Below are 144179 nucleotides of genomic sequence, written 5' to 3' on the forward strand. Positions count from 1 at the left end.
GAATTAGACTTGGAAATGCACAGTAGCGTGTGTGTGAAGTTATTCTGAATGACCCTATGTGCACCTTGAATATTATATACCCTTTTAGGGATAGATTTCAAATAGCTCTGATATAGCAGGAACCACTAAATTATGAAATTGCTAAATTGGGAATTGTACTTCAACCCAGAACAAAAAATGTGCTTTGACGGACACTAAATAACTTTCCCAGCCACAACAGTACAGCGGTAACGAGAGATTTAGCGGGATATAAATTTGAGGCCTAGTATTTAGGCGCTGGGTGACCGGCATGGATTTAGCGACAGAATTAGACTTGGAAATGCACAGTAGCGTGTGTGTGAAGTTATTCTGAATGACCCTATGTGCACCTTGAATATTATATACCCTTTTAGGGATAGATTTCAAATAGCTCTGATATAGCAGGAACCACTAAATTATGAAATTGCTAAATTGGGAATTGTACTTCAACCCAGAACAAAAAATGTGCTTTGACGGACACTAAATAACTTTCCCAGCCACAACAGGACAGCGGTAACGAGAGATTTAGCGGGATATAAATTTGAGGCCTAGTATTTAGGCGCTGGGTGACCGGTATGGATTTAGCGACAGAATTAGACTTGGAAATGCACAGTAGCATGTGTGTGAAGTTATTCTGAATGACCCTATGTGCACCTTGAATATTATATACCCTTTTAGGGATAGATTTCAAATAGCTCTGATATAGCAGGAACCACTAAATTATGAAATTGCTAAATTGGGAATTGTACTTCAACCCAGAACAAAAAATGTGCTTTGACGGACACTAAATAACTTTCCCAGCCACAACAGGACAGCGGTAACGAGAGATTTAGCGGGATATAAATTTGAGGCCTAGTATTTAGGCGCTGGGTGACCGGTATGGATTTAGCGACAGAATTAGACTTGGAAATGCACAGTAGCGTGTGTGTGAAGTTATTCTGAATGACCCTATGTGCACCTTGAATATTATATACCCTTTTAGGGATAGATTTCAAATAGCTCTGATATAGCAGGAACCACTAAATTATGAAATTGCTAAATTGGGAATTGTACTTCAACCCAGAACAAAAAATGTGCTTTGACGGACACTAAATAACTTTCCCAGCCACAACAGGACAGCGGTAACGAGAGATTTAGCGGGATATAAATTTGAGGCCTAGTATTTAGGCGCTGGGTGACCGGTATGGATTTAGTGACAGAATTAGGATATGGCCAAAAAATAACCACACTATTGCTGGTTAAATGCACTTGGTGACGGGCGCAGCTTGCCCCTGATGTAGTATATGGCCAAAAAATGAACAGACTATTGCTGGTTAAATGCACTTGGTGTCACAGCTTGACGAACCACACTACTGAGGGTTAAATGCACTTGGTGACGGGCGCAGCTTGCCCCTGATGTAGTATATGGCCAAAAAATGAACAGACTATTGCTGGTTAAATGCACTTGGTGACGGGCGCAGCTTGCCCCTGATTTAGTATATGGCCAAAAAATGAACAGACTATTGCTGGTTAAATGCACTTGGTGTGATAGCTTGACCAACCACACTACTGAGGGTTAAATGCACTTGGTGACGGGCGCAGCTTGCCCCTGATGTAGTATATGGCCAAAAAATGAACAGACTATTGCTGGTTAAATGCACTTGGTGACGGGCGCAGCTTGCCCCTGATTTAGTATATGGCCAAAAAATGAACAGACTATTGCTGGTTAAATGCACTTGGTGTGATAGCTTGACCAACCACACTACTGAGGGTTAAATGCACTTGGTGACGGGCGCAGCTTGCCCCTGATGTAGTATATGGCCAAAAAATGAACAGACTATTGCTGGTTAAATGCACTTGGTGACGGGCGCAGCTTGCCCCTGATTTAGTATATGGCCAAAAAATGAACAGACTATTGCTGGTTAAATGCACTTGGTGTGATAGCTTGACCAACCACACTACTGAGGGTTAAATGCACTTGGTGACGGGCGCAGCTTGCCCCTGATGTAGTATATGGCCAAAAAATGAACAGACTATTGCTGGTTAAATGCACTTGGTGTCACAGCTTGACCAACCACACTACTGAGGGTTAAATGCACTTGGTGACGGGCGCAGCTTGCCCCTGATGTAGTATATGGCCAAAAAATAAACAGACTATTGCTGGTTAAATGCACTTGGTGTGACAGCTTCACCCTGATGTAGGCTTTAGCCAAAAAACAACCACACCATTGAGGGTTAAATGCACTTGGTGACAGGCGCAGCTTGCCCCTGATGTAGTATATGGCCAAAAAATGAACAGACTATTGCTGGTTAAATGCACTTGGTGACGGGCGCAGCTTGCCCCTGATTTAGTGTATGGCCAAAAAATGAACAGACTATTGCTGGTTAAATGCACTTGGTGTGATAGCTTGACCAACCACACTACTGAGGGTTAAATGCACTAGGTGACGGGCGCAGCTTGCCCCTGATGTAGTATATGGCCAAAAAATGAACAGACTATTGCTGGTTAAATGCACTTGGTGACGGGCGCAGCTTGCCCCTGATTTAGTATATGGCCAAAAAATGAACAGACTATTCTGGTTAAATGCACTTGGTGTGATAGCTTGACCAACCACACTACTGAGGGTTAAATGCACTTGGTGACGGGCGCAGCTTGCCCCTGATGTAGTATATGGCCAAAAAATGAACAGACTATTGCTGGTTAAATGCACTTGGTGTCACAGCTTGACCAACCACACTACTGAGGGTTAAATGCACTTGGTGACGGGCGCAGCTTGCCCCTGATGTAGTATATGGCCAAAAAATAAACAGACTATTGCTGGTTAAATGCACTTGGTGTGACAGCTTCACCCTGATGTAGGCTTTAGCCAAAAAACAACCACACCATTGAGGGTTAAATGCACTTGGTCGCAGCTTGGATGCACTTGGTCGCAGCACCGCACAAGACACAAAATGGCCGCCGATCACCCCAGAAAAAAGTGACTGACAAACGGTCTGTGCAGCCTAAAAACAGTGAGTGAGCATTTGAATTTCAGCAGCTCAATGATGCACAGCTGCAGATCGATCGATTAATCAAGTCCTTTGAAGGAGTTAATCTGCCTAATCTCGCCCTACTGTCGCAGCCGCAACCTCTCCCTACGCTAATCAGAGCAGAGTGACGGGCGGCGCTATGTGACTCCAGCTTAAATAGAGGCTGGGTCACATGGTGCTCTGGCCAATCACAGCCATGCCAATAGTAGGCATGGCTGTGACGGCCTCTTGGGGCAAGTAGTATGACGCTTGTTGATTGGCTGCTTTGCAGCCTTTCAAAAAGCGCCAAGAAAGCGTCACAAAAGCGCCAAGAAAGCGACGAACACCGAACCCGAACCCGGACTTTTACGAAAATGTCCGGGTTCGGGTCCGTGTCACGGACACCCCAAAATTCGGTACGAACCCGAACTATACAGTTCGAGTTCGCTCATCCCTAGTCAGTGCGCGTTGGGCCGTGTGACGTCACCGCTCTAGCGGCGTCAAGATTTGCACTTGAAAACAATTACTTTATGTTCGGAGACGAGTTCTACATCCAGAGATGGGGAACGGTCATGGGGGCAAATGTAGCGCCACCTTATGCTAACGCGTTTATGGCAAAATTTGAAGAAGACCTGATCTATCCACACCACCTCTTTCAGACACATGCCAAAACCTGGTACCGTTACATAGACGATGTCTTCTGCATCTGAAACGGCGACTCCAATTCATTCTCCGAATTCACTGACTACATCAACTGACAAGACCCAGATCTCACATTCACCTCCCATACTGATCAACAATCCATCAGCTTTTTGGATACGGTAGTCACTAAAACACAGGCAGGCACCCTTACCACCGATCTACACAGAAAGCCCACTGACCGCAACACACTGTTACATTATTCCAGCTGTCATCCAAAAACTACTAAACAATCTTTTCCTCGTTCACAATTTAAATGAGTAACTAGAGTCATAGAAAACCAAATCCTTAGAGAACAACGTCTGACAGAAAAGGCCCACAAATTCCAAGACAGGGGCCCACCACATTACTCAAAAGAGAACTCTCATTGGCTACATATGCAACATCTACTACACAAAAACCCACATCTCCACCACGTGTCCCTCTGGTGATGACCTATCACCCCATTGCACCTAAGATCCAATCAATAGCTAAAAAACATTGTCCCCTCCTCCAACAATCTTATCCAGACGTCACTGAATTTCAACAGCCTATCCGTATGTGCTACAAAAGATCAACGAATTTAAAAGACAAACTTGTACACGCAGATATTGGCTCCCTTAAACCTAAAACACTATAAACCACCTTACCTCCTAAAAAACTGGCACGTACTCTTGTTTACACTGTGCCCAATGGACTAATGTGATTAAAGGGAATCGAATTACACATCCCCGTTCTGGAAAAATATACTATTCTAAGGATTTCTATACGTGTATTTCCTCCTTTGTGGTTTATTTGATTAAATGTCCTTGTGACTTAGTGTATGTGGGCGAGACCACTCAGAACGTACGCGATCGGATCTCAAAACATAAAATCGGACATTCGATGCCATAAAACAACAACCAATTCCACATCACTTTATTTCTGCAAAACATCAGGTCAATCAACTCAGATTTCAAATCTTGGAACACATACCCGCGGCAAGACGAGGAGGCAACCGGATTGCGCGTCTTAAACAACGCAAATCCTTTTGGATCTTTGAATTGAACACCCTGTCACCACATGGTATGAATAGGGATTTTGACTTCTGCACCTCATGATGATAAAACTATAATTTATTGCATATAGGAACGGACATTATATCTATGTGACTTTCTCTTGTACCTACATATTAATGTCTATGCTAAGATGGTTTATCAGGACATGACTACTAATATCTTGTCTCTTTTTCTTCTACCCCTAACAGACAAAATGACTCAAAGTCCGTCCCAGCCAGGTAGTATGAGTGATTCAATATAACACTCTGTATTATATACAGTATATAGTTGTATTATATAGTTGTATAGTTATATACCCTATTTAGAAATATGGCCTATACTTATTTTTGCCTACTATTTTACCTATGTTTCTATATACTTAGTTATTATCATACCTACTGTTTGCCCTTCTCATATTACAATTCTGCCAGTACCCAGACTCTATTTCACACTGCTGCCTGCTGATCGCGCATGCACGGTGACGCCGCTAGCGCGGTGACGTCACGCGCTCGACTGCCCGACGCGCACTGACGTGATGACGCGGGATGCATAAAATACCCATGTATACTATTTTTACTTTACCCCAGGCCGTGAACAAGGTCCTGTGATAGGACCGAAACGTTGGCCAGTTTATATATTATTTATTCCCGGATGGATTTATGATTAAAAAGCACAATTGATTCAACTTGCAATAATGAGTGCCGCGGTTTATCTTTACCATATTACCCTAACTACCATTGAGCACCGTACCGAAGAAAAGAGGAGTGCCGTCCAACCAAACTCTTAACACGGAGGTGAATGCATGATAACTGTAGCTAGTGCCCCCCTTTTGAGTTATGGATCCAATTCCTTGTCCTCTCTGCTTTCTAATTAGCTAGCCAGCTTCTCAGTTTACCCAATGAGTAGTATGCTGCGGTAGTCTGAGACACAGTTAAAGGGGTTTTCTCAGTGTTTTATACTGATCGTGGGGGTCGGAGTTCCCTGCACCACCGCCAAACAGCTGTTTGAGGAGGCTGGAGCATACCAAGCACAGCGCCACCTATTGGATAGCAGCTGTGTTTGGTATTGAAGCTTTGCACCATTCACTTGAATGGGTCTGATCTAAGACTTGGCCATATGACTAATTTGACGTCACTGGCCTAGCGTAACCTGTGAGGTGGCTGCTGAGCTCCGGACTCTTCAAGCATCTGATCAGTGGTGGTGTCGGGAGTCAGCCCCCATTGATCAGTACTGATCATTTATCTTGAGAATGTCATCAGGATAAAACACTCAGAAAACCCCTTTAATAACTTTGAAATATTTGATCCTTACTTCTGTCATTGAGGCAACCTGACTGTAAAGTCATCTCCAGGGCACCATAGAACATTCTCAGCACTCGTCAACCCAGTCAGGTGCATTTTCAGTGCATCACAGAAGCGTTACCAAAGTCCCACAAGATTGTACAAGATTCTGCTGTCTCACAAGACTTTATCACTATTAATCATGCCTATTTATAAGACTTGTGGTGATTCGCTCTGGTAGACAGGATGTGCAGACACAGTGCAGAGGCAAATTACCAGTTCTTAGTTCAAACTTGTGTTTATTCACACATAAAGCAAAAACAAAATGTCACTTTGCAGTCTTGATGTTAGTTCACACACAATGGAAAGTCCACATAGCAAAAATTACTTGTTGGCAATTTTGCCTCCAGCAGTCCATAGCAGGCTTTTTTGGGGGCCCAATTCCGTTACAGACGGGTCTCAGCCCTCCAGCACGGCACAAGCCTCAGATCCCAGCACACACACCTCCTGAGCTCCACTGTCAGACTGAGGTAATTCTCCTCATCTGGCAGTGCTGGCTGGTTTTTAGGCGTGGCAAAACCTGGCCTGGAACATGGGGAGTAGTCACCCACCCAGTACTTTGACTACTCCCTGTAAGAGCCATCCCGGATCAGCTATACAGCCATACTAAGTATTAAGGTGTCAAACAGCAACTGCTGCTGACACATAAAAAACATCTCTTACTCCACCGAGGCCAGGAACCTCGGTGACACGTACCTATCATCCATGATGATTCCTTGTACCTTCTTACAGACTACATATATTAAACTCTTAGCTAAAGTTCATTATATTTACAGTATTATTTTGCTTCCCTTTTATGAACCATGATCACAGTATTTGTGTTTGTTTTCATTTGCATTGCAGCCACAGCTGATTTGCAACTACTCGTATTTCTCATTGTTTTGAGATACTGCCAAGAAAGAGAACCATCTCACCTCTATTAGAAGTGGCTCCCTATGAGTCAAGATCCAACTCTTCAACAAGCCTAGAAATTTGACAAGGGAATATATACAGACCATTCTCTTAAGGCCTCATGCACACGACCGTTTTTTTTTAAGGTCCGCAAAAACGAGGTCCGTAGGTCCGTGATCCGTGACCGTTTTTTCGTCCGTGGGTCTTCCTTCTTTATTTGGAGGATCCACGGACATAAAAAATGAAAAAAAAAATCTAAGTCAAGTTTGCCATTGAAATGATAGGAAAAAACGGACACGGATCACGGACACGGATCACGGACACGGATGACAATCTTGTGTGCATCCGTGATTTTTCACGGACCCATTGACTTGAATGGGTCCGTGAACCGTTGGCCGTGAAAAAAAAATAGGACAGGTCCTATTTTTTTCACGGCCAGGAAACACGGATCACGGATGCGGCTGCCAAACGGTGCATTTTCCGATTTTTCCACTGACCCATTGAAGGTCAATGGGTCCGTGAAAAAAAACGGAAAACGGCACAACGGCCACGGATGCACACAACGGTCGTGTGCATGAGGCCTAAAGAGAACAATTGGATCTTGACACATCAGATTGTGAGGGAATTATAAAATGCTGATTTCACTTGTTATACATTCCTTATTTAAAATGGCTTCCAGCTCCTTCTCTCCCCCCTTCCATTGAGTAAAGTTCACAGACTAAGATGACTCCACCATCTGGGACTGCACCTTGTGTACACAAGACAAGAATCCTGGGAGAAGACCACCTTATATGGAACCAGCCAATCATGAACTGCCTAATGTACTATAGCACATTGCCTATGTAAACCTATGTTGTGTGTCCTATATAAGGCATCACCCCGCCCTATTAACCACTTCAGCCCCCTTAGCTTAAACACCCTTAATGAACAGACCACTTTTTACACTTCTGCACTACACTACTTTCAGCGTTTATTGCTCAGTCATGCAACTTACCACTCAAATGAATTTTACCTCCTTTTCTTCCCACTAATAGAGCTTTCATTTGGAGGTATTTCATTGCTGCTGACATTTTTACTTTTTCTGTTATTAATCAAAATTTAACGATTTCTTTTAAAAAAATGAAATTTTTCACTTTCAGTTGTAAAATTTTTCTAAAAAAACAACATCTATATATACATTTTTCTCTAAATTTATTGTTCTACATGTCTTTGATAAAAAAAAATGTTTGGGTAAAAAAAAAATGGTTTGGGTAAAAGTTATAGCGTTTACAAACTATGGTCCAAAAATGTGAATTTCCGCTTTTTGAAGCAGCTCTGACTTTCTGAGCACCTGTAATGTTTCCTGAGTATACAAAACCCCAAAATAACCCCAGACAGTATACAAAACCCCAAAATAACCCCATTTTGGAAAGTAGACACCCTAAGGTATTCGCTGATGGGCATAGTGAGTTCATAGAACTTTTTATTTTTTGTCACAAGTAAGCGGAAAATGATGAATTTTATTTATTTTTTTCTTACAAAGTCTCATGTTCCACTAACTTGTGACAAAAAATAAAAATTTCTATGAACTCACCATGCCCATCACAAAATACCTTGGGGTGTCTTCTTTCCAAAATGGGGTCACTTGTGGGGTAGTTATACTGTCCTGGCATTTTAGGGGCCCAAATGCGTGAGAAGTAGTTTGAAATCAAAATCTGTAAAAAATGGCCTGTGAAATCAAAAAGGTGCTCTTTGGAATGTGGGCCCATTTGCCCACCTAGGCTGCAAAAAAGTGTCACACATGTGGTATCGCCGTACTCAGGAGAAGTTGGGGAATGTGTTTTGGGGTGTCTTTTTACATATACCCATGCTGGGTGAGAGAAATATCTCGGCAAAAGACAACTTTTCCCATTTTTTTTTTATACAAAGTTGGCATTTGACCAAGATATTTATCTCACCCAGCATGGGTATATGTAAAATGACACCCCAAAACACATTCCCCAACTTCTCCTAAGTACGGCGATACCACATGTGTGACACCTTTTTGCAGCCTAGGTGGGCAAAGGGGCCCACATTCCAAAGAGCACCTTTTGGATTTCACCGGCCATTTTTTACAGATTTTGATTTCAAAATACTTCGCACGCATTTGGGCCCCTAAAATGCCAGGGCAGTATAACTACCCCACAAGTGACCCCATTTTGGAAAGAAGACACCCCAAGGTATTCAATGAGGGGTATGGCGAGTTCATAGAAATTTTTTTTTTTTGGGCACAAGTTAGCGGAAATTGATTTTTTTTTTTTTTTTAGTTTTTTCTCACAAAGTCTCCCTTTCCGCTAACTTGGGACAAAAATGTAAATCTTTCATGGACTCAATATGCCCCTCACGGAATACCTTGGGGTGTCTTCTTTCCAAAATGGGGTCACATGTGGGGTATTTATACTGCCCTGGCATTTTAGGGGCCCTAAAGCATGAGAAGAAGTCTGGAATATAAATGTCTAAAAAAAATTACGCATTTGGATTCCGTGAGGGGTATAGTGAGTTCATGTGAGATTTTATTTTTTGACACAAGTTAGTGGAATATGAGACTTTGTAAGAAAAAACAAAAAACAAACAAAAAAAAATCAGTTTCTGCTAACTTGTGCCAAAAAAATGTCTGAATGGAGCCTTACAGGGGGGTGATCAATGACAGGGGGGGTTATCAGGGAGTCTATATGGGGTGATCACCACCCTATCATTGATCACCCCCCTGTAAGGCTCCATTCAGACGTCCGTATGTCTTTTGCGGATCCGATCCATGGATGCGTGGATCCAAAAAACACATACGGACGTCTGAATGGAGCCTTACAGGGGGGTGATCAATGACAGGGGAGTGATCAATGACAGGGGGGTGATCAGGGAGTGTATATGGGGTGATCACCCCCCTGTCAGGCTCTATTCAGACATCCGTATGTGTTTTGCGGATCCATGGATCGGATCCGCAAAACACATACGGACGTCTGAATGGAGCCTTACAGGGGGGTGATCAATGACAGGGAAGTGATCAGGGAGTCTATATGGGCTGATCACCCCCCTGTAAGGCTCCATTCAGAGGTCCGTATGTGTTTTGCGGATCCGATCCACGGATGCGTGGATCCGCAAAACACATACGGACCTCTGAATGGAGCCGTACAGGGGGTGATCAATGACAGGGGGGTGATTAATGACAGGGAAGTGATCAGGGAGTCTATATGGGCTGATCATCCCCCTGTCACTGATCACCCCCCTGTAAGGCTCCATTCAGACGTCCGTATGTGTTTTGCGGATCCGATCCATAGATGCGTGGATCCGTAAATGGTGATCATCCCATATAGACTCCCTGATCACCCCCCTGTAAGGCTCCATTCAGACGTCCGTATGTGTTTTGCGGATCCGATCCATGGATGCGTGGATCCGTAAAACACATACTGGAGTCTGAATGGAGCCTTACAGGGGGGTGATCAATGACAGGGGGTGATCAGGGAGTGTATATGGGGTGATCACCCCCCTGTCATTGATCACCCCCCTGTAAGGCTCCATTCAGATGTCCGTATGTGTTTTGCGGATCCGATCCATGGATGCGTGGATCCGTAAAACACATACGGACATCTGAATGGAGCCTTACAGGGGGGTGATCAATGACAGGGGGGTGATCAGGGAGTCTATATGGGGTGATCAGGGGTTCATAAGGGGTTAATAAGTGACAGGGGGGGGGTGTAGTGTAGTGGTGTTTGGTGCTACTTTACAGAGCTACCTGTGTCCTCTGGTGGTTGATCCAAGCAAAAGGGACCACCAGAGGACCAGGTAGCAGGTATATTAGACTCTTTTATTAAAACAGCATCTAATATACCTGTTAGGGGTTAAAAAAATCGCATCTACAGCCTGCCAGCGAACGATCGCCGCTGGCAGGCTGTAGATCCAGTCTCTTACCTGCCGATCCTGTGAACGCGCGCGCCTGTGTGCGTGCGTTTACAGGAAATCTCGCCTCTCGCGAGATGACGCATGGATGCGTCCAGGAGGAATGAATCGACCGCCTCCAGGACGCATCCGTGCGTTAGGCGGTCCTGGGGCGGTTAAAGGCAGAGAATCTTGGAAGTGCTCCAACTGAACAGTGTGTGTCATTGTGTTCTTCCGGCATGCACGCATTCTACTAATTAGGCTCAACGGCAGATGACAACTTTAATCGGAGGTTGCCCAAATCCATATCAGTTTGGTGCCCGAAACAGGGACTCTGAGTTGTGACCGACAACCAGCCGACCGAGAGGGAACGCGACACCATCTAAACCACGGACGGGGACGGAGCCTGATCACCTCCGAACACGGTAAGAGAGTCTGTAATTTAGTTTCTTATCTGTGTATCCCCGTAGTGTGGTTCGTGGGGTCGTAGTCTTGTCCGGCTGTTGAAGGTCACCAAAGACAGGTAAATGTACTTGCTCAGAGTCTACATTGAATCTACCTGTCATTAAAGGGAACCTGTCACCGGGATTTTGGGTATAGAGCTGAGGACATGGGTTGCTAGATGGCCACTAGCACATCCGCAATACCCAGTCCCCATAGCTCTGTGTGCTTTTATTGTGTAAAAATAACGATTTGATACATATGCAAATTAACCTGAGATGAGTCAGAGCTTGAAAATATGACTCTTCTCCGGTCACACAAGTAAGATATGACTCTTTTATGTTAATTTGCATATGTATCAAATCGTTTTTTTTTTACACAATAAAAGCACACAGAGCTATAGGAACTGGGTATTGCAGATGTGCTAGTGGCCATCTAGCAACCCATGTCCTCAGCTCTATACCCCAAATCCCGGTGACAGGTTCCCTTTAAGGGTCGTCTGCTTGATTTGTGTGTATATTGTCTGCTGTTTCTGAGTCCGTCAGTGAAGGCGACACAAAGAGTCCTTGCCAGAAGTTAAATAGTAAGACTGTCTCTGGTTTAAGAGAGGGTGTCGGGATAAAATATACGCGCCATAAGTGCTAGCGGGTATAAAAATATACGCGCCATAAGTGCTAGCGGGAATAAAATATGCGTGCCATAAGTAAGTGATAGCGGGAATAAAATATACGCGCCATAAATAAGTGGTAGCGGGGTTAAAAATATACGCACTATAAGTGGTAGCGGAAATAAAATATACACGCCATAAGTAAGTGGTAGCGGGAATAAAATATATGCGCCATAAGTAAGTGGGAGCGGGAATAAAATATACGCGCTATAAGTAAGTGGCAGCGGGAATAAAATATACGCGCCATAAGTGGTAGTGGGAATAAAATCTACGCGCCATAAGTGAGTGGTAGCAGGAATAAAATATACGCACCATAAGTAAGTGGTAGCAGGAATAAAATATACGCGCCATAAGTAAGTGGCAGCGGGAATAAAATATATGCGCCATAAGTGGTAGTGGGAATAAAATATACGCGCCATAAGTGAGTGGTAGCGGGAATAAAATATATGTGCCATAAGTGGTAGCGGGAATAAAATATACGCGCCATAAATAAGTGGTAGCGGGGATAAAAATATACGAGCCATAAATAAGTGGCAGCGGGGAAATAGACAAACTGTGAAAGTTTGGGAATACTCCTGATGAACTCGAGAAAATAGCATGCCATGTCCTGAATGTGTTTGTGAGTTAATGTTTAGTGTTTATAAGGAGGGCTGGGGATTAGTGGAGGTTGTTTAAGGGGGATACCCGAAACACCTCATAACGTTAAAAGATATTAAACCAGTAGCCCCAAACCTTCAGGTAATTAGATTGAACGTTTATAGTCAGGTGGAGGAACCCCCGAGCCAGTCAATAGAGGAGATGTAAGAGCGAGAAATACTGTAGAGGCTGGACAAGATCCTATAGATTGCCCTTGGTGCACCTCAAACCGTACAAGAGAGTAGGAAAGCTGGATATATCGTGAATTAAATAAATAAACTGAGGATTGAAGTGATGGCATGAATTGTCTTCATTTTGTTTACTATAGATTGCAAACAAGAAGAATCAGAGTAGAGATTGATTATTTCTTTCCCAATTTCTAATTATTTTTAAGGGGAATGTGCCATGTGAAGAAAAAAAGAGAGAACTGTATTTTTTTAATGTGTACCCAACTAATAAGTAATTTTAATGATGATGTTTGTATATAGTTTGGGATATCCCTTATATATACCAGTAAGTCCACGTGGCATTGTATTCATTTTGTTTATCTTGTTATATGCATTTGATTTGTATCTGTTTTACGTTTCTCTTTGTAGGAGAGAAGATAAGAAGAATGTCCATTATTAGCCAGAAATTGTGTTTTTAATATGTTACTTTCTCCCTGAATATCTGTGTGTGAATGGATTGTTGAGTTACAGGAAAGCTGGGTACTTGTATGAAGGGAGACAGTGGGGGTAAGTAGCTGTGAGTGGAGTGACCTCACGACTGAAAAGGGATAATGGAATGTGCAGCTGAAGTGTTGTCCTCATAGATTGATTGTTTGAGTGTGTGAAGTTTGTAGACAAGGCCGAATGTGAATGGTTGATAAGACCCTGAGTGTTTAGAGAGTTAATAATCAGTGTGTTTTATGTGCTTTCCTATAATGTGTGTGGAGCTCCAGGAAAACCTATTGTTTGTTGTTAGTTAAAGGAAATAGTGTGTGTTAATGTAGTGGAAACGTTTCTTTGTGTCTGTGTCCCAGATGATGTTTCTATGTCTGTTCTATGTTGAATGCTGTGCCGTTTCCTTGTTATGCGCTTTGTGACGTCACGCTGTGTGCGCCAGTTTAGAGTGCACAGCCTAGAGTCCACATCAGGAGGAAGAAAATCGTTACTCTTTAACTTCATTTTGTAGTCCTAGGCCTCAGAGATAGAGGTTTATTCACCTAGTGGACACAAATAAGTGTAGGCACTGATTTGTGGGAGGACACTTTGTTGGGGCAGAGGGTCTCAAAAACTAAATAAAAATATGGGCTTAAGAATTTTAAATGTATATTAAATATAACTTTGATGCAAAATGAATACAAATATTACTAGATTGAATGCATCATTTTGTTATGAACCATTGTCCAGAACTGAACTAATGCTTTCTGAAGAGGCAAGTCTCTTCACCTATGCTTCTTCCATTATACAACAGTATTGTGTTGCCTTAGAATTGGCTAATTGGCATTTCACATTATTATTTAGTTTATGATTTTCAATTAAACTCAAATTGTCTCTATCAGCAATGACCTTGATGTTGAATAAATGATAGATGTGAAATGTGCAAGTACCTTTTTGTAAAAAAAGATGCTACTATATACAACATACAAAGTATCGGGACATCTTCACAGTACACCTAAAGGAGCTTTTATGATATCCCAACCTAAATCCATAGGCATTAATAAGAATTGCCCCCTCCCCTCCTCTTTACAGCTAAAACAGTAGGTTTTCTAAAAGATAATGTGTATCTGTGGGAATATTTCCCTATTCACTCAGAAAAATACTTGTGAGGTCCCAAACTGACATTGGCTGAGAAGGCCTTGCTCACAATCCTTTCTAGTACATTCTAAAGGTGTTTGATGGGGTTGAGGTCAGGTCTCTGTGTGTGCCCGTCAAGTTTTTCAACATCAAACTCACCCAACACTGGTTTGCTTTATGCCCCAGGACCTAGGCCAGGCACCAAACAAACAATCCCATAGCATTTTCCCTCCCCCACCAAACTTTTCAGTTGGCACAATGCAGTCAGCCAGGTAAAGTTCTCCTGGCATTTGCCAAACTGTCCATCAGACTGCCAGATAGAGAAGCATGATTCATCACTCTACTGCAGCGGTCCCCAACCACCGGGCCCTGGAAGATTGTTTTCCGGGCCGCGGCAGTACAGAGGAGCGGAGACGTCCGTAATAGGTTAATGCTCTATGACGCACTGTTGCCAGGGGCGGCCCTAGAGACTGTAGCCCTGGTGGACTGGATGGGGGATGGGCATATGTGCGAGCAGCCGGCATGGTGATAGTGTTGAGTCGACACATGTGGAGGTCTTTACCAGAGCCCGGCCGGTACTTATGAGCTGACTGTCCGGCAGACATCAGAGCACGTGTGCCGGTGAGAGAGCCTCGGCGGGGGGAGAGGAGTTAGTGCAGGGGAGGCAGATCGAGAGCACAGGTAGCGGCGCTGCACTCACTGACAAGTGGAGGGAGGACAATCAGCCCATCATCCTCCTGCTGTACACAGCTGGGGACATGATGAGGCTGCGGGCAGCGTAACATCCCGGGGCACCAAGTGCTGCCAGGTCCCTGCACGGCCGCCTCTGCGGCGGTAAATGATGCGCTCTGCAAAGTTTGTAATGTCTCCCTGCTGCAGCCAAGTTGGCCTCAAGCACGGCCATGAACCCAGGGGGGAGCTGCATACCTGCTGCCGTCATTAGGCCGGAGCTCCTGCTAGCCACAACTGGTGGCCATTCCTGCACCGTGCTCTATCCCTGCAGTTACCATTCGGCCACTTCTTAGTTCTGTCCCTTTCTAGGAAAGCTGGGTGACAACCTGTATTCCACACAGAAAGCTGGGTGGCAGCTCCTAGGAGAGCTGTGTGGTATACAGGCTGTCTGTCACCCAGCTTTCCTGGTCTCCTGAAGAGAATATATCTCAGTATAGGAACATTTAGATACGTTATCAGGAGTCTTGGAAAGCCGGGTTGCAGCTCCTATGAGAACTAAGACTACTGAATGGCCAAATCATCTGATGACTTCTCTATATGTTCCCGTACTGAGATATATTCTCCTCAGTGACGTCACAGCGCAGGGATTATACATACAGTGACGTCACAGCGCAGGGATTATACATACAGTGACGTCACAGCGCAGGGATTATACATACAGTGACGTCACAGGGCAGGGATTATACATACAGTGACGTCACAGCGCAGGGATTATACATACAGTGACGTCACAGCGCAGGGATTATACATACACTGACAACACAGCGCAGGGATTATACATACAGTGACGTCACAGTGCAGGGATTATACATACAGTGACGTCACAGAGCAGGGATTAGACATACAGTGACATCACAGTGTCACGTGTTATTTTTGTAGCTGAAAATAAGGTTTTATAAAGTAAAAAAAAATGGCTCCTAACTTTTTTAACTGGCTCCTAGATTCCAAGGAAATTTGTCAAGCCCTGCCATAAGATCACCTATTATTAATCTGAGGTACATGGTGCTATTACATTAGTACCCCCCATGTACCTCACATTTAAAGGAAGTGGCCCCAAACACCTCAAAAAATTATGGGCTGACCAGCACCCCTAAGCCCCGCCCACCCACTAAGCCCCGCCCCATAACCTCCCACCCCACCCGGTCCCTGGGAAAATTGTCATCTGTGAAACTGGTCCTTGGTGCAAAAAAGGTTGGGGACCACTGCTCTACTGAACATGTTTCCAGAGTCCACCCCATAAAAGAATAAATAAGGTGCCACCAACAGGGTTCTTCAACCACATATACGTAACCATGTATAGGAGCTCCTACTGGAGCCACCTACACATGCCTCTATACCAGATGTGACTTGATAAAGGTCACGCTGACCGAAACATTGTCTGTCATTTAAACTGGATCCATTATATTTTATCAACTGGAGTTAGCGAATATATTTCACATTTACGAATCATATCTATTATTTGAAAAAGAAAGAAAAAGAAATGCAATACAGCACATCCATATAAGTGTGCCCTGGATTCTACTTGCTCAAAAGTGCTGGATTTTATACACCTGTGGCAATGGGACTGAATTAAACACCTGAATTCAATGATAAAAAGGTGTTTCCTAATACAAATATGAAAATAAAAATTTCATTATAGGAAATGTACCGGTCAGGAGAGAGTGCTGGATGCCTAAATCAGAATACACATCTGCTGAGAACTGTAGAAGTGATTAGAAAGGTAAATAGCTAACAAAAAATGCAGTTACTAGATGTCCTAGTGTTTAAGGTTGCGAAATAATATTTGAGCAAAATGTATCAGAAAGATTTGCAGTGCATTAGAGAGTAACACTTATGACTCATGGTTGTTTGCAGAGATACTGGAACATTTTAGGCGCTCCAACATTAATCACTAGGGTTTTATGTGTTACGGTAAAACAGGATGGGTTGGGTAGAAGCAATGTGTTATGGACTGATTGCCAGATATCACAGGCAGACATGGGGAAGCAGCGCTTGTTTGTTATCTACTAGGATACCTTCTGACACTGCAACACACAGTGGTCATATTGAGGTAAAAGTGAGTATTCATGTAATATTGTGCAGTACTTTCAGTTCCTATGGGTGAATTACTGACAGTTATTTCATTAGGTGGCTTGTTTTGTAATGTGGTGTTAAGCAAGCAGTACTCTTCTTTTATTTCCCAATTTTTCACAATTTTATGTCATATATTACAACTATTATATGGACTTTAGGTCTGCCTGCTACTCTTCAGCAACATATACTAGAGTGGTTTAATCTAAAAACTACATGTGCAGAGTGGTCAAATGATGCAGTATATAAAGCAGAAAGGAATGCATTTTGTTCTGTATGATTTCTAGTAGAGATGGACGAAGTTTTGAAACATTTGATTCAGACGATTCACCAAAGTTCCTCAAGAAATTTAATTTGTTCCGAATTAATTTGTCACGAATCATGATAAACCGGGTATACCCAAGCCATTCTGCCTGATCATATTTGTTGGTCCAATCTCATTGTGAAGACTTGGAAGTTAAACTGCAGGGACAGTGCAGGGAGAGCGCAAGGAGAGGGTATCACCATGTGCATTATGTTCTAGTGTTCTGTAGGTACTGAGCCATCAGTATTACAGGCAGTTGTAATTTATCATCGTCTACACCACTGTGCAGGGAACTAAAATTCATAGCTAATCCTTTCTGTTAGCTGTGGAATTACTGTGCGTCAGTATTACAGGCCAATAAAAGTGTAAGGTCTAATTTATCGCCATGGACTTAACCGTATAGAGCCCCAAGATTCAAGTAGTGGCTGCTTGACACAGTGGGGATGGTGGCAGCAGCAGAAGTGGCAATAATGGCACTATGACAGAGTGGGGAGGGTGGCAGCAGCAGAAGTGGCAATAATGGCACTATGACAGAGTGGGGAGGGTGGCAGCAGCAGAAGTGGCAATAATGGCACTATGACAGAGTGGGGAGGGTGGCAGCAGCAGTGGCAGTAAAGCTGTGTTAACATCATTGTTTATGTTTCCGTTCTTCTGATCCGTCAGAAGTACATAAAACAAAAAAAAAAGCAATCCTGTATTTTGAGCATCCATAAAGCCTCTTCCTGGTGGTCAGTATTTTGTCAGTGTTTTGCATCAGTATTGGATTGAAAATTGCAAGCCAAAAACAGGAGTGGGTCCAAAATAGAGATTCATGTAATAGAATTCTATTTGCTTATCATATGTGTGGTGGACCCATTCCTGCTTTTGACTTAAAATCTTTGTTCAAATACTGATGCAAAACACTGGCCAAACACCGACTAAACAAACGTATTAGCTACAATTAATTTTGGTTGAGCAGGTGGAGTGATTTGTGTGGTTCATTCCAATAACCAACGATACTCCTCCCTTATGGCAATAATCCAGCCGCCATATTAGTTGAAAGAAAAATAAATACCATTAAGTTCATTGTATGGCAGGACCCCGGATCTTATGGAGGGAACCACATAGGCTAAAATTTTGTTAAACTGCACAGTGACATAGAATTTGTTTAAACTTTGTTGTGGCTGTAAGAGTGACGTTGAATAACATTTTCCATAACAGAACGTGGTAGCTAGGAAAGATGAATTTGGGTCCAGTTTGTGTTTGGTAATACCATCGTAGTTACTCGCACGCATGGCTCCCGCCATATGGGTCTCGCACGCATGGCTCCCACCATATGGGACTCGCACGCATGGCTCCCGCCATATGGGACTCGCACGCATGGCTCCCACCATATGGGACTCGCACGCATGGCTCCCGCCATATGGGACTCGCACGCATGGCTCCCGCCATAAGGGACTCGCACGCATGGTTCCCACCATATGGGACTCGCACGCATGGCTCCCGCCATATGGGACTCGCACGCATGGCTCCCACCATATGGGACTCGCACGCATGGCTCCCGCCATATGGGATTCGCACGCATGGTTCCCGCCATATGGGACTCGCACGCATGGCTCCCTCCATATGGGACTCGCACGCATGGCTCCTGCCATAAGGGACTCGCACGCATGGCTCCCGCCATATGGGACTCGCACGCATGGCTCCTGCCATAAGGGACTCGCACGCATGGCTCCTGCCATAAGGGACTCGCACGCATGGCTCCCTCCATATGGGACTCGCACGCATGGCTCCTGCCATAAGGGACTCGCACGCATGGCTCCTGCCATAAGAGACTTGCACGCATGGCTCCTGCCATAAGGGACTCGCACGCATGGCTCCTGCCATAAGGGACTCGCACGCATGGCTCCCGCCATATGGGACTCGCACGCATGGCTCCCACCATATGGGACTCGCACGCATGGCTCCCGCCATATGGGATTCGCACGCATGGTTCCCGCCATATGGGACTCGCACGCATGGCTCCCTACATATGGGACTCGCACGCATGGCTCCTGCCATAAGGGACTCGCACGCATGGCTCCCGCCATATGGGACTTGCACGCATGGCTCCTGCCATAAGGGACTCGCACGCATGGCTCCCTCCATATGGGACTCGCACGCATGGCTCCTGCCATAAGGGACTCGCACGCATGGCTCCTGCCATAAGAGACTTGCACGCATGGCTCCTGCCATAAGGGACTCGCACGCATGGCTCCCGCCATAAGAGGCTCGCTGGAGTGGCTCTTGGCTTAGAGGATTTCACAATTGTTATTGACATTGGTAGGTCATACGGCCATCTGATACTATTCATTTCAGCCTCATTTCATTAAGAAGCTTTACTCCATGTCTTTGTCTTTCTAGGTTATCGAGTCCCGGTTGATGGGTTAAGCCCCAATATTTTCCCCAGCCGTCCTTAATTCTAAGGTTTGCATCCCGGCAGCTGCCCGGCCCCATGGGCCCCTGGTGGTTGCTTCGGCGCCATGGCTCCAGGGGTCCGATCAATGGTTGTCTGTCCACCTGTGCAGCTATGCTTTTGGTTTTGAATGACTCACATCTTTACCTGCTTGCCAGCTTATGTTATTTAGGTTCATTTTAGTTGATGTCCGTTATTATCTCCATTTTCTGTCACGTTTCCCTAAGTCTTTTCAGGTCATGCAGTTGAATTCATGTTGGGGGTCACCTTCCACGTTGGTCAGGTCTCATTCCTAACGATATTTCGCCTTGCATGTTATTCAGGCCATGTAGTTTATCTTTGGTATCGCCTGCCATATCGGTCAGGCTCATAGTTTCATTTCACCTGCATCTTATTCAGGTAATTTATTATAGTTATAATTTCTTGACTTAAAAAATAAAAAATAAAAAAATCGGCTCCATGGCTTCAGGGGGCCCGATGACAGCTTCGGCCCCATGTCTTCGGGGGGCCCGATGACAGCTTCGGCCTCATGGCTTCGGGGGCCCGATGACAGCTTCGGCCCCATGGCTTCGGGGGCCCGATGACAGCTTCGGCCCCATGGCTTCGGGGGCCCGATGACAGCTTCGGCCCCATGGCTTCGGGGGGCCGAATGACAGCTTCGGCCCCATGGCTTAGTGACTGTTTTCAGTCCTGCTGGGCTGATTGCCTGGTTGGTTGTCCATCTGTGCATCTGGGCTGATTTGGCCCGTATGTATCACATACATACCTGCTTCCCTAATTTCCTAATAATCCATGTTGATCGCTCACTTTATGTTTTGACCGCAAACTGGTCCGGTTCGCCCTACAGCATCATTGTCATGTCTTACGCAGATATTTCGTCTTGCTTGAATTGTTCATGCTTTCGTTCAGGTCCTGCCAGAGGAGGAACAAGTAGGGTAATTCCCTCTAGCATTTCAGTCTTTGATCGTAGTCAATTATATCTTGTCAACTAGGTCCCCGCGCAAAGTCTTTGCCTTTTTACCACGACCAGGAATCCATTTTTGCCGGTAGCTTCATTGCAATTGCATTCCCTCACTCATGGGAGGGTATAGACACAATCTTGTATATTATGGCTTTGTAGCTTCTTTCCGCACTAACCTCACACTCCCTACAACCACGTTGAATCAGATTTTGGACGAGGTTCAGCATTTCCTCACGGTAGAAGATTCAGATAGTAGGTCGGTCTTCACGTCTCAAGCGTTAAAACAATTCTCAGAGGCACACAGTAGAACAACCCGCAGACAACGGCTAGCAGATAGCTGTTGTCTGGGGAACTATTCAAGGATTCTCTTCCTATCTACATAGTTCTTTTTGGCCCTAGTTCCTGCATAGTCTAGGCAGTTAGGTTTCGGTCCAACGATCTCCTGAGGCTAGGGCATTGCCAGTACAAACTTTACAAGGTTCAGTTGGTTTTCATGATCCATTTCACAACGTATTCCCGATCCTCCATTCCGCTTTGGGGCAGTATCCGCAATATTGAGCATCATGTCTCTGGCCTTGTCATCCACATGATGGGTTGTATGTCTCCTTCTGGCCTTGCCTCATACACCCCAAATTTTTTGCCCTCGATCCCTGACTCCTTGCAGTTGGCTTGGGAATTAGTTTGCACATGCCATTCGAGTTCCTTTCCTACCCTACTTGGCTTGGTTTTTACCCACTTATAGGCCTACCCACGATCATGGCTTAGGGCACACAACAAGCCATTTAGTCAGGTTATCTAAGACACGCCTAGCTGGGTTAGGTTGTTCCTGTTGTTTCTCTCCCTAGGGTTCTTCGGATATCTCTTGGCCGTAGCCATAACCACAAGTTGGTAAGGCTGATTAGTCAGCCTGCATTTGTGGGAGGGGCGGAGGCTCTTCATATACGAGCCACAGCCTCACTCACAGACGTGTGTTCTCAGGTGCCCCACCCTCCCTCCCTTATCTTCTCATTTTCACAGGGTATGCGCACTTATAGGCCTACCCATGATCATGGCTTAGGGCACACAACAAGCCATTTAGTCAGGTTAGCTAAGACACGCCTAGCTGGGTTAGGTTGTTCCCGTTGTTTCTCTCCCTAGGGTTCTTCGGATATCTCTTGGCCGTAGCCATGACCACAAACAGTAGAATGATGTACTAGTGTTGAGCGAGCATGCTCGGCCAAATACCCGTTCGGCTCGAGCATCGCTATGCTCGGCAAATGGCGGTACTCGGCCGAGTACCGCATGTGCTCGAGCACTATGCTCGAGTCTCCTCTCCGCACGTTTCGCGGCTGCTAAGCAGCCAATAAACGTGCAGGTAAGTACTGCCATCACTGTAATGCCAGTAGCCATGTTGGCTACTGGCACTACAGTGATTGGCTGTCCGGAACGCGTCATTGGGTGCTATATAGCACCTGGTGATGCGGATTCGGCTCATTGTGGGTCAGGGAGAGCTGCACTTAGGAAGGGACAGATAGTTTTAGGAGTGTGATCGCAATATATTCAATAGAAAAAAGTTTCAAAGACCCAAAAGTCTTGTGTGTGGTGGCAGGCTGGCAGCAATATAATTTAGCAGTGAATTATTTTTCGATACTTTACAATACTTTTTCGATAGAGGGTGTCTGCAGTGACTTGTGACATCTGTGCTGCAATATTTTCTGTGTGTCAGGGCCAGATATTGGGAAAAATATTACTGACAACAAATATATATATTTTTTCCATATTTTATCCACACTTTGCCTATAAACGGTGTCTGCAGTGAATTATCACATCTGCGCTGCAATAGCGTGTGTCAGGGCCAGATATTGGGAAAAATATTAGCGAAAACAATTATATTTTTTCCATAATTTATCCACATTTTTCCTATAAATGGTGTCTGCAGTGAATTGTCACATCTGCGCTGCAATAGCGTGTGTCAGGGCCAGATATTGGGAAAAATATTAGCAAAAACAATTTTATCCACATTTTGCCTATAAACGGACCCTTATAACATATAATATTTAATATGAAGAAGGCGAGCATTAAGGGACAGGGAAGTGGCTGTGATGCTGATGGTGCACGCAGAGGCCGTGGCTCTGGGCGCGGTGAAACTGTGCCTGCTGCCAGAGCACAAGAAAAACAATCATCCAAGATACCTAGCTTCATGTCCCAGTTTGCAGGGCAGCGCAGGACACTACTTTTGAAGTCATCCCAGTGCGAGCAGGTGGTCGGTTAAATTGCAGCAGATAGTGCTACCAGTCGGTTAAGAACCACCCTGTCTTCTACCAAGTCCAGTCTCAGTAGCCAGGAGTCTGGTCCACACAATCTTTACCCTGATCCTCCTTCCTCCAACCATTTACAGTCTGGCCAAACAAGTGATCCCACACTCGGAAATTCCGAGGACCTCTTTGCATCGTCATTATTTGATTTGGCCCTCTCGCCAAGCACACTTGAAGAGGGACCTGAGATCTTGTGCCCCGATTCCCAACCTCTTGAGCATCCAGAGTCACAAGAACATGACGCTGGGGTACAGAAATTAGTGTTTAATGAGGTGGATGATGATGAAACACAGTTGCCAACGACTCAACCGCAATTACTCTAAAGAGGTTGAGGAAGAGGATGATACACAGTTGTCAATCACTGAGGTTGTGGTTAGGTCAACAAATCAGGTCGATGATCAGAGTGAGGAAGTGGAAGAGGAGGTGCTAGAGGACGAGGTCACTGACCCAACCTGGGAAGATGGCAACAAGCCGAGCAAGGAGAGCAGTACAGAGGAGGAGGGATCTGCAGCACTGCAACAGGCTGGAAGAGGCAGTGGGGTGGCAAAAAGTAAAAGGCAGGCACCACTAAACAGGCCTGCAACTGTTCCACGGAGCACCCCCTTGCGTAAATCTCCCTTGCCAAAGGGTAAGTGTTCGACATTATGGCGCTTTTTTGAGGAAAGTGTGGACGACAAAAGAATAGTAGTTTTCAACCTGTGCCACACCAAAATGAGCCGGAGCGTGAACACTAGCAACCTCACCACGACCAGCATGATCCGCCACATGGCATCAAAGCACCCTAATAGGTGGGCCGAACGCTTGGGTCCACAATCTATATCTGCGGGTCACACCACTGCCTCCTCTTCCCTTGTGTTACGTGCTGGGCAGTCCCCTCTCCAAGACACAGGCCCGGATGCCTCCCTCCCTGCACCTGGACCTTTGCAAGCTCCATCAGCGACCACATCCACTTTCCTGTCCCAGCGCATTACCCCAGGCATTTGAACGCAAGCGCAAATACCCAGCCACCCACCCACAGGCCATAGCACTAAATGCGCAGCTTTCCAAATTACTGGCCCTGGAAATGTTGCCATTTAGGCTTGTAGACACTGAGGCCTTCCGCAGCATGATGTTGGTGGCTGTCCCTTGTTATGCAGTCCCCAGCCGAAACAATTTTTCAAGGTGTGCCATGCCAGCCTTACAGCAACATGTGTCCCTTAACATCACACGTGCCCTGACCAACGCAGTTACTGGGAAGGTCCACTTAACCACAGACACATGGACAGGTGCTTTCGGACAGGGACGCTACATTTCCCTGACGGCATACTGGGTGAATGTTGTGGAGGCTGGGAGCGACTCACACCCTGGGATGGCACAGGTGGTACTGACGGCAAGCATTGCGGGCCCCAATTCCATCAGGGTTTCCGCCACCACCTATGCTAGTGGCTCCAATCCCCACTTCTCCTCCTCTGCCTCCTCCTCCACTGCCACCTTCGAATTAACCACATGCAACACCAGTCAGTTATCATTCGGTAGCTGGAAGCAATGTAGCACTGCAGTGGGGAAGCGGCAACAGGCCGTGCTGAAGCTGATCTGCCTAGCAGGGAGCAGGGAGCGCACGTGGCGTCATAGCAACCAGTGACGCCGTGCGCTCCTGCTCTCAGGAGGGATCCAGGCCGCGGTTCCACGGCCCGCACACGGCTGTGAAACACGGCCGTGTGCATGGGGCCTTAGTTTGTGACTCATTCGATTCATTGAGTTAAAAGAGCCGTGAGTCAGACTGTAGAACAGGTTACATTACACTGAGGCTGAGGCTGCTTTTGTTGCAACAGATAGGAGAAGTGACAGATGACACAAGAGTTTAGATTACAGGTTGAATTAAATTAACCCTTTAGAATCAAATTGGCTTCTCAGGAGATATATATGTTAAAGGCATCTCATTCAGTAGCTATATAACTAAGGGCCCTTTCACACTTGCATTGTCCGGATCCGGCGTGTACTCCACTTGCCGGAATTACACGCCGGATCCGGAAAAACGCAAGTGTACTGAAAGCATTTGAAGACGGATCCGTCTTCAAAATGCTTTCAGTGTTACTATAGCACCCAGGACGCTATTAAAGTCCTGGTTGCCATAGTAGTAGTGGGGAGCGGGGGAGCGGTATACTTACAGTCCGTGCCGCTCCCGGGGCGCTCCAGAGTGACGTCAGAGCGCCCCAGGCGCATGGATGACGTGTACATGCGATCACGTCATCCATGCGCCTGGGGCGCCCTGACGTCACTCTGGAGCGCCCCGGGAGCCGCACGGACGGTAAGTATGCCGCTCCCCCGCTCCCCGCTACACTTTACCATGGCTGCCAGGACTTTAGCGTCCCGGCAGCCATGGTAACCATTGAGAAAAAGCTAAACGTCGTATCCGGCAATGCGCCGAAACGACGTTTAGCTTAAGGCCGGATCCGGATCAATGCCTTTCAATGGGCATTAATTCCGGGTCCGGCCTTGCGGCAAGTCTTCAGGATTTTTGGCCGGAGTAAAAAGTACAGCATGCTGCGGTATTTTCTCCGGCCAAAAAACGTTCCGGTCCGGAACTGAAGACATCCTGATGCATCCTGAACGGATTTCACTCCATTCAGAATGCATTAGGATAAAACCGATCAGGATTCTTCCGGCATAGAGCCCCGACGACGGAACTCTATGCCGGATCCGGACAACGCAAGTGTGAAAGGGGCCTAAGGGTGGGTTCACATCACCTTTATGGATTGTACTGTCAGTGTCAGACTGTTGTCACTGTGGGTAACAATGCACAACAGACAACAATTCACATTACACACCACAGTGACAGCTTCTGACTCCTGTCTGACTCCTGAGTCCTCCTGTCCGGCGTCAGCCTCAGCTTCCCTTTACTATAATAAAGCACTCTTCCTGACTCACTCAATACTAGTAATCAGAGTTCAGCGAGAGCTGAAGAAGACGAGCCGACTGCACTGAGTCAGCAGCGCAGCAAGTAGTGAGTGAATCGAATGTATCAAGCATCTGCGCATGCGCACCGGCACCTAGAGTCTTCGGTTCACTTGCGAGTCAGCTCAGCAGTCTGACTCACCAAGTGAACCGAAGATCCGATTCATGAATCGGTTCATTTGAATGAGCTGATTCAAATGAACCGATTCACCTAAAAGATCCGAACTTCCCATCACTAAACGGCGGTGCAGGGGAGGGAGAGGCGTGTCCCTTCCCCTTGATCTGATAGGCTGCAGGCACTAGGCCGGCAGGCTATCAGAGGCCGGCGCAGGCGGCGCGATGACGTCATCGCGCCGCCTGAGCCATACAGCGTGGGACACAGCCCAGAAGAGGCCTGCATCGCATCGCTGACACTGAGGTAAGTATGTGTGTTTTTTTTTTTTTTTACAATAGTGATACTTGGGGGGGGGGGGGACTTACTTAATAATGGCACATGATGGGGGGGCTTACTTAATAATGGCACATTGGGGGGGGGACTTACTTAATAATGGCACATGATTGGGGGGCTTACTTAATAATGGCACATTGGGGGGACTTACTTAATAATGGCACATTGGGGGGGGACTTACTTAATAATGGCACATGATGGGGGGACTTACTTAATAATGGCACATGATGGGGGGGGACTTACTTAATAATGGCACATTGGGGGGGACTTGCTTAATAATGGCACATGATGGGGGGGTACTTACTTAATAATGGCACATGATGGGGGGGACTTAATACTGGCACATGATGGGGGGGCCTTAATACTGGCACATGATGGGGGGGCTTAATACTGGCACATGATGGGGGGGACCTAATACTGGCACATGATGGGGGGGACCTAATACTGGCACATGATGGGGGCTTATTACTGGCACATGATGGGGGTCTTATTACTGGCACGTAATGGGGGTCTTATTACTGGCACGTAATGGGGGTCTTATTACTGGCACGTAATGGGGGGCTTATTACTGGCACGTGGAGTCATCTACGGGGGCACTAAGAAGGGGTAATTTATACTTGCAAAATTATGGGGGACATTGAGGGCATCTACTGGGGCATTTTATACTGGTACATTATGGGGGCACTAGGAGGAAGGGGAGAGGAGCACTATGGGGCATTTACTGGGGGCACTATATAGGGGTATTTTATACTGGCACATTATGGGGGACATTAGCTCAACTGGGGGCATAAGGGGGTATTTTTTGCATTGTCACATTATAAGGAGAATTATTACTACTGGGGGGGGGGGCATTATGGTGGGCTTTATTACTCCCACATGGTATGACCCCTAGTAGCAGCACCAGCCTCTCCCTGCTCTGCTATCCCTCTGCCTCTTCTCCAAATCCTTATTATGAAATCTTTCTCATTAGGATAAAACACAACATCAGCTCCGCCGAGCCCCCGGCCAAAGTGTGGAAGTGGCGTCCGAGATCCCCAAGGGCCAAGCCAAGTAACTGTAAGTGTTCATGTGAAATATGTTTGTTATACACATATAGCCTACACTGTGCCCCACAATATACAGTATACCGCTACACTGTGCCCCACAATATATAGTATGCCTCTACACTGTGTAGTCTGTTCCATAAGCACCCTTGTTCTGTGGCGGCGGACAGAAAATAATCTGGAAGTGCCCCTCCCGAGACCAGGCTCTGGATCCGCCACTGGACCGCTCACAGGAGTGTACATTTCTTCTAAACTGTAATCCGTATGCTCTGACCTGCAGAAATCAGCACTCGCTCGATAACAACTAACAGGCAGTGCCTGTAGGCTGTAGCCTGGTCCTGTTACCGAAGCTAGCCAAGTGGTGTAAGGTTAAGGTACTAGTAGAGATGAGCGGCCGCTTAATCCTGATTTAAAGTTAAAGTTACTGCAGGATATGGATTACGGTTTAGAAATGTCAAATGTACACTCCTGTGAGCGGCGGGGAGGGGGATCTGTGGATGACACTGTTATAGGGAGGGGGAAATGGGGATGACACTGTCATGGGGTGGATCTGTGGATGACACATATAGCATAAGATGCTATACATTACACAGTATGTGGCATCCACAGATCCCCCCCATAGCAGTGTCATCCACAGATCCCCCTCTCTATAAAAGTGTCATCCACAGACAGCTGGACTTTTCTTCCCTGTTGCAGTTTTAGGTATTGGGTAAAGTATCGCAGCATTTCTAAGCATACTTGTGTAAATGTATCGTTGTTATAGCTGCCCCCCCTACTTTTGTCCTGGCCCCCAGTGTGCCCCCCCCCCCCCCCCAAAATTTGAAGGCTAGAGACGCCACTGGTCAACGCTGCAGCAGCGCTTGAAATTGCCAGCTCACTGGCTGTTGTGCGATGTGAGCACTCGCTGGAACTCCACGTTCCACATGTTGGCCAGGCTTTGTAAGCAGCAGAGGGCAGTTGTGGAATACCAGCTGCAACATGGTCGTTGCCTTTCCAGTCAGCTTCCGCTATTCACAAGCGAGGAGTGGGCATGGATGTCTGACCTCTCTGAGGTTTTATGCAACTTTGAGGAATCAACACAGATGTTGAGCGGCGATAACGCTATTGTCTTCTCAAACAATTCTGCTCACAATTGAGGACAACGCTGTGCATGTGGAAGAGGTGGAAATGGGGGAAGACATTACACAGTTTGATGATAGTCAGACCACCCTCAGTTCGTCTTCTCAGCGTGAATTGGAGGCTGAAGAGGAGGAGGAGCAGGAGACGCTTGCCTCAGCTACAGAGGGTAGTACTCATGGAAATTTAATTCCATCTGTTCTGCGTGGGTGGGCAGAAGAGGAGGAAGACGATGAGGAGATTGGGAGTGATCCTACTGATGACGACAGCGAAGTCTCACCTGTTGGTACTCTGGCTCAAATGGCTGACTTTGTGTGAGGCTGCGACCCACGCGTTATACGCATTTTAGACAACACAGAAAACTGGTTGTTCATCCTTCTCGACCCCCGCTACAACGAGAACTTCTCATCTCTCATTCCTCTGGTGGAGAGGACGAGAAAAATGGTGCAATACCAGAAGAAATTGCTCCAAAATGTTCCATCTGACAACGCTGGCTGCAGAATCCGTACTTCCTTTGCCAACCAAGGAGGGGATACAAGGGGAACACACAGCAGTTCCAACAGAGGCAGAGCAACACTCTCCAAAGCCTGGACCAGTTTCATGACACCCCGGCAGCACCCTCATCCTGATGCACGGCCTAGTGCCACAAGGAGAGAAACATTTTGGAAGATGGTGAAGGAGTACATAGCAGTATGTGTCAGCATCCTCAATGATCCCTCAGTGCCTTACAACTACTGGGTGTCCAAGCTGGACACGTGGCACGAACTTGCGCTTTACGCTTTGGAGGTGCTGGCCTACCCTGCCGCCAGTGTTTTGTCTGAGTGTGTATTTAGTGCTGCTGGTGGCATTATAACAGATAAGTGTATCCGCCTGTCAACTGAAAATGCTCACAGGTTGACTCATATAAAAATGAACAAGGCCTAGATTGACCATGACTTCTCGATTCCACCAGAGGAATGCTGATGAACATAAAGGCACTTTACATGTGTTGTTTTTAATGTAGTTAATAGACTGTATTCCCATGCACCCGTTCCACCATAAACAAGGGTATATGGTTGAATCTTCCTTTTCTCATCCTCCTCCTTCTCTTCCATCATATCAACATGCATTGCTTATTAGTCACATATAATGTCCCCGCATATATGGCCTTCATATATTATTTTCTAGAGGGTCCGCTCACCAGCAGGCCCTCACGTATAATTTTTTACATGGTCTGCTCACCAGCAGGCCCTCACATCAAATTTTTTACAGGGTCCGCTCACCAGCAGGCCCTCACATATAATATTTTACAGAGTCCGCTTACCAGCAGGCACTCACATCTTCTTTTTTACAGGGTCCGCTCACCTGCAGGCCCAAACCTAAAATCTTTTACAGGGTCAGCTCACCTGCAGGCCCGCAACGCAAATCTTTTACAGGGTCAGCTCACCTGCAGGCCCACAATGCAAATCTTTTACAGGGTAAGCTCACCTGCAGGTCTGCAAATCAAATCTTTTACAGGGTCAGCTCCCCTGCAGGCCCACAACTCAATGTGAATGAGGCTCTCCTTTATGTGATATACAGGTTATCCCCGGAGTGCCTCTTCCTTGTAATTTTTGGCAGCACTTGCATTTTATATACAAGTAAATATACAGGAAAGAATGTTTTCAATACATTTTTACTATAAAATCGATTTTTTTACTTTGGTTTTGTGCATAAAACCTTAATTAGATTGTGGGCCTGGTGATCACTTTAAGGCCTTTTAAGCAGCAGCAGCAGCATCGTGATATAAATGAGTGGCAAGGTGACATGGTGTGGATGGAATCATGAGGAAGCCACATAGTGGCACAATGAATGAGTCTGGATAAAAGACTAAGGCCACAGATTGTTTAGAAAGATGCAGATGGACAGAATCTGTGGAGCTCTATCGTGGTCACCTGCAGATTAATGCAGACCAGGGGCATAGCTATAGGGGAAGCAGGGGAAGCTGCAGCTTTGGGGCCCTGACCCAGAAGGGGCCCATCCAGGAGGAGGAGGACTAAAGGATTTGGTCAGGGCCCCCTCAACAGTATCACACAATAAAATGATATACAGTGACAGTATAGACAGTGTATAAAACGGATGAAACAGCTGCTGCCCCTGGTCTCAGAGAGCGATCTTTACTAGCCACAGGAATGGGGATGGCCTGAAAGGAAGGGGTCACTAAAAAATTACTGTGGGATGGAGCCCCATTCAAAAATTTGCTGTGGGGCCCAGTCATTTACTGATGCAGCCCACAAAAGCAAGTTGGGTTACCTTAATTAAATTGTGGGCCTGGTGATCAGTTTAGGGCCCTTTAAGAAGCATCAGCAGCAGCATAGTGATAAAAATGCGTGGAAAGGTGACATGGTGTAGATGGCAGCATAAGGAGGCCACATAGTGGCACAATGACAGAGTCTGGATAAAAGACTGAGGCCACAGATTGTTGAGAAAGATGCAGGTGGAAACAAATCTGTAGAGCTGTATGAAGGTCACCTGCAGATTAATGCAGCCATCAAAATCAAGTTGGTCTTGTCGGTTCCACCTCAGCTCACCAGCAGACCCGCACCTAAAATCTTTTACTGGATCAGCTCACCTGCAGGCCCGCAACTCAAATATTTTACTGGGTCAGCTCACATGCAGGCCCTTGCATATAATGTTTTACAGGGTCAGCTCACCCGCAGGCACTCGCATATAATGTTTTACAGGGTCAGCTCACCTGCAGGCCCGCAACTCAAATCTTTTACAGGGTCAGCTCACCTGCAGGCCCGCAACTCATGCTGCCTTGCTTTGAAGTAGTAGCCATAGCCGTTTATCAGGCTCCCTCTCCGAGGGACAATGATTCCCCATTACTGGTGGTCACCATGTTAGGCGCATAAAAGAACATCGAAAGTTGATATGGAAGATATCCAAATGGATCGGGGACGTGCGATCAGGCAGAAGTTACAAACCGGATTCCCAAAAAGTTGGGACACTATACAAATCGTGAATAAAAACTGAATGCAATGATGTGGAGGTGCCAACTTCTAATATTTTATTCAGAATAGAACATAAATCACGGAACAAAAGTTTAAACTGAGAAAATGTACCATTTTAAGGGAAAAATATGTTGAATCAGAATTTCATGGTGTCAACAAATCCCCAAAAAGTTGGGACAAGGCCATTTTCACCACTGTGTGGCATCTCCCCTTCTCCTTACAACACTCAACAGACGTCTGGGGACCGAGGAGACCAGTTTCTCAAGTTTAGAAATAGGAATGCTCTCCCATTCTTGTCTAATACAGGCCTCTAACTGTTCAATCGCCTTCTTTGTTGCACCTTCCTCTTTATGATGCGCCAAATGTTCTCTATAGGTGAAAGATCTGGACTGCAGACTGGCCATTTCAGTACCCAGATCCTTCTCCTACGCAGCCATGATGTTGTGATTGATGCCGAATGTGGTCTGGCATTATCTTGTTGAAAAATGCAGGGTCTTCCCTGAAAGAGATGACGTCTGGATTGGAGCATATGTTGTTCTAGAACCTGAATATATTTTTCTGCATTGATGGTGCCTTTCCAGACATGCAAGCTGCCCATGCCACACGCACTCATGCAACCCCATACCATCAGAGATGCAGGCCTCTGAACTGAGCGTTGATAACAACTTGGGTTGTCCTTGTCCTCTTTGGTCCGGATGACATGGCGTCCCAGATTTCCAAAAAGAACTTCGAATTGTGACTCGTCTGACCACAGAACAGTCTTCCATTTTGCCACACTCAATTTTAAATGATCCCTGGCCCAGTGAAAACGCCTGAGCTTGTGGATCTTGCTTAGAAATGGCTTCTTCTTTGCACTGTAGTTTCAGCTGGCAACGGCGGATGGCACGGTGGATTGTGTTTACTGACAATGGTTTCTGGAAGTATTCCTGAGCCCATTCAGTGATTTCCTTTACAGTAGCATTCCTGTTTGTGGTGCAGTGTCGTTTAAGGGCCCGGAGATCACGGGCATCCAGTATGGTTTTACGGCCTTGACCCTTCCGCACAGAGATTGTTCCAGATTCTCTGAATCTTCGGATGATGTTATGCACAGTTCATGATGATAGATGCAAAGTCTTTGCAATTTTTCGCTGGGTAACACCTTTCTGATATTGCTCCACTATCTTTCTGCGCAAAATTGTGGGAATTGGTGATCCTCTACCCATCTTGGCTTCTGAGAGACACTGCCACTCTGAGAAGTTCTTTTTATACCCAATCATGTTGCCAATTGACCTAATTAGTGTTAATTGGTCTTCCAGCTCTTCGTTATGCTCAAATTTACTTTTTCCAGCCTCTTATTGCTACTTGTCCCAACTTTTTGGGGATTTGCTGACACAGTGAAAATTTGAATCAACGTATTTTTCCTTTAAAATGATACATTTATTCGGATTAAACGTTTGATCTGTCATCTACGTTCTATTACAAATAAAATATTGACATTTGCCATCTCCACATCATTGCATTCAGTTTTTATTCACAATTTGTTTAGTGTCCCAACTTTTTTGGAATCCGGTTTGTATATAGAGTCAACAAAGCGGCAGCAGGGCCTCTCCTGTATAACATTTCCTCATCCAAAATATCGCAGTGACATTCCCTGTAATTTTTTATTACTCATTCCAATAACAGGGCATCTTAAGAGTCCTGTATTGTTATTTATCGTCACTACCTCCACGAGTCCGGAGTGTGTGATTTGCGCGACACCCGCTTGCCTTCCTTGGATGTGTTAGGCTTTTCTCAGGCTCCGTCCCCGGAATCAAACACTGATTCCCAGTTACCCGTAGTTTACAATGGTTTTGAGCTGACAATTACATCGAAAGACATGAGGGGACTAGCAATCGGCCCCAGGTTAACTAGAGTTACCAAAGCGGCAGCAGGCCACCGCCCATAATGTCACCAGCAGGGTCACCAGCAGGCCATCAATCATGATTTTCAAAGGGTGTGTATGATGCCCTCCTTTATGTGTAACTAAGGGAGTATCGGAGTGCATCTTCCTTGTAATTTTTGGCAGCACTTGCACTTTATATGCAAGTAAATATTCAGGAAAGAATGTTTTCTATCAATTTTTCCTCTAAAACCGATTTATTCCCTTTGTTTTGTGCGTATTACTGTGATTATCTGAAAGTGGCATACTATTTGGACAACATAGTTCCCAGCAGCGACCAGCGAGTCCAAGATGCATCCATACATCCTCCCCATGCTGTTACAGAACCATTTCGGTGGTGCTACCAACAATTTGAGACATTTTCTTATGAACCAGGCACCCTCCCCTTTTCAGAGCAGGGGGTACTTGATTTAATGCTCGGGTTCTCCCATTGACTTCCATTATACTCGGGTGCTCGGTCGAGTACCCAAATATCACGATGTGTTCGGCCCGGGCACTACGGTGCTCTATCAACACTATGATACAGGTGTATCACTCCAGTTTGTGAATCAGGGCCTAATAGCAATGCTTATCTATTAATCAATGTGGACATGCCACAAACAGTAGAATGAGACACGTGTATCACTCCAATTTGTTAATCAGGGCCTAATAGAATTGCTTATCTATTAATCAATGTGGACATGCCACACACAATACAATGGGACAGGTATATCACCCAATTTGAGAATCAACGCGTAATAGAATTGCTTATCTATCAAACAAGGTGGACACCCCAATAACAGTAGAAGTAGATGGCTTATTCGCCCAAATTTGAGAATCAAGGTCTAATAGAATTATCTATTAAACAAGGTGGACACCCCAATAACAGTAAACTTAAAAAGCTTATTAACCCCAAGTTCAGAATCAAGGCCTAATGGTATTGTTTATCTATTAAACAAGATGTTCACCCCAATAACAGTAGTATTATAAAGCTTATTCCCTCCATTTTGAGAAGCAAGGCGTAATAGATTTGCTTATCTTTTTAACAAGGTGGATACCAAAATAACAGTTAAATTGCACAGCTTATTCACCCCAATATGAGAATCAAGGCATAATAAACCTGCATATTTAGTAAACCAGGTGGACACCCCAATAGAAGTAGACAGCTTATTCACCCCAAATTGAGAATCAAGGCATAATAGAATTGCTTCGTTATTTAAATAAGGTGGGCACCCCAAAAACAGTTAAATTAGAGAGCTTATTCACCCCAATTTGGGAATCAAGGCCTAATAGAATTGCTTATCTTTCTAAGAAGGTGGACACCTAAATAACAGTTAAATTATACAGCTTATTCACCCCAATTTGAGAATCAAGGCCTAATGGAATTGCTTCTCTATTAAACAATGTGGACACTGTTTAAGTAGATAGCTATGTGCCCTACACAGGGATAAAAGCAAAGTAGAGTGTCTGAAATGTATCCCTCACTTCCATGCTAGTGAGAACCACGCTCTACGTGGCCAGAATGGAAGAATCTCAATGGTTTTTGCTTTCTCCTCCAGAATTTTCATTAAAACTCTCAGGATTAAGGGAAGCAGGGGAAACACACAAACCAGCGACCCCTTCCAGCAGTTGCTTCCCTCGAATGATAAAGGGAGCAAAATGATTCAAATTTTCTGTTGTGAACAGAGGCCATAACATCTAAGGCTAGTTGATCCATCCTGTGTACCAGCTTGTTAAAAACCTCTTGGTTCAGGCTCCATTCCCCTGGATGAATCTGATTCCTGCTGAGGAAATGCCTTGGGTGTTCTGTTCTACCTATTTCATCAGGAGTCTGCATTCTTCTTCCAACTGTGGGCTTATGGTTCCCCCTTGTTTGTTTATTTAAAATACAGTGGGGAGATTGTCTGATTGTACAAGAACAGAGTTGTGTTGGAGTAGAGACTGAAAATGCATCAGAGCCAATCTGACTGCTCTCAATTCTTTCATATTGGAAGATAACTTGTCTTTGTCCTACCACTGCCTTTGGATCCACTGATTGTCCACATGGACACCCCAACCCCAAGAGGATGCATCGGTGATGAGGAGTTTCAGGGGATGAGGAAGACGACATGAGGGGACTAGCATAAAAACTGTGTCAAGAAAAGCCATTTTCTGTCACCTTACATCACAAAAAGTGCAACACCAAGTGATAAAAAAGGCATATGTCCCACAAAATGGTACCAATAAAACCATCACCAAATATAGCTATAGCTCTCAGAACATGGAGACACTAAAACATCATTTTTTTGGTTTAATAATGCTATGATTGTGTTAAAGTGAAATAAAAAAAAAAAAAGTATACATATTATGAATCGCCACGTCCGTAACAACCAGCTCTATAAAACTATCACAAAAAGTGCAACACCAAGTGATCAAAAGGGAAAATGTCCCACAAAATGGTACCAATAAAACCGTCACCTCATTTTTTTTTTAAATGAGCCCCTACATAAGAAAATCACTCCAAAAAAACCAAAACTATAGCTCTCAGAACATGCACACATTAAAACAATTCTTTTGTTTAAAAAATGCTATTATTGTGTTAAAGTGAAATAAATAAAAAAAAGTATATATATTAGGTGTCGCCGCATCCGTAACAACCAGCTCTATAAAAATATTACATGACCAAACCCCTCGGGTGAACACCGTAATTTTTTTTTTTTTATAAAAACTGTGTCACGAAAAGCCATTTTCTGTCACCTTACATCACAAAAAGTGCAACACCAAGTGATAAAAAAGGCATATGTCCCACAAAATGGTACCAATAAAACCATCACCAAATCCCGCAAAAAATGAGCCCCAACATAAGAAAATCATAAAAAAAATTAAAAAAAATATAGCTCTCAGAATATGGACACATTAAAACATAATTTTTTTGTTTCAAAAATGCTATTATTGTGTAAAATCAAAATAAATAAGAAAAGTATACATATTAGTTATCACCACGTCCATAACCATCTGCTTTATAAAAATGTCACATGACCTAACCCCTCAGGTGAACGCTGTAAAAAATAATTAAATACAAACTGTGCTAAAACAACAAATTTTTTTGGTCACCTTGCCCCATAAAGTATCATAATGAATGATCCAAAAATCATATGTACCCCAAAATAGTACCCATAAAACTGCCACCTTATCCCTAGTTTTCAAAATGGTTTCACTTTTTGGGAGTTTCTACTGTAAGGGTGCATCAGGGGGGCTTCAAATGGGACATGGCATCTAAAAACCAGTTCAGCAAAAACTGCCTTCCAAAAACCATGTGGCGATCCTTTTCTTCTGCGCCCTACCATGTGCCCATACAGCAGTTTATGACCACATGTGGGGTGTTTCTGTAAACTGCAGAATCTGGGTAATAAATATTAAATTTTGTTTGGCTGTTAACCCTCGATGTGTTAAAGAAAAAGTTGGATTAAAATGGAAAATCTGCCCAAAAAGTGAAATTTAAAAATATTATGTCCATTTTCCTTTAATTCTTGTGGAACGCCTAAAGGGTTAACAAAGTTTGTAAAATCAGTTTTAAGTAACTTGAGGGGTGTAGTTTCTACAATGGGGTCATTTATGGGGGTATCCACTATGTAAGCCCCACAAAGTGACTTCAGACCTGAACTGGTCCTTAAAAAGTGGGTTTTGGCAATTTTCTTAAAAATTGTAAGAATTGCTTCTAAACTTCTAAGGCTACTTTCACACTAGCGTTCGGGCGGATCCGTTCTGAACGGATCCGCTCATAATAATGCAGACGGAGGCTCCGTTCAGAACGGATCCGTCTGCATTATATTAGCAAAAAAAAGCTAAGTGTGAAAATAGCCTGGGACGGATCCGTCCAGACTTTCAATGTAAAGTCAATGGGGGACGGATCCGCTTGAAGATTGAGCCACATTGTGGCATCTTCAAACGGATCCGTCCCCATTGACTTACATTGAAAGTCTGGACGGATCCGCACGGATCCGCACGCCTCCGAACGGCCAGGCGGACACCCGAACGCTGCAAGCAGCGTTCAGCTGTCCGCCTGTCCGTGCGGAGGCGAGCGGAGCGGAGGCTGAACGCCGCCAGACTGATGCAGTCTGAGCGGATCCGCCTCCATTCAGACTGCATCAGGGCTGGACGGCTGCGTTCGGGTCCGCTCGTGAGCTCCTTCAAACGGAGCTCACGAACGGAAACCCGAACGCTAGTGTGAAAGTAGCCTAAGCCTTCTAACGTCCTAACAAAATAATATTACATTTCCAAAATGATGCCAACATAAAGTAGACATATGGGGAATGTTAAGTAATTTTTTTTTATGAGGTATCACTTTATGTTTTGAAAGCAGAGAAATTGAAATTTTGAAAATTGTGAATTTTTCTAAATTTTTTGTAAACTTGGGATTTTTTCATAAATAAAGGTGAAATATATTGACTCAAATTTATGACTATCATGAAGTACAATATACCACGAGAAAACAATCTCTGAATGGCTTGGATAAGTAAAAGCGTTCCAAAGTAATTGCCACATAAAGTGAGATATGTCAGATTTCCAAAATTAGGCCTGGTCAGGAAGCGGGCAAATGGCCCGGATGTGAAGTGGTTAAATGGATAATGAAAACACTAATGTCTCTTCATACCTAGAGAAAAAAGAAATACATTGTGTGCCTGTTCATTAGCTCCTTATAAAGGAGTAGTGTCTGATTGATCAATTGATTACTTAATTATTTACTGCTTTCTAATATTTCTCTTTTGATTGTAGCTAGGGGATAAAACCCCATTTGTTTTGTGCTGCCGGAGGACGTCCAGGAAAAAGCCGATTCACCTAAAAAGTATTTGCCCCTATTATCCTTCCATTGGAGTGCTTGTCTTACTGCCAACTCATGGTGTCATAGTTTCCATTATTATACCTTTTATAATACCATGATTAGATATGTTAAAAAAAAAGACACATATATAGAGTTAGAATAATTTAGTATATTTATTAAAGTAGTGGATACACATTTGGCCGCGATGCTTATTATGTCACCTATATTTATATCATTGATAAATAACAAAATATACCAATTGTATATAATATAAATCAAATCAAACAGAATAATAACCACCTATAGTCCACTCAGACTTAAGTGACTTTACCTTCATCATTAAGCCTCGCGAAAAGAATAGGGTGGGGGGAGGTGTTTGATGAATATACTTACGTGAATGTGCACTAATCGATCTCATTTCTCTTATAGGTTTCAAGAAGACGTTGGAGGATTATCCAATCAAAATCGATCTTCAGTCATCTCATGCCCATCTGGAAAAATTTTCAGGCTATACCATCCCACATCTATCACCAGGTAAGATTCTAAATTCAATCTTTATTAAAACATATATAATTGAATACAATCATTGATTTCTGTTTTAAAATAATTCACTTTTGTGTAATTTATGTAAAATTTACATGCACCTATTGTTTATGGTATATATTGCAATGTTTTTCACTCTATAGGAGCTAAGAATTGCCTATCGTGAGTAATACTGTTTTTATATTAATGTGTATTTTATTGCACTAGCTCTTTAAGGTATGAGTATATTGATTCTAAGAAACTAAATGATGAAGCACATCACAGTGGGTACCCTGCACCGCTAAAGGAGGCAAACCACACAGGTGCTATGGGTCCCAAGTGGGAAGGGGCCCCCGCTGTGGATGATAGGCATCCCTTAATTGCACTTAACATCTCAGCTCCTGTCCCAAGTCTGTGCTCAGAGCTTAAACCCCTTATTCTGGCTCCTTGCTACCCCTGTACTAGCCACCCCTCCCCTTACCTAGCTCATCCGTGGCTCCTTAGTCCAAGTTGTAACAAACGCCCTGTGTCTCCGCTGTTTGCTAGGCTGGTGAATCAGAATTATCTAGCAGAGCTAGCCTGCTGATTGGCTAGCCTAGCACCCTGCAGAGAAACTTTAGTGTGCCACACAGAGCACGCAGTGTGACCTGACCAGTCCTGACCTGTGTCATCAGTCCAGACTCCGGCACTTACAGTGGCAACTGGCCCTGACGGCTGTGCTCTGACATTAGGGCCATTAAGTCATTTGTGACTGTCAAAGCAAAAGTTGAGGCACTATATAAAATAACAACCAAAAAAATAAACACTCATAAATGATAAATAAATATATCTTTATTGTTACAAAATAATTCATTAAAGTATTAAATATAAAAAAAACAACTATGTTGGAAGCACTATATAAAATGCATCAACAGCAGCAGGCACAGTTTATTGGGGGTAGGGTACACTATAAAATATGCAGCAGGCACAGTTCATGAGGGGAGGAGAATGGACACTATATAGTTTGCAGCAGGCACAGTTGATGGGGGAATGGGTATGGTACACGATATAATAAGCAGCAGGCACAGTTCATGGGGGGTATGGTACACTATACAGTATATTATGCAACAGGCACAGTTAACATATGTATGTGAGATCCTTTATCACAGGCATGCTCGACCTGCGGACCTCCAGCTGTTGCAAAACTACAACTCCCAGCATGCCCAAACAGCCTACAGCAGGGCATGGTGGGAGTTGTAGTATTACAACAGCTGGAGGGCCGCAGGTTGAGCCTGCTTTATCATGTTAGAAAATCAGTCACTACAATCACTCTGGATGGCCCACACATCCAGCATTAAAGAGGATCTGTCACCACTCCTGATATGCCTATTTTAATAGCTTCATGCATTCCCTGTGTAATAATAATTCTGGAGCATCTATTCGTATGTCTCTATGTTGTGCCATTTCTTTATTATTTGCACTAGAAGTTATGAATGAATTACTATTAGCCTTCAGTAAGGATACAGAGGGGAGGTAACTCTATCAGTGGTACCATTTTCAAACTGTGCAGGTACACTCCCCCCCAACTAGGGAGTCTTTTTTTCCATAAAAGTTGTGATAAGATGATCACTAGCTCCCCACTAACTAAAGTTTCTATTTTACAATGACCTTCTGGCCCATACTGGATCTTTCATGTAAAACATGCAGACCGCTTTTATAGCAATACTAGTTACATGCTACAACAGTTATGAAAATGATTACTAGACCTCACTGAAGGCAGCATAAATTAGTGGTAAAAATGCTGATTTCATCAATTTATGGGCTAAAAGTAAGTGGTTGCTGAGAACCAGCATCATAATCATTGCAGCCCAGGCCTTGAAAAGAGTCAGATCTACCTGAGAAGAGTCCTGGTTATTCATAATGTCCTGCTCTCCTCTTCCATCTGCTGATGATTGGCAGTTCTCTCCTAGAAAGAAAGGGAGAAAACTCGGTAGAAGGTCATCAGCAGGTGGGCAGGGAGTGGAGGAATTCATGAATAACCAGGACTCTTCTAAGGTGGCTGTGACTCTTTTTCAGGCCCAGTCTGCAATGATTGTGATGTTGGTTCTCGGCAACCACTTACTTTTAACTTATAAATGACCGACCACTGAAATCAACTCACCTGTCTCTATTTTATTCTGTCGTTAGTATGAGCAGCATAAAGTTGATGACAGGTTCCCTTTAATTCTTGAGAAATTTGTAAAAGAACATTGGTAGAAAGAGAACACCGGATGCCAGGCGGTAAACTTATCCCTAAAAGGCCTCAACGGATAATATTAGTAAAGATACTTGTTTCACGAGACAGGGATATGGTTTTGAGAAGGGCTAGGGAATGCCCTCCTATTCTATACAACGGGAGTAAAGTGTCCTTCTTCCCCGACTTTTCTAAAGAGATTCAAGAAAAGAGATGCAGTTTTACTGTGGTAAAAAAACGTTTGCAAGAAAGGGACATTAAATACTCATTTATTTATCCGGCTAGATTTGATGTGCACAGATGGTGATGTCCCTTACCCTTTCTTGTAGTTGCAATAGCTGGAGTGCCACAAGTTGCATAGTCCCGCTTTAAAGGGGTATTCCGGTTGTTTGAAGTTATCCCCTGTCCACAGGAAAAGGAGGGGGGTGGCGGGGGAGCAGCCAGGGCAGTTAGTGGGATGCGGCAAAGGTGGATAGTGGCCGGAGCTGGGGGGCCCGATTCAGACTCTTGCTATGGGGCTCAATGATTTCTATGTATGCCCCTGCTGAGAAGCTTGCCTCTGCGTACAGTTATCAATCTTTAGTTTTTCGTAGAACGCATTCGTATTCTTCTAAGGGTACTTTCACACTAGCGGCAGGACGGATCCGACAGGCTGTTTTGATCCGTCCTGCCGCTAGTGTGAAAGTAGCCTTAGCAACGCTCAAAGAGTTTCTAAGTGTTCATTTTACGTTTTTTTTTGTTGATAAAACAGTACACTTAATGTAGTGTCCCATTAGGTAAATGTGGGCACTACACAAGGGTCAATATGACCACTTTATTCTCCCCCTACTGTGGAACATGATGATTATATTTTGTATGATGTTTTTATGTGATTTTCCTGTTATCTCCTGTATCAGGCCTGTTAGGGTGTAGTTCCTCCTCCTAGACAGTAGAGGGAGCTAGGAAACCCCTGGTATATATAGTTAGGCCCAGACAGGAAAGAGTTAGTGCAGTATTTTCCAGGAGGCTAGTTAGTGCAGTCTAGCCTGCCTGAGGTTGCTGAGTAAAAGAAGCTCAGAAGTTGCCATCCAGGGGAAGAGTTTGCCTCCTGAGAAACCAAGTTCCTATAAGAGTACAGTGCTACAGGGTTTTATTCCAGCCAAACAGATAGCTGAAAGGCAGAAGGATATTTCTACAGCAAGGAGACATATACCAGAGGAAGGTTTCCCTACCCAAGGATAAAGCCAGCAATAGGGCATACGGGCCTTGGAGAAAGACAGACAGGATTCTGAGGAAAGGTGCAGCCTGATCTGTAAGTGTTATTCCCTCTGAGTATCTTGCAAGGACATTGCCTGCCGTTTTATATAAAGCCTGTCTGTTACAACCTGTTTACATGTGGAACTGACCAAAGACTGTAAATAGTTGAAATGTTCAGTAAAAGGAAGTTTTGGTTCACTGCAACTTGTGTTCCTCAATTATTCCTACAATAAATCGGTGTGCCATCGTTATCGGCACTGGCGTCACAAACTTAAAGGGATCTTGCCACCGGCACATTAAACCTGCAACACCCAGGGAACCTCACCTACCACCCGGCTGGGTCCCTATACACAGAGAGTGCCCCAGAGGATCCATGTGCCAGCCTCTCCATCACTGCTGTACGCCTGCCCAGGGTATATAAAAACTGTGATTACCAAAGACACCCTCGGTTAGTAACTACCCCTGTGACCTTACCATTGCTCACCCTGCAGGGCTGCGTACTGCATATTTTGGCATCACGAACAGGATGCGAATATTCCTATGCAATTGTGGAATCTGAACTGTGTGCCATTATTGCCTATAAAGTGATAAATGCCCTATCCGTTTATTTGAAAATTGTTGGGCCAAAGAACTGTGAAAAATCACGGTGTGAAAACTGTATATTGTGGACTGTTTGCTGCTTTCTGAAGTCACCGCTTGCTGTTAGTGAATCGACAGCCTTATGCTTAAAGATGGCTGCTTACGCTGACTGGAATAATCGTTGCGCCATAGCTGTGTCCCTCTGGCGCGAAAAAGAAGGAAAGGTACCGCCCTGTCTGTAAAGAAGATACCACCTACCTTGAAACCCGGAGCTCAGAGAGGCCGCGCCTAACTCCTGACGCTGCGCTTGGGACCTCCGCACGGCGTAATCTCGTACCTCGCGAGACCTGGACTGCGCATCACTGGAGTGAGTAAACTTTCGGTACTAACCGATTACTTTATATTCGAGCACCGAGAGGATTCCAATCCTTGCTGGGAGATTGGGGGGAGGTCCCTCGTTAGTAATAAGAGACTTAACCCAGGGGAAAAACACATCCAATTCGGATTTTGGCCTGCTCCGTCGCTCCTTAAAGGGCCATACCCTCTCCGTGGTCACTGTTAGCAACGGCCTAAGAAATTGAAGTCCAGCGTGGGTATGCATATAGAACTTGCCTCCATAGACTACGCCATGTCCGCACCTGAGGGAACGGAGCAGGTGGCCCCCAATAAGCCTTATGTAATTCCCCTAGATGAGAACAGGGTGCCCGCCGCTGCAACAGCATCCAGTCTGATGCCGCTGACCATGCCATATTATTTCGGGGCCCCCTGGTTCCCGCGATATTCCGGGCAAGCCCACAAACTGAAGGACTTTAAAGATCAGATCCTGGCCTTATTTCAGCTCTACCCTATCGCCACTGAGCAACAAATGGAAATCGTCTTAGCACAGTTAGAAGGGGCCGCCCACAGGGAAGTCATGTCATGGCCCAGCTCTGAATAGAATAGCCTGGAACAGATCTTTGATCGCCTTGGCACCACGTTTGAGGCCAGAACAGTGTCAGAAGTTAAGGTGCGATTTTTCAGCAGGAAGCAACAGCCTGGTGAGTCACTCCGTGATTTTGCTTTGTCCCTGCAAGAGACTTTGAGGGCTGTGGTCCAGGTGGACCCCCGGGAGGCTGAGGACCAGGACCGGACTTTAAAGAGAACAATTCATTGCGGGTGTAAACACTGAGCACTTAAAGGGCCAGCTGAGGATGCTATCGGCCCAACACCCCAATTGTGCGTTTTTGGACTTTAAAGAGCTGGCCATCAGTATCCTAGGTCAAAACCCGCCCACGGGGCCAGCGGCCTACCTTGAACCTTAGGCCTGCCAGTCGAAAACTATTAATGTGAAACCGTCCAGAGCCAGTCAAGCTACCCAGGCTCCAGTAACAGATGTGGTGGCAGCGTTAATGGAGCAAGTTAACCATCTCACTAAGAGCCTGGAAAAGGTGTGCAGGAAAATAGAGGAATAAGAAAGACCATTGTTATTGGAAGACGAAAGCCCCCTTCCTCAAAGGCTCCTCCCGCCTGCATATAAAGAGGTCTACCCCCAAAGAACCCGATGGGCGACCGAGTTACAAGTCTAAGAGTCACAAGCAGCCTGTCTGCCACTATTTTAAAAAATATGGACATACTGAATCAATGTGTTGGCAGTTAAAAGGGCCACCCCCGAGGCCGAGGAGCGCCCCTCGGGAGGTAGAACAGTAGGTCCAAAGGATCCAAGTTGGATGCCCAGATACGTAGGGTCTCGTCCAAAAATTAACATATGCATCAACGGGATACCTCTTGAAGCCCTGCTGGATACTGGGTCTCAGGTCACCACCATTCAACGACCCACCTTTGACAAATTCTGGGATTCAAGTCTCCTCACCCAGCCACCGGAATCCTGGCTGGATATCATTGCTAGCAACGGCAAGCCGATGAAAGTCCATGGGTACTGGGAACTTACCCTTCAGGTGGGAGAAGCCACCTTATCACAGCAAGGTGTGATTGTGGTGCAAGCCAGAGATAAAGGGGGACACCCCGTGATCTTAGGGACTAATGTCTTTAAAAATTGTTACTCCGAGGTGCTTGAGGCATTGAACCAATCCATACCTTCAGCTTCACCTGCTTCTAAAAGAGTCATTCAAAAGACTATCAGTGTGCTGTGTGCTCAGCAAAAATTTGCAAATGGAAAAGGAGAAATCTGTACTGCCCGGATCCGGGATAACCGGCCGGTAATTCCTGCCACCGAATTCCCAGATCATCCTGTGGTGCCGTGCTGTGCTAGGGATCCAGGGCCAAGACTATCAAGCCCTAGTGGAGCCTATCCAAATTGAGAATCATCCCTTCGTGCGAGCAGCCAAGAGCCTGGTGACTGTATCTCAAGGTAAAGTGCCTGTCCGTTTGATTAATTTCGGTGATCACCCTGTTACTCTCTCTAAGCACTGCCCTGTTGCTCAGCTTTTCCAGGTATCATTCCAGGATGTTATCCGTCTGCCTGCCACAGAGACGTTCCAAACCGCACAGAGCAGCAGCGCCCCTGCCAGCGCCTCTTCAGTATCCTGGTGGGAGGAACTTCATGTGGGGAACGAATCCACCCCGAAGGAGCAAATAGAGGGAGTCCTGAATCTGGTGAAAGAGCACCACAAGGCTTTTAGCAAGCACTCCACGGACTACGGAGAGGTCAGTGTAATCAAACACACCATACCCACTGGCTCTCATCCTCCCATCAAGGAGAGATACAGACCCATACCACCTACTACCTATCAGTCAGCAAAAGAGATGATACAGGAAATGAAGGACTCTAATATAATCCGGGACAGTCATAGTCCCTGGGCTGCGCCCCTAGTTCTTGTTCGTAAAAAGTATGGCAGTATTAGGTTCTGCGTGGACTATAGAAAAATCAATCAAATCACCCACAAAGACGCTTATCCGTTGCCACGCATTGAAGAGTCTTTGACTGCCCTGGGGTCATCAGCCTACTTCTCAACTCTGCACTTAACCAGTGGATACTGGCAGGTACCTATGGCCCCGGAAGACCGGGAAAAGACCGCTTTCACTACGCCTATGGGCCTGTTTGAATTTAATTACATGCCTTTCGGACTGTGTAACGCTCCAGGGACGTTCCAGCGGTTGATGGAGCGTTGTTTAGGCCATAAGAACTTTGAGACTGTACTGCTATACTTGGATGACGTCATTATATACTCCAAGACATATGAGGATCATTTAAAACATCTGGCTGAAGTGTTTCAAGTCCTCGTTAAATATGGCCTTAAAATCAAGCCGTCCAAGTGCCATCTGCTGAAACCAGCAGTTAAGTACCTAGGGCACGTTGTTAGTGCAGAAGGAGTCCAGCCTGATCCTGATAAACTTGCTGCTGTCCGTAATTGGCCTACTCCTACCACCGTGAAGGAGGTGAGAAGTTTCCTCAGCTTTGCAGGATATTACAGACGCTTCATCCCGCATTTTGCACAGATTGCGGATCCGATCCAGGAACTCCTAAGGGGGCATCCCAAAAAGAGTCCAAAGACTCCTATCCCTGTTGAATGGAATGAAGAACGGGAGATTGCCTTCCAGCTCCTAAAGAAGAAGCTGACTGAACCCCCTGTCCTGGGTTACCCAGGATTATCAGAAGCCGTTCCACCTCTATACGGATGCCAGTAAAAGAGGCCTGGGAGCCGTGTTGGCTCAGGTGCAAGACAACAAAGAGAGGGTGATTGCCTACGCCAGCAGATCCCTGAGGGGAGCTGAGAAAAACGATCAGAATTATAGTTCCTTCAAGCTGGAGTTCCTTGCTTTAGTGTGGGCTGTGACTGAAAAGTTCAAGGACTACCTTGCTGCCACTCCGTTTGTCGCCTTCACGGACAACAATCCCCTGGCACATCTGAATACAGCCAAGTTAGGGGCTCTGGAGCAAAGATGGGCCTCCCGCCTTGCCAACTATGACTTTACTGTGAAATACCGGGCAGGCCGCTCAAATGATAATGCTGATGCCCTGTCTCGGCTTCCCACTACAGAAGCACCAGATGAACCAAAGGATGCCTGGGAAGAAGTGGAGATGCCGGCGTTTTACAACAAATTTGCTCAGCAAGATAATGTTCACACTGAAAATCACTCAGCTGCTGATCCCTCTCCACCGAATAATCCTAAATCCAGAGGCGAATAAGAAAGGTGGATTAAGCTCCAGTCAGAAAGTAGAGTCCTCGGTGAACTGCTCGACTTCCTTACTAGTGGAAGAACTCCTGAAAGAGTCCGCAGGAAGAGTGCAGACCCAGAACTATTGAAACTGTGGAGACATCGCTACCAACTCTTCCTTCAAAAAGGCCTGTTGCTAAGATGGAGCCTGGATCCAGTGTCCTGCGATAGGGTGTACCAGATCCTCATACCCCGTTGAGATGCCAGTCTGGTGTTAGAGATGTATCATAACCAGTCCGGACACTTCGGCGTGCAGAAAACTGAGGCCACCATTCGCAGAAGGTTCTATTGGATTGGGATGAGAGAAGACATTGAAAAATGGTGCCGGGAATGTACTGCCTGTGCCGTCGGGAGAAGTGAACGCCATGACCAGAGAGCGCCTCTCCATCCTATCGTGAGTAAAACTCCCCTGGAGCTTGTTGCCATTGATCATGTGAAGTTGGAGCCAAGTCGCTCAGGTTATACTTATGCCATGACCATTATTGATCACTTCACTAAGTTTGTTGTAGCAGTGCCTGTGAAGGACCTGACAGCCAAGACTGTGGCAGAAGCATTCTGGAAGCATTTCCTCCTGGCCTAAGGCTGCCCAGAGAAAATCCTCACCGACCAGGGGTCTGCGTTTGAATCACAGTTGTTCCAGGAGAATTGCCTGCTACATAATTGCCAGAAGGTCCGGACCACAGCCTATCATCCGCAAGGTAACGGACTCTGTGAAAAGATGAATCAAACGCTTGTTGAAATGCTGAGAGCAGTACCCCCTGAGACGAGGGGTAATTGGCCTACTCTGCAGCCACAACGTATGTATATATATATATATATATATATATATATAAAACAATACACTTCACTGTTTCACCGGTACACACCCTTCTATTTGATGTTCGGCCGTCAAGGGAGGCTGCCTGCCGACCATTCCCTGGATGTACAAGTGCCTGATGTCATCAACACGCTACCAAAGAATGATTGGGTGGTGGAGCATCAAAGACGTCTCCTTAATGCCAAGGAGATTGTTCAGGAGCGCATGGAAAGTGCCCGAGAGCGACAGCAGAGAGACTATGACCTGGCTGCTCATGCAGAACCTCTAGCTTTAGGAGACATGGTGTGGCTGAAGAATAACCACCGAACCAGTAAACTGGACAGTAAGTGGGAAAGGACTCCCTACGTCATAACTGCTATTCCTAATGCTGAGGCCCACATTTATCAAATTTCCAGGGAAGGTAAAGGCTCCCAAATTGTACACCGGAATCGTTTAAAACCCTGCATAGAAGAAGAAACTGCAGCAGGGGACATTGAGCCAGAGTCTCCTGAGCCTGAGTTGTCAGCCCAACCTGTTGATCCTATGCAGGCTGTTGAAAACCTGTTACATGACAAGGAGCCACTTCATTGGTTCCTCACACCCTGGTTGAACTTGGTGGTACCGGCTCCAGTTCCTGCTAGTCCTCAACCCCAGGATGACCGGTCCCAGGGTGTACTTGAAAGGGCTCCAGAGCCTGTGGATTCCTCTGGCCCCCCTGAACCAAGGCAGGAAGAGCCTCTGCCAGTAAGAAGGTCCACGTGGCCTACTAAGGGGCACCCACCTGTGAGATTCGGAGACTACATTGTGGGCCAGAGTAGCCCCTCCCGGGAAACCCCTGTTTAACTATCTACAAGACCCGGGTACGGACTCATTTTGTTCCTTTGAGCCTCCAGGAACTTATGTTATTGTTACAATTTTCATTATTATGGACCATCCTGGTTATTCCTGATACGCTGTACCAGGTCAGCGCCCCTGTTCCCTGTTCTATCCTGCATAAAGAGAACGACGCCCCTTTTTCACCCCACTTGTTCCTTTGCCAGCGGAGCTGCCTGATATATTTATACTGCAAAAGTAGTGATTATTGTATATGCCTGCTTTTCATTTTTGTCTTTCAGGTTGCAGTTTCCAGCTGGGAGGGCCCCCTATGTTGCGCCGAGGATGGGCAACCTCAAAGCAGCGGGGTATGTAGTGTCCCACTAGGTAAATGTGGGCACTACACAAGGGTCAATATGACCACTTTATTCTCCACCTCCTGTGGAACATGATGATTGTACTTTATATGATGTTTTTATGTGTTTTTCCTGCTATCTCCTGTATCAGGCCTGTTAGAGGTAGTTCCTCCTCTTAGACAGTAGAGGGAGCTAGGGAACCCCTAGTATACATAGTTAGGCCCAGACAGGAAAGAGTCAGTGCAGTATAGTCCACGAGGCTAATCAGTGCAGTCTAGCCTGCCTGAGTGTCCTGAGCAAAGACGCTTAGAAGTTGCCACCAGGAGAAGGGTTTACCTCCTGAGAGAAACCAAGTTCCCTTAAAGGTGCAGTGCAGAGCCAAGTTTTATTCCAGCCAAATAGAGAGCTGAAGAGCAGAAGGATACTGTACAGCAAGGATTTATATACCAGAGGTTTCCCTACCCAAGGATAAAGCCAGCAATAGGGCATACGGGCCTTGGAGAAAGACAGACAGGATTCTGAGGAAAAGTGCAGCCTGATCTGTAAGTGTTATTCCCTCTGAGTATCTTGCAAGGACATTGCCTGCCGTTTTTAATATAAAGCCTGCCTGTTACAACCTGTTTACATGTGGAACTAACCAAAGACTGTAAATAGTTGAACTGTTCAGTAAAAGGAAGTTTTGGTTCACTGCAACTTGTGTTCCTAAATTATTCCTACAATAAATCGGTGTGCCACCGTTACTGGCACTGGCGTCACGAACTTAAAGGGATCTTGCAACACCCAGGGCACCTCACCTACCACCCGGCCGGGTCCCTATACACAGAGAGTGCCCCAGAGTATCCATGTGCCAGCCTCTCCATCACTGCTGTACGCCTGCCCAGGGTATATAAAAACTGTGAGTACCAAAGACACCCTCGGTTAGTAATTACCCCTGTGACCTCACCATCGCTCACCCTACAGGGCTGCGTACTGCATTAATATGGCTGTTCCTAAACATAAAAATAAAAAAAGAAAGTGAAATGGCTTTACACTTCAATAATGCAATAATGATGTGTCCCTGGAAACTAACTAATAACAACCAGTACCGTAAATGTATTGCAGACAGTGGCCACGCCATTACCTAGGTGTATTATTTCCAGGTGACATTTCATGGCAATAGACAAAAGTGATGCAAAATGTAATCCCTGCTTAACTCCTTAGATGCCGAGGTAAAAATTGACTAATGGTTTTAAAGGATGTAAACAAAAGTGAGATTACGCAGGGGTCTACTGTTTTATATATTGAATTAATGAGCTCTTCATAGGCTGGCCCACTACACAGGTAGGGATTTTTTTTTATTGTGAAGTTACTCTTCTTAAAAAAAAAAAAAACACTTGAATTGCTTGCTGCAGTTATAGTTTTTCAGTTTTCTCTTCACTTTAAACCTGCCTATTTATACAGACCTGTGCAGTCAAAATGGCAGCCATCGGGTGCGAAAGGGAGCCATATTTGAAACGCGTACTTCCGCTGTGTATGTGCGGTGGTGGTACTCAAGGGGTTAAAGGGGTAATCAGCTGCTTAAAAAATGTCTGGTTGGTTGCAAACTTTTCAAAAAACAAAGCGTCAATGATCCCATAGTCACCTGTTGGACTCTTTTTACATTGCAGCAGCAATAACATAGTACCTGCACATGATGCCTGTAGCCAATTACTGACATTTGTTAGGTGGACTACACAATTATCTGGACTCACATGAGTTTATAGAAATGGATGGTGTCATTGTACAAAAATAAAATGTATCTGTGTAGCTGTATTTGCTGTTTGTTCTTTTTCTTATTTTTTGTCCGTCTCACTGAACTGGCTGAACGTGCTCCGTTTAAATCTTCAACTGCCACCAGCCATATGTTCTGTTAGAAGCAATTGGAGCAATGAATGGTGAGATCTGGATCCATGAGGTACAGTACGTGGCTGGTTCCTGCTTTATTAGTAGGAGACTGTCATGTACTATATGATGTCTGATTTATTTATTTATTTTTAATTTTCATTAATCATGCCATAAGCCCTTTAAAACTGGACATCTGGCTGCCCTACCTCCACTCTATACTGAATGTCCTTACTCTTCCCATCACCTCCACCCTGTATACTCTCACTGTCTTCCATCACATCCACTCTGTATATACTGTATACCCTCACTGCCCCATCTGTATACACTGTATGCTCTCACTGCCCCACATCACTTCCACTCTGTATAAACTGTATACCCTAACTGCCCCATCTGTATACACTGTATACTCACAGTGCCCCTTCTGTATACACTGTATACCTTCAGTGCCCCATCTGTGTATATTGTATACCCTCACTGCCCCATCTGTATACACTGTATACCCTCACTGCCCCATCTGTATATACTGTATACCCTCACTACCCCATCAGTATACACTGTATGCTCTCACTTTCCCCATCACATCCACTCTGTATATACTGTATACCCTAACTGCCCCATCTGTATACACTGTATACCCACAGTGCCCCTTCTGTATACACTGTATACATTCAGTGCCCCATCTGTGTATACTGTATACCCTCACTGCCCCATCACCTCCACTTTGTATATACTGTATACCCTTAATGCCCCTATCTATATACACTGTATACCCCCACTGTCCGCCATCACCTCCAGTCTGTATACCCATATACTATATATCCATATAGTGTATGTTAAGTAGGTGCCAGATTTACCAACTGCAAATTATCAAAGGAGCATTCTTCAGCAGACACCTCCATTCTCTACATACTGTAAACCCTCACTGTCCCTCATCATCCCAACTCTTACTGTATACCCTCACTGCCCCATCACCTCCACTCTGTATACACTGTATACCATCACTGTCCCATTACCACCACTCTGTATACACTTTATACTTTACATGTACTGTCCCCATCACCTTCACTCTGTATACCCTCACTGTCCCCATCACTTCCACTCTGTGTGTACTGTATACCCTCACTATCCTTATTACCTCTAGTCTGTATACACTGTATACCCTCACTGTCCTCATCACTTTCACTCGGTATACCCTCACTGTCCTCATCACTTCCACTCGGTATACCCTCACTGTCCTCATCACTTCCACTCAGTATACCCTCACTGTCCCCATCACTTCCACTCAGTATACCCTCACTGTCCCCATCACTTCCACTCAGTATACCCTCACTGTCCCCATCACTTCCACTCAGTATACCCTCACTGTCCCCATCACTTCCACTCAGTATACCCTCACTGTCCTCATCACATCCACTCAGTATACCCTCACTGTCCTCATCACATCCACTCAGTATACCCTCACTGTCCCCATCACTTCCACTCAGTATAGGGTGCACTGTCCCCATCACTTCCACTCAGTATACCCTCACTGTCCCCATCACTTCCACTCAGTATACCCTCACTGTCCTCATCACATCCACTCAGTATACCCTCACTGTCCTCATCACTTCCACTCAGTATACCCTCACTGTCCCCATCACTTCCACTCAGTATACCCTCACTGTCCTCATCACATCCACTCAGTATACCCTCACTGTCCTCATCACTTCCACTCAGTATACCCTCACTGTCCTCATCACTTCCACTCAGTATACCCTCACTGTCCTCATCACTTCCACTCAGTATACCCTCACTGTCCCCATCACTTCCACTCAGTATACCCTCACTGTCCCCATCACTTCCACTCAGTATACCCTCACTGTCCCTATCACTTCCACTCAGTATACCCTCACTGTCCTCATCACTTCCACTCAGTATACCCTCACTGTCCTCATCACTTTCTCTCAGTATACCCTCACTGTCCTCATCACTTCCACTCAGTATACCCTCACTGTCCCCATCACTTCCACTCAGTATACCCTCACTGTCCTCATCACTTCCACTCAGTATACCCTCACTGTCCCCATCACTTCCACTCAGTATACCCTCACTGTCCCCATCACTTCCACTCAGTATACCCTCACTGTCCCCATCACTTCCACTCAGTATACCCTCACTGTCCCCATCACTTCCACTCAGTATACCCTCACTGTCCCCATCACTTCCATTCAGTATACCCTCACTGTCCCCATCACTTCCACTCAGTATACCCTCACTGTCCCCATCACTTCCACTCAGTATAGGGTGCACTGTCCCCATCACTTCCACTCAGTATACCCTCACTGTCCCCATCATTTCCTCTCAGTATACCCTCACTGTACTCATCACTTCCACTCAGTATACCCTCACTGTCCTCATCACTTCCACTCAGTATACCCTCACTGTCCTCATCACTTCCACTCAGTATACCCTCACTGTCCTCATCACTTCCACTCAGTATACCCTCACTGTCCTCATCACTTCCACTCAGTATACCCTCACTGTCCTCATCACTTCCACTCAGTATACCCTCACTGTCCCCATCACTTCCACTCAGTATACCCTCACTGTCCTCATCACTTCCACTCAGTATACCCTCACTGTCCCCATCACTTCCACTCAGTATACCCTCACTGTCCCCATCACTTCCACTCAGTATACCCTCACTGTCCCCATCACTTCCACTCAGTATACCCTCACTGTCCCCATCACTTCCACTCAGTATACCCTCACTGTCCCCATCACTTCCATTCAGTATACCCTCACTGTCCCCATCACTTCCACTCAGTATAGGGTGCACTGTCCCCATCACTTCCACTCAGTATAGGGTGCACTGTCCCCATCACTTCCACTCAGTATACCCTCACTGTCCCCATCATTTCCTCTCAGTATACCCTCACTGTACTCATCACTTCCACTCAGTATACCCTCACTGTCCTCATCACTTCCACTCAGTATACCCTCACTGTCCTCATCACTTCCACTCAGTATACCCTCACTGTCCTCATCACTTCCACTCAGTATACCCTCACTGTCCTCATCACTTCCACTCAGTATACCCTCACTGTCCTCATCACTTCCACTCAGTATACCCTCACTGTACCCATCACCTCCATTCAGTATACCCTCACTGTCCTCATCACTTCCACTCAGTATACCCTCACTGTCCCCATCACCTCCACTCTGTGTGTACTGTATACCCTCACTATCCCCATTACCTCTAGTCTGTATACACTGTATACCCTCACTGTCCCCATCACCTCCACTCTATATACACTGTATACCTCACTATCCCCATCACCTCCACTCTGTATACACTGTATACTCTCACTGTATGCCATTACCTCTAGTCTGTATACCCATATACTATATATCCATATAGTGTATGTTAAGTAGGTGCACACCAGATTTACCAAACTGCAACTTTTTAAGGGATTCTGTCACCAGTTTTAACCCCCTCCAGATAAAAATATGGTTATGTTCAGGGAGCTTTACTGATTCCTAATGTGGTCTAATAAATGTAATCTGTAGGGTCATTTTGCCTAAAAAACGCTATTACTAACCTGTCATTCATAAAAATAAGGTGCCCAAGGGGATGTAAATGGGTCCAAGCTGCCGCCCGCACCCGCCGCTGTTCGTGCCCAGCGCTGCCTTTCCTGACCTCAGCGCCGCCTCATAATCCTGTGTGACGCCTCCGGCACTCCCTCCCTCCCCCCTCCTTCTGCTCTAACATCTTGCGCGTGCGCACAGGCCTCTGCCTGATGCGCACTTCTCCGTTCGGCTTCATGGAGCGAGTGTGCAGGTCATCGGGAGGTTGAGCGAAGTGCCGGCGCATGCGCACTTCGCTCCATGAAGCCGAACGGAGAAGTCCGCACGGGCGCATCAGGCAGAGGCCTGTGTGCACGCGCGAGATGTTAGAGCAGAAGGAGGGGGGGAGGGAGGGAGAGCCGGAGGCGTCACACAGGATTATGAGGCGGCGCTGAGGTCAGGAAAGGCAGCGCTGGGCACGAACAGCGGCGGGTGCGGGCGGCAGCTTGGACCCATTTACATCCCCTTGGGCACCTTATTTTTATGAATGACAGGTTAGTAATAGCGTTTTTTAGGCAAAATGACCCTACAGATTACATTTATTAGACCACATTAGGAATCAGTAAAGCTCCCTGAACATAACCATATTTTTATCTGGAGGGGGTTAAAACTGGTGACAGAATCCCTTTAAAGGAGCATTCTTACTCCAGGGGAAACCTTCACTCTGTACATACTGTATGCCCTCACTGTCCCCCACCAGCATCACTATATATACTGTATACCCTCACTGGCTCACATCCCCTCTACTTTGTGTATACTGTATACCCTTATTCTGCCCATTGTACTGGATCTGCTGTGGCAGGCTAGGCATATAGTACAAACATTTTTTCTTGCTTCTGCCTAGTAAAGCGTGGGGTGATTTACATTGCTTTGGCTGTTAATAAGGGCACTCTGGCTGGCAGAATAATAGGGCACTATGGCTGGCAATATAAGGAGCTGTGACTGAAAAAGTGAAGGGTACTGTGGCTGGCATACCAAGGGGGTGCTGTGGCTCGCATACTGAGTGGGCACTGTGGTGGCATCAGGATATATACAGTATGTTTTGCTATTTTTATGCTTCTCATTATTGGTGCATGTTGAAGTTTATGCATATTAATGTCCAAAATAAGGTATGTGTACTTTTTATCTTTTGACAATAATGGGGAAAAAATAAAATAAATTATATTTTTAAAATGTTTAAACATTGTTTAAACATTTTTTTATTGTGTAGGCTCACTAGGGAACTTGAATATACATCAGGCTGATTGCTGGTTTCATACACTGCAAAATTTTTTTTTTCGCAATGTAGTAAAGCCTGTTAGACCCTGCTTTAAGGCCTAATAGGCTTCTTTAGATGGCCAGCCCAGAGACAATTGCTAGGCTTTGAGCTGTCATTTCAATACATTGGCACCCGTGATCATGTTGCTGTAGGCCGATACAAGTGACAGTACAACTATTAAACTCTTGGATACTATTGACGATAGCATTTAAGGAGTAAGGAGCACTGATCACTACTCATACTCAGTGTTTCCAGTGGGTGGTGAGTGGGGGGAGAGAGGGGAAGCTGCTGTCCCAGGTAGCACCTATACCATCTTCTCACTCCGTAATGGAGAGCTGTACATCCATTAAGGCATAAACAGGCAGTACAGTGATGGAGGAACAATATTGGTTTTCTGTTCTTCTGTAAAATAACTAAAAAGTGATAAAAACTCCACATGAAGCCATTTCTAAATTGGAACAGTCAAGATGTCAACAAGCTTCTTAAAATGAATGTTAACATGGGATTTCCTAGAACATTTTACACACAAAGGACTGGTCATATGACACCCTTATCCATTTAAAAGATGAAATCTTAAATAATTTAAGTGCGGTACTACTAATTTTGAGGGCAATTTAAAGTAACATACCGAGATGGTTAATTTTATATCTCAGATTGCCATGGTACTGTGCATACAATAGGTCCTCAACATAACAGGCAGTTGCCAGATGGCTGAAAGTTACTGGGCTGTACAGAAGTTACAATAAACAACTGCCCCTTCTCTGACATCACTCAGGACTCTGCAATGATTGGCTGAAGTTTATTCTGACACACTTCCTGCATTGCCCATCTCCACCCTCTGTCAACCATCAGAACCTTGCGAATGTGATTGCGGGGTGTTGATGCCTTCACAATGTAGCCAGTGATCCACTGAAGGCCCCCAGCTGAGCCTTCTGTAAATGCCTGTATATATGCCCAGTATGCTCAGTGGAATACAGTCTCTGAACACAGGGCCCTTTTCCATCCCTAAAATTAGAGATGAGCAAATCAATTCTTATGCACCGATTTGTCTTATCTAAGTCCTTCACCTGTAAGGTTCTTTTCCCACTGGTGTAGAATCTCCCTTTGCCTCTTGATTGACAGGGCCAGACATGTCTCCGGGCACTGACAGTCTACCACCTGTGCGGCTGCTTCGAGTAGCAGTGCAAGTGCAGAGATTCTGCTTCCACCTCCAGAGTAGCAACTGTTCATGCACCGCTACCTAGAAGTGTAGCAGCGTATGCACGGTTGCTGCTCCAGTAGTGGAAGCAGAGCTTATGGCTTGCACTGCTACTTGGAGCAGAGAAGTAAGTAATGTCCAACCCTGTCAATCAAGAGCCAGGGGAAAATTCTTCACCAGTGGGGACAGCTCCTCACAGGTGAAAAACAATGGTTGATAAGACAAAGTGATTTGTAAGAATTGATTCGCTGATCCATAGTTAAAATGCCGTAAGAAGTGTGGGGAACTCTTGAGCCATCAGAAGGTACATAAATGATACAATACTTGTGTCCTGACACAAAAATATGGAGAAATCCAGCTTCCATAAGAATCTGTAGTCTATTTATTTATGCAAAAAAAGCCATACACACAGACAATAGCATTGTTGCCTGTGTGTATGACTTTTCATCTTTTTGATAAATAAACTACAGATTCTTATAGAAGTTGGATTTCTCCATATTTTTGTTTCAAGATTGGTACACCCAATCTAGGTGCTATCTGTGCTTCCAGGAACTACCCACAGGTGAGATGGACTTGTGCTTTATATTTGTAATTAGTGTTGAGCAAAACCGAACTTTTTGGTAGCCAGACTCGAACCCGAACTTTGCCGGAAAAGTTTGGGTTCGAGTTCGGTGTTTGGGCATTTAATAAAGCTTGTTGAAAGGCTTGCTTGTTGAAATCAACAAGCTTTTAAGCTGTGTGCCCTTAGAAGCCATCACAGCCATGCCTACTAATGGCATGCCTGTGATTGGCCGGTGCATCATGTGACCCAGCCTCTATATAAGCTGGATCACGTGTAGCACCGCCCATCAGCTCTGAGTACTGAAAGGACAGAAAGCAGGCAGCTGAAGTGAGGGACACTGTTAGTGCGATTTTTTTTTTGTTTTTTTGTGGGTGCAATACACCATCTTTGCACCCCTGACACAGAAAGATAATCATAAATCTGGCTGTTAATTCTGGGTCTCCAAATTGGGCACATGGCCTGAGCTTGCCCTTTACGCCTTGGAAGTGCTGGCCTGCCCTGCAGCCAGTGTATTGTCCGAACGTGTGTTCAGCACGGCAGGGGGCGTCATCACAGACAAGCGCAGCCGCCTGTCCACAGCCAATGTGGACAAGCTCACGTTCATTAAAATGAACCAGGCATGGATCCCACAGGACTTGTCCGTACCAAGTATACTAGCTGCACCCAGCCATTGTTATACTCCAGCGCACTTTATCTTTGTTTTCATTTTTATATTTCCCAATATTTAGGGGTCTTCCCAAATTTATAAAAAATAAAATAAAAATACCTCCTCCACCGCTTCCACCTACACCGCCACATCCACCGCCTCCTCAACCTCCTACTCCACTTTGACCTCTGCCTCCTAGTTCAAGATCATCATTTTTTAAAATTCTATGTTATTTTAATTCCCTAATCCACATTTGTTTGCAGGGCAATTGTCCTGCTCTTACCCCTATTTTGGTTCCTTTTGCAGCCCTCTAGCCTTTTCTATGACTTTTTTAGAGCCATTCTAGTGCCCCAAAGTTCAGGTCCCCATTGACTTTAATGGGGTTCGGGTTCGGGGTCAAGTTCGGGAACCCGGCGATCCTGAACTTCCAGGTGTTTGCTAAACCCTATTTGTAATGCTTGTGTTCTGCTGTAGCCATAATTTAATCTTCAGATGATCATGTATCCATGAACAAAAGATAAAGGAACTAGTTAAGGCTAAAAACTTAGTGAGATTACGGAAAGCATAAAAATAATAAGAATGAGGAGTGCGCAGCTTGTACTAGATGACACTTTCAAGTTTCACAACTGGCAAAGGAGAAAAGAAAATAAATCTCTGAACTGTGTGAATAGGATTTATCCTACAAACTTCAACAGTGACACTTGTGGTTAAACTAGTGTGGGGTGAATGATTTGTCATCGGGTGTGAGAGGCAAAAAAATGATTGTGGCTTCAGCTTCCTTATTCTCAAAAACTCGGTGGAACAAAGTACAAGTGTAGCCAAGCTAAGGCTACTTTCACACTAGCGTTTTCACTAGATCCGACAGGGTTCAGCAAAAACGCTTCCATTAGTAATCCATTACTGATAATACAACCATCTGCATCCGTTATGAACGGATCCGGTTGTATTATCTTTAACATACCCAAGATGGATCCGTCATGAACTCCATTGAAGGTCAATTGAGAACAGATCTATTTTCTATTGTGGAAGATTGTGGCAGAGAAAACGGATCTGTCCCCATTGACTTGCATTGGGGGTCATGCAGGACCCATCTTGCGCCGCATCCCAGGACGGAAATCAAACTACAACATGTTGCAGTTTGCTCTCCGGTCTGGGAACGCAACTGAGAAAAGCCATTGAGATACATTAAAAGAGTTAGTTAACCATTTTGTGCCATTTTCTACTTAAAGGGGTTGTCCACGTTCTGGCTATTGTTGAACAATGTGTTTGTGAGATGATCATATGGCACTTACTAATATAGACTTTTGTTAAAATTCTTCACTATTTTCTAAATTTCACAAGGAGTGCCCACTTGTTTACAGAGTCTTTTGTGCTATCCGCACAAATGTCCTGTCCATAAGATGGCCACTGATGGAGGGTCATATAACCAAGAAAATAACCTCCATGTGATGTTTCTGCCATTCAAACACATTGCACCTGTGCTAAACTCCAAAGAGAACAAGTACAGATGGTAGGTGCAGTGTATTTGAATGGAGGAGACCTCACATGGAGGTGATTTGTCTCCATCTTATGGACAGGACTTTTGTGCGGACAGCACAAAAGACTTTCTAAACAAGGGGGCCCCCCTATGAAATATAGAAAATGGTGCAGAATTTTAGCAAAGTCTATATTAGTAAGTGCCATATAATCATCTCACAAACACATTGGTCAACAATAACCAGAAAGTGGCCAACTCCTTTAACGCATTAACCATCAAGTTGAGCGAGACTAATAGATTCTTGAAGTAGTTTATTAATTAAAGGCTGTCAACGCTGCCCTTATCCTCTGGGCGAGCAAGGGTACCAATTCACTCACCCTGCTGCTTCCTGCCGGTCAGGTCCCACTTGTCCTTTTCTGCCCTCCAGCAGAGGCCTCCGGAGATTTTTCAGTGCTCTGCACTGCTGTCTATGATCTTCGTGGGTCAACTGTCAATCACAATGGGACTACTCCAGGAAATAGGGGTCTGGAGGCTCCCCTGCAGCAAAGTCCAGGTTCCTGTATAGGAGTTAAAGGATGAATACCAGGGGACTGTCAGGATAACATCCTCAGGTTTAGCCCAAAGTCAAACTGGTTGTTTTATACAGTAGTTCCACACCTGCTGATCATTACAGCTATGGTCACCCTTGCACTGATTTTTTTTTTTATTGTTTATTCATTTTCTAAAAGCAACTTTCAAATAGTCTTCATTAGAAAATGTCCTACCATTTTGCTTCTACTGGGTGGGTGCAAGTTCCCCTCAATATGTCGGAGCATGGTTCCTGGTTCTGACAGATTCCTCTGCTCTCCCCCTCCCTTCTCTCTGTCATAGACATAATAGCAGAAGGTTGTATGTGGAGGGGGGGGGGGATCCAATGTGAATGGCTCACAAGCTGTTTATAAGGAGAACAGCATACAGAAGACAGTTTGCAGCAGAAGACAGCAGCATCCTGGAAGCACAGATCAGCATCTATTACTGGCAGGGATCTGGTCAATGAAAGTCTGAAACTAGATGCAGATTGTAATATGAATATCAAGGGGTCTGAAAATGAATTAAAGAGGTTTTCAAACCAGTACCTGGATCTGAAAACTTTTGTAATTCCATCTGTATAGTGCATCTGTAGTCGTGCTCTTTTTCTATTTTATCTGTCCTGCTCACTGAGACAGAAGCACATTCTCAGTTCCATCCTTCAAACGCCATGAGCTGCAGTAGAAAGGACACACCCCTGAGAAAGTTTTATGTAGGGGCACCGGCCACCTGTCTAAACCTACGCCAGCTCCCTTGCCTAAAAGAGTTATAGAAAATGATAAATGACACGGCAAGCCCCCTTTTTTAGACCTGTCATGAGTAGGGAAAAGTCGCAGATTGCAGCACCACAATCTGCAACATATGTACGCCAAAAAGTGGTATATATCTGTTAGTAAATTACCCCCTTTATTTTTTATTTTACGTATGTCTGTGAAAACGATAATTAATTAAAGTATATTACCAATATCAAAGAAAACCTCTTTAATACTACAAGTCTTTGCAGACTTTGTGGGAGTAATTGCTAGAGAGGACAAATGCACCTTCCTATCTGATTTCTATGTTTTCTTACTTTTACTCCATAGGTAATAAGTACCTGACAGAAGGATACACCATGTCAGAGGCAGTAAGTAACAATACTTGAATTTGTTTTTTTGCTTATCACTGTACCTGCATAACAAAATTATTGATTTCACATATGTGGTAACACTGACCACACACAGGAAAACTTCTCTGAAAACTATATGATTTTTGTAATAGGTTGATGTATATGTTATACTGCATATGTAGCATGGGTCTGTAATATTTTCCTTGAATACAATGCATAGGTACCATATAAAAGGGACACTACCATCAAAATGAGTTTGTATCACAAATTGACAGCCATTATGTATATTGTGGGGGGGTGTATTGATTTATTTATTTTTTACAAAAAGCAGGTGGATGGTTTTCTGCATGCATTATTTTGAAGTCACTCTATGCTCTGATTAGCAGAAGCCGTCTGTTGGTCCCATCCTCAAATGAGTCTCTAGGACCAACGAGGGTGTTGCCATTACCTCTAGAGGCTCTGCTCTCTCTGCAACTGCCACACCCTCTGCACATTGATTGACAGGGCCAGGCAGTGAAAATGTCATCACACCTGGCCCTGCCTTTTAGTAATGTATCGCACCTGTGCTGTGCGCGTCAGTATCCAATGCAGGCGCAGTACGGAAGAGAACTGCAGGCGACTACGTGGGCCAGACAACAAAGCTAAAAATCTGGTGACAGAAGCCCTTTAACTTCCTCCTTTGTTTGGACATTTAGCACAGAATTTCTCACTGCAACCAGAAACAGAAGGGGATGAGCGACTTAATTAGAGCATCACACATTCCATTAATACGTGCAGTCCTGTTCTGTGAACATCTTTATCTTGAGCTGTCATAATGATAGCTACAGTTTTATTATACTAACAGATAACATCTTTGTAACAGTGTTTGCTGACCCCTGATGTTCCCCTATTCACCACCGAATGTCCCAGGCTCCATGTTGGGGCGAGCACTGTCCTCTCTGGCCACCTCCGTCATTGTCCGCGTCTGACTCTATTACGGGACAGGTAGCTGAGGTGATCTGCTGCCAGTATCTTCCCATTCACTGCCGCTGTCCTGGGCTGTGTCCTTGCAGATGTCGTCCTTCCTGGAATCCACTCAATGGTTTCCTTCCAGCCCTGAACACAGAATGCCCTCTAGCCTGTTCTCTATAGCACGTGGTTAAGGGCCGGCACACCTCACTTCCTGTAATTTACAGGTTTCGAACATGTGACCTGTGTGACCAATCCCACCCATCCTGCACCTATATAAGTGGCCCAGCCCTCTTTCCAGGTGCCTGACTGTCAAAGGTCTTTTTGTTCTGCAAAGCTTGCTGTCGTTTGTGCTTGTGTTCCTGCCAAGGGTGCACCTAGCCTTTGCGCTGCCTGAGGCAAAAACTAAAATTGCGCCTCAACCCCCTAATGCCAATTTCTTAACCTAACCCCTTCCCTCCAGCCTTACTGTTAAAGATATACTTGGAATACATTACATACAGCGCTATAAAACATAGAGGGTAATATAGCGCCACATACTGTGCCCACTGTGATTCCCAATACTGTACTGCAGAAATAGATACTCCCACTTCTGTTGCCCCCTTTTGCCCCTACCTGCTGCTGCCTTAGGCAATCGCCACAACCTCACCTCATTGGTGGTGCACCCCTGGTTCCTGCATTCCTGACCCATGATAACATTGTGGATTTCACTTCCTGTTTAATCCTTATCTGCCTAGTCTCGCCTCTCTTGTTGCTGACCTAGATTACCTGAGCTGTAGAACAGGTTGGTCATGTGGCTCTGTGGGTCCACACCTGGTGGTTCGTGACCGTACACTCATGCCATGGAACCCGTATGCTCACCCCAACTCTGCTGTACAGCAATTGTAAGATGAGACATCAGAATGAACACCAGAACGTCCTGATGCAGCTCATGCATAATATCACTGCTCACCTGGATGCCATCCCCTCCAGCTACTGTAGGGTCGCCAGTCGCTGCTACCCCTGCAGTTTCCGTACCCGTGATCCTAAATTTGAGTGTCACTGACATGCAACTTCCTCTGCCACTATGCTACAGTGGCGATCCAAATACTTGTCGTGGCTTCCTGAATCAGTGTTTGATCTACTTCAAGATGCATGGGCAGAAGTGGTCCAAGGTCACATTCATTGTGTCTCCACTGCAATCCAGCAGTGGTGGTCGTGCTTGCACAATATAGGAAAAAACTTCGGCCTCTCTGGTGCCTGAGACCGTGGGAGTTCCCAGAGGCTAGTGCTTTTTCCTATAGTGTGCAAGAATGGCCACTGTTGCTGGATTGCAGGGTGGTTGTAACTATGGAAATGGGCAGTGTACGATGTGAAAAATGAATCCAGCAAGCAGAGGAAGCAATATGGACAATCACAATACATTAGTAAATGGCTTGTATTAACTTCCTCTATGTAATAAATGCTATTTGCTGAAGTGAGACAACTCCTTTAACCCCTTATGGACCGGGCTCATTTTTACCTTATGGACCAGGCCATTTTTTGCAAATCTGACCAATATCACTTTATGTGTGGATAACTTTAAAACGCTTTTACTTATTCAGGCCATTCTGAGATAGTTTTTTCATCACATATTGTACTTCATGACACTGGTAAAATGGAGTCCCAAATTTTTTTTTATTTATAAACAAAATTCAACATTTACCCAAAATTGCGAAAAATTTGCTAATTTCCAAATTTCTATCTCTCTACTTCTATAATACATAGTAATACCTCCAAAAATAGTTATTAATTTACATTCCCCATATGTCTACTTCATGTTTGGATCATTTTGTGAATGCCATTTTATTTTTTGGGGATGTTAGAAGGCTTAGAAGTTTAGAGGTAAATCTTGAAATTTTTCTGAAAATTTCTAAAACCCACTTTTTTAGAACCAGTTCAGGTCTGAAGTCACTTTGTGAGGCTTACATAATAGAAACCACCCCAAAATGACCCCATTTTACAAACTACACCCCTCAAGGTATTCAAAACTGATTTTACAAACTTTGTTAACCCTTTAGGTGTTCCACAAGAATTAATGGAAAATAGAGATAACATTTAAAAATTTCACTTTTTTGGCAGATTTTCAATTTTTATAAATTTTTTCCAGTTACAAATCAAGCACCCCTAGAGTAGAAACTCCAAAAAAAGTGACCTCATTTTGGAAACTACGGGATAGGGTGGCAGTTTTGTTGGTACTATTTTAGGGTACATATGATTTTTTGTTTCTCTATATTACACTTTTTGTGAGGCAAGTTGACAAGAAATAGCTGTTTTGCGTATGACTTTTTGATCACTTGCTATTACACTTTTTGTGAAGTAAGGTGACCAAAAATTTTATTTTTTACGGTATTCACCTGAGGGGTTAGGTCATGTGATATTTTTATAGACCAGGTTATTTTTAATCAATAAATAAATGTGTTTTTTTAATTTTACTTTTTTTCACTTTTTTTAAACTTTTTTTTTTACCCAGACCCACTTGGTTCTTGAAGATCCAGTGGGTCTGATGTCTTTATAATACAATACAGTACACTATATAGTGCAATGTACTGTATTTTCACTTTACACTTAGTCTGATCAGACTTCTGCCTTTAGCATAAGTCTGATCAGACTTAGCTTTACCATGGCAAGCCGGAAGCCTGTGAAGGCATCCGATTGCCATGGTAACCATCGCCCGCTGTCACAACAGAGCAGCGAGTGATGGGGAGGGAGGGGGGACCGCGGGGATCAGAAACTTCAGAAAGCGCTGCGAACCGCAGGTTGAATTGTGAATTGACCTGAGGTTGCAGCGATCACCGATATGGGGGGGGGGGGGGGTAACAGTACTCCCCTCGGCAATGCCCCAGCGTGCCTGCTGATTGATTTCAACAGGCACCCAGTTCCGATCACCGCCTGCTGCACGGCGGTGATCGGAAATACACATGACGTACCGGTACGTCATGTGTCCTTAAGTACCAGGACATCATGATGTACCGGTACTTCATGTGTCCCCAAGAGGTTAAGTTGCAAATAGGTGTTCTACATTCAGAGATGATCACCTTCTACATGCTGCCAGCTTCTGTGAATCCTGTTATCCTTAGTCTGTCCTGGCTGCATCAGCACACTCCAGTCCTGGACTGTCACTGTGGTCAGATCTTACATTGGGGATCCTCCTTTCAGTCCACCTGCTTAGTGGTGGTTAGACCTGTTTCCTCACCTTCAGTACCTGAAGATCTTTTTGGGCTTCCCTCCGCAGTATGCCAGATTTGCAGATGCCTTCAGTAAGAAGGAGGCTGAGACTCTTCCTCGTCTCCGACCCTATGACTGTCTGATAGATCTTCTGCCCAGTGTCACTTCCCCTCATGGTCGAGTCTACCCACTGTTGCTTCCTGAGACCCAAGCTATGTCACACTATATCAAGGAGAACCCTGAGAGGCGTTTATTCGGAAATCTACATTGCCAGCCGGTAGTCGGTTCTTCTTTGTTCAGAAAAATTATGGTTCCTTAAGGCCATGTATCAATTATCAAGGGCTGAATAATGTCACGGTCAAGAACCGTTACTCTCTACCTCTGATTTCGGAACTCTTTGACAGGATCCAGGCAGCTAAGGTCTTTACCAAATTGAACCTGTATGAGGCATACATGTTCATCCGCATTTGAGGGCGACAAGTGGAAAATGGCTTTCAACACCCGTCATGGACATTACCAGTATCATGTCATGCCCTTTGAATTATGCAATGCTCTTGCGGTGTTCCAGGAGTTATTTAACAACAATTTACAGTCTCTCACCATAGGCATGCTTCATTTTACAGCGGTTGAGAAAAAATCGACTTAATGTCAAACATGAAAAATGCATCTTTGAGAAGTCTTCTATGCCATTCCTGGGATACATCATCTCTAATACAGGGTTGGAGATAAACCCTGAAAAGGGGACTGCAGTGATGCACTGGTCATGCCCTCAGGGTCTTTGCACCATTCAGCGATTTCTAGGGGCTGAAGCTGCTATCATCCGATTGAAGAAGTCCTTTACTTTAGCTCCTGTTCTGCACCATCCTGATGTCTCAAGACAATTATTTGTTTTGTTACAAAAAGGTTCCAAGGGCAAGATGTTTACCTGCAGGACTTTTCCAAGCTCCTACTGAGAGGAATTATTATATAGGGAGTAGAGAACTTCTGGCCATAAAACTTGCCTTGAAAGAATGGTGTTATTTGTTGGAAGGGGCCCACAAAAACCTTGCTTATCTGTAGATGGCCCAACGTGTGCGTCCACGCCAAGCTATATGGGCACTCTTCTTTTCTTGTTACAATTTTGAACTTCACTTTCATCCAGCTGAGAAAAACATCAAGGCGGATTCTCTGTCTCGGTCATTTGATTTCTCCGACCAACAAAAGGAACCTCAGTACAATGTCAATCCCATTCGCTTGATCACTGTGGCTCTTGTCCTGGTCAAAGATATTCCTCCTGGGAAGACATTCATGCCACCTGCCAAGAGGAGAAGTATACTAGCTTGAGGGCACAACTCCAAACTGGCTGGTTATACAGGAATTCACAAGACTAGCCCTTTTACCACACCACTACTGTTGGTCTACTCTTCGAAAAGATGTGCCTGACCACATGTCTGCACCATCTGTTGTTAGAATAAAATCTCCAGAACCAAGCCACCCAAGCTGTTATTACCTCTTCCTATTCCAGACACCCCCTGGCAACACAGCTTGCTCTAGGGGTTTCAGCTTCTGGATCTGTGCCAATCAGCTCCTCATTTAGTCAAGGTGTTGTTCAAATAGGGCACATGCTTCAAATTTCATGTCATATGTCTCCACTCCTGTCTGTGTCCCTCCCCTTTTACCCGGCAAGCACAGTAGCCTAGGTAACTCTGCTTGTTCCTCTGCAGCTTGTGGTGTGAAGTAACTCTGGTTGTTCCTCTGCAGACTGTGGCCTGCTTTTTGTCTGCTTCTCTTCCTGTATGTAGGTTGCATGCCCTTCTTCCACCTCTTAAATGGTCAGCACACATACACTCTAATCTTTCACAGCCAAAGGCTATCTACCTTGGGGTACTTAAAGGGGTTGTCTGAGATTTTGATATTGATGTCCTATGCCTAGAACAGGTCATCAATATCTGATCAGTGAGATCCGACTCCTAGGGCCCCCAGTGATCAGCTGAGGCCGTGGCACTGCTGCAGCCTCCTCACAGCTTATCAAGCACAGTGCCATACATTGTATAGCGGACATGCCTAGTATTGCAGTTCAGGCCCATTCACTTAGATAGGACTAAGGCTACTTTCACACTAGTGTTTTTGCTTGATCCGGCAGGGTCCAGCAAAAACTCTTCCGTTATTGATAACACAACCATCTGCATCTGTTATGAACAGATCAGGTTGTATTTTCTTTAGCATAGCCAAGATGGATCCGTCATGAACACCATTGAAAGTCAATGGGGGACGGATCAGTTTTCTATTGTGTCAGATTGTGTCAGAGAAAACTGATCTGTCCCCATTGACATGCATTGTGGGTCATGACTGATCCGTCTTGCTCCGCATCTTAGGACGGTAAGCAAACCACAGCATGCTGCGGTTTGCTTTCCGGTATGAGAAAAGAACTGAATGCATTTTGGAGCATTCTGTTCTGTTCAGTTACGTTTTGTCCCCATTGACAATGAATGGGGACAAAACGGAAGCGTTTTTTTTCCAGTATTGAGACCCTATGACGGATTTCAATACCGGAAAACATTAACGCTAGTGTGAAAGTTGCCTAAGCTGTGCTTAGGCCATGTGACCAATGAATGTGACGTTAGTGGCCTAGGAAGAGGCTGTGATAGATAGCTAGATAGATAGATATCAAGGCTAACGTGATAATTAAAAATCCCTTTATTATTTTAAATGGGTAAGGGTACAGAGGTACCATAATTAAAAACGTAATGCCAAATAGCTATATACGGGACAAAGCAAGCTCCCACAAACCGCTGAGGAAGGGGCTTGATTCCCGAAACGCGTTCGATTCATGACAGCTAAAGTTTTTTTCAATGAAATCTCAAGGTGCCGATATTGAAAGGCAGCCCCCTGGACCCCTGTCGAGTGGTGCGTTTGTGCGAATAACAAGCACACAGTCCGGACTTTAGGACCAAACATACTCACTAGTCCCTTGAGAGGCCGTGTTCATCACGTGGGACGCAGTCTAGGTCACGTGGGACGCCGCGTTTGAGACCTTCAGACCACACGGGACGCAGGTGTGAGTCGAATTGGCTGAATAAGGACTTGCCTACAGGAATACAAGAGGGGTAACGTACTTTGCCTCATGGGGCTATATTAATACATCCTTGTATGTGATCTCTATCATACGTCACAATTTGCGATTACATATGTTTTATGCCATACATGGTCAAGTGCGGTGAATAGATTGCCTAATACTTTAGCTGGATTCGGACTGCCTACATCAAGATCTAGTCCACCCATAGGATATATGGACATTAGTGCATCGATTATTGCATGAGATATATAGTAGGGTCCTACTGGTTTTAGAAATTGTGTGTGAAAATTGTTTGTGTGTGAATATTTTATGCAAATATTTTATGTGAACATTTTATGTGAATAATACATGTGATCATTGCTGCGATTTTTATGTGCAATAAATAGGTTTATTGATATCCTGCTGGATGTTTTCAGGTAATTGAGTGCCCTCCAATTACTTATTCTTTTTGCAAGCTCCCACAAAAGGCTTCAAAAAAATAAAAATAAAATATATTGAAGAAATTATAATAATAACAGGGATCTGATGGGGGGGGGGGGGGTGATCCCTATTTCACCCTGGATGTTTCTGAGCCAGGGTGGCTCTGTGTCACGGACGGTGTACAGGAAACAAGACAAAGCAACATGCATATATGACTGAGTGGATCCAAAGCTAAGGAACCAAAAGGGAGACCCCTGCACAAGACCTGAGACTTTCCCTGGCTGCTCAGCCTATGCAAAGATCCGAAAGGTGGAAGGTTGCATATCCACGTACCTCGACTATATAACCCCTGAACACCCTACAATAGTGAGGGGACACGACCACCGGCTCCCTACACCAGACACGGAGGGAGTCAGGGTCACCTGGGATCCAGCAAACAGAAAATAACTGATAAATGTTCAGCACTTAACTTTGTAGCAGACTGGAAAACAAGATCAGCATGCACACACACTCCAGGAAGAAGTATAAGCCGCCCAGTAATGCACCAAGGGGAGGAATTTAAAGGGAAGCAATCAGTCCAACTCCATGACAGCTGAGAGAGGCTAACGAGATGAGGAACTGAACAGCACAACAAAGAGAACTCAAGGAGGAGGTTCTGAAAGGCCTCTGTCAGAGCTTCTCAGCTGTCTGGTTGTGACAGTACCCCTCCCTCTACGAGTGGACTCCGGACACTCAGAGCCCACCTTCTCAGGATGGGACCTATGGAAAGCCCTGATGAGACGAGAGGCCTTAATGTCCGTCACTGGGACCCACATCCTCTCCTCAGGACCATAACCCTCCCAATGAACAAGGTACTGAAGAGAACCGCGGACAAGACGAGAATCCACAATCCTAGAGACCTGAAATTCAAGATTCCCATCAACCATAATAGGAGGAGGAGGCAAAGGCGAGGGTACAATGGGTTGAACATAAGGTTTCAATAAGGACTTATGAAAAACATTATGGATCTTCCAAGTCTGAGGAAGATCAAGACGGTAGGCAACAGGATTGATGACAGACAGGATTTTGTAAGGCCCAATAAACCTAGGACCCAACTTCCAGGAGGGAACCTTCAATTTGATATTCTTGGTAGACAACCACACCAGATCACCAACATTCAGGTCCGGACCAAGCACACGTCTCTTATCTGCCACACGCTTATATCTCTCACTCATGCTCTTTAGATTATCCTGAATCTTTTGCCAAATAGATGACAAAGACGAGGAGAATCTGTCCTCATCAGGTAAACCAGAAGACCCCTCTCCCGAGAAAGTCCCAAACTGCGGATGAAACCCATATGCACCAAAAAATGGTGACTTATCAGAGGACTCCTGACGACGGTTATTTAAAGCAAACTCAGCAAGGGACAAAAAATAACACCAATCCTCTTGATTCTCCGCCACAAAACAGCGCAGATATGTCTCCAGATTCTGATTGACGCGCTCTGTCTGGCCATTCGACTGCGGGTGGAAAGCAGAAGAGAATGACAACCGAACCCCCAAGCGAGAACAGAAAGCCTTCCAGAATCTGGAAACAAACTGCCCCTATCAGAGACTATGTCTGAAGGAATACCGTGCAATTTGACAATGTGATCAATAAATGCCTGCGCCAGCGTCTTAGCATTGGGCAAACCAGGAAAAGGGATGAAATGCACCATTTTGCTAAAACGGTCCACCACCACCAGAATCACAGTCTTCCCCGAGGAACGAGGCAGGTCCGTTATAATGTCCATGGACAGATGTGTCCAAGGACGGGAAGGAATGGGTAAGGGAAGGAGAGGACCTGATGGCCGTGAATGAGGGACTTTAGCACGAGCGCAAGTCTCGCAGGCTGCCACAAAACCCTCAACCGACTTACGAAGCGCAGGCCACCAGAATCTCCGAGCGATGAGATCCAGTGTGGCTCTTGCCCCCGGGTGCCCAGCAAGGACCGTATCGTGGTGTTCCTTAAAAATCTTGTGTCTTAAAGCGAGAGGCACAAACAACCTCCCAGGAGGACAAAGATCAGGAGCCTCTGACTGGGCTGCCTGCACCTCTGCCTCCAATTCAGAAAAAAGAGCAGAGACCACCACCCCTTCAGCCAAAATGGGACCCGGGTCTTCAAAATTCCCGCCTCCCGGAAAACAACGTGACAGGGCATCTGCCTTCACATTCTTAACTCCAGGGCGGAACGTGACCACAAAATTAAACCTAGAAAAGAACAACGACCATCTGGCCTGTCTCGGGTTCAAACGCTTGGCTGACTCCAAGTAGGCCAGATTTTTATGGTCAGTAAATACGGTAATAGGGTGTCTGGCTCCCTCTAGCCAATGGCGCCATTCCTCAAAAGCCAACTTGATGGCCAACAATTCCCTATCTCCCACATCGTAATTTCTCTCTGCGGAGGAGAGTTTTTTTCGAGAAAAAGGCACACGGTCGCCATTTGGCAGGAGAGGAACCCTGAGACAAGACCGCCCCCACACCCACCTGAGAAGCATCAACCTCAACTATGAAGGGTAAAGAAATATCAGGTTGCACCAAGATGGGAGCGGAAGCAAAACTCTCCTTGATATTAGAAAAAGCCTTACGCGCCTCTACTGACCAAGAAGAAAAATCTACCCCCTTTCTGGTCATATCAGTGAGTGGTTTAACAATAGAGGAATAATTCAAAATAAACTTCCTGTAATAATTGGCAAAGCCCAAAAACCGCATCAGCGCCTTCTGATTCTCAGGAAGCTCCCACTCAAGCACAGCGCGGACCTTCTCGGGGTCCATGCGAAAACCAGAAGCGGAGAGAAGAAACCCCAGAAATTGAATTTCTGGAACCGCAAACACACATTTTTCCAGTTTCGCATATAATTTATTCTCCCGCAGGATGAGCAAGACCTGACGTAAATGTTCCTTATGAGTTTTGAAATCAGGAGAAAAAATCAAAATGTCATCCAAATACACTAATACAAATTTTCCCATTAAATGATAAAAAATGCTGTTCACGAAATGCTGAAAAACGGCTGGGGCATTCATCAAACCAAAAGGCATAACCAAATTCTCAAAATGGCCCTCAGGAGTATTGAAGGCCGTCTTCCATTCGTCTCCTTCTCTGACCCTGACCAGGTTGTATGCCCCTCTTAGATCTAATTTGGAAAAGACTTTAGCCCCAACAACCTGGTTAAACAGGTCCGGGATAAGAGGAAGCGGATAAGGGTCACGAATAGTGATACTGTTCAGCTCCCTGAAATCCAGACAAGGTCTTAAAGAACCTTTTTTTTTTCTTAACAAAGAAAAAACCAGCGGCAACAGGTGACTTCGAGGGTCGTATGTGTCCTTTTCTCAGACTCTCAGAGATATAAGCACGCATAGCGATCCTCTCAGGTTGGGAAAGATTGTATAAACGAGATTTAGGCAGTTTGGCGCCTGGGATGAGATTAATAGGGCAATCGTACTCCCTGTGCGGGGGCAAATCCTGAACTCCACTCTCAGAGAAGACATCCGAAAATTCTGAGAGAAAAGATGGTACAGTCTTAGTAGCAACCTCAGAAACAGATGTCGTGAGGCAATTCTCTCTGCAAAAGTCACTCCAACCATTTATTTGCCTCGCTTGCCAATCAATGGTGGGGTTATGTTTAGTGAGCCAGGGTAGCCCCAACACTAGAGGAGTAGGCAAACCGCTAAGGACGAAACATGACACATCCTCAACATGAGCATCACTCACAATTAAACGGATATTGTGAACTATGCCCTTTAATGATTTCTGAGAAAGTGGAGCGGAATCAATAGCAAAAACAGGAATATCCTTTCCCAAAGTGCGCACCTGGAAACCATGAGTTATCGCAAATTGATTATCAATGAGATTGACCGCTGCTCCACTATCCACAAAAATCTCTTGCTCTCTAGCGCCACCCTAGCCGACAGGACAAAACGGGAACTACAAGCAAACGGAAAACCTTCAATTTCCGCCTCAACCCTGCCAATAGTAACAGACGGAACATTTTTAAAAGATTTTTTCCTGTTTGTTTCTTTATTACTCCCAGAAAACTGCCTGAATCTCCTAGAGGGACAAATATTTGCCAAATGATTTATACCTCCACAACAAAAACAAACCCTCCCATGCAAGCTGAATCTTCTATTGTCAGAAGCAATCAACCCCAGCTGCATGGGCTCCTGCTCAGAAGGGGCTGACAGCGACTGAGACCCCTGCGCACAGAATGGTACCGCTGCACTGTCCTGGGACTGAGTATGACAGGAAGGGGACATCTCTCCTCTCTCTCTAAGACGCCTGTCAATACGAACGGCCTGAGACATAGCAGAGTCTAAAGAAATAGGCCTCTCATGAAAGGCAAATGCATCTTTCAATCCCTCTGAAAGACCATGGCAAAATTGACTTCGGAGTGCAGCATCATTCCAACCAGTATCAACTGCCCATCTCCGAAATTCTGAGCAGTATATCTCTGCGGATTGTTTACCCTGGCATAATAAACGTAGTCTAGACTCAGCCAGAGCAATACGATCCGGATCATCATATATCTGACCCAGGGCTAAAAAGAATTCATCCACTGAACGGAGAGGCCGTGCCCCCTCCGGCAGCAAAAAGGCCCAGGACTGAGCGTTACCCCTGAGCAGCAATATAATGATCCCCACCCTCCGTTCCTCATCACCAGAGGAATGGGGAAGAAGGCGAAAATGGAGTTTGCAAGCCTCTCTAAAACGCACAAAATTCTCACTACCCCCGGAGAACGTATCCGGGAGCGAGATCTTAGGCTCAGAACAAACTCCATGAACGCAAGCTGAACCGGTCACTTGAAGCTGAGAAAAAGTCTTACGGAGATCAGCTACCTCCAATGAAAGACCCTGGAAGCGTTCAGCCAAAAGTGAAACCGGATCCATGCTTGAGACGGTTTTGGCGGCTTATAATGTCACGGACGGTGTACAGGAAACAAGACAAAGCAACATGCATATATGACTGAGTGGATCCAAAGCTAAGGAACCAAAAGGGAGACCCCTGCACAAGACCTGAGACTTTCCCTGGCTGCTCAGCCTATGCAAAGATTCGAAAGGTGGAAGGTTGCATATCCACGTACCTCGACTATATAACCCCTGAACACCCTACAATAGTGAGGGGACACGACCACCGGCTCCCTACACCAGACACGGAGGGAGTCAGGGTCACCTGGGATCCAGCAAACAGAAAATAACAGATAAATGTTCAGCACTTAACTTTGTAGCAGACTGGAAAACAAGATCAGCATGCACACACACTCCAGGAAGAAGTATAAGCCGCCCAGTAATGCACCAAGGGGAGGAATTTAAAGGGAAGCAATCAGTCCAACTCCATGACAGCTGAGAGAGGCTAACAAGATGAGGAACTGAACAGCACAACAAAGAGAACTCAAGGAGGAGGTTCTGAAAGGCCTCTGTCAGAGCTTCTCAGCTGTCTGGTTGTGACACTCTGCATCCTGCCGGACATGTGTGAGTGGGTTCCCCGCACCAGTTGTTATCCCTTGGCTGGCTTATTGCATCTCTGGCGGTTATCTTGTTCCACTACATGTCCGGGAGCTAAGTAACATAGTAACATAATACATTTGTCCATCCAATTCGGCCTGTCATCCTGCAAGTTGATCCAGAGGAAGGCAAAAAAAAACTGTGAGGTAGAAGCCGATTTTCCTCACTTTAGGGGAATAAAAATTTCCTTCCCGACTCCAATCAGGCAATCAGAATAACTACCTGGATCAACGACCCCTCTCTAGTAGCTATAGCCTGTGATATTATTACACTCCAGAAATACATCCAGGCCCCTCTTGAATTCCTTTATTGTATTCACCATCACCACCTCCTCAGGCAGAGAGTTCCATAGTCTCACTGCTCTTACCGTAAAGAATCCTCTTCTATGTTTGTGTAGAAACCTTCTTTCCTCTAGACGCAGAGGATGTCCCCTCATCACAGTCACAGTCCTGGGGATAACTAGATGATGGGATAGATCTCTGTACTGACCCCTGATATATTTATACATAGTAATTAGATCTCCCCTCAGTCGTCTTTTTTCTAAAGTGAATAACCCTAATTTTGATAATCTTTCAGGGTACTGTAGTTGCCCCATTCCAGTTATTACTTTAGTTGCCCTCCTCTGGACCCTCTCCAGCTCTGCTATGTCTGCCTTGTTCACTGGAGCCCAGAACTGTACACAGTACTCCATGTGTGGTCTGACTAATGATTTTTAAAGTGGTAGGACTATGTTCTCATCACGGGCATTTATGCCCCTTTTGATGCAACCCATTATCTTATTGGCCTTGGCAGCAGCTGCCTGACACTGTTTTTTGCAGCTTAGTTTGCTATTTATTAAAATTCCTAGATCCTTTTCCATGTCAGTGTTACCGGGTGTTTTACCATCTAGTATGTACGGGTGACTTGCATTATTCCTTCCCATGTGCATAACTTTACATTTGTCAGTGTTAAACCTCATCTGCAACTTATCTGCCCAAGCCTGCAATCTATCCAGATCCCTCTGTAGCAGTATACTGTCCTCTTCAGTGTTAATTACTTTACACAGTTTAGTGTTATCTGTGAAAATTGATATTTTACTATGCAAGCCTTCTACAAGATCATTAATAAATATATTGAAGAGAATAGGGCCCAATACTGACCCCTGAGGTACTCCACTAGTGACAGTGACCCAATCTGAGTATGTACCGTTAATAACCACCCTCTGTTTTTTATCATTGAGCCAGTTACTTACCCACTTACAGACATTTTCTCCCAGTCCGAGCATTCTCATTTTATATACTAACCTTTTATGTGGTACAGTGTCAAATGCTTTGGAGAAGTCCAGATACACGACATCCATTGATTCGCCGCTGTCAAGTCTAGAACTTACCTCCTCATAGAAACTGATTAAATTAGTTTGACATGACCGATCCCTCACGAAGCCATGCTGATATGGCGTTATTTGCTTATTTCCGTTAAGATGCTCTAACATAGCATCTCTCAGAAAACCTTCAAACAGTTTACCCACAACAGATGTTAAACTTACCGGCCTATAGTTTCCAGGCTCTGTTTTTGGACCCTTTTTGAATATTGGCACCACATTTACCATGCGCCAATCCTGTGGGACATTCCCTGTCAGTATAGAATTTGAAAATATCAGAAATAAGGGTCTGGCTATGACATTACTTAATTCTCTTAGGATACGGGGGTGTATGCCATCCGGTCCTGGCGATTTGTCTATTTTAATCTGTTTAAGTCGCTGTTGTACTTCTTCCTGGGTCAGACAGGACACTTTTAATGGGGAATTTATTTCAACATTCAGCATTTTATCTGACAGTTTATTTTCCTCAGTGAAAACAGTGGAGAAAAAAATATTTAACAGCTTTGCTTTCTCCTCGTCACTCTCTGCGACTCCCCTCTCATTACTCTTTAAAGGGCCGACACCTTCAGATTTATACTTTTTAACATTTATATAATTGAAGAATATTTTAGGGTTAGTTTTACTCTCTTTGGCAATTAATCTCTCGGTCTCTAGTTTGGCCGCTTTTATTTGTTTTTTACATGTTCTATTTTTTTCCTTATAGTTTTTCAGTGCTTCCGTGCTACCTTCCTGTTTTAGTGTTTTATATGCTTTCTTTTTGTCATTTATTGCTTTCTTTACAGTTCTGTTTATCCACATTGGTTTCTTTTTGTTCCTTAACCTTTTATTCCCATACGGTATGTACCTCTCACAATGAGATTTTAGGATGCTTTTAAAGATATCCCATTTTGTGGCTGTATTTTTATTTTTGAGGACTTTGTACCAGTTAGTTAGGCCTATGGCCTCTCTTAGTTGGCTAAATTTAGCTTTTTTGAAGTTTGGTATTTTTGTTCCTCCCTGTAGAAACGCTCTTTTGAATGATAATTGGAAGGTTATTACTTTATGGTCACTATTTCCCAGGTGTCCCCCAACCTGCACGTCTGTTGTTCTGTCAGGCCTATTGGTTAATACTAAGTCCAGTATGGCCGTCCCTCTAGTCGGGTCCTGAACCAGTTGGGAGAGGTAATTGTCTTTGGTTATTGCCAAGAACCTGTTTCCTTTATGAGATATCCAAGTACCTTCTTAATTTTCATTTTATCCCTATATATACTCATATTTTTTCCTTTTTGTTGCATTATATTCATCATTACTTCATATCACCCCCTGATGAACCTCCAGGTGTAGGCGAAACGCATTGGAATCACTTAATAATTTTTGGGTTTATTTATATTTTTTATGTATCTTGTCATATATAGGGCTGTAACAGGGATTTAATAGATTTAGGAACAGGGACAGGGAACCTCCACCATCAGGGGGCCACCCTGGGCTCAGAAACATCCAGGGTGAAATAGGGATAGTTTTTCCCCCCCATCTGATCCCTGTCATTATTATAATTTCTTCAGTATATATTTTTTAAGCCTTTCGTGGGAGCTTGCTTTGTCCCGTATATAGCTATTTGGCATTACGTTTTTAATTATGGGCACCTCTGTACCCTTACCCATTCAATATAATATAGGGATTTTTAATTATCACGTTAGCCTTGATATTTCTCTGTTTTTTCTACGTGAATTAGTACCTACTGTATCTTTGGATTATTTACTTTCTAGTTTTTTCTAGATAGATAGATAGATAGATAGACAGATAATAGCATGCTCTGTTATATTACAATGATGCTGAGCTCTTTAGATAGCTGCTGTTTTGTTATTAATGAACTGCTGATTGGTGAGAGGATTTTCATCCAGCCAAGTTACACTCAGCATACAGTAGAATACTGTGTATTCTGGAGAACTGCAATATTCTTTGTATATTTTGCCTTTGCAGAGATAGATAGATAATAGATAGATAGATAGATAGATAGATAGATACTGCAATGACAAGGGGAGTTGCACTTGGGACAATGGAAGTAGTAGTTCCCCAAGGGCACACCGTGTGTAGCGTTTTCTGTCTGGTAAAAGGTGGGGTGTCCTTGGTGTTAGAGTGTGAATTGATAGGCAGGAGACTGAGATAAATATTCACTGTTTGTTTTTTAACTTGACAGCAGGTTGCAGAACATGTCTACACAGGAAGGAGGTACACCGTCTTTGGGCTCATGCACATGACCTTATGCCCTGTGAGACATACGGTCCGTGAGCGGGCCATATGACCCGGAGCGGCATACATTGTGCGCACGGGAGCGCACAGCATTATAGGTTACTATGATGATGTGCACATCGGGCTGCCCGCAGGGCTATTGTCCTGCACTTATAATATCATATAAGTGCGGGACAATAGACCCGCGAGCGGCCCGATGCGCTCCCGTGCACACGATGTATGCCGCTCTGGGACATATGGCCCGCTCATGGACCATATGTCTCACAGGGCATACAGTCATGTGCATGAGCCCTTACAAGCCAGTTAAGGCTCTGACTGGGCTGGAACAAGGTCTATCAAATCTCACTGTTCTCTTGGATGCAGCAATCTGTTTCTCTTGATACAATTCCTCAAATAGCAATTTATCTGCTATGCAGTTCCAACTGTGAGGTGCACAAGCTTCTCAAATTTCAGCAGTTCCTACAGCGAGGTGCAGATATTCAAATTACAAGCAGCAATGACAGCTGCAAAACATTCTAAGCCAGCCTAGGAGGTTAAGGCTTAGGGCTCATGCACATGGCCGTTGTTGTTTTGCGGTCCGTTTTTAACGGATCCGTTGTTTTGTATCTGAGTTTTTTTCTCTGATTTAAGTCCTCTTCCGTTCCGTTATTGCACAAAACATATCCGTATGGTTTCCGTATTTGATCCGTTTTTTGCGGATCGGAAACCGAAACAGTAAGTTATTAATCACCAAACACATGAGCAATATGGGCTGGGCATAGCATTTCTACAGTATGGATTCACAAAATACAGATGACATATGGATGTGTTCCTTGTGCGTGCCGTATTTTTTGCGGCCCCATTGACTTGAATGGGAACTCGGACCGTGATTTGTGGACAATAATAGGACATGCACTACTTTTTTGCGGAAAGGCCATGAGGACAAACGGAAACGGAATACACATGCAGTAACTTCCGTATTTTCTACAGCCCCATTGAAGTGAATGCTTCCGCATACGGTCCGCAAAAAAACGGAACGGAAGCGGAAAGAAAATAAGTTTGTGTGTATGAGCCTTTAGTCCAAACTATGAGGCCTGAAGTATTCTCCTCACAGTCTATCCATTGCACCCTCCTCTGACTGAACACACTATAGTCAGGTGAAACGCCAGGAAGCCTAAGACCTAGTCCTGGGCCAGGAAGCCTACGTCTTCTCTTCACTAGTGATGAGCGGCAGGGGCAATATTTGCGATATTTAACTAATATTTGGGCGAATATTCGTAATAAATACACGAATTCGAGAATTCGTGATTATTCACTTGATTGCGAAAATCGGCAATGTTATATTCGCTTAATGCGCACGCAATACAGGCGTGGGTCACTGTTGCTACATTTTTCAAGTTGCTAGAAGTTTCCTGAGACTGGAGAAAATGGTTGGGACGGCAGAACATTACAATAGCTTTATATGCAGAAAGAGTGCTCCAATATATTTGTGATTGCGCAAATCGGCAATTGATTATGCGCATGTTTTTGCGAAATACTTGCAACTTCACATTTTAGCAGGTCTGACTACATATTACTGATTGGTGCACTAAGTATTGTAGTGACATCACAGCACTATGTATGTAGCATGTATGTATGGAGAGCAGACCCTATCAGCTACACTATATCAGGATATAACCTACAGTGACTATCTCCCACTAACTATCTGTATTATATATATAAGCTAATTAACTATCTAATGTAATGGCACAGGAAAGCGGAGAGCACAGCAACGTCACTGCTGTCTCTCAGATCTGCAAAATACTGCATACAAGGGCTGCTGGGGAGGTTCTTATATAGTAAGGGGTAGGTAACTTCCTATTGGTTGCTAGGGATGTTGCTAAGCTCTGACAAAGACACTGCAGCCTTCTCATTGGCCCACAAGCAAGAAGCAGGAAGAGATCATGTGTTCAAGTAAAAAAAAATAATCTAGAATATTCTCTAATACGAATATATATCACTATATTCTAAATATTTGTGAATTCTCAAAGTGGCGATATTTTGGGCCCAGGATAGCTTAAATATCAGGACTGTCTCTGAAAATCAGGGTCAGTCCTGCCAAATTAGGGACAGTTGGGAACTATGGAAACAGGAGCTCAATGGTAGCTTAGTTATGCAAAAACAATGTAACAGCACTCTGCAAACACAAATAATCAAGTAAATGCAATAGTGCCATATACTCACTGTACAAAATGTACTAATGTTAATGCTACGTTATCAATGTGAGATTCTTCACAAATACATTTTGTGCAAAATGGTGCCGTACTGGGAATGCAGGTTCCACATCCCTGCTGAGCCCACACTATATTATACCTCTTTTGGTGCCACAATGGTCTCCATTACATTCAGGGAATGCAGGTCCCACATGCCTGCTGAGCCCACTCTGTATTTTACCTCTCCTGGGGCCAAATGGCCTCCAATAAATGCAGGGAGAGCAGGCTACAGCTTTATACTTGTACTGATTAATATCAGCCTATGGGACAGAGAGGCTAAACAGGAGAACACAAACAATGGAGTCAGCCACACCTCCAGTGCAGGCTGCAAAGAAAAACATGGGGGATAGTCAGCACATCCCAGTACGCAGGTGCACGTTGCCATAGCTGAAAGCACAGAAACAAACAATGCTCTCCTATCAGAAGGCCCTACATAAAAGTAGATAAACATGTGTTCCAGCCACATCAGTACACTTCCAAAACATTTTTTAAGACACATTACAGCATTTCATAGAAACCAAATGAAAACAGGTCAAATACAGTGAAAACAATAGAGCATATATCAAGATATATCAAACAATATAAAACTTTAAACATTTATCCACTAGTAGTGTCCTAGTGGGACATTAAAAATAGATAATAAAAAAAAAAGCGACCATCTAGAAGTAATATTGTATAGAGTCAAGAGGCCATTTGTACGATTTGGGATATATTATTTCTCCTTATGGAGAGTGGCTATCAACATAAGGAGTTTTATAGGCCAGGGATTGCACCTCTGGAATTCTGAGAAGATGGTATGCAAATAAGCTATCAGCAAGCTCTTCCTCGAATGCTACCAGATGTAAGGTAGATATCCTATAAGTCAATGTTCTATCTTTTAAACACGCCTTGAGACATGACTTGGATAATAATTAAGCTAGCATCTCATCTGCAACAGCTCTTTCAGGGTAATTGTTCCTCATCAGTCCAGGCCAGAAAGTGCTGCCTAAGATTCCTCATGCCGATTAGACGTTTTCCATAAGAAGATATATACTCACCTAAAGAATTATTAGGAACACCTGTTCTATTTCTAATTAATGCGATTATCTAGTCAACCAATCACATGGCAGTTGCTTCAATGCATGTAGGGTTGTGGTCCTGGTCAAGACAATCTCCTGAACTCCAAACTGAATGTCAGAATGGGAAAGAAAGGTGATTTAAGCAATTTTGAGCGTGGCATGGTTGTTGGTGCCAGACGGGCCGGTCTGAGTATTTCACAATCTGCTCAGTTACTGGGATTTTCACGCACAACCATTTCTAGGGTTTACAAAGAATGGTGTGAAAAGGGAAAAACATCCAGTATGCGCAGTCCTGTGGGCGAAAATGCCTTGTTGATGCTAGAGGTCAGAGGAGAATTGGCCGACTGATTAAAGCTGATAGAAGAGCAACGTTGACTGAAATAACCACTCGTTACAACCAAGGTATGCAGCAAAGCATTTGTGAAGCCACAACACGCACAACCTTGAGGCGGATGGGCTACAACAGCAGAAGACCCCACCGGGTACCACTCATCTCCACTACAAATAGGAAAAAGAGGTTACAATTTGCACAAGGTCACCAAAATTAGACTGTTGAAGACTGGAAAAATGTTGCCTGGTCTGATGAGTCTCGATTTCTGTTGAGACATTTAAATGGTAGAGTCCGAATTTGGCGTAAACAGAATAAGAACATGTATCCATCATGCCTTGTTACCACTGTGCAGGCTGGTGGTGTAATGGTGTGGGGGGATGTTTTCTGGCCACACTTTAGGCCCCTTAATGCCAATTGGCCATCGTTTAAATGACTTAGGCCTCTCAATCAGTTAAACCAGGACTCTCTGCTCTGCAATAATGAGGGACAATCACCCTAAAACTGCTGTCTGCAGATGAGATGTTGGCTTAATTATTATCAAGGTCATGTGTCAAGGCCTGTTTAAAGGGTCAAACATTGACTTATAGGATAGCCACCTTACACCTAGTGGTATTAAAAGCAGAGCTTGCTAAAGCTCATTTGCATACCTTCTTGCCATTTTTAGGTGGATTCTTATCTTTATGACGTTTGATCTATATAGACCGGTGAAACATTAAATATAATTTAAAATAATATAGTAACTGACATTTATCTTTCTTAACAGAATTTAATTGATGGACTGATAATGACTACCAATATGACTCCTACAAACGTCACGAAGGTCCACACCACTGGATCCAGTCTTGGCATTGCAATCCTCTCTATTGCCTTTTCCATTGGATTTCCAGGAAATGCCTTTGTCATCTGGACTGTGTTGGCCTGTATGAAGAAGCGGACTGTTGCCTGCATTCTCATTTTACATTTAGCTGTTGCAGACATCATTGTCATCCTCACAGCACCAGTGTTTATCCATTTTCTAGCTACGGGTACATGGGCATTTGGGACTATTATCTGCAAGTTGTGCCATTACATCAGCTGTTTGAGTATGTATGCCAGCATTCTCCTCATCACCTCAATGAGTATAGACCGATTTCTTGCTGTCTCAAAACCAATAGCTTTTCTAACCATAAGAACTAAACCAGCTGTTAGCAATATGGTTTTTGTAATATGGTTGATAGCATCTCTCTTAGCCATTCCCATGCCACTCTACCGGGAAGTAATTCCCTTTAAACATAAGATGCTGTGCATACCTTTTCATAGTTCTACAGGACATGTGATCTTTCAATATCTTTTTGAGCTGATGACAGGTTTTGTATTTCCATTCACAATCATAATATCCTGCTATGTCTACATTGGACTTAGGTTACGTACTGCAAAGTTTCAGACCAAACATAGGACAAGTCATTTGGTCATCATGATTGTAGTTACTTTTGCCCTCTTCTGGCTGCCATACCAAGTTGTGAATATAATGCAAGTGTCAGGAGAACTATTTTCATCAGAAAAACTTAAAGTAGCAGCTAAAAGCGCAAGGGCTAATGCTACAGCTTTTGCATTTTTTAGTAGCAGTGTTAACCCTATTTTATATGTATTTGCTGGTGGCAACTTTATAAAAACTGCTGGAGCAGAATTCATGGCCAGGCTCTTTGAAGGAGTTGGCTCTGATTCCAATAATTTTCGCAAAGTCCCCCATATGTTCTCGCAGAAGAGTCAAGGTGAGTCAATGGAATTGGACAATGTGAACAAATGAAGTTTTTGATTTGCTTAGATGAGTGTCAATAATTATTTTAGGTGCTATAGGTGCAAAGTCGTGTGTTTAAAGCTACTTGTATGATGGAGTGTAAAATGCATTTCAGGTACTATATGTTACTGAATGCAACAGAACTGCCTCGTTATGAAGTGATGTAATGTGAATGTACTATTCTGAGGCTCAGCTGAATTTTGAATAAATGTAACATAGATAACACTAGAGAATAGGGCCATCACACCATTTCCCTTTAATTTTACTGACCTGGATTAAAATGTCCTGTTATTTCAGTAAAAAAACTTATTTTTTTTGTGTCCATGCAGGATTTTTACAAATGATTGCTTGTGATATTTTTCAATATCTGTTTATTTTTGATGTTTTAGTTAAATAAATCTTAGTCGTATACACATAAAGCCAAGGGCACAGAGCCTTACAGTAGAACTGCATTATGGTTTCATAACCACTCCATGTGCTGCGGTATGTTTCTTCTGCAAAGCTCTACATTCTCTCCTAGAAGTAATGCTACTAGGGAAACATACTTCTGTAATATTGGAATGTGATGAAACTTGGCTTGATTGTTTTATTAGAAATCTATGAGCTCATACTCTACCTCCGATTGCCTCTAGATTGCATATTGAGGCACAAATAAGTTATTTCTTATTAAGAATTTTTAAGATGGCCATGTGGATAGATCCTTATTTTTTGTAAAATATAATTGATCATATACAGCATATACACAAATCATACAAGTCAGGGCTCTGGCTGGCCCACTCAAGGATATTCACAGAGTTGACCCTAAGCTATTCCCCTGTTGTCTTGGCTGTGTTCTTAGGGCCCTTGTGTTGTTGGAGGGTGAACCTTTGGCCCAGTCAGAGGTCCAGAGCACTCTGGACCAGATTTTATTAAGGATATCTCTGTACTTTGCTCCATTCAGATTTACCTCAACCCTGACCAGTATTTTTGTTCCAGCTGAAAAAAAAGCCCCACAAAATGATGCTGCTACCAACATGCTTCACCGTAGGGATGGTATTGGGCAGGCGATGAGCAGAGCTTGGTTTCATTCACACATAATGCTTAGAATTGAGGCCTTAAAGTTCAATCTTAGTTTCATCAGACCAGACAATCTTGTTTCTCACAGTCTGAGAGTCCTATAGGGGATTTATTGCAAATTCCAGGCAGGCTTTCATGTGTCTTTTACCTGGTAGAGGCGTCTTTCTGTCCACTTTGCCATAAAGCCAAGAATGGTGAAATGCTGCAGTGATGACTGACCTTCTGAAAGTTTCTCCCATCTTCACACAGGATCTTTGGAGCTTTGGAGCCAGAGTAACCATTGGATTTACCATTGGTCACCTCTCTTACCAAGGCCCATCTCCCCTGGTTACTTAGTTTGGTGGGGCAGCCAGCTTTAGGGAGAGTTCTGGCTGTCAAACGTCTTCCATTTAAGAATTATGAAGGCTAATGTGCTCTTGTAAAATTTCAATGCAGAATAATTTTGTGTACCCTTCTCGAGATCTGTGTCTTCACACATTCCTGTATCTGATCTCCACAGGCAGTTTTTTCTCCACTTGGATAGTTCTTTTCCCTGATATGCATTCTCAGCTGTGAGACTTTATATAGACCGGGGTGTGTCTGCAATGGCCAGGATACGGGTAGTTAATGTTCTGTATTTGTCGTGACGCCAATTGCAGTGTGCACAGGGTACTATCCCAGGGCCCTTCCAAGGTATTATAACGCACTTCCAAGATTAGGAATGCCAGAGTGGTGTAATGGCCTATAGTGTCTCTGTAGAGTAGTGGTAATTGTGTTAACGGTGTCTCCTACCTGGGTACGGCTGGACACCTGGCTCCTGGCTGACTTGCAATTAATTTGAGTGTAGTGATAGTAGGAGTAATAGAGAAATTTTGCAAAAGAAATGATGTCCAGACCCTTACATGAAGAAGTTCAAACGTTCCTTTACTGAAGATAACTTGTATCTAAGCAGTGTACAGCTTTGGTCTCTGTTCCAGCAGGTTTTAGCAATCATTGGAAGGAATAAATACTTCTGCTTAAAATTAGAAGCTTTCAGGATAAGGCTACTTTCGCACTTGCGTTCGGTGCGGATCCATCTGGTATCTGCACAGACGTATCCGCACCTATAATGCAAACGATGGTATCTGTTCAGTGCGGATCCGTCTGCATAACAGCTTTTTCAGATCTGAGTTTTCAATATTGTGAAAACTCAGATCCAACAGTATATTCTAACACAGATGAGGTGATGGGGACGCTTCAAGTTAGAATATACTAAGAACTGTGTACATAACTGCCCCCTGGCACCACCTGAGGGGTTAATTGTGCAGATCTTAGCCCCCTGATCGGGTGCTGCCAGGCAGCAGGGACCAGACCCCCTCCCCAGTATTAAAAGCATTGGTGGCCAGTGCGGCCCCGCTCCCTCCCCAGTATTAAAATCTCAGCTGGATGAAGAAAGCAGAAACTACAACCTCCAGAGTTCCAGAAAGAAAGCATCCCCTGAAAATCTATCTGTGAGTTAAATCCAAAGACCTAGGAGAAGCCATTCCCTCCTCAGCTAGTCTGTCCCCATACAGAAGAAATTACAGAAAAGTGCAGAAGATTAATTCCTGTCACAATTACAGAGCTGGCAAGCAGACGACTTAGGCTACTTTCACACTTGTGTTTGGGGTTCCACTTGTGAGTTCCGTTTGAAGGCTCTCACAAGCGGCCCCGAACGGATCCGTACATCCCCAATGCATTCTGAATGGATAAGGATCCGCTCAGAATGCATCAGTTTTGCTCCGTTCCGCCTCCATTCCGCTCAGGAGGCGGACACCCAAACGCTGCTTGCAGCGTTTTGGTGTCCGCCTGGCCGTGCGGAGCCAAACGGATCCGTCCTGACTTACAATGCAAGTCAATGGGGACGGATCCGTTTGACGTTGACACAATATGGTGCAATTGCAAACGGATCCGTCCCCCATTGATTTTCAATGTAAAGTCAGGAGTCCCTATTAATATACCATTGGATCGGAGTTTTCGGTTTTGAAAAACCCATCGCACTTGCTTGCGGATGCAATGCATTTTTCACGCAGCACCATTCACTTCTATGGGGCCAGGGCTGCGTAAAAAAAAAACGCAGAATATAGAACATGCTGCGATTTTCACGCAACGCAGGACTGATGCGTGAAAAACAACGCTCATGTACACAGACCCATTTAAATGAATGGGTCAGGATTCAGTGCAGGTGCTTTGCGTTCACGTCACGCATTGCACCCGCGCGGAAAACTAGCTCGTGTGAAAGGGGCCTTAGGGCTAATGAAAATAGAACATGTCCTATTATTATTATGGCCTAGGATAGAACTAGAGATGAACGAATAGGATCCCATGAAATGGAATTCGATCCAAATTTCAGGAATTATTCAATTCGCCTAGAAGCCGAATTTCGTGCTTCGTGTCAGCAAATCCATTGATCCTGAAATCCAAAGGGCCGCCAGCCTCCATCTTGCTTTAAGATCTCGGCGAAATCCCAGGCAGAGTAAGATTACATCATCACGCCCCTCCTCCCCCTCCGCCGGTGTGATGACATAATCTCGAGCCGCACGTGATTTCGGCCGAGATCTTTAAGCTAGATCGCGCGCAAATGGATGCGGTAAGTTTGATGTAATGTTTTTTTTAATGTTAATTTCACACTGTTTGTACAGTCAGATGCCGCGATTTTGTATGAACAAGGTATCTGAGGGGTACAATGACGGGGGCGGCGCTATCGCAGCTCCCTGTCATTGAACCCGCTGCTTACAAAAAATAGCCAAGTAATTTGTCACAAAGGAAATTTACACAGGACAGTTCTATTATGTTCCGCAAAATTGCAATGCACATGGCCGGTATCCGTGTTTTGCGGACAACAAAACAGGCAACGGTCATGTGCATGAGCCCTAATTGAAGGGAATGGGGCTGGGCTGCAATAGCAAACACACCCTATGAACACAAGAGGTGCCGTTTCTCAAAAAATATACATGTTTTCTCAGTTCAGACATCTTTTTGTAATTGTGGCTTTTTTTGTTCATTGATTTATGTAAATCAGTTTATTTAAGAATTATTTTTTTGTCCATTTATCTAAAATATCTGTGTTATAGCATTTGATCGTGAATTTTGTAATATATCACCATGTTTGCAATAAAGAAAATAATTTTTTCATGCTGATTTTATTATATATGTGTTGTTGTTTTTTTTAACTTTTACCAATTATTGTACCTACTGCATATTTTCAAATATACGCCAATGGTGAGAGGGGTTATTGAGAAACATATTGATGAATACTGCTTCCAGACAAGCATGCATCATTACCCTACCCAGGGGATGTGTCTAAATATGGGCTGTAAATGCTACTTGTGAAATATTATAGGATATTATAAAAGGAAATACTGTTACAGGCGGTAACAGTAGGAAGCTTTATTTGCAATACTCTGATGGACGATGTGGAAATATCCTGCAAAGAATCTCATCTACACACTTTGGAGAAGTAGTGTCTGCAGTCTTTTCACAGGTGCTAATGAATATTGACACACAAATTCGGATACTCCAGGTTCACAGTAGACTGCTACATGATGACTAAAAATGTAAGTACCATGTAAATCATCATTTTTTATATTAATGCTATTTTAAATTATAATTATGTTACACTTTTGATTAATGAAGATGTTGGCTACATAGTTAGCAAATATATAATCTAGATTCATTACTTAAAGGGGTTGTGTCACTTCAGCAAATGGCATTTATCATGTAGAGAAAGTGAATACAAGCCACTTACTAATGTATTGTTGTTATCCATATTGCTTCCTTTGCTAGCTTGATACATTTTTTCATCACATTATACACTGCTCGTTTTCAGGGTTATGACCGCCCTACAATTCCTCTGTGATGGCCGTGCTTGCACACTATAGGAAAAAGTGCCAGCCTCTCTGGTGGCCGAGATCATGGCAGAGCACATAGGCTGATGCTTTTTTCCTCTAGTGTACAAGCATGACCACTGCTGATGGATTGCAGGGCGGTCGTAACCATGGAAACTAGCAGTGTATAATGTGGTGGAAAAATGAATCCAGCCATCAAAGGAGACAATATGGATAATAACAATACATTAGTAAGCGCCTTGTATTAACTTTCTTTACATAATAAATGCTTTAATTAATTTATTTACATATTTAGTTGACTAAACTGTTGTTTTTACATATTTTGTTGCTTTTTGTTAAAGCATGAGTCCTTAATCAGATTGCTCGAATGTCACTGATTATTACATCTAAGGCTGCGTTCACACGGGCGAGATTTCCGCGCGGGTGCAATGCAGTAGGTGAACGCATTGCACCTGCACTGAATCCTGACCCATTCATTTCAATGGGGCTGTGTACATGAGCGTTTTTTTTCATGCATCACTTCTGCAATGCTTTAAAATTGCAGCATGTTCTATATTCTGCGTTTTTTCACGCAGCCCTGGCTCCATAGAAGTGAATGGGGCTGCGTTAATAACGCATTGCATCTGCAAGCAAGTGCGGGTGCGATGCGTTTTTCACTGATGGTTGCTAGGAGATGTTGTTTGTAAACCTTCAGTTTTTTATCACGCGCGTGAAAAACGCATCAAAACGCATTGCACCCGCGCGGAAAAAACTGAACAACTAAACGCAATTGCAGCCAAAACTGACTGAACTTGCTTGCAAAATGGTGCGAGTTTAACTGAACGCACCCTGAACGCATCCGGACCAAATCTGTCACACTCGTGTGAACTCAGCCTAACGCTGGGTTCACACCTGAGCGTTTTACAGCGCGTTCCTACGCGCTGTAAAACGCACAACAGGCAAGAACCAATGATTCCCTATGGGAAGGGTTCACACCTGGGCGTTTTACAGCGCGTACGATCGCGCTGTAAAACGCCCGACGCTCAAACAAGTACAGGAGCTTTTTTTGGCGCGTTTGACACGCGTTTGGGCCATAGACTCTTTGGACAACACTGCTGTCAATCACCCAAACGCGCGTCAAACGCGCGTTCACTATGAAAAAAAACACGCATAAAACGCGCGACAAAAACGCGCATAGAAACGCGCGTTTGAGAAACGCCTAGGTGTGAACCCAGCGTAAATGGTTTCTTAAAGGGTTTCTGTCACTAGAATTTTCACTCTTAAACTAGCTGACATTAGCGATGTGCTAATGTCAGCTGCACCTAACTATGCCATTCTTGTGATTATTCATGCCCCAGTTACTGCAGAATTCTTACTTGTATAGTATGGAAATTAGCCTTTAGGAGCAGGGGGGGCGATGCTCCTGCTCATAGAGACTCCATTCTCCCACCTCATTACAAGCCCTCCAAGTCTTGATTGACAGGGCCAGGCAGCGTTCACATCCTCCTGCCGCCCCAGTGCGCTGGGTAAATCTTGCGTCGTTCAGTATTAGGCGCAAGCGCTGTTAGGGCAGGACGCTCGCCGGCTGCCAGCTTCCTCACCCCACCTGCGCTGAATACTGAACAGCGCGAGATTTCCCCAGCCCACAGGGGCGGCAGGAGGATGCGAACGCTGCCTGACCCTGTCAATCAAGACTTGGAGAGCGTGTAATAAGGTGGGAGAACGGAGACCCCCCTGCTCCTAGAGGCTAATTTGCATACTATACAAGTAAGAATTCTGCAGTAACGGGGGCATGAATAATCACAAGAATGGCATAGTTAGGTGCAGCTGACATTAGCACATCGCTAATGTCAGCAAGTTTAATAGTGAAAATTCTAGTGACCCTTTAAGTCAAGTAAACTAAGCAACAAACAGCAAAAAATGGTAATGAAGATACAGTATATCTCAAAGAGTCTAGATTTTACAGTTGCTAACCACAGAGTTAGTGTTATTCAATGTGTTTTCAGGTTTGAGGTATGCAAAACTTACCATGACGTGTATTGTGTGGCTTCTCATGTGCCATACTGTCTTGGAGAATTATATATTTTCCAAGACAGTATAGCACACGACAAGCTCTGACATAGGCAGGGTCGAAATGGCCCACCAGAGGGTCCTCCTGTGGGCCCAAGCTCTGACAATAATAAACCCCTAATAAAATAGGGCCCTTAAAGGGATTCTGTCACCTCGTTTTCGGTTATAGAGCTGCGGACATGCACAGCTAGATCGCCGCTAGCATGTCCGCAATATACCGGTCCTATAGGGCTGTGTGCTTTTATTTTGTTTAAAAGATGATTTAAGATGTAAATCAGCCTTGTAAGGTGCCCAAGGGGCTGTATGAACCTTCCTGGTGCCCAGCAACGCCCCCCTGTGAAGGAGCCCAGCACCGCCTATGTCCTCCGAATCTCCTCCTTTCATCACAGTTAGATTGCCGTAATCTCGCGATGCGCGAGCTCGCGCATGCGCAGTGCCCGTATAGTGTTCCTTCCCTGTGCTAGCATCAGCCTCAGGGAAGGAACTGCTCATGCGCGAGCTCGCACATCGCGAGATTACGGCAATCTAACTGTGACGAAAGGAGGAGATTCGGAGGACATAGGCGGTGCTGGGCTCCTTCACAGGGAGGCGTGCTGCGATCTAGCCGTGCATGTCCGCAGCTCTATAACCGAATACGAGGTGACAGAATCCCTTTAAGGTCCCTTATCCACACACGTGAGCCCTCAGAAGTTTTTCCTCTGGTGTGCCCAAAGAACTTCAGTCCAACGTTGGACCCACACCAATTGTGTACATGATGCATGCACCAATTGTTTTCACAGATGATGATTGGTCAATGTAGTCACTCCACCAATCAATGGAGGCAGTGCTGCAGTCACACACTCAGTCCACTACAAAGTAGACGGAACCATCTGCTTCCAGCGTCGGGGCTACTACTGAACAGCTGATCAGTGGGGGTGTGGCCCATCACTAAATATAAGATGGACAACCCCTTTAACATGCAAGAATTGTCTATGTAGCACTCACCCTAACAAAGTCGTGAGATCAGTGATTCAACTACATCATAAAGACACTTCAAAGGGGACTGATCCATACTGTTTTCTTACATATCACCTACAATCTTTACTAGTACTGAGCAAATCGTAGTATCCGAAAAGGGCGTAGATCCAAATTTCAGGAAAAAATGTGATTTGCAGCAAAGCCGACTTTCCTTGCGCTTCATGATAACGAGTTGATTTTCCCTGAAACGCAGAAAAAAGTAAAGAAAACATACTCCCCTCATCTATTTGTGCTCAAAGAGGCCGTCGCTGCCATCTTCATTGCAGAAACTGTACATCACCCTGCGCGAGATTTCGTGCAATGTCACCACATCGGCGTACCTGGCCAGTGTGAGGATGATCGGGCGATCCTGTCGTTCATACAGGCACCACCGATCATGGCTTCTAAGCAGCAGATTGTGCTAAACAGTGACCTGCTACTCAGAAGCCATTATTCTGTATGAGGGCCAGGGATTGCTATAGCGATCCCTCGTCCTCATACAGTGAAAGAGATTTCTGCATGTAAATGCGTGGTCTCCTTCACTGAACGCTTCCTTCCTAACAATCGGCCGCTCAGTCGGCCCATCTAAATCCACCTTAAGGGCTCATGCACACGAACGTATTTTCTTTCCGCTTCAGTTCCGGTGTTTTTGCGGACCATTCACTTCAATGGGTATGCAAAAACAACGAAAGGTACTCTGTGTGCATTCCGTTTCCATATTTTCGTATTTCCGTTACACAAAAAAGTAGTGCATATCCGATTATTGTCAGCAAATCACGGTCCGAGGCCCCATTCAAGTCAATGGGTCAGCAAAAAATACTGAGCACATCCGTATGTCATCTGTATTTTGCGGATCCATATTGTAGAAATGCTATGCCCAGCTCATATTGCTCATGTGTTTGGTTATTAATAGGCTATTATTTTTATTTTATTTATTATGCATAGGTCTGCAATGTTATGTTGTAACGGCACTGCAGCAATGATAAAGCAAAAGAAAATCCTGAAATGATTAGCAGTGGTATAGTAAATATGAGGTATAGTATAGGCCCTGTTGTACCCCAAGTACCTATTGCATGCCCATTCCCGTCTTGGTGAAAGGAAGTCGCAATAATTATAAAATGACAATGATTTTTTTTATCTCTTATTTCTTGACAGTACACCGTAACAGAGCAGATGACCGCTCTCCACATTACAGCTGCAATTTCCACTGCATTTACCAATTCCAGTTCAGATACATCTAAATCGTCTTCCGGTCTTGGCATTGCAATTCTCTCAATCGCCCTTATCATTGGATTCCCAGGAAATACATTCGTCATCTGGACAATCCTGACACGAATGAAGAAGCGTACTGTGACCTGCATCCTTATTTTACATCTGGCCATAGCAGACATTTTTGTCCTCCTCACTGCCCCGCTTTTTCTCCACCTACTTTCCACCGGTATGTGGGTATTTGGAGAGGTTATATGTAAAATGTGTCGTTACATTAGCTGCTTGAGTATGTATACCAGCATATTCCTGATCACCTTCATGGGCATGGACCGCTTTCTAGCTGTCTCCAGACCTTATGTGTCACAGAAAATCAGGACAAAGGTGACTGCCCGGATTATAGTTCTTGCACTATGGGTTATAGCATCATTGCTTTCAATCCCTACGCTAATTTACTTTACAGTAAAAACTAGTAATGGTGTACCACTTTGCATCGCCGAGCATCCTCCAGTAAATGGCGGTTTCCAGCCCATAGTCTTTCAATATATGTTTGAAACTATGATGGGATTTGTTATACCTTTCACAATCATTGTGTCATGCTATGCCTACATTGGACTAAGGTTACGTACGGTGAAGTTTCAATCAAAACATAAGACAAGCCGACTGGTCATCATGATCATAGTAATCTTTGCTCTCTTCTGGACTCCATACCATGTGGTGAATATGATTCAGGTTTCAGGAGAATTGTATTCATCAGAAAAACTAAGAGTCGCTGTTAAGTCTGCTAAACCTAATGCTATAGCTCTTGCTTTTCTCAGTAGTAGCATTAATCCCGTTCTATATGTTTTTGCTGGTGGCAACTTCATTAGGACTGCTGGTTTGGGATTCATGGCCAAACTATTCGAAGCAACAGGTTCTGAAGCAAGCAGTTTAAGAAAAGTTTCTCAAGTTTTATCGCAGAAGAGTCGAAAACAGTCAACAGAGCAAGGAAAATTAAATCAAACTGTAGAGGAGTGAACATTAACATTCTGCAAAAAAACAATAGGACTTAAAAGAAACATGCAAGCACAAAAGGAGGAAAAGAACAAATAAAGACATATATCTAGGCCTGATAAACATGAATATATTTTCATGTCTTAAACAGAGGATGTTCCTATTTAATATGGAATTGCTATCTCCTTGTGACATAATCAAATCGCATTAAGGGATTATAATCATCATGGGGAGGTTCCTCACTCAGGACCCCTTCAATAAACAGGAACAGGATGATGTTCTAAAATAGAACTGAGCCATTCATGTACTCTACACAAGGATATGCCTTTGCTGGACGATGGACGCCCCTTCCCTTGGCAAAATTAGCTGTCCACCTGGGGTGTTAAGAGCCGGGACCTGCATCAATCAGTTGACCAATACAATTGCTTAATGTTAATTTATAGTTTAAAAACTAGGGTTGTTGCAGGGTATCGAAATATCGATACCCAATCGATACTTTTGTCCCGGTATCGATACGATACAGGGATTTGACATTTATCGATACTAGGCTGCCGTACTGTGCAGCCTAGCCTCAGAGAACATGAGCACACTGCTGTCAGCGCGCTCATGTTCCCTCAGCAGCACAGGGGAGAAGGAGTCACTATCTCCCTCCCCCTGTGACGCCACTGCTGCCAATAAGAAGAGAGATGGGAGGAGGAGCCACCAATGATAGTAGAGGACCTTTGAATGGGTCCAAACATTGTAAACTAACTATCAGGATATGTAGAGCCCAGGGATCTCACTGGACTTACTATTATTTCTGTGCGCTGCTCCACTTGCCCGCTGTGGCCCCCGGTATATTCTCCCGCTCTGTATGCTAATTGCTAGCATCAGAGCAATGGAGAGGAGACTGCCCTTTTTCTCAATGGGCGTTCTTTCTCCCTGGCTGTAGCGCTATCCAATCAAAGCGCAGAGCGTCGCAGCCAGGGAGAAAAAAAACCTCACCTTCTCTGGCTGTGACGCTCTGCGCTTTGATCTGACAGCGCTAAAGCCAGGGAGAAGGAATGCCCATTGAGAAAAAGGGCAGTCTCCTCTCCATTGCTCCGATGCTAGCAATTAGCATGCAGAGTGGGAGAACATACCGGGTGCCACAGCGGGCGACCCGAGCGGCGCCCAGGAATAATAGTAAGTTCAGTCCTATTCCCCTTCTCATTGGTGGCAGTGGCAGTTCTTATCAGAGCCCCAGCATTGAAATCCTGGGGCTCTGATCGGTTACCATGGCAGCCAGGGCGCTACTGAAGCCCTGGCTGCCATGGTAACATCCCTGTTGCTGTGTGTTCTATGCATAGGGCTGCAGGGAAAGTCTGAAGTCCTATACACCCTAATAGAGCTCTATTAGGGTGAATAACAAGGGATTAATAGATCCCAGGTTCTAGCCCCTAAGGGGGCTTATAGTTATTAAATAAAAAGTAAAAAAAATATATATATTAAAGGGGTATTCCCATCACAATGATCACAGTTTAATCTGTTAATAGGGTGCCAGTGATCATTTTTGTAAATATATTGTATAAGCAAATTCCCACCCTTCTTGATCAAATTCTTTCCCCCCTACCTCATTGTTGTTCTTTGGTCTCCCATAGTTACGGCCACAGCTGCCTGGCGATTCCATGGGCCGCGCCTGCGCAGATGAACTACATCCATTCAATGGCCGGTGTTCTAACAAAAATCCTTACTTCGTGAAAATACCTTACCCCTCGTGACTTCCGGAGTAAGGATTTTTGGTAGAACACCGGACTCTTTTATTAATTCATGAACGAGCACATCGTCTGAAACAGAGCCGTGCATGCTCTGTTTGCAGGGCAGACTTCGAAGACTCTGTAAGGACCTTCTGATGTCACAATATCATGTGACATCCCTAGGTCACGAGGGGCGGAAACTGGAGCGCTCTGTTATAACAGTAGGAAGGTCTGCAGCACTGAGAGGTTGAGAGAGTCTGACAGTGCTGGAGAAGTGGATGTAACTACTGGGAAGGGGCTGAGAATTGTATGTAAGGGGGGATTCTGTGTGGGACTGTATGCTGGGGGAGGGGCTGTGTGAGATTATATACTGGGGCTGCTGTGTGAGATTATTTACTGGGGGCTGCTGTGTGAGATTATATACTGGGGGGCTGCTGTGTGAGATTATATACTGGGGGGCTGCTGTGTGAGATTATAGACTGAGGGGTGAGTCTGTGTGGGATTATATGCTGGGGGCTGCTGTGTAAGATTATATACTGGGGGACTGCTGTGTGAGATTATATACTGAGGGGGTGATTCTGTGTGGGATTATATGCTGGGGGCTGCTGTGTAAGATTATATACTGGGGGACTGCTGTGTGAGATTATATATTAGGGGGCTGCTGTGTGAGATTATATACTGCTGTGTGAATGTCCCTTTACCCATAGTAAACTAACTACACAGATCGGATGCACTGAAATCCAGCATTTTATTAATATGCAAATAAGTCTCAGCATACAATCCCACACACAACTACCCCCACTCAGCATAATTCGACAAGACACCCCCCCTTCATACAATCTCATACAGCAGCCCCCCCCCCCCCCCTTCCATACAATCCCACACATTTTAGCACCCCAGAAGCGGTTCAGGGAAGACAGATATAGCAGAGCTGTATTTGAAGTGATTCAAACACAGTGCTGGTAGTGGAGAAGTAGACAGATGTAGCAGAGCTGTATAAGAAGGGGTTCAGGAAAGACAGATGTAGCAGAGCTGTATATGAAGCAGTTCAGAGAAGACAGATGTAGCAAAGCTGTATATGAAGCGGTTTAGGGAAGATAGATGTAGCAGAGCTGTATCATAAGCGGTTTAGCCACAGTGCTGGTAGGGGACTGGGGAAGACAGATGTAGCAGAGCTATATAAGAAGCGGTTCAGGAAAGACAGATGTAGCAGAGCTGTATATGAAGTAGTTCAGGGAAGACAGATGTAGTAGAGCTGTATATGAAGCGGTTCAGGGGAAAAGATAAGACATGTTCTGTGTGTAAAACTGTATTAGACTGCAGGACAGCCACAGGTTACTGTCTACTGAGCTCACTTATCACAGCTCTCTAAATGATGATTCCCCATCAGGGGGGAGGGGCCTCACAGACACTGCAGGCTGATGACTCATACTATCCACATGAACTAGCACGCAAAGACTGAGTTCTCAGTGTGATGTCATAAAGAGGCGTGGCTGGCCTTCACTCAAACTGCCTAAGCCCCCCCAGCCTTAGAAGCAGAAAACCAGGAAGTGAACTCTAGAGCTTGGCTGAAGGTGAGGATGAAATAGCAAGATGGGAATAACCCTTTAAGTATAAATCAACCCCTTTCCCAATTTTACATATAAAATATATAAACAATAAATAAATAAATATATCACATATCGCCACATCCGAAAAGTCCAAACTATTAAAATATTTTTAAAAATATCCTATGCGGTGAACGCTGGAAAAAAAAAACTAAAAAAACCTGTGATTCGCCATCTTTTTAAATGCGGAATGCATGCTGCTTTTTTGGAGTTATATTTTTTTTGCATGGTATCGAGTATCGCAATACTTTTTTATGGTATCAAAATCGCATCAAAATTTTGGTATCGCAACAACCCTATTAAAAACATTAATGTGTCATAGTGACATATCAAAGTTTTTGATCAATAGGGGTCCAAGTGTTGAGACCCCCACGACCACTAAATTGGGGATGGGGATGGACTTGAGACAGGCTCACAGGGTTTCTATTGAGAGCATCTTCAGGTGTGAGGAGACACGACATTCTGGGTGAGAATAGTTTTAGAGATTGGTGGAGGTGCAAATGCTTGAGACCCCCACCAATCTCTAAAACTAGGAGACAGAAGCACTCACCCAGAATGTTGGCTCTCCTCGCACTTGAAGACAGTCTCAATAAAAAGTCTGAGACTATGACATATAATACATTTTTAAAGCACAGTTTAAAATTGAAAAGAATTGTTTCATCTGTAATAATACAAAATGTATGTAAGGGACCCAGGAACTCATTCCTTGGAAGCCTTTTTTCTTATCTGCTAAAAGCACTGGTTCAGGGTTCAGCTATTTGAAACATCGATATATATATACTATATAGATATATATATATATATATACAGACGTGGACAAAATTGTTGGTACCCTTTGGTCAATGAAAGAAAAAGTCACAATGGTCACAGAAATAACTTTAATCTGACAAAAGTAATAATAAATTAAAATTCTATAAATGTTAACCAATGAAAGTCAGACATTGTTTTTCAACCATGCTTCAACAGAATTATGTAAAAAAATAAACTCATGAAACAGGCATGGACAAAAATGATGGTACCCCTAACTTAATATTTTGTTGCGCAACCTTTTGAGGCAATCACTGCAATCAAACGCTTCCTGTAACTGTCAATGAGACATCTGCACCTCTCAGCAGGTATTTTGGCCCACTCCTCATGAGCAAACTGCTCCAGTTGTGTCCGGTTTGAAGGGTGCCTTTTCCAGACTGCATGTTTCAGCTCCTTCCAAAGATGCTCAATAGGATTGAGGTCAGGGCTCATAGAAGGCCACTTTAGAATAGTCCAATTTTTTCCTCTTAGCCATTCTTGGGTGTTTTTAGCGGTGTGTTTTGGGTCATTGTCCTGTTGCAAGACCCATGACCTGCGACTGAGACCAAGCTTTCTGACACTGGCTAGTACATTTCTCTCTAGAATTCCTTGATAGTCTTAAGATTTCATTGTACCCTGCACAGATTCAAGACACCCTGTGCCAGACGCAGCAAAGCAGCCCCAGAACATAACAGAGCCTCCTCCATGTTTCACAGTAGGGACAGTGTTCTTTTCTTGATATGCTTCATTTTTTCGTCTGTGAACATACAGCTGATGTGCCTTGGCAAAAACTTCGATTTTTGTCTCATCTGTCCACAGGACATTCTCCCAGAAGCTTTGTGGCTTGTCAACATGTAGTTTGGCATATTCCAGTCTTGCTTTTTTATGATTCGTTTTCAACAATGGTGTCCTCCTTGGTCGTCTCCCATGTAGTCCACTTTGGCTCAAACAACGACGGATGGTGCGATCTGACACTGATGTTCCTTGAGCATGAAGTTCACCTTGAATCTCTTTAGAAGTCTTTCTAGGCTCTTTTGTTACCATTCGGATTATCCGTCTCTTAGATTTGTCATCAATTTTCCTCCTGCGGCCACGTCCAGGGAGGTTGGCTACAGTCCCATGGATCTTAAACTTATGAATAATATGTGCAACTGTACTCACAGGAACATCTAGTTGCTTGGAGATGGTCTTATAGCCTTTACCTTTAACATGCTTGTCTATAATTTTCTTTCTGATCTCTTGAGACAGCTCTTTCCTTTGCTTCCTCTGGTCCATGTCGAGTGTGGTACACACCATATCACCAAACAACACAGTGATTACCTGGAGCCATATATATAGGCCCAATGGCTGATTACAAGGTTGTAGACACCTGTGATGCTAATTAGTGGACACACCTTGAATTAACATGTCCCTTTGGTCACATTATGTTCTGTGTTTTCTAGGGGTACCATCATTTTTGTCCATGCCTGTTTCATGAGTTTATTTTTTTACATAATTCTGTTGAAGCATGGTTGAAAAACAATGTCTGACTTTCATTGGTTAACATTTATAGAATTTTAATTTATTATTACTTTTGTCAGATTAAAGTTATTTCTGTGACCATTGTGACTTTTTCTTTCATTGACCAAAGGGTACCAACAATTTTGTCCACGTCTGTATATATATATATATATATATATATAGTATATATACAGTAGTGATGAGCGAGCATGCTCGGCTGAGTACCGGTTCGGCTCAAGCATCGCTATGCTCGGCAGATCCGAGCGCTAGGCCGAGTACCACATGTGCTCGAGCGCCATGCTCGAGTCTCCTCCCCGCACGTTTGGCGCCTTCTAAGCAGCCAATAAACATGCTGGTAAGTATTGCCATCACTGTAATGCCATTAACCATGTTTTCTACTGGCATTACAGTGATTGGCTGGCCGGAACACGTCATCGGGTGCTATATAGCACCCGGTCACGTGGGTTTGGCTCATTGCGAGTCAGGGAGAGCTGCTGTTAGGAAGGGACAGAGAGTGTAGAGAGGATTTGATCGCAAATTACTCATTTAAAAGACGTTTCAAAGACCCAAAAGTCCTTTTAAGGACTAAAGTTTGAGTTGGCAGCAATTTAAAGTGCAGATTTGCAAATCACTTCATTAGCTATTTTAACCACCTCCCATCCGCCCATAGACTAAAATCGTCCGGGAGGTGGTTCTCCATTTCTGAATGGACATTTCTGAACGTCCATTCAGAAACTGTAGGTGCAATCTAATCGTGCAGCTGCTGATCGGGTTGCCCGCTGTCAGTGACAGCAGGGCAACCCTTAGAGAAGGCAGGGACAGTGCCCAGGTGTCCCTGTCTTCTAGATCACTGTATACACAGCGCTCGCTCGCTATGCGCTTCCTGTTCCGGCCCGGCAGTCATGTGATCGCCGGGACCAGAGAGTCTTTCAGAGACCTCGATCAGCCCTGCACTGAGGCTGTACAGCACTGTATTGTGTTATACAGCCTCTCTGGGGGGGGGGGGGGTGTATTTCTCCTGTAACTGGGGCTACTATGTCAGCCCCAGTTACAGGAGAAATCAACAGTGAAAAAAAAAAAAAGTGAAGTAAATGTCCCCCAGAGGTCTTGTATGACCTTATGGGGGATGAAAAGTGTAAAATAAAAAAAGTGTTAAAAAAAATAAATGGCCTTCCGGCAGTCCATGTACCAAACTGAAATCTATGCCAGCTAGTAGCTGATGTAGATTTCAGTTAGTATTTACACCGGTTGTCTGCATAAATAATGATAAATGTTTCGGAGCCGACGGTCCCACCCAACCTCACCATTCCCCTTTCACACACTAGCGGGGTGATGCAAAAATGCAACAAAAAAAAAATCTAATGGCATTTAAAAAGTTGTAAAACCAGCATTTGAGACTTTTTACCATGAGAAAACTGATGTAGAGGGAATGACAATATCCCCTTTATATTTTCAGGATTTTTTCACTTGTTTTTTAATACATCATACATAGATACCAAGTAATATGCCAGGGCTTGTCATACCAGATGAGTTTTGTGAACTACTAATATAAGCATTAGATCTTTGCAGTGAACCGTGCTGTGTAATCATTGCATTGCATCATTTCCTTGTTTTTCTGGCTTAAAAAATTGCAAAACCGTAGTTTTGCGACTTTTCAATACCATTGTGACTTTTTTTAGTCACAATTGGCATTTTTACACCATGCAAAAAAGGGGCATGGTGAGAGTGTGATGGGCACTTTCATCATTATTTACACCAGCCCTGAACTGCCTAGACTTCAGACTAGTGCACAGACTGCCGAAAAGGGCATGTCATTTATGATGAGGCCTACATCTCGTCGTAAATTACATGGCTCCGCAGGCAGCGGGGGCCCATAATGACTGGCGCAGCAGACATCACTCTAGGTGTGGTTTTTACCACATGGCAGTACCAGCAACACAATAGAGTAATACAGTACCAGCAAAGTGAATGAGATCTTACAAATCTCATGTACGAAAACGAACCTTCTGTGTGGATTTTGAAATCCACAGTATGTGCGGATATTAGTGCAAATTTCAGGGCAAATCTGTGTCAAAATTCGCAAAACAATTTGCAAGGAACACATGCGGATTTTGGTGCGGAAACACTGAGAAAATTGCATGAAAACCTTGTCTGCTGTGCAGGTATCCTAATGAGGCCAGGGAGCCCAAAAACAACTGTAACTGTCTGCAGCGTGTGGAGTTTTTAACCCTTTCCAGAACCCAATGCTTATAAGGGACAATAGCTGGGAGCAGCCGGAAAAGCTCTGACTGGATTCAGTATTAATGATCTTAACTTCTGTGGGTTTATACGCGTAATGGCAATACTCAATTTATATCATTTTTTATGTATTACTACTTTAGTAAAAATACTTTGAAAACTCATATGTTTGTGTTGCCATATTCTGAGCACTATGGGGGAGAGTTATCAAAACTGCTGCCAGGGAAACTGGCTTAGTTGTCATAGCAACCAGATTCCACTTTTCATTTTCAGAGCTCCTTTGGAAAATGAAAGGATCAATCTGATTGGCTGCTGTAAGTAACTAAGCCAGTTTGCCTTTGCACCAGTTTTGATAAACCTCCCTCTGTAACTTTTTAAATATTCATTGACCGAGCTGAGTGAGATCTTGTTTTACAGGATGAGTTGATGCTTTCATTGGTATCATTTTTGGGTACATACAACTATTTCATAGACTTTAATCCTTCTCCCTTTTTTTGGGGGGAGGGGGGGGGGGGACTAAAAAAAAAAGCAACCCTAGCATGGATTTTATTTTATTTTTTTGCAGTGTTGACTGTTTTTAGTTGTTACATACCGTATATGGCAATACCTATTACGAGACACTGTTTATTGTTATAATTTCTTACAAAAATACATATGTAAGCAAAATGATTTTATATATTTTTTTCTAAACTACTTTTTTCTACTTCTAAACTTGACCCTGCTTAATCGCTTGTATAATATACTGGAATACAGTGTGATCAACTGGTAAATAAAGACTTTACACACCATATAAATAAGGGACAACTGCTGTTAGGTTCATCAGTCAGTTTTTCATCCAACTATATCTTTACAATGTTACTATCATTATCACATACATGTATTCATATTTAGGCTTCTTGCACAAGACCGTGTGCCTGCCGTGCCTATGCTATCCTCAAATCCAAATGAGGCCAAGGAGCCCAAAAAACACTGTACCTGTCTGCAGAGTGTGGCGTTTTTAACCCTTTCCAGAACGCAATGCTTATAAGGGACAATAGCTGTGAGCAGCCGGAAAAAGCTCTGAATGGATTCAGTATTAGGCCTCTTGTACACGACCGTAGTGCTCCTATGGACGTATTGCGGGCCGCATACAGCGGTCCGCAATACACTGGGGCACTGGCCATGTGCATTCCGCATCACGGATGCTGACCCATTCAAGTGAAAATCCGGAGATGCGGTGTGGAACGGAAGCACGTTACGGAACTACGGAGTGCTTCCATGGGGTTCCGTTCCGTGCTTCCGTTTCACAAAAAAATAGAGCTTGTTCTATCTTTTTGCGGAGCGGAAGGATCGCACACCCCATTCTAGTGAATGGTGTCGTGATCCACATGCGGCTGCCCCACTGTCAGTGCCGTGCATTGCGGACCACAATTTGCGGTCCGCAGCATGGGCACGGCCAGCACACAGTCGTGTGCAAGAGGCCTTAATTATAATAACTTCTGTGGTTTTTTTTTACAAATAATGGCAATACTCAATTTATATCATTTTATTGGTTTGACTAAAAAGAAGCACTCCGTAGTGTTTCCGTGGGCTTCCAATCTGAGCCTCCATTCCACACCGCACTATATCTTCCGAATTACAGACCCACATTGAATGGATGCGCACATGGCCGAAGCCCGTATATTGTAGAACCGCTGTTTGCAGACAGCAATATGGGCACAGACCTGCTACTGTCGTGTGCATGAGGCCTTACGCTGTGCCTTCAATATTTTTAAATGGCATTTTAGCAAGAAATTATCCAATTCACTTTTTATTTTTGTTTTCTGTACATATATTAATTAGATTTATCAATAAAAGTTATGTTTCATTAGAGGTTAGTGGGAAGGTTCTTGTGTCATTCTGGTATTTGTAATACTTATCATAAAGCAGCCCTTTTAACTTTTTCTATAGGTGGATTATTTATCTTGTAAATTATTTTGACAATAAGCTAATGACAAAGAGTCACGGCCATGGCCATCTCCAGAAATCAGCTGTCATGTCTGTATAAACCTGGCAATAAGTGTTCAGATTTCCAACATTACACATAGAAACATAGAATGTGTCGGCAGATAAGAACCATTTGGCCCATCTAGTCTGCCCAATATACTGAATACTATGAATAGCCCCTGGCCCGATCTTATATGAAGGTTGGCCTTATGCCTATCCCATGCATGCTTAAACTCCTTCACTGTATTTGCAGCTACCACTTCTGCAGGAAGGCTATTCCATGCATCCACTACTCTCTCAGTAAAGTAATACTTCCTGATATTACTTTTGAACCTTTGCCCCTCTAATTTAAAACTATGTCCTCTTGTAGCAGTTTTTCTTCTTTTAAATATTCTCTCCTCTTTTACCTTGTTGATTCCCTTTATGTATTTAAACGTTTCTATCATATCCCCTCTGTCTCGTCTTTCTTCCAAGCTATACATGGGCAAGGTCCTTTATTCTTTCCTGGTAAGTTTTATCCTGCAATCCATGTACCAGTTTAGTAGCTCTTCTCTGAACTCTGTCCAAAGGATCAATATCCTTCTGGAGATATGGGGCCAGATTTATCATGACTCTGACAGCTCACTCCACTTTCACATATGGCTAAAGTCAGTTTTAGCCAAGTCAGATTTATGATCGGCCCTTTAAGACTGTAATAAATGTGGTTTGACGGTAGCAGTTTATCCGTCAGTAAGCACCTTTACAAAATTCGCACATCTTTACGAAAAATTTTCAAGTTTTTATGAAAAAGTCGCATGTTTTATTAAAAAGTCTCATAAGATAAGCATGGTCCTCACTGGAGTGAAATAGCGAATTTTTTTAACTTTTTAGCGACTTTTTTGCAACTTTTTAAATTGTCCCAATAGTAAATCTGTCTAGAGATTCATTTACATAAGAAAACACGCCCGCTTTCAGAAAACTGGCGAGCATAGAACAGAGCATAAAAAAGTCGCAAATTTGTGCGCAGTTTTAGCGTTTGCGCATTTTTTGGGGACTTTTTCACTCCATTATTCTGACCTGAGCTAATGATAAATCTGGCCCATGGTCTCCAGTACTGAGCACAATACTCCAAATGAGGTCTCACTAGTGCTCTGTAGAGCGGCATGAGCACCTCCCTCTTTCTACTGGTAATTCCTCTCCCTATACACCCAAGCATTCTGCTAGCATTTCCTGCTGCTCTGTGACATTGTCTGCCTACCTTTAAGTCTTCTGAAATAATGACCCCTAAATCCCTTTCCCCAGATACTGAGGTTAGGACTGTATCACTGATTTTATATTCTGCTCTTGGGTTTTTACGCCCCAGGTGCATTATCTTGCACTTATCAACATTAAGTTTTAGCTGCCAGATTTTTGACCATTCCTCTAGTTTTCCTAAATCCCTTTCCATTTGGTGTATCCCTCCAGGAACATCAACCCTGTTACAAATCTTTGTGTCATCAGCAAAAAGACACACCTTACCATCGAGGCTTTCTGCAATTTCACTGATAAAGATATTAAACAATATGGGTCCCAGAACAGATCCCTGAGGTACCCCACTGGTAACAAGACTATGGTCTGAATATACTCCATTGACTACAACCCTGTTGTCTGTCCCTCAGCCACTGCCTAATCCATTCAACAATATGGGGGTCCAAGCACAAAGATTGCAATTTATTGATAAGCCTTCTATGTGGGAAAAAAATAAATAAATTGCTCACCAGGTTATAGACACGCTACAGTGTCTGGGTTTGGAGCATTTTCACACGTTTAGGCAACTTTTTTCAGTGATTTTTTTGTTTTTATGTGTATGGAATGTGCCACTTTATTTTGTTGGTAACTATCATGACCGGCGTGCCGATCACATACGTGATGCAAAGGGAGGGAAATGGGAAGGCCCTGTCCAAGGGAGAGGGAAATGTGGTGACCCCTAACTCACCTTGGAGCTGGCACCTGACTGCCCTGACGTCTCTAGACGGGTTCCTCACCCGTACGCCGATCGCGTGCCTAAACCCTGGCTTTCCCTGAGATGAGCCCTACGTAGTGAATAGGGCGGTGGGAACACTAGTCCGCACCACTAACACTAAAGGAAAACACCAAGGAGAGGACAGACAATACAGACAAAACATATAATCCCAGGTGGGCAACAACAGCAGACAACAAAAGCCCAACAGGGATCCGGAGGGTAACGCTCTGGAACAACAACCAGGAATCACAGCTACACAGCTCCAGTGGGTCAGTATAGAAGTCCAGGCAGGAAGCTCTATATCTGGCAACCAGAGAAGTGGGAGAGGGAAATATAAGGAGGTTGGGATTGCTGGACAAGAAACAGCTGAGGAGAAGAAGCTACGGATCCCTGAGTGAGCCAAAAAGGATTGCAAGGCAAACCCAGAAAGCTACCATTTAGAAACAGCACTATCTTTAGACATAGAGCGCGCAGCCACCCGCTGCAACTTCCTGACCCCGGGTATAACGGAGTCAGATGTGGCTCTTGACACCCTCATGACAGTAACATTCTTTTGCACCTGGTAGCTTCTGTGTCACATGGTATGTTATGGGTGCGGCTCACAGCTTTATCCTACCTCACAGTGCATTGGTGATACCACTATGGAGACATGTGAGAGTCTGGCTGTGAGTTGATTTCCAGCACTGATTAAGACCCTGTTCACACACCACGGGCAGTTGAGTGGTAGGACCCCATGCGTGCGAGACACCGTGACGTGGTGCATGAGGGGCTCCGATATGTTCCTGACTGGAAGATATTGGCAAAGTTCTCAGCTTTTAACATCGGCCTGAGGAATTAGCTAGTATTGTCAGTTGCGTATCATTTTGGTGCATTTTTTGCAGTGATTTTTGTATGTATATTTTTTCATCTGCACAATGTATCATTTTGTGTAAGAGGTCCTTGTGGTGCATGCGGTCCGCCCCGGCATCCTCCATTGTACGCATTTTTTGCTGGGTATTGCCATTGTCTGCGGACCGCATGCGGAGGAATTGCTCACCCGGTTATAGACACGCTTTCTGGGTTTGGAGCATTTTCACCCGTTTAGGCCACTTTTTTCAGTGAGTTTTTTTTCTTCTATGTGGGAAAACAATCGGAGTCAGAATATTTAAATTTTTTGCACCTATTAGTTAAATAGAGACCTCAGCCTTGACCCTTTAGATAAAATGATACCTCAAACCAAACCCCCATACTACAACAAAAATATTAAATATTCTGGAGAAGGAAAAAAAGGAAATGAGTCATAGATTTTTGGGAAGGGAACATGGAAAAAACAAGTGCATTACCAAAAAAAGGCCCCTAGATGGCAGCATATAACTAACCATTGAAATATTCATAGGAAATGGTTCAAAGAATAAACTATATAAATTCCCATGTACATTAATGTGAATATTAACTGTGTAACAGCATACTCCCCGTCTGGCATTTTAAATGTCACTATTTATACCATAACGGTAGTTATACAATTGCAAATAAACAGTGCAATTTGCTTTGATAACTGAAGACCTGAAAGACATAAAAGAGAACATGCATATAATGCAACAACTATAATATAAGGCTTCAAGTTGTATCAATTAAAGTTTAAGACACTTCCTTCTTGAAGTCACAGGTAGGATTCAGCAGCATACACAAGCAAGTTCATTCTCCAAAGGGCAAGAGCAGAATAAGTTCCGTGATAGGTCTGATGAAAGTCTTACAGTCCCCTGCCTTGCAACTTTCACCTCCACCTTGTGTACCTTACTGTCATCACTAGGAACGCTCTTTACAATAAGTCCCATAGGCCACTCGATTATTTCGGCTTGCTGGTCCTTGAGCAGAATGAGATCTCCAACTTGTATGTTAGGGTTCAGTCGTTGCCATTTCCTGCGCCCTTGCAGAGTAGAAAGATACTCCATCTTCCAACAATTGCAGAAGCAGTTGGCGAGGTGTTGTGCTCGCTTCCACTGGTCATAGCACAGATTTCCTGCTTTAAAGTTTTCAGGTGGAACAGGAACGGACCCAAGCTTCTGGGTAAGCAGGAGAGCTGGGGTAAGGATAGTTGGAGTCTCTGGATCTGTAGACACTGGAACAAGTGGTCTTTAATTGATTATGGCAGATGCTTCTGCCAGGAAGGTAGTTTCTTGTGGAGTTCAAGTCCATAAAGCATAGGGTCCAGTATTTTACATGTGATGCCTATCATTCTCTCCCATGAGCCGCCCATGTGGGAAGAATGAGGAGGATTGAAAATCCATGTACAGCCTTTTTCAGCTAAAAGGTCTTGGATTGGCCTAGAGTTGGGCTGTAACTCTCGACGGGCTCCAAAGAAATTAGTTCCACAGTCAGACCTTAGTCTCTTGACTGGTCCTCTGATGGCAAGAAATCGTCTTAGAGCATTGATGAAACTTGAGGCATCCATAGATTCTATTACTTCAATGTGTACTGCACGCACACTCATGCAAGTGAACAGCACTGCCCATCGTTTGCTATTTGCTTGGCCACCTCGAGTTCTGCGGGCTGTTACCATCCATGGTCCAAAGACATCCAGACCAACATGAGTGAAAGGTGGGTCAGTACTTAACTTGTCAGCTGGCAAATGTGACATTTGCTGTTGCTAATGTTTACCTCTTAGTTTACGGCACTGTAATCTGTCTTTTTGCTCCTATAATCCAAAGGCCTGCAGATATTATTGCACCCTCTGTGAAGTGTCTACCTTGGTGCTTAACCCCTTCATGGTAGAGCCGTATGAGCAGAGTTACGACGTGATGGAGAGCAGGTATAATAAGAGGATTCTGTTCTTGCTCTCCCAACTCAGCCTTGTTTAAACATCCACCAACCCTTAACATGCCATCATTGTCAATGAATGGGTTCAGATTAGCAATTGGACTGTTGTTTGGAATGTCCCTCTTGTCACGGGTGCATTTCATTTCTGAGCCAAAGACATCCTGTTGTACACTGCGTATTATGATAATTTCACCTTCAGCAATGTCCTTTGCAGAAAGAAGCTTTTGACACATACCAACCTTGACATTGAACATCGGTGGGCTTCATGTGAAAACAGTGTGCAATATGGACTAACCTTGTGATGGTGCGTACAAGCCTTATTCACTTGGAAAAACATTCAAAGCATTGACAGCCCAAGACGAGTCTTTTTTCAGTTCTGGTGACAAGGGTTTTAACTTCAGGACGAATCTCTGGATCTTTGTCAGGTTCTAGAAGACTGAAAACATCAGCTGTGGTTTCTTCTGGATTATCCAGCAGGAATTCAGGACCTGTTAACCAAGAAGAATTTGCAAAGACAATTGCAGACACTGGCCTGGTGGCATAATCTGCAGGATTAATTTCAGATGGGACATAATGTCATTGTTCAGGTTTAGATGATTTCCTGATTCTTTCTACATGGTTGCTGACATACACAAGGCCCAGGACATCTTGTGGCAGGCCAGGAAAATCTCTGGCCATTTTAGAAGATCTTACACTGACATGGCTTGCCTTGCTGACGTTCAGCGGCGACACCACTTGGCTGTCAGATGTCTGATTTGTGACTGCCCGACACGCTAAAACTTCACCTTGTAAATGCTTTATAGGCTGCTCAAGCAGAAACGTGCCACTAACCAACTACCTGTACGAACTCTGCAGCAGGACAGGTTCTGGGGAGCTTGGTTTCTTTTCAGCGTGCCAGTGGCTGCTCATGCGCAACACATGCAGACTTCTGCGGCCATTGGATGAGATCACCAAACTGGTCAGTCGCAGCCAGGGCACCATCAGTGACATTGTACCTTACGCCTTCTTTCTGGAGTGTGCATTGTGTTGTGTCATTGATCAAGCTGTCGAGGAGCAGGAGCTGGAAGATGAGGATGTTGCAATGCTGAATAAATTCCCAGAGGGGGCTAATCTGAGACAAGTCAACAGGAGTCTGAAGAGGAGTCAGAGGAGGATGGTGGCTGGGGGAAGGAGGAGGAGCAAGAAGAGCAGGCTTTAAGCTTTTCAGGGATCCCTGGTGTTGTCCGTGGCTGGGGGGAGGAGACTGAGGACGACATTATCCTGGGTGATGAGCAGGAGCCAGGCCACTCCACTGCTTCCAATTTAGTGCAAATGGGGGGCTTCATGCTCCAGTGTTTGAAGAGGGACCCCTGTATAAAAAGCTAAAAGGTTAAGGACCTGTACTGGGTGGCAATGTACTTAGACCCCCTGGTACAAACACAAATTGGTGACATGTTACCAGCATCACAGAGGGCTGTCAGAATGTAGCATTTCCAGGCCTTGCTGCAAGAGATGCTGCATTCTGCTGTTGCGGGCACTGGCAGAGGAATTTCCACCCACTGAGAAACATGTGCGGGTACCAATCCTACCGCGCCTGCAAAAAGAGGGTGGTTTGAAGATGTGTTGGTCACTTTGGATATGAGATCATTCTTGCAGCCAACCCATCGACAGCCACCCTCTGTATCCAACTTCAGGGAGCGCCTAGACCGACAGGTGTCCGACTACATCAAGTTAACAGCCCATGTGGATGCTCTGAGAAACGAGGAACCCCTTGACTACTAAGTGTGCAGGCTTGACCTGTGGCCAGAGCTGGCACAATTTGCCATGGAACTCTTGGCTTGCCCCTCGTTGAGTGTCCTGTCCGAAAGGAAGTCCAGCGCAGCAGGGGGGATTGTGACCGATAAGCGCACTCGCCTACATTATGACAGTGTGATGACAACTAGTGATGAGCGGCAGGGTCAATATTTGAATTTGTGATATTTTGCAAATATTTGGGCGAATATTCGCCATATATTCGAGAATTTATTATCTCCAGTCATTATTTTCTTGATTGAGGAAATCAGAAATTGGAAAATTTGCTATAAAATTTCGCAATCAACACTACTCCTAAAGTCAAAGATATTGCAGCCTTCACATTGGCCCACAAGCTAGAAGCAGGGAGGGATCATGTGTACTGATTAAAAAAAAATCACTATATTCAAAATATTTGCAAAATCTCGAAGTGCCGATATTCGCAATAAAAATTTGCTATTCAAATATTTGTGATCAACACTAATGACCATGTGTAATTGTATTTCCTCATGCCAGCCCACAAATATCCACCACCACCCAGAACAAAGAATGGTCCTTGCCTTATGTATATACAGCAGCATAAAAGACCTTTTATGTCAGGTGAATGCCTAATTTTTGGGGCCTGTACTTGCCGACAGTTACATATTTATCCTGAGACCGCCTAATGTACCTCCAGCCATAGAATCCAAAGTTCTTTGCTGTCAGGTGAATGCCTATTGCCTAATTTTTGGGGCCTATACTGGCCGACAGTTACATATTTTTATCTCTAGCCACATAATCACACCCTTGTCTCACTCCTATGCCTCTCATTATGGTGGCGTATGAACTGCATTCACCATAAGGACCTTCTAATGTCACAGGGTCATGTGACTGTGCCCCCCACCCCGTACTGTGCCCCTCATCCCATACTGTGCCCCCTTATACCCTGCATTGTGCTCTCTAACCACACCCTGTGCAGTGCCCCTAGTCATTCCCTGTACTGTGCCCTCTTATACCCTTTTATCTGGTCACAGTATGGCGGTGTTATCTGGTCACTGTACAGAGGTGTTACCTGGTCAATGTATGGCGGTGGTATCTAATAACTGGATGGCCATAACTGTATCCCTTTCCCTGCCCACGCCATCCTTTTTTAGACCTGGCATGAGCGGGAAAAATATACAGATTGTGGTGCTAAGGAGGACCTTTGCGCCACAATCAGAAATACGTCTAACATAGATGAATTTCTAAATTATAAATGACCACCTAATTGTATTATTATTCTGGGGTAGCGTTAATACATTGCCTGTCCCAAAAAAAAGTCACCACCCAAAAAAAAGGTCACACACGCTAATATTTCATTGGACCACCTTTAGCTTTGATTACGGCCACATTCACTGTGGCATTGTTTCGATTAGCTTCTGCAATGTCACAAGATTTATTTCCATCCAGTGTTGCATTCATTTTTCACCAAGATCTTGCATTGCTGATGGTAGAGTCTGACTGCTGTGCAAAGCCTTCTCCAGCACATCCCAAAGATTCTCAATGGGGTTAAGGTCGGGCCTCTGTGGTGGCCAACCCATGTGTGAAAATGATGTCTCATGCTCCCTGAACCACTCTTTCACAATTTGAGCCTGATGAATCCTGGCATTGTCATGTTGGAATATGCCTGTGCCATCAGGGAAGAAAAAATCCATTGATGGAATAACCTGGTTATTCAGTATGTTCAGGTAGTCAGCTGACCTCATTCTTGGAGCACATACTGTTGCTGAACCTAGAGCTGACCAACTGCAGCAACCCCAGATCATAGCACTGCCCACACAGGCTTGTACAGTAGGCATATGTGAAAAAAAGGGGTAGTAACGTGTTAAAACCTGTAGTTTATTAGGACAATTAATATCCCTGACTGGGAAGAGAGAGCCCCTACCTGACAAACTAAACAAACATATACAAACAACGGCAAGGGACCTAGTTAGGTAGGTCACCTTTAGGTCAGATCCACTTGGGCCCTTGAGGTGGTGCACAAGTGTAACCGACTAAAAACATACACTGTGTTAGGACCACGGCGGTGTGCCTGAGGTCTAATAATATGCCAATAGACAAAAGTAACAGGGTAGATCTTAACGGTGATGGACGCCCGGACCGTGTAGTCCAATGCTCAAGCGAAGGAATTTCTTTGAACCTGAACGCGTCCTTCAATGGATTAAACCTTGGTAGCTGAGGGCCACAGGGAAAAATCTAACCCTGTTTATGCCCTACTTGGCCTATTCTGCCCTAGGTAACCTCCTAACACGGGGTCCTGTCCACGCAAGGGGTGGCCCCGTCCGGAACCTAACCCTGAATAATACACCCTAGATGACCCTGTAAGGACAGGGGAAGTGGCCCTATAGGGGGTTGAGCTATCAGGGTGTGGAAAACTAATGTTGGTGGACAAGTCAAAAGTCCCTAAGGACTAATGTTGATGGATATATTCATGGTCCCTACGCGTTTCATTTACGAATATATCAAACCTTAAGGGAACAATATACCTCTACTTCTAGAGGACCCCCTAACTCATCAGGGGACAGGGGTCACGAGTAGAGGAAAAGCCCCTCACTCCTATACCAGCTAGATGATAATTACAGATGGAGGAAGGGGGAAAGAGAGTAAAGGTTGCACAGGCTTGAATGGATGTATATAGTCCAAATCAGCCCAAATACGTGTAAGTGGAGAACAAAAGGAAAGGGAATCTATTCAGGTACAGTGCATAGCTGCAACTCTTACTGATGGCATATTGGGTTGATTTACTCACTGTGTATCACATGGAGCACGTGTAGCCTATACCATGGAGGGTGGCAGGGCAGTCTGGTGTACCGCCTGTCTACCGGCGTCTGACAGCGCGAAAGTGCGCGCTGTATAGTTTAAATAGACGCGGTGAGCCATCCCTCCTTGCGCATGCGCACTTGCAGTGAGGGCATGTCACGTGACGGCGCACTTGTGAACGTCATAACCTGGGGGCGTGGTTGAGGCGGAGCGCGGCGTCGGCTGTCCGATAGAGGTAGCGAGAGTGGCAGGAGTCACTGATAAAACAAAACAACTCCTACTACTGCACTAACGCTGGTGCTGGAAATGATAATAGACATCACCTCCAGTATGGGACCTTGAAGGGTGCATTTATTGCAGGTATGTCCCCTGAATCTAGATAGGGTGTCATAACTTTAGAGACTAATAATAATGTTATTCGCCGCACTACTCAAGCAGTGTGATCGTTACTTAGAATGGCACACATTGGTCACAGATGAGAGCGGTGACTAAACCAAAAACAAAGCACAAAAAAATATAGTATATAGCACAAAAAGGCAGCACAAAAAATAGCCCCCGGATGCAAGTGCAAAGGATAACCCTTGCTTATGTCAGATCAAAGGAATGGAAGGCAGTCCACAGGTGGAACTGCGCCTCCTGATCATGCATCGCAAGAAGACAGAGAAGAGACTGCAGATGGAGGGGGTGAAACATCCCAGTGACCCCATTCCGTATATATACAGGTCCTTCTAAAAAAATTAGCATATTGTGATGAAGTTCATTATTTTCTGTAATGTACTGATAAACATTAGACTTTCATATATTTTAGATTCATTACACACAACTGAAGTAGTTCAAGCCTTTTATTGTTTTAATATTGATGATTTTGGCATACAGCTCATGAAAACCCAAAATTTCTATCTAAAAAAATTAGCATATCATGAAAAGGTTCTCTAAACGAGCTATTAACCTAATCATCTGAATCAACTAATTAACTATAAATACCTGCAAAAGATTCCTGAGGCTTTTAAAAACTCCCAGCCTGGTTCATTACTCAAAACCGCAATCATGGGTAAGACTGCCGACCTGACTGCTGTCCAGAAAGCCATCATTGACACCCTCAAGAAAGAGGGTAAGACACAGAAACATCCAGAGCCACCGTGTACAGGCGTGTGCAGGAAATGGGCTACTGGTGCCGCATTCCCCAGGTCAAGCCACTTTTAAACCAGAAACAGCAGCAGAGGCGCCTGACCTGGGCTACAGAGAAGCAGCACTGGACTGTTGCTCAGTGGTCCAAAGTACTTTTTTCGGATGAAAGCAAATTTTGCATGTCATTCGGAAATCAAGGTGCCAGAGTGGGGAGAGGGAAATGCCAAAATGCCTGAAGTCCTGTGTCAAGTACCCACAGTCAGTGATGGTCTGGGGTGCTGTCACGAGGGTGTCAAGAGCCACGTCTGACTCCGTTATACCCGTGGTCAGGAAGTCGCAGCGGGTGGCTGCGCGCTCTATGTCTAAAGATCACGGTGTTTCTTAGTGTTTGTTTTCTGTGTTTGCCTTGCTATCCTTTTTGTCTCACTCAGGGATCCGTAGCTTCTCCTCCTCAGCTGTTTCTTGTCTGCCACTCCCAAACTCCTTATATTCTCCTCTCACACTTCTCTTGTTGCCAGTTATAGAGCTTCCTGCCTGGACATCTATGCTGACCCACTGGAGCTGAGAATCTGGTTGTTGTTCCAGAGTGCTACCCTCCGGATCCCTGTTGGGCTTTTGTTGTCTCCTGTTGTTGCCCTCCTGGGATTATATGTTTAGTTTGTATTGTCTGTCCTCCCCTTGGTGTTTTCCTTTAGAGCTAGTGGTGCGGACTAGTGTTCCCACCGCCCTGTTCACTATCTAGGGCTTATCCTAGGGAAAGCCAGGGTTTTAGGCACGTGATCGGCGTACGGGTGAGGAACCCGTCTAGGGACGACAGGGCAGCCAGGCGCCAGTCGCAAGGTGAGTCAGGGGTCACCACCTTCCCTCTCACTAGGGCAGGGCCTCCCTCTTTTCCTCCCTCCGTGTCACGTATGTGACAGTTACGCCGATCGTGATAGGTGCCATGTCAGCTGCTGGTGTTGGTCCACTGTGTTTTATCAAGGGCAGGGTCAATGCAGCTAGCTATCAGGAGATTTTGGAGCACTTCATGCTTCCATCTGCTGAAAAGCTTTATGGAGATGAAGATTTCATTTTTCAGCATGACCTGGCACCTGCTCACAGTGCCAAAACCACTGGTAAATGGTTTACTGACCATGGTATTACTGTGCTCAATTGGCCTGCCAACTCTCCTGACCTGAACCCCATAGAGAATCTGTGGAATATTGGGAAGAGAAAGTTGAGAGACGCAAGACCCAACACTCTGGATGAGCTTATGGCCGCTATCGAAGCATCCTGGGCCTCCATAACACCTCAGCAGTGCCACAGGCTGATTGCCTCCATGCCACGCCGCATTGAAGCACTCATTTATGCAAAAGGATTCCCGACCAAGTATTGAGTGCATAACTGAACATAATTATTTGAAGGTTGACTTTTTTTTTGTATTAAAAACACTTTTCTTTTATTGGTCGGATGAAATATGCTAATTTTTTTAGATGGGAATTTGGGGTTTTCATGAGCTGTATGCCAAAATCATCAATATTAAAACAATAAAAGGCTTGAACTACTTCAGTTGTGTGTAATGAATCTAAAATATATGAAAGTCTAATGTTTATCAGTACATTACAGAAAATAATAAACTTTATCACAATATGCAATTTTTTTTAGAAGGACCTGTATATGTATATAACGGAGATACGATATGGGTCACAAGAAGCAACCAAACTGTAGTCATTCAAGCCATGGGGGTTGGTGGTTTTCAGCTTGAATATCCACCAGCACTCCCTCTGGAGGATCCTTTTATCCCAGTTCCCCCCTCGTAATGGCTTCTTGATCACTTCTAAACCCACAAATTTGACCCTACGAATCTTAGGCACATTTGACTCAGCGGCCAGGCAAATTAATTGTCCAAATAAGCTACAGGTTTTAACACGTTACTGCCCCTTTTTTTCACATATTTCCGCTTTACAGAGCAGTACTTTCCAGGGAGGGTGCTTCCGCACCTTCTCCTTCTAGGGACCCCCTTTTCTTCTTTCTATTAGCTATTCTAAGGGACATGGTAGGTTTTCTGTCCACGGGCCTAGATAGGGATGCGTGGCTCACTGAAGCCAAGACTTTTTTTTCGGAACAAAAGTTTACTCAAAAGAAATATACCCCCACCCTGAATAGGGCATTTGCTGAATTGACCCGCATAGACAAAGAGCACATTAGTTCCTGGTGGGAGGTTCAGGGCCTAGAAAATTACATAAAACAGGGGAATGTACCCCGTGGTTTCCGTATATCGCTCACTCCAGCTAGTCGGATCAGGGATCCGGAATTATTAAAAAAGCGGGAGAGGGAGGCCACTAACAATTCCTTGAGATTTATGCAGATATTACTGGAGGAGGAGAGAGGGCTACTTACAAGAGTTGAGAGTAACCTGGCGGATCAAATTGAGATAACAAAAAAGTTTCATTTAGAAGCCGAGTTCAGTACCAAAGAAAATCAGTTACAGAACACCATCGAGAGATACCAGTACCACCAGGAATATAAGCACAGACAGTTTGCTGGGACTCTCAGGACTTCAAGGAGAATAAAGCCTATTTGTTTCTAAATAACCCTGATAATTCACAAAGAACTGACCTATCCACTTCTGAAACCGACGTTTCTGATAACGAGAGGGACAGACACCCCAAGACTAGGGGACGAGGACGTGGTAATTTTAGATCTAGATGCCGGGGCGGCCAGTACAATACAAACCAGCCAAATAATCAGGCACAATGTGGGCCTCCTGCTCCACAGTCATCTGCTCCACAGTCATCCTCTGCATCTTTTTTAGATCAACCAATGCACTATCCGTTGCGGAATCGAAATACCGTACCCCCACCCAATTAATAGAGCCTACTGAGGACAAATTGGTAATCAATTTGTCATCACGCCCCTTAACACTAGTGGAAACTAGGGTATTGAGACGAGGCCTATCCTTTGTCCCCACCACTCAATTTGATTTATTCCGCTGGACCAAGGATCTCCACCTGTTCGCCCGCAAGCTGAAGTGGCTTAAAAACACCAGACTTGGGTATAAGAAAGAAAGATGCGAGCTGGGCGTACCGGTGGAGATCCTTGGCGATGTACACCTTCTGTTTAACCTGGATAAGATGTCCAATAATCCAGATGGTAGAGGTCCATTTACTGATCTCAAGAACAGAAGTAGCAAAATGCCACCAGTGGAGGACATCTCATGTATCAATGTTTTCTTAAACAGACCATCACCGAACTACCCGGGATAATTCCCACTCCAACAAGGTCTAATTGCAGCTGGAAGGAGAGACAGGCAATAAAGGCACTATCTACAGATACTAACATCATGATCAAGCCCTCGGATAAAGGGGGAAATGTGGTCATTTTAGACACCTCTACTTAGCGTGACATGTGTCTCACATTACTGAGCAACAGATATAGCTATGAGACACTACCATTTGACCCCACCCCAGGATTCCAGCAGGAATTAAGAGAAATCTTAACGAATGCAAAGATGGATGGTCTCATTAGCAGCGAAGAGTTTGAGTTTCTCTTCCCAGCACATCCAACTATGGCAACTTTCTACTGCCTACCCAAGGTCCATAAGGGTGCACTACCCCTCAAGGGCCGCCCAATTGTATCGGGGGTGGGCAGTTTGCCACAGAATAGTGGGGTCTATGTGGACCGCATATTAGGCCCATTTATGCAATCCCTTCCGTCTTATGTGAAAGATACAGGAGATTTACTCTCCAAGTTAGAGAACCTCAATCTAGAACCACACTGGTTCATTGCATCGATTGACGTTGAGGCCCTGTATTCCTCCATCCCCCATGACAATGGTCTCTCAGCCACAGCAGATTTCCTGAGAGCTAGAGGACTGCAGTTCTCTGCAAACAATGAGCTGGTTCTCAAACTCTTGAACTTCGTATTAACAAGTAATTGTTTCCTCTTCGACGGTCGGATATACCACCAGCTCAGGGGCACCGCGATGGGCAGTTCTTGCGCACCATCTTATGCTAACCTGCTCCTGGGCTGGTGGGAGGAGACTATTGTGTTCGGTGATGCACCCAACTGGTACACCGAGTATATCGTCCTCTGAGCCCGCTTCATAGATGATATATTCATACTGTGGAGCGGGCCAGAGAACGAGTTTGGGAGGTTGGTGGATGAACTCAATCAGAACACCATCAATCTTAGGTTCACGTCTGTGATCGTACGTAACGATCTGGCATTTCTGGACATTTGTATATCCAGAGACAGGAAGGGGGGTCTGCAGACAACCATTTTTCGTAAGGAGACATCAACAAATTCACTACTTCGATGGGACAGCTGCCACCCTATCCCATTGAAGCGTGGGATTCCCGTGGGCCAATATTTGAGACTCAGGCGTAACTGCTCGGAACCGCGGGAGTTTAAACGCCAGGCACACGAGTTGAGACAACGCTTTCGGGCACGGGGGTATCCTGACAATATATTAAGAAAAGCGTATCACAGAGCAGAACAGGAGACACGCACTATACTCCTGTATCCAATTGGGGGCCCCAAAACCGAGTCACAAAAGACTCTACGAATTATAGGCACATTTGACTCAGCGACCAGGCAAATTAAAGAGATCCTAGCCCGTAACTGGGACACTCTCCGGATGGATCCGGACCTAGCAGATGTGGTCAGCCCCCATCCATCAGTGACCTTTAGGAGAGGGACCAATCTTAGAGATCTATTTGTCCACAGTCACTACAATCCCCCCAAAAAGAGGACGTGGCTTGACAAACCGGTACACGGATGCTTTAAGTTTCTGCAAGTATGTTACCCAGAGTAAAATATTGACTATGGGTTCTACCCACCAGATACGTGACTTTATAAACTGCCGCACGGCAGGAGTGATTTACCTCCTTACCTGCGAGTGTGGCATCAGGTATGTGGGCAAGACCCATAGGGAACTGCGGATACGTATAGGCGAACATATGGGCAACATCCGTAATAACAGAGACACTCCGGTAGCGAGACACGTCCATTTGGCCCATGATGGACGTGTGTCAGGGGTCAAATTTGTGGGTTTAAAAGTGATCAAGAAGCCATTACAAGGGGGAAACTGGGATAAAAGGATCCTCCAGAGGGAGTGCTGGTGGATATTCAAGCTGAAAACCACCAACCCCCATGGCTTGAATGACCAACTACAGTTTGGTTGCTTCTTGTGATCCACATCGTATCTCCGTTATATACATATATATATACGGGATGGGGTTACTGGGATGTTTCACCCCCTCCATCTGCAGTCTCTTCTCTGTCTTCTTGCGATGCATGATCAGGAGGCTCAGTCCCACCTGTGGACTGCCTTCCATTCCTTTGATCTCACATAAGCAAGTGTTAACCTTTGCACTTGCATCCGGTGGCTATTTTTTGTGCTGCCTTTTTGTGCTATATACTATATTTTTTTGTGTTTTGTTTTTTGTGCTTTGTTTTTGGTTTAGTCACCGCTCTCACCTGTGACCAATGTGTGCCATTGTAAGTAACGATCACACTGCTTGAGTAGAGCGGCAAATAACATTATTATTAGTCTCTAAAGTTATGACACCCTATCTAGATTCAGGGGACATACCTGCAACAAATGCACTCTTCAAGGTCCCATACTGGAGGTGATGTCTATTATCATTTCCAGCACCAGCGTTAGTGCAGTAGTAGGAGTTGTTTTGTTTTATCAGCGACTCCTCCCACTCTCGCTACCTCAATCGGACAGCTGACGTCACGCTCCGCCTCGACCACGCCCCCAGGTTATGACGTTCACAAGTGCGTCGTCACGTGACTGAGGCCGCGCGGTGTGCCGGCTGCCCTCACTGCAAGTGCGCATGCGCAAGGAGGGATGGCTCACTGCGTCATGTGATATACACGCAATCACATGGGCGGTAGCCACGCCCCTCATGCAGACGCTTTGCCAGCCCTCTCCGTCTATTTAAACTATACAGAGCGCACTTTCGCGCTGTCAGACGCCGGCAGACAGCCGGTACACCAGACTGCCCTGCCACCCTCCATGGTATAGGCTACACGCGCTCCATGTGATACACAGTGAGTAAATCAACCCAATATGCCATCAGTAAGAGTTGCAGCTATGCACTGTACCTGAATGGATTCCCTTTCCTTTTGTTCTCCACTTACACGTATTTGGGCTGATTTGGACTATATACATCCATTCAAGCCTGTGCAACCTTTACTCTCTTTCCCCCTTACTCCATCTGTAATTATCATCTAGCTGGTATAGGAGTGGGGGCTTTTCCTCTACTTGTGACCCCTGTCCCCTGATGAGTTAGGGGGTCCTCTAGAAGTAGAGGTATATTGTTCCCTTAAGGTTTGATATATTCGTAAATAAAACGCGTAGGGACCATGAATATATCCATCAACATTAGTCCTTAGGGGACAGGACCTCGTGTTAGGAGGTTACCTAGGGCAGTATAGGCCAAGTTGGGCATAAACAGGGTTAGATTTTTCCCTGCGGCCCTCAGCTACCAAGGTTTAATCCATTGAAGGACGCGTTCAGGTGCTCGCTTGAGCATTGGACCACACGGTCCGGGCGTCCATCACCGGTAAGATCTACCCTGTTACTTTCGCCTATTGGCATATTATTAGACCTCAGGCACACCGCCGTGGTCCTAATACAGTGTATGTTTCTGGTCGGTTACACTTGCGCACCACCTCAAGGGCCCATGTGGATTTGACCTAAAGGTGACCTACCTAACTAGGTCCCTTGCCGTTGTTTGTATATGTTTGTTTAGTTTGTCAGGTAGGGGCTCTCTCTTCCCAGTCAGGGATATTAATTGCCCTACTAAACTACAGGTTTTAACACATTACTGACCCTTTTTTTCACATATTTCCGCTTTACAGAGCAGTACTTTCCGGGGGGGGGGGGTGCTTCCGCACCTTCTCCTTCTAAGGACCCCCCTTTTTTTCTTGTACAGTAGGCACTTTGCATGATGGGTGCATAACTTCATCTGCCTCTCTTCTTACTCTGATGCACCCATCACTCTGGAACAGGGTAAATATGGACTCATCAGACCACATGACCTTCTTCCATTGCTCTAATCTTTATGCTCCCTAGCAAATTGAAGCCTTTTTTCTGGTTTGCCTCACTGATTAGTGGTTTTCTTACGGCTACGCAGCTGATGAGTCTCACTACCTTGAGTTTCCTTCACATTGTGCATGTGGAAATGCTCTTACTTTCACTATTAAACATAGTCCTGAGTTCTACTGTTGTTTTTCTTCGATTTGATTTCACCAAACGTTTAAGTGATCGCTGATCACGATCATTCAGGATTTCCAGCTACATTTCTTCCTCGGATACGATGGGTCCCCACTTCTTTGCCCTGTATTTCCCAGTAGAAAATGATCCTTGGGAAATACAGTCCTCATCCCTGACCACCAGGACCAGGTAGCGCCCTGTCTGACACTAGGGCTAGGTTCACATCTTATTTTTGCTATCAATTTAATGCATACCAAAAATGTGTGCATTAACAAATGTCTCAGACTGATGCCGTACAGTGGCGTCTGTTCCCCATACATCTCCATGGTAGAAAGAAATTTACGTTAACGTTTGCATTTTTTTTATGGACACTGCAGGATACAAAAATGTGGAGTGCTGCACAATTATATACATCAAACTGATAGGAAATAAAAAATTTCTAGGCTCCAGCAGGGCACATTTTTGAGAATTTCACTTTAAGACGCATAAAAATGGTCCCCGATTATAATACATATTTTTTGTGGGAATATTTGACGATGATCACCCTCTGGTATATCACTGTCCATGTTGTGGGGCTATTTGTGCACTTCTAGTAAGTGTTTGCTGGCTGCAAATAGTGATATATGTACTGATCCCCTAGGGGATAGAGGGGTAAGACTTAACATTTAATAAGGTCAATTATAAAATAAATAGACACTAGAGGATGAGCCTCTGTAACGTACAACATAAAAAACACAAGCCCCATCCATAGCCTTGTCATTTCCATACTCTCCCCTGATGATTTTCTTTCACAAATTGAAACGTGACATGTAGGGAGCACCCTTATAGGGTATATTAGGGATTCTGCCCGTACAGGGTCAGGTATCCGGACGGGGACGCCCCTTGCGGGGCAAGATCCTCGTGTAGGTAGGTAGGGCGTATTAGCCCCTGTCCCCCATTTAGGGATTTCTAGGGTTAACCTACCCTGTCACCCCATTACTCAAAGGGGCAACTACGCCTTTTACCATCCAGTACGGTGATCCGACAACAAAGGTCCGTTCCTATCCTCAACAACCTCCGAGAGAACCCCTGGTCTACATCTACAACCGGGTGAGAACGTTCCTTTTTGTCTTTCCATACCATCATTCCCGTACTGTTTTTGTGTGTTCAGTCTAGGCCTTCGGGCTGTTTTTTATGTTGTACGTTACAGAGGCTCATCCTCTAGTGTCTATTTATTTTATAATTGACCTTATTAAATGTTAAGTCTTACCCCTCTATCCCCTAGGGGATCAGTACATATATCACATTAATTCTTGGGAGTAAACAGGTCCGGTCGTCAAACCTGACCTTATTGTGTTTTCTTATTTTGCTTCCACTGCCAAGCATGGCAGGCTTTCTCACCACTGGCTTCAGTGCAGAGAACTGGTTGACTGAAGCTAAAGAGATTTTTTCAGAAAAGGAATTTTCCCCAAAAAAATATACCCCATCGTTCAACGCAGCTTTTAAAGAATTGACCGACACGTACAAAGACCAAATCCTGTCCTGGTGGGAAGTGCAGAGTCTAGAAAGTTACCTAAAGCACAATATCGTGCCCAGAGGCCTCAGGATTGCACTCTTACCAGGAGTCAGATTCAGGAATCCGAGCTTCCTCAGCAAGTGGGAAAAAGAAGCCACTGAGAGCTCCCTAAGACTAATGCGCCTCCTCCTCATAGAAGAAAAGAATAATCTAGAAAGCTTGACGAAAAAACTAAGTGCAAGTATTGAATCAGCCCAGATCTTCTCACAGGAAGCCGAGTTTGTGAATAAAGAGAAACAGTTGCATAACCTCCTTGAAAAATACCAGTATCATCTTAAGGAGCGCAAACATCGGCAGTTTGTGAGGGATCTGGCTGATTTCAAAGATAATAAGGTCTATTCTTCTATTCTTAACAGGAGGGACATTACGGGAACTCAAACTGACCAGTCATCAACCGAGACCGACTGCTCTGATTCCGACAGCACGACTAAGGGCTCGAGACCATCATCTCGGGGAGGTAACCGCCGTGGGCGACAAAGAGGGGGTTCACGAGGGCGGGGTCAATACCAAGGCACTCCCAATCCTCCTCGTTTTTTAGGGGGGACGGGCCAACATCAGGGTCCACCCAATCCTCAGCAGACATACCCACTGCGGAACCGTATGCAGCCACCTCCAAACCCCTAGGCCCCCAAGTAGTCAACCTGTCATCCCGCATCCTCAGTCCGACTGAAATAGAGGTCCTTCAACTAGGTCTTTCCTTTGTCCCTACCCCTTCCTTTAATCATTTTGACACCTACAAGGACCTAAATCTTTTCGTCAGAAAGCTCCGCTGGCATAAGTTTTACAAACTTCAGGAAAAGAAACAGTGCCGCGAGTTGGGCATACCTTTAGACATCCTAGCAGATGTCCGTCTCCTGTATGGACTAGACGGAGAATTTGACAAACAAGAAGGCCTGGGACCCTTCACCAGTCTTAAGTTGAAGAGTAACAAAATGCCCCCTAATTTGGGCGAGCTATCGTGTGTGGATGTCTTCCTCAGCACGGTCTCGCAAGAGATTGAGAACCTACGCCCCTCACATTTCTCCAACATTGACCAGGTTCATACCAGTGCTATATCGAGTCTGGAGACTGATCACTCTATAGTGATCAAGCCCTCTGATAAAGGGGGCAACACTGTGATTATGGACCATGGCCAATATACTGACATGTGCGAGGCCCTGCTGGGGGATTCATCCACATAAGAGGTTCTATCATCGAACCCGTTGAACAAATTTAGGTCACAACTCAAAAATATCCTAGATGAAGCTAGGACCGCGTCAATTATTTCTGATGACGAATACAGATTTATGCTGCCGATCCATCCCCGCTTAGCGACATTCTATTGTTTGCCTAAGCTACACAAGGGGACACGTCCACTGAAGGGGCGTCCCATCGTGTCGGGAGTAGGTAACTTATCCCAAAATGTCGGGATCTATGTGGACCGCGTCCTGGCCCCATTTGTTACCGCATTACCCTCGTACACTCGGGACACCACACACCTGCTCAAGCAATTGGAGGGCATTCACGTCGAGGATGCGAGCCTATTGGCTAGTATCGACGTGGAGGCCCTCTATTCAAACATTCCCCATGCCTTGGGCCTCAGGGCGGTCGAGTATTTTTTGAGCACCCGTGGATGTCAGTACCGCGCCCACAGCCTTTTTGTCATCTCTCTCTTGGAGTTCACCCTGACCACCAATGTCTTCTCTTTCAATGGGAGACTCTACCACCAGCTCAGGGGCACTGCGATGGGGAGTTCCTGTGCCCCGTCGTATGCCAACCTGTTCCTGGGCTGGTGGGAGGAGACCCTTGTGTTCAGGGATGAACGTTCCAATTTTATGGACCAGGTAGGCATGTGGGCGCGGTACATTGATGACATCTTCATCATATGGAACGGGAACGAATCCTCGTTCCGTGCCATGGTGGAGATGTTCAACAATAACCAAATCGGCATGCACTTCACTTGTGAGGTTGGGGGCACCAGATTACCTTTTCTTGATGTCCTCATCTCCACAACATTGTCTGGTGAATTGGAGACGTCGATTTATCGCAAACCCACGTCTACCAATACCCTGCTTAGGTGGGAGAGCAGCCACCCTCTGCCACTTAGGCGGGGTATTCCCAAAGGACAATATCTCAGGCTTAGGAGAAATTGTTCAACCAAACGGGAATTCATCAGACAAGCCACTGATCTACGTACCAGGTTTCGCCAGCGCGGTTACCCTGACAGTGTTCTGAGGAGGGCATTTCAAGTTGCCCTACACTCGGACAGAACATCTCTCCTCACTCCCAAACCCTGCACGGTGCCACCTGTCAGTATCATCCGCCCCATCATGACTTTTGATAGGGCTGCGGCTGATATCAGACAAATCCTCCAGACTAATTGGGGCATTCTTCAATTAGATCCAGATTTGAGAGCAGTGGTGGGTGACTACCCACATGTCACCTACCGCCGAGGACGTAGTCTCCGTGATGCATTGGTTTCGAGTGAGTTCACCCCCCCCCCATTCCGTCGGGTTCAACATGGCTCAGATCCGACGTGAAGGGATGCTACAGGTGTAGTGGCTGCATTGCCTGTCCCTACTTAAAATCTGGGAAAGTATTCAGCAGTGCGGCCACAGGCAGGGAATATCGTATACACCATTTCATCAACTGTAGGACTCGCGGGGTCATCTACCTCCTGTCATGCGAGTGTGGCAGGGGGTATGTGGGTAAAACCATACGGGAACTCCGCAGACGTATTGGGGAACACCTTAACGATATAGCGAAAGCTAAGGACACCCCTGTCGCCAATCATGTCCACAGTGAACACAACGGCAAAGCCCGCATTTCAGTAATGGGGATTGACCGTATCCTGCCCCCAAAGCGTGGAGGCGATTGGGACCGCGCAATTCTGCAGCAAGAATCACGCTGGATTTATTATTTAAAAACCATGGCCCCTTTGGGCTTGAATGAGCAGCTTAATTTTAGTTGTTTTATTTGACTTTTTCCTTTTCTTCTCTCTTGCGCTTCTATCATATCAGAGACATTTCCCCTGCGGCCGGTGTCCCCTGAGAGCCTGCCTCTAATAGTTTGGTCTATTATGTTCCATAGTTACCATGGGAACCCTCTAACTAAGGATCCCCTCTGCAATCATATTGGTTTGCATTTACCTTGCAACCACAGCATTGCTTGATGCTCAATCCCGCCCCCTGTTTGAACTTTAGACCGCTCCCACACTGGCACCTGGGCGGTGGGCGTTCTCTCCTGGGATGACGCGCTCCTTGTCCATGCGATTCATCGCATGTGCGTGACGTCATCACTGGCGCCGCGCATCTTGGATCACGTCTCCTTTGGAACGCACGCTCACTTCCCTGCGTTCCACCGCACATGTGACTGGAGTCACATGACCGGAAGTGGGGCAGTACAGGGCAATCGGCGCGATTCTCTGCATCTTCATAAGACGCCTACAGGTGAGCGCACTCTGCTGACAGCCCCCCTGGATTTGACTATCCTGTGGTTATTTTCTGTCCACTATAGTTGGTACCCACTGGTGCAGCTATACCCTAATTAGGAGGTCCCTTGTTGCGGTCATTTAGGTGTCACTGTCTGACTGACTCTACACCTCTGTACTATTTTTTGACTATTGACCCCTACATCCCCTCCTTTACCATCTACTTTTATGGTCATACAAGCCCCATCCATAGCCTTGTCATTTCCATACTCTCCCCTGATGATTTTCTTTCACGAATTGAAACGTGACACGTAGGGAGCACCCTTATAGGGTATATTAGGGATTCTGCCTGTACAGGGTCAGGTATCCGGACGGGGACGCCCCTTGCGGGGCAAGATCCTCGTGTAGGTAGGTAGGGCGTATTAGCCCCTGTCCCCCATTTAGGGATTTCTAGGGTTAACCTACCCTGTCACCCCATTACTCAAAGGGGCAACTACGCCTTTTACCATCCAGTACGGTGATCCGACAACAAAGGTCCGTTCCTATCCTCAACAACCTCCGAGAGAACCCCTGGTCTACATCTACAACCGGGTGAGAACGTTCCTTTTTGTCTTTCCATACCATCATTCCCGTACTGTTTTTGTGTGTTCAGTCTAGGCCTTCGGGCTGTTTTTTATGTTGTACGTTACAGAGGCTCATCCTCTAGTGTCTATTTATTTTATAATTGACCTTATTAAATGTTAAGTCTTACCCCTCTATCCCCTAGGGGATCAGTACATATATCACATTAATTCTTGGGAGTAAACAGGTCCGGTCGTCAAACCTGACCTTATTGTGTTTTCTTTTCTTGGCTGCAAATAGTGCCTGAAGGTTTTTCAGGTTCGCCTGCCATTAAAGTGAATAGGGCCCGCCGCAAAGGCGTGGTTTGCGAACATTTAATCGCGAACGCGCGTTCGTGAATTGTCCTGGCCGATGTTCGTCCATCACTACTTACTGGTGCGTTCAACTGGATCTTCCAGTTCTGCTGGGATAAGGCAGTCTGAATTAGTACTTTGTCCCATTGCTTGTTCAAGGACTTTCAGCCTTGCTAGGGAAGTTGCTTCCTCCCCTTCCATTTGCAGAATCTTTATTTGCGAATCTTCCTCTGCTTGTTGAGCAACCATTTGTGCTTGGAGAGCTTTGCTTTGAGCTTCCATCTCTGTTTGATGAGCTACTCTTTGAGCTTCCATCTTGGCTTGGTGAGCATCCCTTTGAGCTTCCATCTCTGCTTGTTGAGCTACCTTGCGTGCTTCTACCTCTGCTTGCTTTCTGGTAAAAGAGCTTTGCGCCTTTTTTGATTCGGCATCAGCGCAGGCCTCTGTTAGCATGTCACATAATGTAGAACTTCTGGAGTGAGAGGATCTATAAGAAAGTGCAATGCGCTTGGTTGAGGTGGATCTGTGAGATCTGGTCTCTTGCAATTGAGTAATGCAAAGTTCTGCCTTAGGCCCCATGCACATGGCCATGTGCGGGCCGTGGAACCGCGGCCTGGATCCCTCCTGAGAGCAGGAGCGCACGGCGTCACTGGTTGCTATGACGCCGTGCGCTCCCTGCTGCCGCCGCAATACAGTAATACACTGGTATGATCTATACCAGTGTATTACTGTACTGTGCCGGTAGCAGGGAGCGCACGGCCGTGTGCATGGGGCCTTAAGCTTAGCATTTTGCACTGCGAGATCCCTTTGTTGGTTCAGTGCATCAGTCCTTGTCAGTTCTGCTGAAGAATCCTCTATATTAGAGTCCTGCAATAAAGCTAAGTATTTTGCAGACAGCTGCTGGTAGCGTTCATTCGCAACAAATAGGCGATCTATAGAGACTCTTAATTCAGCTGGTTGATCATTAAAGTGTGACAAAACTGACATGCAGTGTGAGGTTCTGTCCCAGAGGTCTGACAGATTACTGGAGAACTTTTACTGGAGACTTTCTGTGTCGGTTTTTTGTACTTTTGGGTCTTACACTCTGTTCGGTAATATCTGCAGAATCTGCTGCCTGTACGTCTGCCGATTCAGAGGCATGATGTATCTGCATTGGTTCGGCCATAAAAGGGTGTTCAGAGCCTTGTCTAGACATTTTGTACGGTTTTGAGAAAAATTGTACTGTCTCTTTAAAAAAACGAGCAGCAGCTTAGACAGGTGAGGTAACTTAGTTAAATGTAGAGAAACAGTTTTCAACATTCACATTAAGTGCAGTAAGCTTGTGCGACCATGTGCTTGCACAACATGGCAGATGGCACTGAGCTTGATCGCAGATTAGGCACACACATATACACAGCAGGCTGTAGGAATTCTATACATCTTTTGACTATTCTGAGTCCGATTGTTGTGATAGCGATCTATCCCTTGTAAGACCTCTATGCCTAGCCTGTATAAGTAGATATAATCACTGTGGACAATACTCATCAGATGAACTCACCAATACTGTGTTCATCCACAAAGTTGCTTTATTCTGTACATCAGACAACAGGATACAGCATAATGAATGGATCTCAGTATTATGCGGTCAAAAGATGATACTTTCTTTAGCGTACCATGAAGAATACATGTGTCCCTGTTACATGTGGTCTGTTAGCTGCATCCATGACACAGGAAGTGAGTCATAGATCTCAGGAAAGGGAACATAGAAAAAACAAGTGCATTACCAAAAAAAAAAAAGAACACTAGATGGCAGCATATAACAAACCATTGAAATATCCATAGGAAATGGTTCAAAGAATAAACTATATAAATTCCAATGTACATTAATGTAAATATTAACTGTGTAACAGCATAATACAATTCTGACTCTCAGTTTAGACAACAATATTTATTTATTCATCCTTCTTCACCTCCAGGTGTCACCAAACAAGGGGCTTCCAGAGTTTAAAGGGCTTGGGAGCAAAGAGCTGTACATGTTGTCCATTGAATTGCATGATGCAAACCCAGTCCAGTTGATAACAACTGGATGCAGCTTTCCTAGATTCCTGGTAAGTGTGGCTGCTTGCAAAGCAATGATAATATCTCTAATCACTGCAATAGTATAGGAAGAGGATATCCATACAGCATCCCTGGGACGCCTAGTGGCAAACCTAGTACAGCCATTAGTTCATAAACAGCTTTCCCATGTATAAACCTACAAAATACTTGAGCTTGTGTGGGCAGCATGAAAGCGTATTGTGCAGTCACCAGAGATAAGTGTTACCTGTTTCTATGACTGAATGGATCTTGCTCAGTGCATCTAGTGCTTCCCATTTCCTGCAGCTCAGCAATAACACGATGTTGCCAGATTTTCCCATGTTAACACTTCTCCGCCAGCTGCATAAGGTTAGTTGTAGGATGAATATCACTGAGGGCAACTTCCTAAAACGTAACTTTTAAACTACATATAGTATAAAATACAAAAATGTATAAATACAGTCAGGAACCATGAACCAGCTAGTGAGCCCAAAGACTATCACTGGCAATGGTTCCATTATAATAGGGGATTTAGAGAGCCAGGTCCCCGGACCAGAACCTGACCCTCCATAAGTCAATCACATAAACCAAAAGGTAATAGGACAGATGCGCTGTCATTCAGCCCACTGCCTATCTCCCCCAGCAAACGCACGGTACCAGAGTAAAGCAGAGCATTGCGCTTTGTAACTAAGGATGGGGCCATGTCACTGGGGGGTGTGGCTCAGTAGCGCGTCTCACCTGGTGCGGCCGTAGAAACGACCTTCATTACCAAATCAGTTTTATACTCAACAAACTCTCTGGCCAAGGGAGCAGTATCCACCCCAGAGACCATAATGGGTTCAAGTGGTCTGAGTAATTTGAATCCCAAGGCTGATACAAAATCTAAATTAACAAAGCTAGCTGCATCCCCAGAGTCCAGAAATGCTTGACTCGAACCTGATGTCTCCAGAAAAGACAGACTTACAGGCAATAAAACTCTGCCATTACTTTCGAGCAATACCTGTGCATCTGAGTGACCTCCTCAATCATCACTCAGATGCTGAAGTTGTTCTGCCTTTGGGCTAGTAGGACAGGGTAGCAGTTGATGTGCAGGACTGAAAAAGCAGAGGCCATTTTTCATGTGGTGTTCCTTCCTTTTCTGGGAAGACATGGTACCCACTTGAATGAGCTCCTTGGACTCCACTGGTGCCTTACCACAGAGGGAAAGATGAGAGAAGGGAAAGAAGAAGGATGAACAAAGACAGAACATTCATGCTTACGGTACATTCTCTTAAAGGGGTTATCCGACTTAAAAAAAATATGTGTTAGGGCTGCTTTATACATCATCAGTCAATTTGGATAGCCAGAGACATAGCGTCCTCTAAGGACCCCAGGATAGGATAACTAACTAAAAGGTATTTCAGTGGCTGAGGGCCAGATCATTCCAGCCAGAAGCAAGAAGGTAGCAAGAAGTGAAAGCTGCCCTATCTGGCTCATCATATAAGAGACTGAAGGCAGAAAAGAAACAGTCAACAGAAAAAAGTTTAAAGGGAGTCTGTCATCAAAGTTTCACCTTTTTTACCCTTCCCATAGCTTTCTATCAGCCTTGCAGTTAATAAAAACGTTACCTTTATGAGCAATCCTGGACTTATAAAACCGGCAAAAAACAACTTAGTAGCATATGCAAATGAGGGCTCGCAAGTGCCCAGGGGCGGCGTTACCCTCGTAGGTGCCCAGCTAACTCAGCCTTATTGTCGCTTCCCCCCGCACATTCTTTCCCTCTGACCGCCTATCTACTTACTTCTTGTTTCGCCGAGATCCCGCGCCTGCGCACTCAGTCCGTCAGCTGGTGCATGCGCACTGTGATGCCCATTGTCACGAGGGTATCGAGAACCACGCCTGACTCCGTTATACCCGGGGTCAGGAAGTCGCAGCGGCTGTTTTCCTTATGGTAGCTTTCTGGGTTTGCTTTGCAAACCCTTTTGGCTCACTCAGGGATCCGTAGCTCCTTCTCCTCAGCTGTTCCTTGTCCAGCACTCCCAAACCTCCTTATATTCCTCTCTCACACTTCTCTGGTTGCCAGAGATAGAGCTTCCTGCCTGGACATCTATCCTGACCCACTGGAGCTGTGTTGCTGTGTTCTCTGACTGTTGATTCAGAACGCTACCCTCCGGATCCCTGTTGGACCTTTGTGGACAGTTGTTGTCGTCCACCTGGGTGTTTGTGTTTGTCTGTGTTTGTCTGTCCTCTCCCTGGTGTTTCCCTCTTAGTGCAGTGGTGAGGACTAGCGATCCCACCGGCCCGTTCACTATCTAGGGCTCATTTCAGGGAAAGCCAGGGTTTAGGCACGTGATCGCCGCACGGGTGAGGAACCCGTCTAGGGACGCCAGGGCAGTCAGGTGCCAGCCGCAAGGTGAGTTAGGGGTCACCACCTTTCCCTCTCCCTTAGGCAGGGCTTTCCCTGTTTTCCTCCCTGTGCGTGACACCGGTCATTACATTATCTCTGGCCCTTATTTTGTGTAGTGTGGGGATTCGCTTTGGTAGGCAGGGTAAGCGGACGCAGTACAGAGGCAAAAAACAAGGTTTAAATCAAAGTTCAGTGTTTATTCACACATAGCCAGAAAACAAGCCAAAAGAAAGTGTTCAGGTTTGGTGCCTGTTCACACCACACAAAGTTCACAGTGCAAAAAGACGTCACCTGGTCAGCAGATGATTTTCACCCAGAGTCCGCAGCAGTCTTTAGTGGCCTGTTTCCCCAGCCTATGGCTCACACAAACAGATCCCTCAGTGTCTCAAACCACAGACTCCTCAGCTCCTCTGTCATGGAGGATAATCCAACACCTGAACATGCTGGCTGGGTTTTTTATATTCAAGCCAAAACCCGGCCTGGAACCGTGGGGAACAGCCACCCACCCTGCTCTTTGGCTGCTCCCAATAAGAACCACCTGGTGACCCGAGCATTCCTCTCTTTGGCCTGGCTCATCCATTTCAAAGGGGAGTGGTCGGTCACCAGACGGAACCTTCTCCCCAAAAGGTAGTAGCGGAGAGACTCGAGTGCCCACTTGATGGCCAGGCACTCTCTCTCCACTATACTGTACCTAGTCTCGGCTGGGGTGAGCTTCCGGCTGAGGAAAACAACGGGATGCTCCTCCCCGTCAATATCTTGAGATAGTACAGCACCGAGACCTACCTCTGAGGCATCGGTCTGCACTATAAACTCCCTTTTGAAGTCGGGCGTCACCAAAACCGGGGACCCACACAGAGCCGACTTCAAAGCGGAGAAAGCCTTTTCCGCCTGCTCATTCCAGTGGACAGTCACTGACTTGCGTCCCTTCAAAAGGCCTGTCAATGGTGCGGCGACTGTAGCAAAATTGGGGACAAACCTCATATAGTACCCCACCATACCCAGGAACGACTTTACTTGCCGAGTAGAGACAGGTCGGGGCCAATTCCTAATTGCCTCAATTTTGTTCACCTGAGGTTTGATCACTCCGCGCCCAATGACATACCCCAGGTACTTGGTCTCTTCTAACCCTATCGAGCACTTTTTTGGGTTAGCGGTTAAGCCAGCCTTCCTAAGGGAGTCCACTACAGCCTGGACTTTAGGTAAGTGACTTTCCCAGTCGTTGCTATGGACAACGATATCGTCCAGGTACGCTGAAGCGTATCGACGATGTGGACGGAGTACAATATCCATTAACCTTTGAAACGTGGCGGGAGCGCCATGTAGACCAAAGGGTAATACCTTGTACTGATACAGCCCCTCTGGCGTGACGAAAGCCGTTTTTTCTTTGGCAGCCTCCGTCAAGGGTACCTGCCAGTACCCTTTGGTGAGGTCCAACACAGAAAAATACCGGGCTTGGCCCAACATTTCAATAAGCTCATCCACTCGGGGCATGGGATACGCGTCAAACTTGGACACCTCATTAAGTTTGCGGAAGTCATTACAAAACCGCAATGTCCCGTCTGGCTTGGGTATTAATACTATCGGACTGGCCCACTCACTTTTTGACTCCTCGATGACACCCAGCTGGAGCATTAGCTGCACTTCCTCCGTGATGGCTTGTCGCCTAGCCTCGGGTACCCGGTAAGGTTTTAACCGGACTTTCGCCTGAGGCTCAGTGACAATGTCATGCCGGATTACGGACGTGCGTCCAGGGAGGTCTGAGAACACATCCGTATTCCGACTAACGAACTCCCTGGCTTCCTGAGCCTGTTTAGAGGAGAGGCTGTCAGCAATTTTCACTGTCACAGCCGCTTCCCCTGCTTCAGACTGAGGGGCCAAAACCGCTTCCCCTAGGAACCCTGGTCGTGGGCTGTCTTCCGTACAGGTTTCCCTTTCCTTCCACGGCTTGAGCAGATTCACATGGTACACCTGCTCCGGCTTTCGCCTCCCTGGCTGGTGTACTTTGTAATCTACTGGTCCAATTTTTTCTAGTACCTCGTAGGGCCCCTGCCACCTAGCTAGGAACTTACTATCTACCGTTGGTACCAGAACCAACACCCGATCACCCGGGTTAAAGTTTCGGACCCGAGCCTGCCGATTATAGACCCTACTCTGGGCTCGCTGCGCTGCCTCCATATGCTCCCTAACCAGAGGTAACACTGTTTCCATCCGTCCCTGCATCTGGGTGACATACTCAACTACACTTTTGTGCGGTGTGGTTTGTTGTTCCCACGCCTCTTTGGCGACGTCTAATAAACCACGAGGGTGTCTGCCGTATAGTAGTTCGAAGGGCGAGAACCCAGTAGAGGCCTGGGGCACTTCTCGCACTGCGAACATGAGATAGGGCAGAAGAAGGTCCCAGTCCCTCCCATCCTTAGACACCACTCTTTTCAGCATATTTTTTAACGTCTGGTTAAACCTCTCTACCAGGCCATCCGTTTGCGGATGATACACGGATGTCCGTAACTGTTTTATTTGGAGCAACTTACAGAGTTCCCTCATGACCTTGGACATAAATGGGGTCCCTTGGTCAGTTAGAACCTCCTTAGGCAGACCCACTCTAGAAAACATTTCCATTAACTCCTTAGCTATGAGTTTGGCTGACGTATGACGCAATGGCACCGCCTCCGGGTACCGCGTGGCGTAGTCGAGGATGACCAGGATGTGCTGGTGCCCTCTAGCTGACTTCGGTACTGGGCCTATAAGATCCATAGCGATCCACTCGAAGGGAACCTCAATAATCGGGAGAGGGACCAGAGGACTACGGAAATGTGGCTGGGGGCTGGTTATCTGGCAGGTTGGGCAAGACTTGCAAAACTCTTCTACCTCTCTGAACACACTGGGCCAGTAAAACCGCTGTAAAATCCGGTCCTGCGTTTTCTGCTGGCCCAGGTGTCCCCCAAGAACATGTTGGTGGGCTAATTTCAACACGAGCTTGCGATATGCCTGGGGCACCACCAGCTGTTCAATATGTTCACCCCGTAGTTTATTTACCCGGTACAGCATCTCCTGTTGAACCACAAAACGGGGGAACATAGATTCGGCCCCCGGTTGTTGCGGCTCACCCTCAACTACTACCACATTTTCCCAGGCTCGAGATAGAGTCGGATCCTGGTGTTGTGCTGTACCGAAATTATCCCTAGAGACATTGAGGTCTGCCAGCTCAGGACCCGGCGGCAAATCCTCTACGTCTCCCACCATCACACTTAACGGGGTTGTCTCCCCCTCTTCCACCGAAGTGGCGGTCACCCCTACAGCTGGTCCTTCTGACTCCGGTTCCCAAGGTTCTGGCCTCCCCCCTGAGTCAGGCCACTCTGCTAGGGGTACATCTGTCTCCCGGGTAACTTTCGTATCCGGCCAGAGTGCCGGGAACCCGGGGAAGTCTCTCCCAATGATCAATTCATATGGTAGCTTTGTGGCGACGGCCACCTCATGCATCCACCTGCCGGCCACCATTGACAGAGAGACCCGGGCGGTGGGATACTCCTTTAAGTCCCCATGTATGCAAACAACACCGACTTTTCGGCCAGTATACTCAGCCGGCCGCACCAGGGCAGCTCTTACCAGGGACACCAGGCTCCCTGAATCCAGCAGAGCCACCGCCAGAGTGCCCCCCACTTCCACCTGGCACAGGTGGCTATTGTCCATAGTCTCTGAAGTTCCTGTGGCACACAACATCCTGGCATATAATGAGTGGCGGAAGCCATAGTTGGTGTCCATGGGTTCCCCCCGATGGGGACAGTCCGCCCTTATGTGTCCAGGCTCCTGACAACGCCAGCAGACCACCGGGTTTAGGTCGGCAGGGGGTACATCCCGGGCGGGTCTAGCTGGCACCGGCCGCCGGGTCTGGGGCGGAGTTTTCCGGGGTTTGACTGGCCCCCTCCCAAAAGAACCCCCCTGTAGATTTCTGGTGGCCTCATAGCGCTCCACCAGGTCGACCATCTCCAGGGCATTATTCGGAGACACCTGGCCGATCCAGTGCTGGAGAGGGTACGGCAAAGCCCTCCAAAACACATCCGCCAACAGCCGATCCAACATAGCAGTGGGAGTCAACATGTCCGGCTGCAGCCATTTTTGCAAACGGTGCAGCAGATCATAATATTGTGGTCTAGCGGGTTCAGCCGGGTTAAATTCCCACCGATGCACCCTCTGGGCCCGGACCAATACATTCACCCCGAGTCTCGCCAGGATCTCACCTTTTACTGTCGGGTAGTCGGCCGCCTGATCATCGGGGAGATCAAACAATACTTGCTGGGGACCGGACGCTAGGAACGGAGCAACGACCTCAGCCCACTGGTCTCGGGGTAACTTTTCCCTCACGGCCACTTTTTCGAAGACCGCCAGATAGGTCTCGACATCATCCGAGGGGGTCATCTTCGGAATCGCCGCGCGGACAGCTTTCCGGGCATCGTGGACATTCTGGGACGCTCCTGACGCCTGCAACGCCATCACATGTTGCAATAGCAGCTGGTTCGTTTCTTGTTGCTGCTTGTTAGCCTCCCGCTGCTGCAAGTTAGCCTCCACGAGGGCCTTCACGACCGCCTCCATTTTGTCAGGGGATACGGGTCGTAACCTTGCCGGCTTAATGTAGGACATGCACTTGTGCCCGGATAAACAAAAAACTTTTCGGCCTTCAGGCCTGCCTCACTGCGTTTGCCCGCATCCGACACCAAATGTGGGGATTCGCTTTGGTAGGCAGGGTAAGCGGACGCAGTACAGAGGCAAAAAACAAGGTTTAAATCAAAGTTCAGTGTTTATTCACACATAGCCAGAAAACAAGCCAAAAGAAAGTGTTCAGGTTTGGTGCCTGTTCACACCACACAAAGTTCACAGTGCAAAAAGACGTCACCTGGTCAGCAGATGATTTTCACCCAGAGTCCGCAGCAGTCTTTAGTGGCCTGTTTCCCCAGCCTATGGCTCACACAAACAGATCCCTCAGTGTCTCAAACCACAGACTCCTCAGCTCCTCTGTCATGGAGGATAATCCAACACCTGAACATGCTGGCTGGGTTTTTTATATTCAAGCCAAAACCCGGCCTGGAACCGTGGGGAACAGCCACCCACCCTGCTCTTTGGCTGCTCCCAATAAGAACCGGCCCGGATTGGCTTTACAGCCATTCTAACAGTTGAAGTGTCAGATTGCACTACAGACCTGACACTTCAGGAAAAAACCCGGTTCTTACCTCACCGAGGCCAGGAACCTCGGTGACACGTATCTTCCGTCAAAGACGGCTCCTTGTTCCTTCTTACAGTAGGTAAAAAAAAAAATATATATATATATTTATATTATTATTTTTTTTTTACCTACTTAGAATCCAGTATGGATCAAATTGCTGCTCTGTCCAAACAATTTCATGGCCTGTCTTTGGAGGTGGTAGGATTGAAGGCGTCGGTCCTCCAGCAACAGCAGCAATTACAACTGACCGCAAGCCCAGCGGTTGCTACTGGTAACCAGGTTGTTGCGGAACCCAAGGTCCCTCTCCCTGACAGATTTTCTGGGGGAAGGGACAAGTTTTTGGCATTCCGTGAGGCCTGTAAGTTATATTTTAAACTGCGCCCTCACTCCTCTGGTAATGAAGATCAGCGGGTGGGGGTTGTTATTTCCCTGCTGCAGGGGGACCCGCAGTCCTGGGCGTTCTCTTTACCTACTGATTCCCAGGCTCTTCGGTCAGTGGATGAGTTTTTCGGGGCCTTGGGTCTCATATATGACGACCCTGACCGAGTAGCACTGGCTGAATCAAGATTACGGAGACTCTTACAAGGAAAACGGCCGGTAGAGGAGTATTGCTCTGAATTCCGTAGGTGGGCTACGGATACCCAATGGAACGACCCGGCTCTCAGGAGTCAGTTCTGCTCTGGGTTATCCGAAAGGGTTAAGGATGCGCTTGCATTATATGAGACCCCCTTTTCCCTTGATGCGGTTATGTCCCTTTCTATCCGTATAGAGAGACGCCTTAGGGACAGGTTGAAAGAACCAGAGAAATTGGTAACTCCTCTCAAGCAGCAGTTAGTCTGTACGGACTTAGACGAGCCTATGCAGCTAGGAGGAACTACTCGTCAGGTCCGTCCTCCTGAGGCTCGCCGTAGGCGTGGGGTTTGTTTTTTTTGTGGGGAGAGGGGTCATTTCATTAATGTCTGTCCTTCTTTCCTCAGAAACAAAAGACCGTCGGAAAAACTACTAACCCCAGGCTGTGTGGAGGATGTCAGCCGGGGGGTATACGTCTCCTCCATACGTACATCGCAATTTGTGTTGCCAGCGGTTATTGTTTTTGGTGATAAGACGGAGACTATTTCTTTCTTTTTAGACAGTGGAGCAGGGGTAAATTTGATAGATGCCTATTTTGCCCGCACTTTGGGTTTGTCTCTCTGTACGTTACAGAGACCCATTCCCATATTTGCTATTGATTCTGCTCCCCTGTCTCAGAGAAACCTCACCCACATTGTTCATAATATACACCTTCGGGTAGGGGACCACCATAACGAGATGCTTTCAGGTTATGTTCTGGAGGGGCTTCCCACTCCGGTGGTGCTGGGTCTTCCCTGGTTGGTAGCGCACAATCCAGTAGTGGATTGGCAGGCCAGGGAGATATTGGAGTGGAGTGAGCAGTGCAGAGAAAATTGCTTAAATAGCAATTGCTTAGTTGCCTCCATAACTACCCTACCTACATTTATTTCGGATTTTGAGGATGTTTTTTCTGAAAAGGGTTGTCAGAAGTTACCACATCATCGTCCTTATGATTGCCCGGTTAACCTTATTCCCGGCGCAAAATTACCCAAGACCAGGTTATATAATCTTTCAGGTCCAGAGAGACAAGCCATGAAAGATTATATCTCCGAGAGCTTGGCTAAGGGACACATCAGGCCCTCTTCTTCACCCGTGGCTGCAGGGTTTTTCTTCGTTAAAAAGAAAGATGGGGGCCTGCATCCTTGCTTAGATTTTCGCGAATTAAATCGGATAACCATCCGAGACCCATACCCTCTTCCTCTCATTCCTGACCTGTTTAATCAGATTGCGGGTGCTAGGTGGTTCTCCAAACTTGATCTTAGGGGGGCCTACAATCTGATTCGTATTAAGGAGGGGGATGAGTGGAAGACAGCGTTTAACACCCCTGAGGGGCATTATGAAAATCTAGTTATGCCTTTCGGTCTGACCAATGCTCCTGCCGTCTTTCAACATTTCGTTAATGACATTTTTAGTCATCTAATCGGCAGGTTTGTGGTAATATACCTAGATGATATTTTAATTTATTCGTCCGATCTGAGAACACATGAGGAGCATGTCAGACAAGTACTGCAGGTCCTACGGACTGAATGAATTATATGCTAAGATTGAAAAATGTGTCTTCGCCGTTCAGGAAATACAATTCCTGGGTTATTTTTTATCTGCTTCAGGTTTCCGTATGGATCCTAGGAAGGTCCAGGCAAATTTAGATTGGGATCTTCCTGAGAACCTCAAAGCACTACAACGGTTCTTGGGCTTCGCGAATTTCTATAGGAAATTCATTAAAAATTATTCACTTATTGTAAAACCGCTTACTGACATGACTAGGAAGGGGACTGATTTTTCTAAATGGTCTGACGCCGCTAAAGTTGCTTTTTCCTCTCTAAAAGAGAGGTTTACCTCAGCACCTGTACTAGTCCAACCTGATGTCTCTCAGCCTTTTATTGTTGAAGTCGATGCGTCAGAGGTGGGAGTGGGGGCGGTGCTGTCTCAGGGTCCGTCTCCTGGCAAATGGCGTCCTTGTGCTTTCTTTTCGAAAAAACTATCTGCAGCAGAAAAGAACTACGATATTGGCAATAGGGAACTATTAGCTATTAAACTTGCGTTTGAGGAGTGGCGCCACTTCTTAGAGGGGGCAGTCCACCCCGTCACTGTGATTACGGACCACAAAAATCTCCTGTACCTCGAATCAGCTAAGCGTCTCACCCCTAGACAGGCTAGGTGGTCGCTATTTTTTACCAGGTTTAACTTTGTTATTACCTATCGTCCTGGGGCAAAGAACACCAAGGCTGATGCACTATCTCGTTGTTTCCCTGGAGGGGGTAATGTGAGTGATCCGGTGCCCATTCTACAAAGAGGAGTGGTTGTCTCTGTGGTACACTCTGTTTTGGAGGGGAAGGTGTTAGAGGCCCAGGGGGACGCCCCGGTCTCTTGCCCCTCAGAGAAATTGTTTGTACCGTTGAACCTACGTTTCGAATTATTAAAGGAACTGTCACGACCCTTGGTCATGGTCGTGACTTCTTGTGGCCGCATGCAGTTGCCTGCGGTCTAGTTGTGGTTGCCGCTGGCAACATTGGATATGTGGCAGCAGTGCTGCCTGAGTGGTGTTAGGCAGCTTGCTGCGGTAGGCATGCGGTTGCACCTGGCAACCTCTCCTTTAGGTGTGCCTTTTATTGGTGGGCACAGTGTGTTTGTTGTGTGTGGACACTGTTCCTTTAAGTTGCTGTCTTCCCTTCCCTTCTGTGGTGTTGGAAGGGTTAATTCCCTTCCCAGTGTGTCTGTGAGTCACTGGGTGTGTCTGACCGTGGGGTGTGGCCACTTGGCCTATAAAGCCTCAGTCCCTGGCTGGGTTCAGTAGGTTGCTCTCAGCCATGCTGGCTGGAGCAGCCTCCTGTCTCCTCCATCTGCCTGGTGGGGACCATCCTTCTGGTCATAAACCTCTGTCGGGAATTTCTATGTTTCACGGTGTTATTTAGGTGTGTGGGGGGTTTTATGTTAGTGCAGCTTGTGGTCCTGGGTTCCTGTGGGATGTCTGGTGTGTGCTGTGTTCGTTGGTGTCTGAACTGCAGCACCTGCACATTGGATCCAGGGTTTGTTGTCTGTGGCAGGTGAGTGATGTGTTGGTCCCATTTGCCTGTCACTGCCATAAGTCTGTTGTTGTATTCCCCTGTGTTGCTTGGCCGTTGAGACTCCTGCTCCCCCGTGCCTAGGAGGAGCAGGTCGTCTCACTCTGTCCCCTAGTACAGGGCCGACTTGAGGGCTCGTAGGGACTTTAAGGTTCCGGCGTATGAGTCCTCCTACCACCAAGGTCGGCTCATACAGATAGGAGACAGGGTCAGCGTTAGGGACGCAATAGGAGGTGACCTGCTCCCTAACTCTTTGGTTCCGGCCAAGGGGTAACCCTACCATCTCCTGGCACCGCACGGCTGGGGGTTTCCCCCACACCCAGCCGTGACAGGAACATCATAATTCGGCACTTGCTGGGCACCCGGGTAGTAAAGCAACCTTGGAGCTATTGTCTCGTCGTTTTTGGTGGCCAAGGTTGCGTCAGGATGTATTGGATTTTGTGTCTTCTTGTTCTACCTGTGCGCGCGCAAAAGTTTCACATACACGTCCTGCAGGGTCTCTATTACCACTCGTTATTCCCAATAGACCGTGGACACATCTGTCAATGGATTTTATCACTGACTTACCTTTGTCTGCGGGTAAAACAGTGATTTTGGTAGTAGTGGACAGGTTTAGCAAAATGGTACACTTCATTGCGTTACCCGCACTACCTAATGCTAAGACTCTTGCTCAGGTATTCGTCAGTGAAATCGTGAAGCTTTACGGGGTCCCCTCCGATGTTGTTTCGGATCGGGGTACCCAGTTTATTTCTAAATTTTGGAAAGCTTTTTGTTCCCGTTTGGGGGTACACTTGTCCTTTTCCTCAGCTTTCCATCCTCAGTCGAATGGACAGACTGAGCGAACCAACCAAAACCTTGAGACATATCTAAGATGTTTTGTGTCTGAAAACCAAGAGTTGTGGTCATCATATTTACCGTTAGCTGAGTTTGCCATAAATAATCGTCGTCAGGAATCCACTGGCAAGTCACCATTTCTTGGTGCATATGGTTTTCATCCCCAATTCTGTACTTTCAAAGAGGGGGGGGTCTTCTGGGGTTCCCGAAGAGGAACGTTTTTCGTCATCTCTTTCATCGGTATGGCAGAAGGTGCAAGCTAACTTGAAAAATATGGGAGGTAAATACAAATGCATGGCTGATAAGAGACGGTCGCCAGGTCCGGACCTAGGAGTGAATGACTATGTGTGGTTGTCTACTAGGAATATTAAATTGAAGGTTCCCTCTTGGAAACTGGGTCCTAGGTTTATTGGCCCTTACAAAATTGTAGCCATCATCAACCCCGTGGCTTTTCGCCTGGAGTTACCTCAGACTTTTAAAATTCATAATGTTTTTCATAAGTCGTTACTCAAAAAATATGTTCCACCTCTAGAACCATCACCGCTGCCACCCCCTCCTGTTGTCGTGGATGGTAATCTGGAATTTCAGATATCCAAAATTGTTAATTCTCGTCGGGTCCGCCGCTCTCTTCAATATCTGGTGCATTGGAGAGGTTACGGTCCCGAGGAAAGAATGTGGGTTCCTGCGTCTGAGGTAAACGCCGACGGGTTAGTTCGGGTTTTTCATGCCTCTCATCCTGAGAGACCTGGTCCTGAGTGACCAGGGGGCCCCTCATAGAGAGGGGGGTACTGTCAAGAGGGTATCGAGAACCACGCCTGACTCCGTTATACCCGGGGTCAGGAATTCGCAGCGGTTGGCTGCACGCTCTATTTAAGATAGGGCTGTTTTCCCTATGGTAGCTTTCTGGGTTTGCTTTGCAAACCCTTTTGGCTCACTCAGGGATCCGTAGCTCCTTCTCCTCAGCTGTTCCTTGTCCAGCACTCCCAAACCTCCTTATATTCCTCTCTCACACTTCTCTGGTTGCCAGAGATAGAGCTTCCTGCCTGGACATCTATCCTGACCTGGAGCTGTGTTGCTGCGTTCTCTGACTGTTGATTCAGAACGCTACCCTCCGGATCCCTGTTGGACCTTTGTGGACAGTTGTTGTCGTCCACCTGGGTGTTTGTGTTTGTCTGTGTTTGTCTGTCCTCTCCCTGGTGTTTCCCTCTTAGTGCAGTGGTGAGGACTAGCGATCCCACCGGCCCGTTCACTATCTAGGGCTCATTTCAGGGAAAGCCAGGGTTTAGGCACGTGATCGCCGCACGGGTGAGGAACCCGTCTAGGGACGCCAGGGCAGTCAGGTGCCAGCCGCAAGGTGAGTTAGGGGTCACCACCTTTCCCTCTCCCTTAGGCAGGGCTTTCCCTGTTTTCCTCCCTGTGCGTGACATCGGTCATTACACCCATTCCTTGTACGGCATCACAGTAATTAATGCAAATGCGCCGGCTTCACGGGAGAAGCGACAATAAGGCTGAGCTAGCTGGGCACCTACGAGGGTAAAGCCGCCTCTGGGCACTTGCGAGCCCTCATTTGCATATGCTACTAAGTTGTTTTTTGCCGGTTTTATAAGTCCAGGATTGCTAATAAAGGTAACGTTTTTATTAACTGTAAGGCTGCTAGAAAGCTATGGGAAGGGTTAAAAAGGTGACATTTTTATGACAGACTCCCTTTAAGAGAGTTGGGTGGCATCAAGAACGCCCACCCCTTAGGATCCCCCTGAAGCAGAGACATGATGATACCTTTGTTGTAATTCAGTCCCCAAGGAGGAGTTACAAAATGTTTACAGTCACCAGAGAAGCAATCAGGGTGCTTAACCTTAGGCTCTACAGGTGATGCAAATGTAGCAACGGAGAAGCTAGTCTGACAAGATTCTTGCTGTTGGACCCTCTTGGCTAAATCCTGTACCAACTGAGCAATCCCCTCTATCTGTTTGGCTAATACTGCCATGGGGTCCATGATGGTATGAGTCAGCATGATAATTTCGGCCAGTTATAATATAATGACTGTAGGTTAGGAAAAGCCAAGGACAGTGAGTCCTAAACTAGAATCCAGTCCTCTTTCTCTACCTACTTGCACAGTAAACCCTAAATAGCAGAGCCACAACTGGATGACGTTCGCTACTCTAAATAAAGTGCAGAGACGGACAAACACAGACAACAAACACAATAGCAGAGTCATACGAAAATGGGTCAAAACCAGATGGGCAATAAGGTACAAAAAGTGAGAGGCAAAAGAAGGTCAAGAGGCAAGCCAGGGTCAAAAGCACAAGATATCCAACATTAATTAGCAACAGGAACCAATAACCAGCTAGTGAGCCCAAAGACTATCACTGGCAATGGTTCAGGGGATTTAATTTGAGAGCCAGGTTCCCGGATCCAGAACCTTATTGATCCAGTGACCTGACTCTACATAGGTCAATCACATAAACCAAAAGGTAAAGGAAAGATGGGCTATCATTCAGCCCTCTGCCTATCTCCTTCCACACACAGTGCGCTGCGGGGGAAGCAGAGCATTGATATCTTTATCTAAGGTTGCAGCCACATCATTGGGGGTCGTGGCTCAGCAGCACATTTCTTCTGATGCAGCCATGCAGACCATAATAATAATTTCATTCTGTACAGTTGGAACATGTATGTTGGAAATTTGTTATTCCCGCTGTCTTACGGGGCTTTGGTAAATAACTTCGGGATTTGATTTTTAAACTTTAAAAACATTTAAAACATGGATGCGAAGTTGGATTCAGTACCAAGGTACCAGTCAGTACTGAAATTGACTTCAAATCCATGTTTTTAAATGGTTTTAAAGTTTTAAAATCGATGGCGAGACTCAGGTTATAATTGACTTCTCGCTGGAGCCCATACATTTTAATGCTGTACAGAGACCCATCTCCGTACATCATTGATACGAAGTTTGGAGCAAATCGACTTCGGACCTAGGATCCGAATATCCGTTCGCTCAACACTAATGGCAGTGGCACAGGAACTGAGCTGCCACCATCAGCAGCGGGTGTCAACAGTAACCTACAGCTGTCACCGCTGCAATGCACGAAATTGG

At 45.2% G+C, this 144179-nt stretch overlaps 2 protein-coding genes across 9 annotated transcripts; both read left to right on the forward strand.

Moving 5' to 3' along the window:
- Positions 1-17031: 17031 nt before the first annotated feature.
- On the forward strand, positions 17032-85504 carry LOC122938431 (leukotriene B4 receptor 1-like). Of its 8 annotated transcripts, none has more exons than XM_044293939.1 (5): positions 17052-17153; positions 38326-38395; positions 38801-38905; positions 61300-61340; positions 82420-85504. In XM_044293939.1, the coding sequence occupies exons 4-5, from the start codon at positions 61329-61331 to the stop codon at positions 83440-83442; spliced, it is 1035 nt and encodes a 344-aa protein (XP_044149874.1). In that variant the 5' UTR covers positions 17052-17153; positions 38326-38395; positions 38801-38905; positions 61300-61328; the 3' UTR covers positions 83443-85504. The 8 variants fall into 8 exon arrangements, with proteins under 8 accessions (XP_044149867.1, XP_044149874.1, XP_044149868.1 ...); XM_044293936.1 differs by having other exon boundaries at positions 17103-17147; XM_044293935.1 differs by lacking the exon at positions 61300-61340 and having other exon boundaries at positions 17070-17153.
- Positions 85505-87913: 2409 nt separating this feature from the next.
- On the forward strand, positions 87914-94286 carry LOC122938969 (leukotriene B4 receptor 1-like). Its single transcript, XM_044294864.1, has 2 exons — positions 87914-88043; positions 92535-94286. The coding sequence occupies exons 1-2, from the start codon at positions 88029-88031 to the stop codon at positions 93600-93602; spliced, it is 1083 nt and encodes a 360-aa protein (XP_044150799.1). The 5' UTR covers positions 87914-88028; the 3' UTR covers positions 93603-94286.
- Positions 94287-144179: the final 49893 nt, after the last annotated feature.

The sequence above is a fragment of the Bufo gargarizans genome, chromosome 5, assembly GCF_014858855.1.
Source record: "Bufo gargarizans isolate SCDJY-AF-19 chromosome 5, ASM1485885v1, whole genome shotgun sequence".
NCBI lineage: Eukaryota > Metazoa > Chordata > Amphibia > Anura > Bufonidae > Bufo > Bufo gargarizans.

What these genes read in the sequence shown, in the direction of transcription:
- LOC122938431 (XM_044293932.1), top strand. Translation starts at nt 17,037, where the DNA reads ATGTGTTATGGACTGATTGCCAGATATCACAGGCAGACATGGGGAAGC. An exon ending in CACACAGTGGTCATATTGAG is followed by an intron (nt 17,148 to 38,800) that starts GTAAAAGTGAGT and finishes TTTCTCTTATAG; the next exon opens with GTTTCAAGAAGACGTTGGAG. An exon ending in CATCCCACATCTATCACCAG is followed by an intron (nt 38,906 to 82,419) that starts GTAAGATTCTAA and finishes CTTTCTTAACAG; the next exon opens with AATTTAATTGATGGACTGAT.